This window comes from Erinaceus europaeus, chromosome 15 (assembly GCF_950295315.1).
Source record: "Erinaceus europaeus chromosome 15, mEriEur2.1, whole genome shotgun sequence".
Lineage (NCBI taxonomy): Eukaryota > Metazoa > Chordata > Mammalia > Eulipotyphla > Erinaceidae > Erinaceus > Erinaceus europaeus.
In genome coordinates, this window is record NC_080176.1 from 4,154,283 (window position 1) to 4,260,355 (window position 106,073).

At 52.3% G+C, this 106,073-nt stretch overlaps 2 protein-coding genes across 5 annotated transcripts; both read left to right on the plus strand.

Moving 5' to 3' along the window:
- The first annotated feature begins 3,398 nt into the window (after window positions 1-3,398).
- On the plus strand, window positions 3,399-18,320 carry TFAP4 (transcription factor AP-4). Of its 3 annotated transcripts, none has more exons than XM_060172469.1 (7): window positions 3,399-3,569; window positions 14,686-14,851; window positions 14,963-15,061; window positions 15,319-15,489; window positions 15,851-15,991; window positions 16,457-16,609; window positions 17,295-18,320. In XM_060172469.1, exons 2-7 carry the CDS (start codon window positions 14,777-14,779, stop codon window positions 17,487-17,489), a joined length of 834 nt encoding a protein of 277 aa, XP_060028452.1. In that variant the 5' UTR covers window positions 3,399-3,569; window positions 14,686-14,776; the 3' UTR covers window positions 17,490-18,320. The 3 variants fall into 3 exon arrangements, with proteins under 3 accessions (XP_060028452.1, XP_007522049.1, XP_060028451.1); XM_007521987.3 differs by having other exon boundaries at window positions 3,402-3,628; XM_060172468.1 differs by having other exon boundaries at window positions 3,402-3,628; window positions 15,908-15,991.
- Window positions 18,321-40,661: 22,341 nt separating this feature from the next.
- SRL (sarcalumenin) lies at window positions 40,662-81,912 on the plus strand. Of its 2 annotated transcripts, XM_060172500.1 has the most exons (7): window positions 40,728-40,818; window positions 63,961-65,217; window positions 66,900-67,001; window positions 67,213-67,308; window positions 71,961-72,077; window positions 73,121-73,354; window positions 78,752-81,912. In XM_060172500.1, the coding sequence occupies exons 1-7, from the start codon at window positions 40,758-40,760 to the stop codon at window positions 79,561-79,563; spliced, it is 2,679 nt and encodes an 892-aa protein (XP_060028483.1). In that variant the 5' UTR covers window positions 40,728-40,757; the 3' UTR covers window positions 79,564-81,912. The 2 variants fall into 2 exon arrangements, with proteins under 2 accessions (XP_060028482.1, XP_060028483.1); XM_060172499.1 differs by lacking the exon at window positions 63,961-65,217 and having other exon boundaries at window positions 40,662-40,818.
- The last annotated feature ends 24,161 nt before the right edge of the window (window positions 81,913-106,073 follow it).

Genomic DNA, 106,073 nt, shown 5'->3' on the forward strand with positions numbered 1-106,073 from the left:
AGAGGGAGAGAAAGACAGACACCTGCAGACCTGCTTTACTGCCTGTGAAGTGGCTCCGCTGCAGGTGGGCCTTGAACCAGGATGCTTACTCTGGTCTTGGCCTTTTGTACCACGTGCTCTTAACCCGCTACTGCCCGACCCTACCCCTACCATTTTTTTTTTGCCTCTGGGGTTATTTTGGGGCTCAGTGCCTGCACTACGAATCCACTGCTCCTGGAGGCCATTTTTCCCTTTTTGTTGCCCTTGTTGTTTATCGGTGTTGTTACTATTATTGCTGTCGGATAGGACAGAGATAAATAGAGAGAGGAGGGGAAGACAGAGAGGGGGGAGAGAAAGATAGACACCTGCTTCACCGCCTGTGAAGTGACTCTCCTGCAGGTGGGGAGCCGGGGGCTCTAACTGGGATCCTTATGCTGGTCTTTGTGCTTTGCACCATGTGCACTTAACCACTGTGCTACCGCCTGGCACCCGACCATTTCTTCCTTTAAAGATTTTATTTATTAATGAGAAAGTAGGAGGAGAGAAAGAACCAGACATCACTCTGGTACATGTGCTGCCGGGGATTGAACTCAGGACCTCATGCCTGAAAATCCAATGCTTTATCCATTGTGCCACCTCCCAGACCACACGACCATTTCTCTTTAACTTTATTTGATATGACAGAAATTAAGAGGGAAGAGGGAAATAGGGAAGGAGAGAGACAGACAGACATCTGCAGACCTGCTTCAAATGCTTGTGACGCTTTCCCCCTGCGAATGGGGACAGGGGCTTGAGCACCGTAATGTATATGCCACCACCTGGCCTTTCATTTTTCATTAAAAAAAAACATTTTTTTATGTTTATTTTCTCTTTTTTTGTTGCCCTTGTTTTTTCATTGTTGTTGTAGTTGTTATTGATGTCTTTGTTGTTAGATAGGACAGAGAGAAATGGAGAGAGGAGGGGAAGACAGAGAGAGGGAGAGAAAGACACCTGCAGACCTGCTTCACCGCCTGTGAAGCGACCATCTGCAGGTGGGGAGCTGGGGACTCGAACCCGGATCCTTACGTTGGACCTTGCGCTTTGCGCCATGTTTGCTTAGCCTGCTGGCTATTGCCCGGCTCCTCCAGCCTTTCTTTTCTTTTTTTAAAGATTTTTTTTTAATAATTTAAAAAAAAATTATCTTTATTTACTTGTTGGATAGAGACAGCCAGAAATCGAGAAGGAAGGGGGTGATAGGGAGAGAGACAGAGAGACACCTGCAGCCCTGCTTCAGCACTCGAGAAGCTTTCCCTCTGCAGGGGGAGACGGGGGCTTGAACCCGTGTCCTTGCACACTGTAACATGTGCGCTTAGCCAGGTGCGCCACCGCCCGGCCTCTTTTTTTTTTTAAATATTTTATTTATTTATGAGAAAGATAGGAGAGAGAAAGAACCAGACATCACTCTGGCACATGTGCTGCCGGGGATCAAACTCAGGATCTCATGCTTGAGAGTCCAGAGCTTTTTCACTGTGCCACCTCCTGGACCACTGCGGTCTTTCATTTTTAAGTAAGGTCTGGTGCACTACCAAATGGTGCTGTGCTTTACTTATTTACATTTTATTCATTTCATTTTAATAAGAGACAGAGAAAGACAAGAGACCAGAATGTTGCTGAGCTTAGCTTTAAGGTGGTGCTGGGGATTAAACCTGAGGCCGTGAGGCCTCAGGCATGAAAATCTTTTTTACGTGGTCCGGGAGGTGGTGCAATGGTTAAGGAACTAGACTCTCATGGATGAGGGCCTGAGTTCAATCCCCGGCAGCACATGTACCAGAGTGATGTCTGGCCCTCTTTCTCTCTCCTCCTATCTTTCTCATTAATAAAATCTTTATAGTGGTCCGGGAGGTGGCGCAGTGATAAAGCTTTTGACTCTCAAGCATGAGGTCCCGAGTTCGATCCCCGGCAGCACATGTGCCAGAGTGATGTCTGGTTCTTTTTCTCTCCCTCTATCTTTCTCGTAAATAAATAAAATATTAAAAAAATAAAATCTTTATAAAAAAACTTTTTTTTACGTAACTATTAAGCGATCTCTCCCACTCGCAATCCTACTTCCTAACCCTCAAAGTAATCTCTGCTATTAGTTGGGCCATTTGAATCCAAAGGCGTGATTTGGGCGGACCCTGGAAGGCGGATGGGGCTGGGAGGGCGCTGGGCTGGTGGGAGGACATTCCAAGGCGGGCGTGGTCTTCCTGTGCCCCGGGCCAATCCCCCGGGGGCCAGGGCACGGAAGGTGGGTGCACAGGGAGGGGCCCGGAAGCTCTCCCCACCGCCCCCCTCCCTTTAGCACCCGGGCGGCGCCCCCAGGATCCCGAGCGCACCCTTGCGGAGGAGCAAGTGGGGCGCCGGCTGCGCCTTGAATGGAGCTGCCGCCCTCCGCCAGCCCCGGCCCTCCCGCCGCGCCTCTCAGCCCCGGGGCCGAGCCGGGAGGTCGGCGGGGGCCCTGCTGCAGCACCCGACCTCCCAGCCGCGCTGGCAGCCTGCCCCGGGGCCGCTGCCGTCCTGGCCCGGCTTCCCTCTCCCCTCCCCGTCGCCCTCCCTTCCTGGGGGCAGTCTCAGCATCCGAGGCGCCGGGCGCGTCCCCCTTTTACCCCCCCCCCGCCCCCAGCTCCGGAATTCCCAGGCTGGGGAGCCCAGCCGGACGGCCAGCGGCGAGCAGCTGGGCAGGGGGGCGGGGGACAGGCTGGCCGGCCTTCGAAGTCGGTCCTGAGTTCCATGTGGGAAGCGATAGCTGTGACGCAAGTTTCCAGGGGGCCCCGGGCTGGAGGGACGCGCCGGAGCAGCTCCTCGGCGCGCAGTTGCAACCGGGGGACGCCAGAACCCCGAGCAGCACCCCAGGCCGCGCGGGCGCGGGGCCCAGCGGCGCGTCCCGACCGCCGAGCGCGCGAACCCCGCATCCCGCACCGCAGGACCCCGGCCACACCGCCCGGGTTCCCTCGCTGTGGCTGGCCTTTTTTTTTTTTTTTTTTTCCCCCTCTCTTGCTACGCTTGCCAACCTGTCAGCTGATGGACCTCATCACCCATAGTGGCGCATGTAGTCGGCCGCAGCTCGCGCCCGTACGCCGCGACCCCCGCCTCCCCAGGGCCCCCGCACCGAGGGGGAGGCCCCTGGTCCCGGGCTGCAGTCGCACCCCCGGGGGCCCGCGCTCCTCTCGCCCCGGCCTCGCGCCGCCCGGGGGGGCGCTGCAAATAGTCCTTTGTTTACATGCAATTCCTTACTCCGCGGAAGGAGGCCGGGGGAGTGCTGAGTTTTCACCAGCTGTTTCCCGCCTTGAAACAGACATCTGATCAGCTGCAAACACACACACACATACACACGCCCGGGGAGGCAGGCCGGAGAGACCTCCCTCCCGCCCCTCCCGCCCGCCTCCCTCCCTCGCCGCCGCCGCCGCCGCCGCCGCCGCCAGCATCTGGGACCGGCCGATTCTGCACCTCCGTCCGGCGCTGCCCTTTGATTCGGATTTCCATCTTGCATTCTCCTCCGGCGGACTGCGGGACCCGGCTCGTGCAGAGGGGGGCCGATCGCTATGGAGTATTTCATGGTGCCCACTCAGAAGGTGCCCTCTTTGCAACATTTCAGGAAAACAGAGAAAGAAGTGATAGGAGGGCTCTGTAGGTGTGTACTCCTCCTTCCCCCACCCCTTCCCACGGCTGCAGCCCCCGGCCAGCCCGCCTGGCGGGAGCGCGTGTGCACACGCATGGCCCGCGCCACCGACCCGCTCGCCTTTCTCGGCCGCCGGGGTGGCTGCAGCCCCGCGCGCCGACCCACGCCGCCCGGGGACCCTCCTCTTTCGAAACGTGGGGGCCCCAAGCCGCCCCGGTCACTTTTGTCCGCTGCAGGCGGGCAAGTCGCGACGTTTGTAAATTGCAAACAGACCCACGTGGTTCTGCAGCAGTCCCGGCCATGCTTGGTGCTGGTGGCTTCCCCCGCGCTTCCTCCTCCCCCTCCCGCGGCGCTTCCTTCCTCTCCCTCCTTCCTCGCTCTCTCCGGGCGCCCTCTTTGCGGGGCCCGGCCCCCCCCCCCCCGGGTACAATGCAGCCACGCCGCGGCTTGGGCCGCGGGGGGGGCGGCCAGGGCGCCGGCAGCGCGCGTGTTCGCAGGGGGCTGGGGCGGCGGCGGGGTCGGGGGGCGTGCGCGCGAGGGGGTGCGGGGGGGGCGGTCCGGCGCGGCCGGCGGGGGCGCCGCGGCCCGGGCACGTCGGTTGCAGCTCGCCGGCCGCCGCTGCCCGTGCCCGGCGGTGTTTACTAGCGCGGCCTGGCCGTGACTCTGCAGCCCTCTTGGAGTAGGCGGGCCTGGGCGCGCCGCCTCGCGGGAGCTGTAGTTCCGCACCCGCCGGAGCGGCATTGTGGGAGATGTAGGCTCGCTCGGGCCACGCTTTCCCCCCAGCACAAAGCTCTGCCCCCGCGGCGGCGTGTGTGGGCTACGCTGGCGGCGGGTTCTCGCGGGGTGGGCGCCGCACGTGGGTCGGCACCGCAAACTTCCCCGTCCCGCGCCCTTCCCCCTGCGCTAAGCAAAAGCGTGCCTCTCGCCGCGCGCCCGGTGGGTGGGCCTGCGTGCCAGTTCTCCTGGGAGCCACTGCACAGGTCTGGCCTGGGTGGCCCGCACCCACCTTTTTACTAAAGGGTGGTGGGTGTTCCCGCGCGCACCCGAACCTCCCTGGCACTTGCTAAAAAGCAGCAGCCCGGGGCTCCCACGGCCCGGGCGAGGGCCCGGGTAGGTCATCTTGAGCAGGAGCCCTGGGGCTGCAGGGAGGGCCCCGCGTGTCCAAGTTTGAGACCTGCGGCTCGGTGCAGCCGCTCCGTGCTGGAATTGAAATGGCTCCCCAGGACCGGGGCCACGTGCTCCGCAGTCCCGGGCGTGCGGCGCGGGGCGGGGTGCGGGGGAGGAGCCGCTGGCCCAGTGGCCCAGGGCTGCGGAAGCCAGTGGGGGAAAGGTTGTTGCACGCCTCTGGTACACCTCCCTTCTCTTAACAGCTGCCAAGTTCAGGGTCAGTATCTGGAAACCGACGGGCCAGTAGTGCCGAGTTTGCTCTGAGTGCTGCTTCTTTCAGAAGGCCAAGGCTCAGCAGATGGAAAAAAAAAAAGAAAAAAAGAAACCCAACGATTCTTAATATGTTCTAAGGGTTCGTTTTGCCAGATTCTTTGAAATGAATTGGCATTATCTTCCTTTGAGTTAGTGGCCTAATTCTCCTTGTGAAATGAGGACCTAGGTTGGGGAAGGGGACAGTATCACAGTGTTGGGGCTTGAACCCTGATTCTAGGGGCCAGCGCCTAGGTGAGCCACTGGTTGCTGCTAGGCAGTGGGGAGCTGGGGGTCGAGCCACCCCAGGTACACTAACTCCTAGGCTTCCTCGCTCTAGGGCTCGGCCACCTCTGCAGGAGTGGCGGGATGGGTTTACTGGCTGCATGCCCAAGTTAGGGACCTATTGAGAGCTTGGGACCCCAGGTCATTCCTGCCCAGACCCTGGGCGGGCTAGGTGCAAGGGCGCTTGACCAAACCTTTTCTGAATTCTCTTGCCCAGGCTCCACTCTGAAGGAACCCTCATCTTCTGGCAGGGCTACCCTTGGGGATGGCCTCCACTGGCAGTGCTTCGAGAGGCTGCCCGCCTGTGTGCTGGGTGTGGAGCTGGGGCCTCCGGGTTGGTTCCTTTCCAAAGGTGCTGTTTGGTGAGGTAGCAGACTTGCAGGGGGTTGAGTGTGTGGGTGGGGCAGGACCTGGCTGGACAGACTGGCTTCTTGAGCTGGCAGACTTTGCCCCGTGCTCTGCAGCAGCGCCAGCACAGGCTGTGTAAGGTGGGCCTGGCCTCCTTACTGTTCTCTCTTCTGGAAGTGGGGTGGCTGTGGAGACTGCAGGGAGGGTGCCTGGTGGCCTTAGTCTGTTTGTGATCCAAGTGGACAGAGGTCAGCTCTTCTCGAAAAGAGCTGGCTTCCCAGTGTGTGTGTGTCCCTGATGTGTGTTTAGGGAGCACCTGCCTTGGGCTGGGATTGAAGCGTAAGGATCCCAGGGTGAACTGCCCCTGAGCCGCAGTCTCCTGGTGTTTCGGGCTCTTTCTTGTGTGGCCTTGACAGACATCAATGTTCTTCTGCAGCCCTGGGCACAGAAGAAACACTTCCTCCTCCACCCCTCTAAATGACACCACCACCCTGCAGGCTGAGGGTGAGGCACTTTTTTTTTTTTAATTAAAAAAAATTTTTTATTATATTTATTTTATTTATTTATTCCCTTTTGTTGCACTTGTTTTTTTTATTGTTGTAGTTATTATTGTTGTCGTTGTTGGATAGGACAGAGAGAAATGGAGAGAGGAGGGGAAGACAGAGAGGGAGAGAAAGACAGACACCTGCAGACCTGCTTCACCGCCTGTGAAGCGACTCCCCTGCAGGTGGAGAGCCGGGGTTCGAACCGGGATCCTTATGCCGGTCCTTGTGCTTTGTGCCACCTGTGCTTAGCCCGCTGCACTACAGCCTGACTCCCGAGGCACTTTCTTAAACAGGCTTGGAGGGGAGAGATGGCATGGGCCCCGTGTGAATTTCACTCCAGTCAGCAGGGGTTGCACTGGAGTCTGGAGAAGGAAGGGAGAGGAGCGGGAGGGAGAGGTGTTTATGTTGGGAGAGCTGGGAGACCACAGACTCCACGTGTCCTGGGACTGCGATCAGGGTGGGTGGAGGTTGGTCAGACTGCATTGGACTGGAAGCAGCAGGGCCGGGCGAGCGTCCAGGACTGCTGCAGATCCTTGGTGAGAAGGACCTCTTGAGCCAACCGAGGGGTTCCGTGAGGACTGGCCCACCTTTGGCTTTGTGTGCGCATGATTTACTTGGGGCAGTGAGAGTTCCCGGGGCAGCTTTGAAGCTGGGGCTGGCAGGGGGTGTGGCCTGACCAAGGTCCAGATCTGAACTTGACCTTTCTCTTCTGCTCCCAGCCCCAGCGCCTCCAGTTGGGTTGCAGCCTTATTCTTGGGGAGGGCGAGAACCCCCTTGCAGCTCCTCTGGGGGGAAGCTGTCACTGCTGTGAATCACTCTTAAGACAGAGCTCAGGAGACTGCAGGCCCCTAACTTGAGAAAAGGGAAAATTTTTCTGCAAAAATCCCTTTTCTCCAGTAGCAAGTCACCTGGAAATTCCAATTAGCCGTCCTTTATCTCTAGGAGCCCTCGATTGGCCAGCTCGCCACCAATCGGAACACTTGGTTAGCTGTGATTCTACCAATCATAGTGTTTGGCTGAGCAGCTGTCCACCATTCAACAGCCAGCGTTGGTCCACAGGGCATTGAAGGGTGGTGGTAGTGGTGGTGGTAGGGGTAGGGTTCAGATGGAGGGGCCTAGTGACCGCCCAGGTGCCCGCCAGGCTCTGTGGCTTTGGGAGGGAGACACTTCAGTTTGCATAAGGTGACACAGTAGCGAGGCGGCTTGAGTCGGCTGACAGACTCAGCTAAAGGGACAGGTGGCTAGTGATGGCTAGGTCTGGGACCCAGGTCCTGATCTTTTTGGGAGCTCTTAGCCGAGGCTCTCGGGCCTGGTGTTTTTTTTTTTTTTTGTGCCCCCAGTTTGTGGGCATCCTGGGGGCAAAAGGAGTGGCCTGGGGACTTCTGGGCAAATGCTCTGGCAGGTGTGTTAGGCGAGGCAGCTGGGTCTGGGCAGAGCAAGAGGTTGCTCTGAAACCATTTTTTTCCCATGGTCCATCCTGGTGTGACTGTGACTTGACCTGTGGGCTTCCTGGAGCCTTTTGTCCTGGGGAAGTCAGTGGTGGCCTATACATTGATCGATAACAGGAGCATGGGGCCTGCAGATGCATGACCTTGGGAGTGTCATTCCTCCCAGAACTGTCCTAGAATTCCTCTGGGTCCTGCTGGGTCTCCATGAGAGTCAGACAGGGAAAACTAGAGCCTGCCCTGTGTGGGAGGAGCTGATAGGGGGCAGGGCGCACCCGTGCTTGGTACATGCCACAGGGCTGGCTGTCACCTGCCAGTGTCTGACTGTGTGAGCCCACCCTGCCCTTGGTCCCCTGGCCTCTTCCAGGGTAGAGAGGTGTTCAGGCCCTACCACTTGATGTCACTGTTCCCTTCCTAAGGTGGAGTCCTCCTGTATGGGTATTCCAGCCACTAGCTCCGAGGAAGAAGAAGAATGTGACAGTTAATGTGAGAAGATATCCGCAAAGCCAGGCTACACTATTATTAAGAATGGAAGACTAGGGGAGTCAGGCGGTAGCGCAGCAGGTTAAGCGCACATGGCGTGAAGCACAAGGACCGGAGTAAGGATCCCAGTTCCAGTCCCGGCTCCCCACCTGCAGGGGAATTGCTTTACAGGTGGTGAAGCAGGTCTGCAGGTATCTTTCTCTCCCCCCTCTGTCTTCCCCTCCTTTCTCCATTTCTCTCTGTCCTAACAGCGATGACATCAAGAACAACAACAATAACTACAACAATAAAAATCAACAAGGACAATAAAAGGGAAAATAAATATAAAAAAATAAAAGGGGATTGAACCTGGGACTTTGGGGCGTCAGGCATGAGTCTCTTACATAACCATTATGCTATCTACCCTGCCCTTCCCTTGAGATTTCTCTATAATAAGGGGAGGGGGAGAGCGGAGAAGGAAAGACCACCAGGAGTGAGTGGTGGATTCATTGTTCAGGCACTGAGTTCCAGTGATAATCCTGGTGGCAGTAAAAACACAACACAACAAAACATCAATTTATTACATATGAGAGAGACTTTCACATGAAATAGACAGCATGTGACAAGCCAGAGCACCACCCTAGTACATTTGAAACAAGGATTGAATTAGAGACCTTCAGGTATGAAAGTCCAATAATAAGAGTTGGGCAGTAGCGCAGCGGGTTAAGCGCACATGGCGCTAAGCACAAGGACCGGTGTAAGGATCCCGGTTCGAGCCCCCGGCTCCCCACCTACAGGGGAGTCGCTTCACAGGCGGTGAAGCAGGTCTGCAAGTGTCTGTCTTTCTCTCCCCTTCTCTGTCTTCCCCTCCTCTCTCCATTTCTCTCTGTCCTATCCAACAACAACGATATCTATAACAACAACAACAACTACAACAGTAAAACAAGGGCAATGAAAGGGAATGAATAAATAAATAGTTATAAAGAATATATGTAAAAAAGAAAGTCCAATACTCTACCAGTTGGACAAGTTCCCAGCTCCAGCTCTGTCTATTTTTGTTTTAAGATTTTAAAAATATTTATGAGAGGGGGGGTCAGGCGGTGGTGCAGCGGGTTAAGTGCACATGGTACAAAGCGCAAGGACCTGCGGTTCGAGCCCCCGGCTCCCCACCTGCAGGAGAGTCACTTCACAGGTGGTGAAGCAGGTCTGCAGGTATCTGTCTCCCCCCCCCCCCCCGTCTTCCCTTTCTTTCTCCATTTCTCTCTGTCCTATCCAACAACGAATGACATCAACAACAATAATAATAACTACAACAAGGCTACAACAACAAGGGCAACAAAAGGGGGGAAAATGGCCTCCAGGAGCAGTGGATTCATGGTGCAGGCACTGAGCCCCAGCAATAACCCTGGAGGCAAAAAAAAAATTACTTGAGAGTGACAGGGGACCAGAAAGCATCTCTGGCACATGTGATGCTGGTGATTAAACTCAGGACCTCATGTTTGACAGTCTCTCACTTTGTCCACTGTGCTACCTACTGGGCTGCATTACATTGAAATATTTATCACATAGGCTCTGGCTTATGGCGGTGCTGGGGATTGAACCTGGGACTTTGTAGTCTCAGGCATGAAAGTTTCTGCGGGGGTCAGGTGGTGGCACACCTGGTTAAATGCATGTGTTACCAAGCACAAGGACTTGGGTTCAAACTTCAGTTCCCAACTGTAGGGGGAAAGCTTCATGAGCGGCAAAGCAATACTGTAGGTCTCTCTCTCTCTCTCTCTCTCCTTCATCCCCTTTCCCTCTCAATTTCTCTCTGTCCTATCAAGTTAAATAAAGTTTAAAATATTAAGCAAAATAAAGTCTTTTTTAATATTTATTCCCTTTTGTTGCCCTTGTTTTATTATTGATGTTGTTATTGATGTCATTATTGGATAGGACAGAGAGAAATGGAGAGAGGAGGGGAAGACAGATAAGGAGAGAGAAAGATAGACACCTGCAGACCTGCTTCACTGCCTGTGAAGTGACTGCCTTGCAGGTGGGGAGCCGGGGGCTCGAATTGGGATCCTCATGCTGGTCCTTGCACTTTGTACCACCTGCGCTTAACCTGTTGCGCTACTGCCCGACTCCCAAGAAAGTCTTTTTGCATAACCATTTGCTGTCTCCCCAGCCCAACAAGTAACCCTTTACACAGATTCACCTATGGTTATTAGTTTCTTCTTTGTTCTCTTTAAAAAGAATTATTTTCATGAGAGAGGGGCATCAGAGCACTGCTTGGCTCTGGCATATGTGGTGCCAGGGAATGTTGATGGCAGATCTGGCCACGGGCACTTTTGCTGTCTCCTCATTGCTGACATTTGTTTTCTACTTACTGCTCTGCTGCTGGCCCTCATGGGGTTCCAGACCATCAGCACTCGGGCGTATGCGGGCTCCTTTCTGACCCCTTGGCACCCTGGCCAGCCCTGACTGGTGGCTCCTCTGGCAGGGACTCGGGGCCTGGGTGAGAGGAGGGTCCCTGGATCTCTCCTGGGGGAATGCCTGGGGACTTGCTCGCTACCCACCTCCCCTTGCAGATGGGGAGGACCCTGCTGGGCCTGCAAGCAACACAGTACTAAGCACAACACCACCCCCGTCCAGGGCAGGTCCAGGACCTGCATCAACTCCTGCCCTCTGTTCCTGTCACCCCACTGCCAGGCAGGGAATCTGGGACAAGTGGGGTGCCCAGGACTTGAAGTGAGGGTGCCCAGTTTTCTCACCTGAGCCTTAAGTCCTTCCTGCAAAGTAGGGACCTGGGTCCCTGCCCAGCGCTGACGTTCTGGGCTCCTGTGGTGGCCTGTTCCCGGGTCTGGACCCCCAGACCCTCAGCTGCAGCTGCTGTGGAGTTTACTCCCAGCCGACCCCCTCACTGTTGGGGAGGTGAACGAGTCCTGAGAAGGGGCAAAGAGGGCATGAGGGTGGCAGTGTGGAGGTGAGGTTGTGGCAATCTCCAGCTGTTGCAGATGTGGCCTCCCTGGGCACCTCTTTGATCCCAGGCCTTCCCCCACCTGAGGGGCCAGGGCTGCCTAGAGCCCTCCCCCACACCTCAGAGTGTGAGCCAGTCCTGGACCAGGTCACCCCGGGAGGGCCTCTCAGGAGGAAGCCAGGGCTGTGGCTTTGGGTGGGGCTGGTGGCCTCTTCTGGGGGCCCGGCATCTGGAAGCCATTAGACCAGGGAAAAGGGGACCTGGAGAGGGCTGGGAAGGGGGGGTACGCTTCCTCCGGGCCACACACAGGCCAGCCCTGGGGAGCAGTGCCTTTGGGCTGGCTGCCTCCTGCCAGTTTCAGCCTGAGCCTGTGCCTTGCCACTCCCATCTTTACCCCCAGCTGAAGGTCCTGAGGGAGGTGGCCATCCTCCTGCTGCATCCTGGCCTTCAGGGAGAACTCGCCCTCAGTCCCCTTTAAAGCTGCTTCTTGAAGTCTGGGCATAGTTGGCTGGATTGGGCTGGGCTCTCACGCAAGTGACAGCTTGTGGCTAGAGGTGTGGGTGTCTGGGAGGGCTTCAGGTGTCAAGAATGTGGCCTGGTGCTGGACAAGCTCAGGTGTCCCAGGTGCAGCTGGGGAGGTGGCTCAGAACCCGGGACACATACCTGTGAGATTCCAGAATTCAGCTCCTGGCACTGCATGGCCAGAGGGGTGGTCTGATTCTCTCTCTCATTAGATGAATTGATTTAAATTATTTATTTACTTACTGAAAGGGGAGATACAGATGGAGAGAGAGGAGGCCAGGCAGTGTTACACCTGGTTAAGCACACATAGTACTATGCACATGGACCTGGGTTCGATCCCCCCCCCCCGCCCCACCTGCAGGGGGACACTTCATAAATGGTGAAACAGGTCTGCAGATGTCTCTCCTTTTAACTAGAGCACTGCTCAGCTGTCTTATAGTAGTGCAGGGGATTGAACCTGGGACTTTGGAGCCTCAGGCATGAGAGTCTCTTTGCAGAACCATTATGCTTTTTTAAAAAATATTCTATTTATTCCCTTTTGTTGCCCTTGTTTTATTGTTGTAGTTATTATTGTTGTTATTGATGTCATCATGTTGGATAGGACAGAGAGAAATGGAGAGAGGAGGGGAAGACAGAGGGGGAGAGAAAGACAGACACCTGCTGACCTGCTTCACCGCCTGTGAAGCGACTCCCCTGCAGGTGGGGAGCCAGGGGCTTGAACTGGGATCCTTATGCCGGTCCTTGTGCTTTGTGCCACATGCGCTTAAGCCACTGCGCTACCGCCTGACTCCCACCATTATGCTTTCTACCCCTGCCCTCTCTTTCTCTTTCTCCCCCTCCTCTCAATTTCTCTTGGTCTTATCCAATAAAATGGAGAAAATGCCACCCGGAGCGGTGGATTTGTTGTGCTGGCACCAAGCCCTGGCAAAAACCCTGGAGGGGAAGAGTGGGGTTGGGGGGAGAGTGAGTTATGGAGAGAGAAAGAGAGACACTTACAATACTGCTTCACCAAGTGAGAAGCTGCAGGTGGGGACCACAGGCTTGAACTTGGGTCTTTGTGCATGAAGAAATGTCTGCTCTACCAAGTGCACCACCACCTGGCTCCAATAAATAGATTTAAAAAAAAATTTAGGAGGGTTGGGCGGTAACACAGCGGGCTAAGCACACATGGCGCCAAGGACCTGCTTAAGGATCCTGGTTGGAGCCCCCGGTTCCCCACCTGCAAGGGGTTGCTTCACAGGCGGTGAAGCAGGTCTGCAGGTGTCTATCTTTTTCTCCCGCTCTCTGTCTTCCCCTCCTTTCTCCATTTCTCTCTATCCTATCCAACAACAATCACATCATCAACAACAACAATAATAAGCACAACAATTATGAAACAACAAGGGCAACAAAAGGGGAACAAATGGCCTCCAGGAGCAGTGGATTCATGGTGCAGGTACCAAGCCCCAGCTATAACCCTGGAGACAATATATATAATCTTTATTTATTTATTGGATAGAGACAGCCAGAGATCAAGGGAAGGGGGAGATAGAGAGGGAGAGAGACAGAGAGACACCTGCAGCACTGCTTCACCACTCATGAAGCTTTCCCCCTGCAGGTGGGGTCCAGAGGCTCGAACCTGGGTCCTTGCACATTGTAACAAGTATGTTCAACCAGGTGCACCACCACCCGGCCCCAATTTTATTTATTTATTTTTTTATTATCTATTTATTGGATAAGACAGCCAGAAATTGAGAAGGAAGGGGAAGATAGAGATAAAAAGACACCTGCAACCCTGCTTCAACACTTGCAAAGCTTTTCCTTCCAGGTGGGGACCAAGGGCTTGAACCTGAGTCCTTGCTCATTGTTACATGTGCGCTCAACCAGGTGCGCCACCATCAGGCCCCTGAGTAGATTTTTAAAAAATATATATTTATTTATTTTCCCTTTTGTTGCCCTTGATTTTTTGTTTTTTTAAATTGTTGTAGTTATTATTGTTGTTGTTATTGATGTCGTCGTTGTTGGATAGGACAGAAAGAAATGGAGAAAGGTGGGGGAGACAGAGAGAAAGACAGACACCTGCAGAACTCTTCACCGCCTATGAAGCGACTCCCTTGCAGATGGGGAGTCGGGGGCTCGAACCAGGATCCTTATGCCGGTCCTTGTGCTTTGCGCCACACGTGCTTAACCCGCTGCACTACTGCCCGACTCCCCCGAGTAGATTAAAAAAAAAAAATTTATTCAGGGGTCGGGCGGTGGCGCAACGGGTTAAGCGCATGTGGCGCAAAGCGCAAGGACCGGCGTAAGGATCCCGGTTCGAGCCCCCGGCTCCCCACCTGCAGGGGAGTCGCTTCACAGGCGGTGAAGCAGGTCTGCAGGTGTCTGTCTTTCTCTCCCCCACTCTGTCTTCCCCTCCTCTCCATTTCTCTCTGTCCTATCCAACAACGAATAGCGTCAACAAGGGCAATAATAATAACCACAATGAGGCTACAACAACAATGGCAACAAAGGGGGGAAAATTGGCCTCCAGGAGCGGTGGATTCGTGGTGCAGGCACCGAGCCCAGCAATAACCCTGGAGGGAAAAAAAAAAAAATTATTCCCTTTTGTTGTCCTTGTGGTTTTTTTATTGTTGTAGTTATTGTTGTTATTGATGTCGTTGTTGGATAGGACAGAGAGAAATGGAGAGAGAAGGGAAAGACAGAGAGGAGAAGAGAAAGATAGACACCTGCACCTGGTCCACCGCTTGTGAAGCTACTCCCCTGCAGGTGGGGAGCCGGGGGCTCGAACCGGGATCCTTTCCAGGGTCCTTTCACTTTGTGCCACGTGCGCTTCACCTGCTGCGCTACCGCCCAACTCCCCTGAGTAGATTTTTAAAAGGAGATTTCCCAGGGCTGGCATCGCTCGCTGCCTGGGGACTCTGGGGTCAGCACTTGTGCTCTGCAGAAGCCTGACCCTCAGACACCTGGGAACCTCCATTGTCTTCCTGAATGGCCGGGGGCATGGTGTCCGGCGGGAGGGAGGGCCCTCTGGGAGTGAGCTCTGAGGACAGGGGTCCCTGGAGGGCAGGGCATGGAGGGAGCCCCTGTTGAGCACGCCTGTCCTTCCCTCAGCCTCGCCAACATTCCACTGACCCCTGAGACGCAGAGGGACCAGGAGCGGCGCATAAGGCGGGAGATCGCCAACAGCAACGAGCGGAGACGCATGCAGAGCATCAATGCCGGCTTCCAGTCCCTCAAGACCCTCATCCCCCACACAGATGGAGAGAAACTCAGCAAGGTGGGCCAGGGCGTGTGGGAAGGCTTCCCGGAGGAAGTGGCGTGGTGTGCAGGGGAGAAAGATGTGAGCTGGCTGACACTGGCTTCCTGACTCTGCCCTTCCCACCCACAGGCGGCTATCCTCCAGCAGACGGCCGAGTACATCTTCTCTCTGGAGCAGGAGAAGACCCGGCTCCTGCAGCAGAACACGCAGCTCAAGCGCTTCATCCAGGTGCTGCCTCACGGTCCTCCTAGACGCCCGGCCCCGGTCCCGGTCCCCCATCTTCTCCTGCCTGCCCAGGCCTCGGGGTACCACCCAGTAACCGTTCTAGAAAGCACGTCCCTCGGGCCCCTTTCTGGGTGTCTGGCCACTGGTTTTGCAGGACACGATGGCCTAGGGCACCTGGATTTGACAGCCTGGTGCTGGGTCCCTGGTGCCTGGTGAGGGTTCAGGATTTCAGCACACACTAACCCTCCCTCGGCCCCCAGGAGTTGAGCGGCTCGTCCCCCAAGCGGAGGAGAGCAGAGGACAAGGATGAGGGCATCGGCTCGCCGGACATCTGGGAGGATGAGAAGGCGGAGGACCTGAGGCGGGAGATGATTGAGCTGCGGCAGCAGCTGGACAAGGAGCGTTCGGTGCGCATGATGCTGGAGGAGCAGGTGAGGGGCACCTTCCCGCTGGTGGTGCCAGGCGGGGTGGGGAGGCTGGGGCCTCCAGGGCAGCAAGTCTGACAGGTTCCTCCCTTGGGGTGGGGGGTTCAGCCTAAGGGCCCCTTTCCACATGGAGCAGTGATAAAGGCTGGCACCAACAGGCCTCAGAGTGGGGGCTGGAGCTGGTTCGGGGGGCGGGGGGGCTGTCACAGCTGCTCCTTGGGTGGAAGGTCAAGCCCCACACTTCACCACCTGGAGGGTGCTGGGGTCCCTCCCTGTGGGTGGGGGAGCTCCTGGAGGCTGGAGGCGTGCTGATTGGCCACAGAGGGTGGGAGGCGGGACGTCGGGCTTGACCGCTGCTCCGCCCCAGGTGCGCTCGTTGGAGGCCCACATGTACCCCGAGAAGCTCAAGGTCATTGCCCAGCAGGTGCAGCTGCAACAGCAACAGGAACAGGTGCGGCTGCTGCACCAGGAGAAGCTGGAGCGGGAACAGCAGCACCTGCGGACTCAGGTGGGCTCAGAGGCGGGGCTGGGCTCTGGTGGGTGCCCCCGCCTCTTCTGGGGCACAGTCTGGCCGGGGGCTTGCATGCCTGAACACCTTGAATCCGGACAGTGGCCCTTTGAGGCCTGGGCTGTCCATGGCCGAGGTATCGTCATGGAGCAGAGCAGCTCCTGCACTTGGGATGCATGTCCTGGACACTCCCTCTGCCCATCTCCCTGGCCCCAGGCCAGATCTGAACCCTGGCCAGCTAACTTCTGTCTCAAGCCCCTCCACTTACTGGTGCTGGAGGGTGGAGGGGCTCTGGGATCCTAGAGGGCTGGAGGACCTTTCCCAGACCCCTTTGTCTCTGACTTTTAGAATGAGGAGGGTGGTCTGTGGGGCATGGGACAAAAGGGAGATGGTTTGGGGGGTGTTCCACCTGCTGCACGGCCAATAGCAGGACAGGGCAGCACCTGGAACCTCTCTGTCTCACAGCTCCTGCCCCCGCCGGCCCCCACCCACCACCCCACGGTGATCGTACCTGCGCCACCCCCTCCCTCCCACCACATCAACGTTGTCACCATGGGCCCCTCCTCGGTCATCAACTCTGTCTCTACATCCCGGCAAAACCTGGACACTATTGTGCAGGTATCTGGGGTCATCATGGGTGGGTCTAGAACTCCCCTCTCCCAGTCTCCTAGGCCACAGGGATAAAGGTGGCTATGCCTGGGAGGGGGGCAGGTCCCCAGGTGAGCCTGAAAGTCACTGTCATGCCCAGCCTTGGGTCCAGACCCCTCTAGACACCCAAGGACCAAGAAGCCACACAGGGCCGGAGTGGCGGCTCACTGGGTAGAGCTGCCTTGTCACACATGGCCCAGGCTCAGGCTCTGGCGCCACGTGGTGGGGGTGCTGCGGCCCTGGAGGGAGGGAACTCAGCTGCCACGGGGTCTCTCCCTCTCTCCGTCTCTGAGTGGTACAGTGGCCTGGAATGGTGACACTGTGCACTCGTGAGGCTCCAGCTGGGGAGGGAAGAAAGAAGTTCTTAGCGACCAAAAAAAGACCACCGGGAGGGAACAACCTTCCAGCCTCCCAGAATCACGGTCACATAAACTTTGTCATGAAAGGAGTCACAGACCGCTTCCCTGGGCACAGTGAGCCACCGCGGTGACGTCCAAGGACACTGTTGTCCTGTGCCCCGGGGCTGTCTCAGCTCAGCAGAGGTCTCCCCTGGACAGTGGCAGACAACCCACTTTGCCAGGCCAGACCTTTGGGGGTTTGCGTGAGCGGAGGTCCGGGTGACCCCATCCCTTCTCACCGGCATCCGTCCCCCCAGGCCATCCAGCACATTGAGGGCACGCAAGAGCGGCAGGAGCAGGAGGAGGAGCAGCGGAGGGCGGTCATCGTGAAGTCAGTTCGCAGCTGCCCGGACGCGCCCGCCTCCGACTCTGCCTCCGACTCAGAGGCCTCGGACAGCGATGCGATGGACCAGAGCCGGGAGGAGCTGGCAGGGCTCGGGGCGCTTCCCTGACCCCCCAGCCCTCCTCCTCTCCCTTCTTGGGGCTGGAGGGGGCCGTGGCGGCACCAGGGAGCAACACGGCACGCAAGTGAGGAATTTTTACAAAATCACGACGTCATTTGGGTCTCTTTTGTGACCTCCTTTTCAATACTGTAAACCGACCTTTGAGGAAGCCACCGGCGCCAGGTCCCGGGGGCTGGGGTGGCACAGAGTGTGGGGGCAGTGGGACTCCTGGGGCTGGACCTCAGCCCCCAGGCTGGGGGACGCTGACACAGAGGTGCCTGGTCTCTCTCCGCCAAAACTTTTTTTTTTTTCTTTTTACAATTTTAAGTGTGTTTTTTAAGAACAGGGAAAAAAATCCAAGAAAATCCCAAGGTATTTCAGCCAGCCTAGAGCCAGTTTTTATCTGCCTTTTTGGTTTTCTACTTTCTCCTGGAAGCACTTACATGTGGGTTGAGGATTTGGCTGGGTGGGGGCTGTCTGGGGGTCTGGGGGTCTGCGTTGCTTCTCGGTTGGGGTTTGCTGCTGCCCTTCTCCCCTCCCCGCCCGGTGTCAGCACAGGGATGGGCCACTGCACCACCACCCAGCCTCCAAACTCCACCCTCCAGGGCTCCCAACTTGACCCCCAAATTTTGTCTTTGTCTCTTTTCTTTTTGTTTCGTTTGTTGTTGGTTCTTTTGGTTTTGGTTTTATTTTTTTAATTTTAATTTTTTTATTACCATTTTGAGGTCTTTGTGTTCAAGGAGAAGCTATTATATTTTGTTAAGAAAGTAGGGGGAAAAAAAACAAGAGGCCACTGTGCCTTTATAAAGAAACAAAATAAAGTTTGTACTTTGTTTTTTAGATTCTGTGTCTCCTGGGTGTTTGCTGTCTGTAGAAGTGGGGGAAAGCTTCCTGGGTGGAGTTGGGCTGTTTGGGCTACAACAGAGGGTGTGGGTGGGTGAGCATGGTGACACCCCCAATTTATGTATAGTGTGGAAAGAGAAATCAGGATCCCCAGATACCCTGGGATAATTTGATGTTCTGCAGAGACTGGGAAGGAAAGGTACTGGAGGTGGAAGCAGAAGATCCCAGTTCTTTCTAGGGCTGGACGGGGTTAAAGGAGAGAATGAAGCGGCAAGCCACAGGGTCCTGCCTCCTTGGTGTTCAGGAACCTTGACTTGTGTAACCTCTCAGAAAGCAGACCCCTCCTCTAGGTGAGGGAGGGGCATACCACCTCCTGATGGGGAGTGTATGAGCACAGGTCCTACAGTTGGTTTGTTGGTGGTCCGGTTCCTTTGTTTTCAGTGTTTAGAGAAATTTGCATTTGCGACAAATGCAAATTTTTAGTTTCTGGTCTTGTGCATAAGGCAAATGCATACAGTTATGAGAGTGGTGACATAATCAAGGTAGCACTGATCTTCCACCAGCCTGCATCCCCTTTGGGGTCAACTCTGTTCCTGTATTTTTTCCAAAAATGTCATAAATGGAATCATACACTTTTTAGCTTTTTGATTGTGACTTATTTTGCTTAGCATTAACTAGTTCTCTTTTCGAGCTCATATAGTTCAGTGCATACCTCTCTGAGAGAAGGGGTTTAGGATGAAAAGAGTCCCCCATCTTTACATCCTCGAGGAAACACTCACGAAAGACATGTCTCTGATATCTGATTACTGTAAAAAATGGCGACTAATCCGTAGCACTGCAAAAACGGTATCATGTTTTCCATCTACACCATGCCTCGGCCTCGCGTGAGCTTAATGTGCAGCTTGGCGGTACGAGAATCCGGCAGGAAGCCCAGCCAGTCTATCTTGGCGTTACTCTCGATCGCACCCTGTCATTTCACAAACATCTCATAAAAACTGCAGCAAAGGTGGGCGCGAGGAATCACATCATTGCAAGACTGGCCAGCTCCTCATGGGGCGCGAGCGCTTCCACACTACGATCATCCTCTCTGGCATTATGCTATTCCACTGCAGAATACTGTGCCCCAGGATGGTTCCGTAGCCCCCATGTCCACTTGGTCGATTCCAAATTATATTCCTCCATGAGGAATAATTTCTGGAACCATCCGTTCCACCCCGGTTCCATGGCTGCCAGTTCTTAGCAACATCGCCCTGCCAGATATTCGTCGGGATGCGGCATCATCTAAGTTCATTTCCCACGTCTACGCTCGACCGGACCTGCCAATCTACGCGGATATCTTTGCCCATCCTGTCCAACGCTTGACGTCTCGTCACCCAATCTGGTCCCCTACGCCTACACTGAACTTCTCTGTTCCAGACTCTTGGAAACAGAGTTGGCAGTCAGCTGAGGTAAAGAACAAACACCTCATCACAGACCCCTGCAAGCGTCAACCCGGCTTTGACCTAGCACGTTATGATTGGGCCCTCCTCCATCGCTATAGAACAGGCCATGGCCGGTGCGCCGCTATGTTCCATCGCTGGGGAGCCAGAGACGACCTGAACTGCCCCTGCGGCTACAGACAGACTATGACCCACATAGTCAACGACTGCCACCTCTCCAGATTCAAAGGAGGTCTCGAAACTTGACATCAGGCTCAACCTGACGCTGTTGACTGGCTACGGAAGAAGGGCAAACGCTAGAAGAAGAACCCAGCCTGGCAGCAACCCCTCCTTCAAGAGCACCTGACTAGCCCAGAGCAGTTCCTACAAGCACCAGCAGGTGGCGCCGTGGGTTTGGAACCGCTGGCCTCCGCCCGCCAGGGTAAGGGCCACGCCTCCTGGAGGCTCCCTCGGGCCCTGTAGGCCAGAGGCGTGAATGGGGGCGGGGCCAAGAAGGCGGGCTCACCTACTGGCGGTGCAGGTCCGTGGTGGCCCCGCCCCTTAGGCTCGCTCCGCCCCACCCTTGCGCGCATGCTCATGGGCGCCTCAGGCCTCCTGGCGCGCGGTCTTCCCCCTCGGGCCCTGGCCCCGCCCCGCGTGCTCTCACGCACGCCGCGCACGCACACGCTGCAGACGTGCGTCTCTCGCGGCTGCCAGAGCTGAGGTGAGGCGCTCCCGAGCTCCGGGTGTGTGTGCTCGCCGGAAGTCCGCGCCGGTCACGTGACCAGGCGGCAGGAACAGGACAGGTGACACGGGCCTTAAGTGACATGGGTTAGACCTCGGCATCCGGGACACTGTCCTCTTAGGTGAGGCGTGAGGAAGCGCGTTCCAGCTTCAGCCCAGTTCTCCCTGTGGAGTCTCGAGACCCAGGCGCCGTGGGGACCCGGGGCTCCAGGGCCACCCCCCACCCCTGCACGGGGGACCTGATCGCCAGCTGAAGTGCGCATAGCGCAAGGCGCAAGGACCGGCGTAAGGACCCCGGTTCGAGCCCCCAGCTCCCCACTTGAATGGGGGGGGTCTCTTCACAGGCGGTGAAGCAGGTCTGCAGGTGTCTGTCTTTCTCTCCCCCTCTCCGTCTTCCCCACCTCTCTCCATTTCTCTCTGTCGTGTCCTATTACAAAAAAAGGGCCACCAGGAGCCTCCCAGGGTCTGGGGCCAGTCACACACTCACACCCATACCCCGCCCACCACAGCCGGGGTCCGGGACCAGCAGACACACCACAGGGGCCTCGGCGCTCGGGGCCAGCCATGGCACCATGCCACAGGGGACCTAAGGTCCAGAGCCAGACCCCCGTACACACACAGGGGCCCGGGGCCCAGGGGTGCCACCCTGCCGACAGGGTATCCAGGCTCCAGGGGTGCGACCCTGCTGACAGGGTATCCAGGCTCCAGGGGTGTGACCATGCCGACAGGGTATCCAGGCTCCAGGGGTGTGACCATGCCAATAGGGTATCCAGGCTCCAGGGGTGTCACCCTGCCGACAGGGTATCCAGGCTCCAGGGGTGTCACCCTGCCGACAGGGTATCCAGGCTCCAGGGGTGCCGCCCTGCCGACAGGGTATCCAGGCTCCAGGGGTGCCACCCTGCCGACAGTATCCAGGCTCCAGGGGTGCCGCCCTGCCGACAGGGTATCCAGGCTCCAGGGGTGCCACCCTGCTGACAGGGTATCCAGGCTCCAGGGGTGCCACCCTGCCGACAGAGTATCCAGACTCCAGGGGTGCCACCCTGCCGACAGTATCCAGGCTCCAGGGGTGCCACCCTGCCGACAGTATCCAGGCTCCAGGGGTGCCGCCCTGCCGACAGAGTATCCAGGCTCCAGGGGTGCCACCCTGCCGACAGGGTATCCAGGCTCCAGGGGTGCCGCCCTGCCGACAGAGTATCCAGGCTCCAGGGGTGCCACCCTGCCGACAGAGTATCCAGACTCCAGGGGTGCCACCCTGCCGACAGTATCCAGGCTCCAGGGGTGCCACCCTGCCGACAGTATCCAGGCTCCAGGGGTGCCGCCCTGCCGACAGAGTATCCAGGCTCCAGGGGTGCCACCCTGCCGACAGGGTATCCAGGCTCCAGGGGTGCCACCCTGCTGACAGGGTATCCAGGCTCCAGGGGTGCCACCATGCCAATAGGGTATCCAGGCTCCAGGGGTGCCACCCTGCCGACAGGGTATCCAGGCTCCAGGGGTGCTGCCCTGCCGACAGAGTATCCAGGCTCCAGGGGTGCCACCCTGCCGACAGGGTATCCAGGCTCCAGGGGTGTCGCCCTGCCGACAGAGTATCCAGGCTCCAGGGGTGCCACCCTGCCGACAGAGTATCCAGGCTCCAGGGGTGCCGCCCTGCCGACAGAGTATCCAGGCTCCAGGGGTGCCACCCTGCCGACAGGGTATCCAGGCTCCAGGGGTGCCACCCTGCCGACAGGGTATCCAGGCTCCAGGGGTGCCGCCCTGCCGACAGAGTATCCAGGCTCCAGGGGTGCCGCCCTGCCGACAGAGTATCCAGGCTCCAGGGGTGCCACCCTGCCGACAGGGTATCCAGGCTCCAGGGGTGTCGCCCTGCCGACAGAGTATCCAGGCTCCAGGGGTGCCACCCTGCCGACAGGGTATCCAGGCTCCAGGGGTGTCGCCCTGCCGACAGTATCCAGGCTCCAGGGGTGTCGCCCTGCCGACAGAGTATCCAGGCTCCAGGGGTGCCACCCTGCCGACAGTATCCAGGCTCCAGGGGTGCCACCCTGCCGACAGGGTATCCAGGCTCCAGGGGTGTCGCCCTGCCGACAGAGTATCCAGGCTCCAGGGGTGCCACCATGCCAACAGGGTATCCAGGCTCCAGGGGTGCCACCCTGCTGACAGGGTATCCAGGCTCCAGGGGTGCCACCATGCCAATAGGGTATCCAGGCTCCAGGGGTGCCACCCTGCCGACAGGGTATCCAGGCTCCAGGGGTGCCGCCCTGCCGACAGAGTATCCAGACTCCAGGGGTGCCGCCCTGCCAACAGGGTATCCAGACTCTAGGGGTGCCGCCCTGCCAACAGGTTATCCAGGCTCCAGGGGTGTCACCCTGCCCACAGGGTATCCAGACTCCAGGGGTGCCACCCTGCCAACAGGGTATCCAGGCTCCAGGGCTGCCGCCCTGCCGACAGGTTATCCAGGCTCCAGGGGTGTCACCCTGCCAACAGGGTATCCAGACTCCAGGGGTGCCACCATGCCAACAGGGCCCAGGGTCCAGGGATACCACCATGCCAATAGGGGACCCAGGGTCCAGGATGCCACCCTGCCGCCAGGGGACCCAGGTTTCAGGATGCCACCATACCAACAGGGCACCTAGGGTCCAGGGACAGTCACCACAGCACAGGGGACTTAGGATCTGGGGCCAGCCTGGCACCACACCACAGGGGACCCTCAGTCCAGAGCCAGAACCCTCCCATACACACACACAGGACACCTGGGGTCCAGGTATGCCAACAGGGCCCAGGGTCCAGGCACAGTCACCTCACCACGGGGGACCCAGGGTCCAGGGATGCCACATGCCAACAGGGTACCCAGGTTCCAGGGACAGATACCAAACCACAGGGGACTTAGGGTCCGGGGCCAGCCATGGCACCATGCCACATGGGACCCTAAGATCCAGAGCCAGACCCACACACACAGACCTACACACACATATGGTGGCATCCCAGGGTCCAGGGATGCCACCATGCCACAGGGGACTCAGGTTCTAGTGACAGTCACCACGCCACAGGGAATCTGAAGTCCAGGGACAATCATCGCACCATAGGGGACCCAGGGTCTAGGCCTACCTCACCCTCCCTGCCCGCCCCCCACCCAAGAATCCAGGCCTAACCTTAATTAAGCCAAGTGTCTAGGGCCAGCAGTCTTTTTTTTTCTTTTTTTCCCTTTTGTTGCCTTTGTTGTTGTTGTAATTGATGTTGTTGTTGTTGGATAGGACAGAGAGAAATGGAGAGAGGAGGGGAAGACAGAGTCGGGGAGAGAAAGATAGACACCTGCAGACCTGCTTCACCGCCTGTGAAGCGACTCCCCTGCAGGTGGGGAGCCGGGGGCTCAAACCGGGATCCTTATGCTGGTCCTTGCGCTTTGTGCCACATGCGCTTAACCCGCTGTGCCACCACTCGACTCCCCCAGGGCCAGCAGTCTTACCTCCAAGGCCTTCAGGGTCAGTGTCCCCTTGCAGGGCAGTGGGGGTTCAGACCAGGTGGTGAGAAACGGCACCGTGTCCTTGGGGGCTGTTTGGCCTGGCAAGAGGAAGGTGTGGCGACCATGGAGGAAACGGATTTCAGAGCACTTCCAAGTCAAACCGTGTGCAGACTGACTTTGAAATAGGGAGCAGAGACACAAACCACACAATATTCAAGGAAACTTACTTTGAAACTATTTCCCTGAGACAGCTAACACATGCTGAGAAGGGCTCAGAGAGCGGAGGGTAGATAGCATAATGGTTATGCAAAGAGACTGTCATGCCTGAGGCTCCAAAGTCCCAGGTTCAATCCCCTGCACCACCATAAGCCAGAGCTGAGCAGGCCTCTGGTAAATATATATATACACACATTGGCATATATGGTGCTAGGGATTGAGCTCACACTTGACAATCCAACACTCCATCCCACAGGAACCCTACTGGTGAGTTCTGTCTCTGGCCCTTCCATCTCTCTTTTTCTTTACTATTTTAATTTATTTATTGTTGGCTAGAGACAGAGAAATTGAGAGGGAAGGAGGAGATAGGATGAGAGGCACCTGCAACCCTGCTTCCCCAGTCATGTAGCTTTCCCCCTGCAGGTGGGGACCAGGGGCTTGAACCTGGCCCCTTGCACACTATAGTGTGAGCACTTAACCAGATGTGCCACTGCCTGGCCCTGCCCTTCCCTCTCCTTTTATTTTCCTCACCCTCCTCTTCTTCCTCCAAAAGCTTTATAAGCATCACTCTGGCACGTGTGGTGCTGAGCGTCGCCCTCAGGCCCTCAGGCGTGCAAGTCCTGCGCTGGGCTGCTGTGCCACCTCCTGGGATGCTCTCTGGCTTCTTTGCTCAGCACATCTCTGAGGTTCATTTCTGGTCCTGCGTCTGCCCGTGTGCCCCTCTTGATCTCCGAGTACACTGTAGGATGTGGTATGCCACAGTTGGTTTCAGCGGACGTGGGCATTCGAGGGCTTCCAGTTCACAGCTGTCCTGAATGTGTTTGGCACACAAAGTGTGCCCGTTTCCCCTTCTTCCTCCAGCCTGTGAGGTCGGAAAGTGGCAGCCGAGACACCATCCCAAACCCATCCGCGCCTTTGATCCTCTCTGGTGACTGCTTCTTTGGAGGGAGCTGTTCCCCCACCGGCCACCCCACTTTAGGGACAGACCTAGTGGGAAATGGCCATCTGCTCTGGAGTTGGCCACTAGAGTCCTGTCACACCATGTCCTCCTCACCACAATCCTCAGAAGACATTCAGTCTCAGAGGCGGAAATAATCTCACTCCTCCCAAGCAGTTGGCTTGTTCTTATTTTAAGGACACAGTGCATCGGGCTGGCGATCAAGTTACATCCGTGAGGGACTTACACACTCAGTGCAGTTTGCTGTTAGCGTCAGCCTTCAGCCTGCCGTTCCGTGCGCCTGCCTTTGTGTGTCTTTCTTCTGCAGTTGTTTCCAGTTAGCTCTTGCTTTGTGCTCCATGTCATGAGCACATGGGAACCGCTTTATGCTTTCCTGGCATGGGGGAGGGGAGGTTTGTAAGGGAATAGATGCCCTTGTGGCCAGACTTGGGGGTGCCTTTGGTGAGAGGCTTGAGGGTCCATCCAGCAGCGGGAGACCCCCATGACCGTGGCCTCCTTAGTGCTCGGTTATTCTGCCTCAGACCCAGATGTAAAGCTCATGCAGGTGTTCCAGCGCCTTCAGGAGCCGGCTCCACCAGCCTCAGCTGTAGGTTGTTTCCACCTCGGCCCACCGGACCATCCCTTCTTTTTATTTCTTTTGCCACCAGAGCTTTGCTAGGGTCTTGCACCTACACAGTTTTCACCATTCCCGTAGACTCCTTTTTTTTTTTTTTTTTTCCAGATAGAGAGTGAAATACAAGGGGCCAGGCGGTGGCACACCTGGCTAAGTGCTCACATTACCATGCATGAGGATCCAGGTCTCCATCTGCAGGGGGAAAGCTTCACAAGTGGTGAATCAGGGCTGCAAGTGTCTCTCTGTCTCCCTCTTCATCTCCCCCTCCTCTCTCAATTTTGCTCTGTCTCTCTCCACTGAATAATAATAATAATAAAAGGGATACCATAGTGCTGCTCATAAAGTTCCCCCCCCCCTTTTTTTTTTTTTTTTGCCTCCATGGTTGTCACTGGGGCTTGGTGCCTGTGCTATGAATCCACTGCTCCTGGAGGCTATTTTTCCCATTTTATTGCCCTTGTTGTGATTGTTATTGTTGTTATAGCTGTTGTCGTTGTTGGATAGGACAGAGAGAAATTGAGAGAGGAGAGGAAGACAGAGAGGGAGAGAGAAATATAGACACCTGCAGACCTGCTTCACCGTTTGTGAAGCAACCGCCCTGCAGGTGGGGAGCTGGGGGCTCGAACCAGGATCCTTGCACTGGTCCTTGTGCTTTGTGCCATGTGCGCTTAACCCGCTGCACTACCACCCAGCCCCCAAGTTTCCCCTTTTCATGGTGCTCCCCTGTGGTGGCTGGGGGCCTGAATCCGGGTCCTCCTGCATGGTGAAGTGTGTACACTGTACCTAGGGAGCCATCATCCGGCTGCCTTCTGCTTCTCTACCACCAGGGTTACTCCTAGGGCTTGGTGCCAGCACTACGAATCCACTGCTCTCCTGGCAGTCATCCCCCCTTTTTTTCCCTCTTTCTATTATACTTGTTAGGACAGAGAAATTGAGAGAGGAGGGAAAATAGAGAGGGAGAGAGAAAGACACCTGCAGAACTGCTTCACTGTTCATGAAGTACCTCCCCTGCAGGTGGGGAACAGGGGCTTGAACCCTGGCCCTTGCACATGGTGTGCTTAACCAGGTATATCAATGTCCAGCCCTTCCTTTAAAAACATTTATTTAGGGAGCTGGGCGGGTGATGCAGCGGGCTAAGCACACATGGCAGAAAGCACACGAACTGCTGTAAGGATCCGGGTTCAAGCCCCTGGCCCCCCACCTGCAGGGGAGTCGCTTCACAAACAGTGAAGCAGGTCTGCAGGTGTCTGTCTTTCTCTCCCCCCTCTGTATTCCCCTCCTCTCTCCATTTCTCTCTGTCCTATCCAACAAAAATGACAGCAATAACAACAATGATAATAATAACAACAACGATAAACAACAAGCACAACGAAAGGAAAAAACTAGCCTCCAGGAGCAGTGGATTTGTAGTGCAGGCACTGAGCCCCAGCAATAACCCTGGAGGCAAAAAATACATATATTTTTTTGGGGAGTCGGGCTGTAGTGCAGCGGGCTAAGCACAGGTGGCGCAAAGCACAAGGACCGGCATAAGGATCCCGGTTCGAACCCCGGCTCCCCACCTGCAGGGGAGTCGCTTCACAGGCGGTGAAGCAGGTCTGCAGGTGTCTTTCTCTCCTCCTCTCTGTCTTCCCCTCCCTCTCTCCATTTCTCTCTGTCCTATCCAACAACAACAATAATAACTACAACAGTAAAACAACAAGGGCAACAAAAGGGAATAAATAAATAAAATAAAAAAATATATAAAAAATACATATATTTATTTATTTATTTGCCTCATGCTTGAGTAGGTAACACTTTATCTGTGTTGTTCCCCTCCCCCTTCTTCTTTAGGTTTATTTAGGAGCTGGAGCAATAGCTCACTGGATAGTGCACCTACCTAGGTTCTAGCCCTGACCCCATGTGGGAGATGCCATGGCACTGGAGGCAGCTCTGGTGCTGTGGTGTCTCTCTATCTCTGTGTCTATGTGGATGAGAAAGTGGACAGGGAGTGGTGAAATTGCATGTGTTCAGGGCAACAGCTCTTAAAAAAAATGATTGACTTACATGACAGAGAGTTTCTTTTCTTTTTTTTTTTTTAGATTTTTAAAAATATTTCCTTTTTGTTGCCCTTGTTTTTATTGTTGTTATAGTTATTATTGTTGTTGTCATTGATGTCGTCGTTGTTGCATAGGACAGAGAGAAATGGAGAGAGGAGGGGAAGACAGAGAGGGGGAAAGATAGGAACCTGCAGACCTGCTTCACCGCCTGTGAAGTGACTCCCCTGCAGGTGGGGAGCTGGGGGCTCGAACAGGGATCCTCATGCCGGTCCTTGCGCTTTGCACCACGTGTGCTTAACTTACTCCGCTGCTGCCCGACTCCCTGGAAGAGCGTTTCATAGGAGGAAGAGAGAAGCCGGAGCCTCAGTCATGCCCCCCCCCTCCGTCCAGCTCCACTTGTGGAGCCGGTTCCTTGCTGCCTTGCCACCCCTTCTCTCTGTTGGGGGCTGTACGTCCGTCCCCTGAGGTTGTTACCTGTGTGGCGTCTCCTCTTCCAGGGCTCCTTTGCTCTTCAACTCGCCCTCCACGGACAGGGTTGCTGAGTCGTAGGTTCTTCTGTTGATTGACAAGAGTGTGTGCTGTCACTGGGGTGGGGGCTTAGACTGGGGCCTGCAATGGCCCTAATCCTGCAGCTGTAGGAAGGAATGAGATCCCTTGAGTGGCCCCCCACCACACCCTGGCTGTTGAGAAAGGAGCTGAGAGACAGCTGCGAGTATCCCAAATTAGGGGGACTGAGTCAAAGGTTCCGGATGCGGCCTGGGGAGGGGGGTGCCAGCCTCAGGAGTAAGTGCAGGAAAGGGAAGGTGAAGGCAAAGGTTGCAGGTGTTGCTCTTATGTCAGATGTGGGGGTGCTGATCTGCTTTCTCCCCTGGGGGACGTATAGGGGCTCTAGATCAGGTTGTGGGAGAAGTGGTGAGAGTCTGCTGTCGCCTGCAGGGACTAGCGGGCTCTGAGGGTGGGAGGCTGCTCGCTTGAGAGCAGGGGACAGGTGGTGTCTGGTCACCAGGCATCCTGGTGCTGTGTGTCCCTGATGTTTGGAGGGCTGAATGAGGTGACAGGTGCAGAGGAGAGCTGAGCACCGTGCTGTCCCGGCCTCACTGTATTGGAGACAGCGAGCCCTCTTTCTGAGGCATTCAAGCAGAGGCTGCTGACATTGCCTGTCAGTGCCTTTGTGGAGGGCGTGCCTGTGCCGGTGGGAGCTGGGGTCCTAAGGACCCTCCTTTTTTCTTTTCTTTTCTTTTTTTTTTCACTAGAGCACTGCTTGCTCAGCTCTGGCTTATGGGAGTAGCAGGAATTTAACCTGGGACCTCAGAGCCTCAGGCATGAGGCTTTTGCATAACCACTGTGCTATTTCCTTGGAAACACTTTTAATTTTAATTTTTTAAAAAATTTTTACTGAGGAAGGTAGGAAGAGAGAGAGAGAGAGACAGAAATAAAGAGAACCAGACATCACTGTGGTACATGTGCTGCCAGGATTACTCAGGACTTCATGCTCGAGAATCTAATACTTTATCCATTGCACTATCTCTGGAAGAACAAGAAACACACACACACACACACACACACACACACACACACACACTTTATTTATTTATCTATCTATTTATATATTTTTGCCTCCAGGGTTATAGCTGGGGCTCGGTACCTACACTATGAGTCCACTGCTCCTGTGGCCATTTTTAATTTTTTTTTTTGGACAGGACAGAAAGAAACTGAGAGGGGAGGGGAAGATAGAGAGGGAGAGAGAAAGATAGCCACCTGCAGACCTGCTTGACCGTTCTGGGGAGCCAGGGGCCCGAACGGGGATCCTTGCTCAGGTCCCTGTGCTTCATCCTATGTGCACTTAACCCAGTGTGCCACTGCCTGGGCCCCGAAACACTTAAAAAAAAATTAAGTATTTATTTATTTATATAGTTTATTTATTAATGAGAGGGGTAGGAGGAGAGAGAGAGAGAGAGATTCAGATATCACTCTGGTACATGTTCTGCCAGCAATTGAACTCAGGACCTCATGCTTGAGAGTACAATGCATTATCCACTGCACCACTCTTTTATTTTTTAAAATACTTTTATTTATTTATTATTGGATAGAGATAGAAATCGAGAAGGGAGGAGGAGATAGAGAAGGAGAGAGACACCTGCTTCCCTGCTTCACCACTTGTGAAACTTCCCCTCTGTAGGTGGGGGAGGGGGCCTTACACCTGGGTCCTTGTGCTCTACCAGGGATGCCACCGCCTGGCCCCTGGAAACACTCTTGCTGAGCGATCCTGGATTCCCGGAGGACCAGCACAGAGGTCTGCACAGCCTTCCCAGTCCTCGAGGAACTGTTTGCGGTGTGGACTGATCTAGCAAGTAGTTGCTAAAGAGGAACCGAACTAAGGAACCATGTGACAGATGTGATGGAGGGGACCCGAAACCTGGTCAATTTTTGAAGTGGTGATAAAGGCCTGGGAAGTAGCTCAGTGGGTAAAACTCAGGAGCTGCGTGTGTGAGGTCTGGGTTCAGCCCTTGATATCTCATGTGCTGGAGGGGTGCTGTGTTCTACTTTCTCTCTGCTTAAACAAAGAAATACGCGTGTCATTTTTAAAATGTGTGCTAAAATAGCGGCCTGGAGGTGGAGCGCAGGACTTGCAGGCCCAAAGGTGAGGACCAAAGTTTGATCCCCAGCTCTACCTATGCCAGGGTGATACTCTGGTTCTCCCTCTCTGTCTCTTAATATTTTCTTTCTTTATTCGGGTAGAGACAGAGAAACTGAGAGGGGAATGGAGAGATAGAAAAGGAGAAAGACAGACAGACACCTGTGGCCCTGCCCCACCATGTGCAAAGCTTTCCCCATAGGTGGGGGCTGGGCCCTTGGGCATTGTAGCATGTGCATTAAACCAGGTGTGCCACCGCCTGGGTCTTTCTTACTCACTCTCTGAATAAACCTATTTATTATCTATTTGTCATCTATCTCTTCAGTCATTAAAAATAGGCAACCCAGTGTCATTAAATACATTAGAATGCTGTATAACTATCACCATTGTCTGAACCATTTACAGAACTTTTCATGACCTAAAGCAGGAACTCTAAGCTTGTTTATTTTTTAATCAGTTCCTTAATCTGCTTTTTTGACACTTATGTTGATATTATTTATTTATTTTGATATTTATTTATTTATTGGTACATGTGTAAAATTTCTCAGTTTTCTGCAAAACACTTTCACCCCTAGATTAGGTCCTCCTCCACCATCATGTACCAGGATCATGTAAAGTTCCCCCCCTTCCCAGAGTTCTTCACTTTGGTGCCTACACCAAACCCAGTCCAAGTTCTTTGTTTCCCTCTCTGTTCTTATTTCTCAACTTCTTTTTTTTTAAATATTTATTTATTCCCTTTTGTTGCCCTTGTTGTTTTATTGTTGTAGTTATTGGTGTTATTGATGTTGGATAGGACAGAAAGAAATGGAGAGAGGAGGGGAAGACAGAGAGGGTGAGAGGAAGATAGACACCTGCAGACCTGCTTCACCGCTTGTGAAGTGACTCCCCTGCAGATGGGGAGCCGGGGGCTTGAACCGGGATCCTTACACCGGTCCTTGGGCTTTGCGCCACCAGCGCTTAACCTGCTGCGTTACCGCCCGACTCCCATTTCTCAACTTCTATCTATGAATGAGACATCCTTTTTCTGGCCTATCTCACTTAACACAATTCCTTCAAGCTCCATCCAAGGTGAGGTGAGGAAGGTGATTTCATCGTTTTTAATAGTCGAGTAGTATTCTTTTGTATATATACACCACAGCTTTCTCAGCCACCCTTCTGTTGTTGGACACCTAGGTTGCTCCCAGGTTTTGGCTAATTACAAATTGTGTTGCTAGAGGCTGGGTGGTGGTGCACCTGGTTAAGTACACATTACAATGTGCAAGGACCCAGGTTCGAGTCCCCAGTCCCCACCTGCAGGGGGAACGCTTTGCGAGTGTTGAAGCATGGCTCCAGGTATCTCTCTGTCTCTCTCCCTCTCTATCACTCCCTGCCCTCTCGATTTCTGTCTGTGTCTATCCAATAAGTAAATAAATAATACAAAAATTGTACTGCTATGAACATAGGTGTACACAGATCTTTTTGGATGGGTGTGTTTGACTCCTTAGGATATATATAATTCCTCTCCTTAGGAAAGGACTTGCAGGGTCATAGGGAAGGTCCATTTCTAGCTTTCTGAGAGTTCTCCAGACTGATCTTCATAGGGGTTGGAGCAATTTACATTCCCACCAGCAGTGCAGGAGGGATCCTTGCCCCTATAACCTCTCTAGCATTTGCTGCTAATGTCTTTTCTGATGCCTGACATTCTCGCAGGAGTGAAGTGGTACCTCACTGTTATTTTTTTTGTTGCCCATTGTTGTTGTTGTTATTGCTGTTGTTGTTGGATAGGACAGAGAGAAATTGAGAGAGGAAAAGAAGACAGAGAAGGGGAGAGGAAGATAGACACATGCAGACCTGCTTCACCACTTAAAACAACCCTCCTACAGGTAGGGAGCTGGCTGGGGGTTTGAACCAATGCATTGCACTACTGCCCCCCCCCCTCCTTTTTAACTAGAGCACTGCTCAGCTCTCTAGCTTATGGTGGTGTGGGGGATTGAACCTAGGACTTTGGAGCCTCAGGCATGAGAGTCTCTTTGCATAACCATTATGCTATCTACCCCCGCCCTCATTGTTGTCTTTATTTGCATTTCTGTGACAATGACTCAGAGCATTTTTTCATATATCTGTTGGCTTTTTGGATCTTTTGTTTGGAATATTCTGTTCATATCCCCTCCCCATTTTTTGGATGGTGTCATTTTTTTGTTATTATTATTATTATTATTACTGCCTACAGGGTTATTACTGGGGTTTGGTGCCTGCACTAGGAATCCACTGCTCCTGGAGGCCATTTTTTCCCTGCTTTGTTGCTCTTGTTGCTTATTGTTGTTGTTACTGTCACTGTTGTTGGATAGGACAGAAAGAAATGGAGAGAGGATGGGAAGACAGTTGTGAAGTGACTCCTCTGCAGGTGGGGAGCTGGGGGTCAAACCGGGATCCTTTCTCTGGTCCTTGTGCTTTGCGCCATGTGCGCTTAATCTGCTGCACTACTACCCAGCCCATTTTTTGTTACTGTTGCTGGTTTTGTTTATTAGCCTTTTGTCTAATGTATGGCATGTAAAGAGCTCCCATTCTTTAAAGGGTCTCTGTTTGGGTGTGATTTCTTTTGCTGTGCTGAAGCTCTAAACTATTTCTTTTTCTTTTTCCTCCAGGGTTATCACTGGGGCTTGGTACCAGCACTATGAATCCACCACTCTTAGTGGCCTTTTTTTTTTTTTCCTTTCTATTTTTATTTGACAGGACAGAGAGAAATTGAAAGGGGAGAGAAGATAGGAAGGGTAGAGAAAGACAGACACCTGTAGACCTGCTTCACTGCCCCTGCGGCTCCAGACAGACTATGACCCACATAGTCAACGACGGCCACCTCTCCAGATTCAAAGGAGGTCTCGACACTTTACATCAGGCTCAACCTGACGCTGTTGACTGGCTACGGAAGAAGGGCAAACGCTAGAAGAAGAACTGCTCATGAAATGTTCCACCCCTGTAGGTGGGGAGTGGGAGCTCAAACCTGGATGCTTGTGCATGGTGATATGTGTGGTTAACTGTGTATGCCCCTGCCTGCCTGGCCCTCACTCTAAACTTTTTTTTTTTTTAACCAGTACCTGGGACTTGAGAGCCTCAGGCATGAAAGTCTCTTTGCATAACCATTATGCTATACCCCCGCCCTCCTTCTTCTTCTTCTTCTCCTTCTTCTTCTTCTTCTTCTTCTTCTTCTTCTTCTTCTTCTTCTTCTTCTTCTTCTTCTTCTTCTTCTTCTTCTTCTTCTTCTTCTTCTTCTTCTTCTCCTTCTCCTCCTCCTCCTCCTCCTCCTCCTCCTCCTCCTCCTCCCCTCCTCCTCCTCCTCCTCCTCCTCCTCCTCCTCCTCCCCTCCTCCTCCTCCTTCTTCTTCTAGCGTTTGCCTTTCTTCCGTAGCCAGTCAACAGCGTCAGGTTGAAAGCTGTCAGGAGCTGCTTGTTGCTGGCTTTGAAAGTGACTGGGATCCATGTGGATTCAGTCGGCTAGGAAGGATCGTCAGTTTCCCCAATGAATGGGGACTCACGGGATGCACCACGAGAAGGTCGATCCAATGCATCCCACCCCCACTCTAAACTCTTTAAATACCCCAGTGCCCTCCCTAGCCTCAGCAAGCTCTATTATACTTTCTGACTTCATGAATTTATCTTAAGGACTTCATGTGAGTAGAATCATACAGTTTTTGTTGTGGGCCTCATTGTGCCCTGCCCTGCCCTACTTATGTGTTGGAGACCTTGCCCCAGGACCTCTGAATGTGGCTGTGTTTGGAGATGGGTCTTCTCAGAAGATCTGTGCCTAACAGGAGTTTAGGGCCAGGATGGTGAGGGAGTACCTTGCATGTGTGAGGTCCTGGGTTTGGTTCCTAGCACTCCTTAAATCCAAGAAAGATGAAAACAGATGTAGAACGGCGTTCAGATGGTGGAGCGGTGCTCTGATCTCTCTTTTTTCCCTCTCTCTCTCTTTGGTATCTCTCCCTCTCTCTCATTAAGAAAAACAAGGAGAGGTGTTTAGGACAGAGAAAACACAGAGGTATGACCATCCAGGGGAGGAAGCTCAGAAGAGACTCAGTGCCTACAGCACCTGCTGTCAGACTCCTGGCCTCCAGAACTGTGAGAACACGCGCTCTGTTGTCTTAGTCCCCTGTCTGTGGTGTTTTGTGTCCACTGATCCAAATACTTGGATTTGCATAAGAATATTAGTATGTTTTCCTTTTGTTTCTGTCTTATTTTGCTTAGTTTGTATCATTTTCAAGCTTGTACCAGAATTTCATTATTTTATGACTGAAACTATTTCACTTCTTCTAGCGTTTGCCCTTCTTCCATAGCCAGTCAACAGCGTCAGGTTGAGCCTGATGTAAAGTTTCGAGACCTCCTTTGAATCTGGAGAGGTGGCAGTCGTTGACTATGTGGGTCATAGTCTCTCTGTAGCCGCAGGGACAGTTCGGGTCATCTCTGGCTCCCCAGTGATGGAACATAGCGCCACAACGGCCATGGCCTGTTCGATAGCCATTGAGGAGGGCCCAGTCATAACGTGCTAGGTCAAAGCCGGGTTGACGCTTGCAGGGGTCTGTGATGAGGTGTTTGTTCTTGACCTCAGCTGACTGCCAACTCTGTTTCCAAGAGTCTGGAACAGAGAAGTTCAGTGTAGGCGTAGGGGACCAGATTGGGTGACGAGACGTCAAGTGTTGGACAGGGTGGGCGAAGATATCCGCATATATTGGCAGGTCCGGTCGAGCGTAGACGTGGGAAATGAACTTAGATGATGCTGCATCCCGACGAATATCTGGCGGGGTGATGTTGCTAAGAACTGGCAGCCATGGAACCGGGGTGGAACGGATGGTTCCAGAAATTATTCCTCATGGAGGAATATAATTTGGAATCGACCAAGTGGACATGGGGGCTACGGAACCATCCTGGGGCACAGTATTCTGCAGTGGAATAGCATAATGCCAGAGAGGATGATCGTAGTGTGGAAGCGCTCGCGCCCCATGAGGAGCTGGCCAGTCTTGCAATGATGTGATTCCTCGCGCCCACCTTTGCTGCAGTTTTTATGAGATGTTTGTGAAATGACAGAGTGCAATCGAGAGTAACGCCAAGATGGACTGGCTGGGCTTCATGCCGGATTCTCGTATCGCCAAGCTGCACATTAAGCTCACGCAAGGCCGAGGCATGGTGTAGATGGAAAACAGATGATACCGTTTTTGCAGTGCTAGGGATTAGTCGCCATTTTTTACAGTAATCAGATATCAGAGACATGTCTTTCATGAGTGTTTCCTCGAGGATGTTGAACTTGGATGCCTGAGTTGCACAGCAGATGTCATCGGCGTAGAATGAACTTCCTTGAAGAAGTTTCTGGGAGGTCATTGATGTAAATATTAAATAGCGTAGGAGCCAGAACAGAGCCCTGGGGGAGGTCACTTGAGACAAGTCTCCATCTGCTAGACTTGTCACCCAGATGCACCCGGAATCTTCTGTTTTGGAGAAGAAACGATATAGTGTTGGCCACCCATGGAGGCAGGCATCTTGAGATCTTGACTAGGAGACCACGGTGCCAGACCATGTCATAGGCTGCTGTGAGATCAACAAAGACAGCACCCGTCTTTAAATTCTTCTGGAATCCATTTTCAATGTAAGTTGAGAGGGCCAGGGCTTGTTCGCAGGTACATCTTCCCGGGCGGAAACCAGCTTGGGCGGGTGATAGGAATTTCTCTGTAAGATGAGAAATACATGACAGAAGCAGCCTCTCAAGGAGTTTGTAACACACGGAGAGGAGAGAAATTGGTCTATAGCTGGTGGCCAGTGTTGGGTCTTTCTTTGGTTTCAAAACTGCTATTATCTTCACACGACGCCAAATTTTGGGCATAGATTCAGATTCCAAGATGTGGGACAGGAATGAAGTGAGCCACTTCTTTGCCGAGGGGCCCAAGTTAAGAATGAGTTCTGGGGTGATGTTATCATAGCCAGCAGCCGTTCCCAGTTTAACCCTCTTCAAAGCGTCTTCCAGTTCAGACAGTGTAAAGGGAGAGAATTTTGGAGATGGACAAAATAAACGGAAGTGTGATGACCACTCATGGGAAATTTTTCTTTTCCAGACTGGGTCGATCTTAGCACGTCCAACTTGAATTAGGTGACTGGCCACTGAGTTTGGAGATACAGGGGGATGGGAGTTTGGAGAGACGGGAGGGGGTTGGCTACCAGCACCCAGACTGTGAAGAAGCTTCCAGGCCTTCCTACTTGAGTGGGTGAAGTTCAGACTTTCCGTGAGTTGTTGCCAGCTTGCTTGGCGTGCTGCATCCAGGGAGGCAATGAGATGGTCAGCCACATCTGGGTCGCCTGACTCATCATACTGCTTTAGTAGTTGCTCGCATTCAGCATCAAGACAAGGCGTATAGTTAGCACGTCTCCCACGAGGAATGGCTTGGGAAGCTGCTTTGAAGATGGCTTGGCGGAAGCGCCTGTAGGAATCTTCAGAGGGGATAGAGTTCATTGGAATTGCAGGAATAGATTTGTTGGTAAGATCACTGAACAGACGCCAGTTTGCTTTCCGAAAGTTCCATCTTAGTTTCTCCGAGCACAGAATCAGTGGGAGCTGGAGACCAATGTGGATGATTGCTGGGCGGTGATGACTGTGCGGGAAGATCTTGAGAACGTGTCTCGTAGTGGGAAAGGCTTGGCCGTTGACTGTGCTAATCCAGCACAGGTTGGGTGACGAGTCTTTATTCCATCTAGCACTGTGAAAAGAGTGAGTACAGCTACTTTCATTGATTCACTCATCTGCTGATGGACACTTGGGCTGTGTCTGCCCGTTGGCTACAGTGGAGGGTAGCTTGAGCTTAGACAGGGATATAGATCAGAGGTAGCTGCCATCCAGCAGTGCTGGGTTCTCTGTCTCCCAGCAGTGTTGAAGAAGGCTTGGTGGCTTTCTCTGCCTGTGCCCTTTCTGTGTCCTCCACACTCCCTCCATTAATTCCTTTCTTCCTCTCAATGTGGCTGCTTGGTTGGATGGTTTGTGAATCACACAGGTCTGGGTTCACATTCAGACCCCTGAGTTCCTAGTTGCCTGTGGGGACAAGTTGCTCTGGCTGCTACCTGTTCCTCTGAGTCTTCTGGTTTCATGGGGCAGCTGGTGCTACAGTGACAGTATCTTCCACACCTTCCCCCCAAGATCAGTACTTCCTCCTGCCTCATGTGAGAAGCTGTCTTCTTAGTGAGCAGGGTCTGGAAGACTTGAGGTCAGCCCTGCAGCCGGAGTCCTCCCAGAGCAGCAGAGCCAGCAGGATGTGCATTCGAGAGAGGCTGGGGGTTTGGAAATTTGAAAGTCCACAGGGAAGCTAACTGCTAGTGATTCAGGTTAAGAACCCAGCCAGTTGGGGGTCGGGCGGTAGTGCAGCGCCTTAAGAGCATGTGGCATCAAGCACAAGGACCAGCATAAGGATCCCGGTTCGAGCCCCTGGCTCCCCACCTGCAGGAGAGTCGCTTCACAGGCAGGTCTGCAGGTGTCTGTCTTTCTCTCCCCGTCTCTGTCTTCCCCTCCTCTCTCTGTTTCTCTCTGTCCTATCCAACAATGATGACATCAACAACAACAATAGCCACAACAAGGCTACAACAACAAGGGCAACAACGGGGGCGGGGGAAAGGCCTCCAGGAGCAGTGGATTCATGGTGCAGGCACTGAGCCCCAGCAATAACACTGGAGGCAAAAAAAAAAAAAAAAACAACCAAAAAACAAGCCAGTTGTGGTGGGGAGTCCGAGGCAGAGCCCTTCCTCTTCAGGGGCCTCTGTCTCTTTCTCTTTTAAGATTTATCTATTTATTAATGAGAAAGAGTAAAAGAGAGAACCAGAGCATCACTCTGGCACATGCGCTGCTGGGATCAAATTCAGGACCTCACACCTGGATGCCTAACACTTCATCCACTGCACCACCTCCCAGGCCACCAGCTGATGGTGGAGGCTGATCTGCTTTAACCAAGTCTATGTTGATCTGAATGCTGGACTCCTCTACACAGTACCCGCACAACAACATCTAGACAGACGTTTGTCCGACAACTGCGCACCATTGCTTGGCCAAGTTGGTGAAAAGATTAATCCCCACAATTAGTGACTTCAGTTCTTTTCAGAATGACCTATGAGTTCACTGAAATCCAGCTAAAGCCCTAGTAGGTGCTTTTTTGTTTTGGAGTGTCAGCGATGAACTTAGGGTCTTATGCTGATTCTGTACTGTGACCTCCCGTGCTCGGTGCTGGGGCTTCACACAAGTGCTATCCTACTGCTCCTGGGGTGACTTTTTCTTTATTTTTGTTTCAAAGGGAGGGAGAGAGAGGCCAGGTGGTGGTGCACCTGGTTAAGCGCTCATATTACAGTGCACAAGGACCCAGGTTCAAGCCTCTAGTCCCCACCTGCAGGGGGAAGTTTCATGAGTGATGAAGTAGGGCTGCAAGCGTCTCTCTTTTTTTCCTCTCTATATCCACCTCCCCTATCAATTTCTTTCTGTCTCTATCCAATAACAAATAACTAAAAATATTTTAAAAAGACAGAGACAGCAAGAAGGAGAGATACCACAGCACTACCTCACTGTGCATGGAGCTTTCCTGTGGTGCCAGGACTCAAACATGGGTCTTTGCACATGGCAAGGTGTGTGTCCAAATGGGTGAACTGTCTCCTTGCTCCAGGCTCAGTTCAAGTCTACAGAGCCCACGCAAGGACCGCGGTCTGAGAAACAGGTCTGTAAGTATCTTATCTTTCACTGCCCCTATCTACCTTCCCCTGTCTACCTTCCCCTCCTCTCTCAGTTTCTCTCTGTCTTATCCAATAAAAAAAAAAAAAATGGAAAAAGTGGCTGCCAGGAGCAGTGGAATTGTAGTGCCGGCACCAAGTCCCAGTGATAATCCTGGAGGCAAAAAAAAAAAAAAAAAAAGTCTACAGAGAGGAGTAGGAGTAGGAGAGAGGGAGAGATACAGAGAGAGGAATGCGGGAATGCTAACACAGCACTGCTGTGCCATCCAGGGAGATTCCTGTGGTGCTCCCTGTGGTGCCTGCCTGGGTTCAAACCCAGGGTCGCATACATGGTAAGATATGTATTCTACTAGATAAGTTATCTCTTACACCCCAAACCCAACAAGTCTTTAAAAAATGTAACAGGGGAGTTGGGGTGGTAGCACAGTGGGTTAAGCACAGGTGCCGCAAAGCGCAAGGACCGGTGTAAGGATCCTGGTTTGAGCCCCTGGCTCCCACTTTTTTTTTTAACCAGAGCACTGCTTATCTCTGGCTTATGGTGGTGTAGGGGATTAAACCTGGGCCTTTCGGACCCCTGGCATGAGAATCTCTTTGTACAATCATTATGCTATCTCCCTCACCCTAGTCCCTCTTTCTGTTCCTCTCTGTCTTTCTGGAAACAAAGTAGAAAGGAAGAAAAAAAGAGTCTGCCTGAGTGGTGGAGTTGCATAGGCATGAAGGCCCAGCAAAACCCTGGGGTGGTGGCGCACCTGGTTAAGTGCACACATTGCAGTGCACAAGGACCCAGGTTCAAGCCCCTGGTCCCCACCTGCAGGGGGGTCACTTCACAGGCGTTAAAGCAGGTCTTCATGTGTCTATCTTTCTCTCCTCTGTCTTCCCCTCCTCTCTCAACTTCTCTCTGTCCTATCCAACAACAGTAACAATAATAACAAAAACAAGGGCACAAAAAAAAAAAAAGGGAAAAAGTGGCCTCCAGGAGCAGTGGATCCATAGTGCAGGCACCAAGCCCCAGCGATAACCCTAGAGGCAAAAATAAATAAATAAATAAATACATACATAAAAGAAGGACATTGCAGAGGTAATGGAAGTTTCCAGAACCCCCGTGCCACTGGAAACAGATCTGTATCCCTTCACCTCTTACACCAGAGCATCACACAAGTCTCCAGGCTCCCCTTTTTCCCTCCCGTCAGCAATCTATCTCTCCCAAAGGCCTGGGAAGGTTAATCTCCTAACCAGGGACCACGAAGGTCAAATGTGGCCAGTCCTGCACTGACCACTGTGACTTCACCCCCTGACCTCGAACAGAGTGACCCTTGAACGGAGTGGCCCTAGCACAGGGTCTCTTTCCATTTGCCCTTCAACACCAGGCCTCCAAAATCTCTGATTGTTAAGGTCATTGTACTGAGACCAAGTTAGTGCAGATTCTGGGCAGACTCAGGAACCCACAGTTGCCACCCAGTTCTTTGCCCGTGCTGTGACCCCTGACACTCGAGCCCGCCGGGGCCTGGTCGAGGGCACAGCCTCTCTTGTGTCGCTGCTTCCCCATCACGTCCGCCCAGTTGCCCCAGTGACTGTGTGACCCTCCCCTCCCTGGCTATGGCCTATAAATAGAGGCGAGCTGCAGCTGGGCTCTCTTGGCAGTCACCATGAGGGCGCTGGTCCTGCTCTGCTGCTTTGTGGCGTCGCTCCTGCTCCCGGGACAAGCAGGTATGACCCCTCTGTGTTGGGTAGATCCCCCTCCCACTCCCAACGGTGATCCCTCAGGACATCTGTTCACTGTGGGATGCTGGGTGGAGGTCACAACCGTGGTGCTTCCTCTTGTCTGTGAGCAAAGCTTAGCTGGAGCTTGGCTCTATCCTCTTCTCCCTGGTGCCCTGGAGAACCCCAGAACAGGTGGTGGAGGAAGTGGAGAGCTGTGGATGGCCCAGGCCAACTAGGGGGCCAGGGGCCAGAGAGACGGTCTGGCGGGAGATGCTGGGAAGAGGACCCTAAATCAGGATGGACACACAGCCCATCTCAGAGGACCTGGGCCCCCCAGAGGTCGATCAGCTGACGTGGAGGAGGACCTGGTTGAGCTGAGACTCGGGGCAGGTGGCTGAGGACAGGGGGTGGTGGTGGTGGTGTGGACAGTCAGGGGTCCTTGGATGCATGGGGTGGGTAGAGTGGTGTCAATTTGGGACAGGACTGGAGATGAGCTGGCAGTTGGGTGGGGACTAAGTGGGACACAGAGTTCAGAAGAGGACTGAGGATGGCTTTGGGCCACCATGGAGCTACTCCAGCCAGCCCAGGGCTTCACTTGCAGGGCCTGGGCCCCCTACCATGCTTCCCCTTTGCCTGCTCAGCATTTTGAGTGGAGGAGGTGGGGGCTCCAGTTACAGCCTTGGGCTATTTATAGGCCAGGAGGGATGCCAGAGAATTTTGCCACCCCTCTTGGTCCTGAGACTCCTGGGACTGGCTTCCCTTTGTGGAGGATTGGAGGAGTGCTCTGGGAGGCTCAAGGAATCTGTGTAACTCCTGGTCTTTCCTGAATCACAACCTTAGTCTGAGCAGGGGCACATGGGGGTACATGGCCTCTGTGATCTGGAGCCTCTGTTGTTGAATGAGGGAGCTGCCTGACCACTGCCCCAGCCAGGGTGGGCAGGAACAGAAACCATCCCTGGGGTGTGGAGAATCAAAGTGGGGTCTCTGGCCTCCTGTGTGTCACTGGGCTCTGCCCTTGTCTGCCCTTGAGTTAATCTGGGCTCCGCAGGGCTGCAGTGCTGGAGTGGTGAGGATTCCAAGCGGCTGTCAGTGGCTAAGTATGGAAACAGTAACCGGATCCCCAGCAGAGCCTGCCACCCTCTCCTCACAGCCCCTCCCCTGCGCCCACAACCCAGCTGCTATCCTGCTTCCACTGCGGGGCTCAGCAACTTTTGGCCTTTTAGGGACATTCTTTATCTCCCCTTCTGACAAGGGATGGGGCCTTCTGGAATGTTCCACAGGCTCCCTGGGGCTTTTCCTTGGGGAGACCAGGCAGGTGCTTTGCACAAAGACCCTCCCTTTGCACATTCTTTCCTTCCAGGTTGGTCTGGAGCCCCTGGGTGTGTCCCAGCTTCATGGGCTCTGAGCTCTTTTCAAAGAGGGTGCTTGCTCACCCTCCACTTGCAGACTGTGGGCCCCCAAAGACGACTTCCTCTCACACCCACCACAGTGTCCAACCCCAAGGGCTGACCCTCCCATTACAGTCCTTTCCCCTAGACTGGCCTTCCCCCTCTCAGCCTCCTCTCTGCCCAGGTGAGGGCAGGGAGCCACAGAAATGGAGACCCGCCAAGGTCACGGGCCCAGCCCTGCAGGTACCTGTCCACTCCTTGGCCTCTCTGGGCAAGCCTGCCTGCAGGAGTGTGAGGCTGCCTGTGGATGCTTCCCCCAACACAGGGACAGTGTGGCCCCTCAGGATAGGGGGGTCTGCTGGGAGTGTGAGAGTTTGGGGGTCTTGGGGGGTAGAGCAGAGCCCCCCTGAAAACTGTGTGCCCCAGTGAGTCCTTTCCTAGTGGGGCCAGTGAAGGGAGTAGGTGAAGAGTCTGAGGTGCTAATCTGGGGTCTGCTAGTGCCCTCACCCCAACTTCAGCCCTGGCACCATATGTCAGGAAATGTTGGTTTTGGCCCTGTCTGGGTGTAACTGTAAAGGTGAGGCAGTTCCTGGCGGACCTCAGGCACCAGTGCTCCTCTCTCTGTCCTCCTCCAGATGCCTCTCGTCACTGGGTATCCCTGGCATGGTGGGCTGGACAGGGGCTGCATCCCTGCCTGTCCTGAGATCCAGCTGGGAGTGTGGTCAGCATTCCTGACTCCAGATCCAAACCAGCATCATGTTGTGCTGGTGCCTCACCTGTGTCTCCTGGTGCCTGTGTCTCCTGGTGCCTCACATGTGTCTCCTGGTGCCTGTGTCTCCTGGTGCCTGTGCCTCCTGGTGCCTTTGTCTCCTGGTGCCTGTGCCTCCTGGTGCCTGTGTCTCCTGGTGCCTGTGCCTCCTGGTGCCTGTGTCTCCTGGTGCCTGTGTCTCCTGGTGCCTGTGCCTCCTGGTGCCTGTGTCTCCTGGTCCCTGTGTCTCCTGGTGCCTGTGTCTCCTGGTGCCTGTGTCTCCTGGTCCCTGTGTCTCCTGGTGCCTGTGCCTCCTGGGGCCTGTGTCTCCTGGTCCCTGTGTCTCCTGGTGCCTGTGCCTCCTGGGGCCTGTGTCTCCTGGTGCCTCACCTGTGTCTCCTGGTGCCTGTGTCTCCTGGGGCCTGTGTCTCCTGGTGCCTCACCTGTGTCTCCTGGTGCCTCACCTGTGTCTCCTGGTGCCTGTGCCTCCTGGTGCCTGTGTCTCCTGTTGCCTGTGTCTCCTGGTCCCTGTGTCTCCTGGTGCCTGTGTCTGGTGCCTGTGTCTCCTGGTGCCTGTGTCTCCTGGTGCCTCACCTGTGTCTCCTGGTGCCTCACCTGTGTCTCCTGGTGCCTGTGTCTCCTGGTGCCTGTGCCTCCTGGTGCCTGTGTCTCCTGGTGCCTGTGCCTCCTGGTGCCTGTGTCTGGTGCCTGTGTCTCCTGGTGCCTGTGCCTCCTGGTGCCTGTGTCTCCTGGTGCCTGTGTCTCCTGGTGCCTTTGTCTCCTGGTGCCTGTGCCTCCTGGTGCCTGTGTCTCCTGGTCCCTGTGTCTCCTGGTACCTGTGTCTCCTGGTGCCTGTGTCTCCTGGTGCCTGTGTCTCCTGGTGCCTGTGTCTCCTGGTGCCTGTGTCTCCTGGTGCCTTTGTCTCCTGGTGCCTGTGTCTCCTGGTGCCTGTGTCTCCTGGTGCCTGTGCCTCCTGGTGCCTGTGTCTCCTGGTCCCTGTGTCTCCTGGTGCCTGTGTCTCCTGGTGCCTGTGCCTCCTGGTGCCTGTGTCTCCCGGTCCCTGTGTCTCCTGGTGCCTGTGTCTCCTGGTGCCTGTGCCTCCTGGTGCCTGTGTCTCCTGGTCCCTGTGTCTCCTGGTACCTGTGCCTCCTGGTGCCTGTGTCTGGTGCCTGTGTCTCCTGGTGCCTGTGTCTCCTGGTGCCTGTGCCTCCTGGGGCCTGTGTCTCCTGGTGCCTGTGTCTCCTGTTGCCTGTGTCTCCTGGTCCCTGTGTCTCCTGGTGCCTCACCTGTTTCTCCTGGTGCCTGTGTCTCCTGGTGCCTGTGTCTCCTGGTGCCTGTGTCTCCTGGTGCCTGTGTCTCCTGGTGCCTGTGCCTCCTGGTGCCTTTGTCTCCTGGTGCCTGTGTCTCCTGGTCCCTGTGTCTCCTGGTGCCTGTGTCTCCTGGTGCCTGTGTCTCCTGGTGCCTGTGCCTCCTGGGGCCTGTGTCTCCTGGTCCCTGTGTCTCCTGGGGCCTGTGCCTCCTGGGGCCTGTGCCTCCTGGTGCCTGTGTCTCCTGGTGCCTGTGTCTCCTGGTGCCTGTGCCTCCTGGGACCTGTGTCTCCTGGTGCCTGTGTCTCCTGGTGCCTGTGTCTCCTGGTGCCTGTGTCTCCTGGTGACTGTGCCTCCTGGGGCCTGTGTCTCCTGGTCCCTGTGTCTCCTGGTGCCTGTGCCTCCTGGGGCCTGTGTCCCCTGGTGCCTGTGTCTCCTGGTGCCTGTGCCTCCTGGGGCCTGTGTCCCCTGGTGCCTGTGTCTCCTGGTGCCTGTGTCTCCTGGTGCCTGTGTCTCCTGGGGCCTGTGTCTCCTGGGGCCTGTGCCTCCTGGTGCCTGTGCCTCCTGGGATCTGTGTCTCCTGGTGCCTGTGTCTCCTGGTGCCTGTGTTTCCTGGTGCCTCACCTGTGTCTCCTGGTGCCTGTGTCTCCTGGTGCCTGTGTTTCCTGGTGCCTCACCTGTGTCTCCTGGGGCCTGTGTCTCCTGGTGCCTGTGCCTCCTGGTGCCTGTGCCTCCTGGGGCCTGTGTCTCCTGGTCCCTGTGTCTCCTGGTGCCTGTGCCTCCTGGTGCCTCACCTGTGTCTCCTGGTGCCTGTATCTCCTGGTGCCTGTGTCTCCTGGTGCCTGTGCTTCCTGGTGCCTGTGCCTCCTGGGGCCTTTGTCTCCTGGTGCCTGTGCCTCCTGGGACCTGTGTCTCCTGGTGCCTGTGTTTCCTGGTGCCTCACCTGTGTCTCCTGGTGCCTGTGCCTCCTGGTGCCTGTGTCTCCTGGTGCCTGTGTTTCCTGGTGCCTCACCTGTGTCTCCTGGTGCCTGTGTCTCCTGGTGCCTGTGTCTCCTGGTGCCTTTGTCTCCTGGTGCCTGTGTCTGGTGCCTGTGTCTCCTGGTGCCTGTGTCTCCTGGTGCCTTTGTCTCCTGGTGCCTGTGTCTGGTGCCTGTGTCTCCTGGTGCCTGTGTCTCCTGGGGCCTGTGCCTCCTGGTGCCTGTGTCTCCTGGTGCCTTTGTCTCCTGGTGCCTGTGTCTCCTGGTGCCTTTGTCACCTGGTGCCTGTGTCTCCTGGTGCCTGTGCCTCCTGGTGCCTTTGTCTCCTGGTGCCTGTGTCTCCTGGTGCATGTGTCTCCTGGTGCCTGTGTCTCCTGGTGCCTTTGTCTCCTGGTGCCTGTGTCTCCTGGTGCCTGTGCCTCCTGGTGCCTGTGCCTCCTGGTGCCTGTGTCTCCTGGTGCCTGTGTCTCCTGGTGCCTGTGTCTCCTGGTGCCTGTGCCTCCTGGGGCCTGTGTCTCCTGGTGCCTGTGTCTCCTGGTGCCTCACCTGTGTCTCCTGGTCCCTGTGCCTCCTGGTGCCTGTGTCTCCTGGTGCCTGTGTCTCCTGGTGCCTGTGCCTCCTGGGGCCTGTGCCTCCTGGTGCCTGTGCCTCCTGGTGCCTTTGTCTCCTGGTGCCTGTGTCTCCTGGTGCCTGTGTCTCCTGGTGCCTGTGTCTCCTGGTGCCTTTGTCTCCTGGTGCCTGTGCCTCCTGGTGCCTTTGTCTCCTGGTGCCTGTGTCTCCTGGGGCCTGTGTCTCCTGGGGCCTGTGCCTCCTGGGGCCTGTGCCTCCTGGGGCCTGTGTCTCCTGGTGCCTGTGCCTCCTGGTCCCTGTGTCTCCTGGTGCCTGTGCCTCCTGGTCCCTGTGTCTCCTGGTGCCTGTGCCTCCTGGTGCCTTTGTCTCCTGGTGCCTGTGTCTCCTGGGGCCTGTGTCTCCTGGGGCCTGTGCCTCCTGGGGCCTGTGCCTCCTGGGGCCTGTGTCTCCTGGTGCCTGTGCCTCCTGAGGCCTGTGCCTCCTGGGGCCTATGCCAGCTTGTTCCTCCTGGTGCCTCACCCATCCCTGGTGCTTGTGGCAGGCTGTTTCTCCCTGGCTCATCCACTGAGCTTGCTGTCCCTGTGGTGTTTGCACGTGGTGACCGAGTGCTCACAGCTGCCAGCATCTTCTACCCGCTGAGCTTGCGCCAAAGACTCACTTGGCATCCTGGGGGCACAGGTGAGGTGCGGGACACACACACGTACTGCTTTACAGGCGAGGTTGCATTTGAGCTGGTCCTCAGAGAGTAGGGGGCAGGGATCCGGGGGCAGGTCCAGGGTTAACAGACCTGGGTGTCAGCACACACTGCAGCTTTTTTTGGTTTTCACTTCTTCTGGGGCTTGGTGTCTGCACTACAAATCCATTGCTCCTGGCCATTTTTTCCTTTTTATCTCCTCTTCCTCCTCCTCCTTTTTTTTTGGATAGAACAGAGAGAAATTGATAGAGGAGGGGAAGATAGAGAGGGGGAGAGAAAGATAGACACCTGCAGATCTGCTTCACCACCCATGAAGTGACCTTTCTGCAGGTGGGAAGCCAGTGGCTCGAACTGGGATCCTTACGCTGGTCCTTGCGCTTTGCACTATGTGTGTTTAACCCACTGTGCTACTGCTCAGTCCCCCAGACTACAGCTCCTTGAGTACCAGGACGGCTTGCAGTGGGAAGGGAGGCAGGGGAGTGGGGGTGTGGGGACTTATTTGGAAGACTGGCTCAAGCCTAAGTGGGGAGGGCTTGGGTACTGAGCCCAGGATGAGGGTGTGAGGGGAGACAGACTCAGGAGGCTGATTAGGCAAGCACGCCAGTAATGCAGGGATAAGGTGGGAGTGGAGGGGGCCTGGGTGCCTGGACTGGGCACATGATCTCACCCAAAAAGGAAACCTGGAATGAAAGGAAAGAGCCATTTTTAGAGTTCATGTTGGTCAGGGGATATAGCTTGGCAGTAGTGCACAGGGCACAGAACCTGAGCGCAAGTTCAAGGTGTGGGAGGCAGCGCGATGGGTAAAGTTTTGGACTGAGCACTGGGTCCCGAGAGCAGTTCCCAGCATGGCCGGTGTCAGCATGGCCCTTTTTTATTTTTTATTACCAGACAGACAGAGAAATTGAGAGGTAGAAAGGGGGAGAGACAAAGAGATACCTGTAGCTGTGTTTCACCACTTGTGAAGCTTTCCCCCTGCAGGGGGGATCAGGGACTTGAACTTACATCCACGTGCACTGTAATGTGTGCGTTTAACCAGTCGACCCCCCAGAATGTGATTTTCAAAAAATATTTATTTTGGGGAGTCGGACAGTAGCGCAGCGGGTTAAGCGCATGTGGCTCAAAGCGCAAGGACCTGCGTAAGGATCCCGCTTCGAGCCCCCGGCTCCCCACCTGCAGGGGAGTCGCTCCACAGGCGGTGAAGCAGGTCTGCAGGTGTCTGTCTTTCTCTCCCCCTCTGTCTTCCCCTCCTCTCTCCATTTCTCTTTGTCCTATCCAACAATGACGACATCAATAACAACAATAGTAACTACAACAATAATAAAAATAAAACAAGGGCAACAAAAAGGAAAACAAAAAAAAATGAAGTGAAGTGGCTCCTCTGCAGGTGGGGAGCCGGGGACTTGAACTAGGATCCTTACGCCGGTCCTTGTGCTTTGTGCCATGTGCGCTTAACTCGCTGCACTACCGGCCAACTCCCCCAGAATGTTATTTTTAAGCACAGAACTTACTAGCTTAGGTTTGGAGCCTGTGGACCCTCTGGATGAAGATGTTGGGTCAGAAAATGGGAGCTGGGGCAGGGAGTCGGGAGTGGGGACCCCAATAGGAAACCCATTTGTATGAGGAGGAGGGTGAGCTGCTGCAGAGAGGAGACAATTAGGAGCTGGAAATTGGGGGTGGGAAAGGGCAGGGGATGACGGCTCTATGTGGGGGTGGCGGGCAACCTGGAAACTGGGGAAAGAAGGCCTTCTGGCAGGGTCACAGGTTGGGACCACAGAGATACAGAGGCAGGTGGGCTTGACCCAAGGAAGTCTTTGACCCAGTGACCTTTAACTCTAGTTGGGGAGGAAACCATCAGGGTGGGTGTGTTTGCATAGAAATTTGACCCTGTTCTTCCATCTCTGGAGACAAAGTGTTTATTGGACAATGTAGACACTCCATTGGGAGGGACAGAGTGACAGATGGAAGGGGCCAGCGAGGGGCTAGGGATGTTTAGGAGGGTGGACCAGGTCGTAGGTGTTAAGGGACATGCCACGGCATCCTGGGGACACCTGGAGATGAGAGGGACACTGCTCAATCAGTAACACCAGGGATGTCTAGGGGGCTAAACTAGGGGCAGGGGGTCCTGGCCCACAGAGCAGGGGTCCAGAGGGGAGGGGCCAGGCTGATCTTGACCCTGAAGGTGAGACGGGGACGCTGCCCTTTTTGCCGTGTGCTGCACAGGTGCAGGAGCGACCCTGGGCTCAGCCTGTCAGCTCTGTAGTCACGGTCACAGTGGAGGGGCCCACGGGTGGCTGTGCCGGCTCCTCCAGACAGGCTGCAGAATTGATCAGGGTGCTTCCTCAGCTGGGCTGCTGAGCTCAGGTTGGGGGAGGCTGGGGCTCCACTGGCATATGATCTGCCATGTTTCCCAGTCAACACACCATGTCCTCTTTCCCAGTAGGATCCAGTGGCCATGCTTGTGTTCATGCTTGGTACTGGCCAGGAGGCCTGTGCCTCTCCAGACCCACCAGTCTTTGCAGTGGTGTTGGTGGGGGAAGTGGGAGGAGAGAACCAGATGACAGATGGCGTGTGTCCTCTCACCCCTGCTCTTGGAGCTGCCCCCAGACACCCCTCAGCTGCCCTCTCAGGGGCCCCTGAAGGCTTGGGGGTCTGCCTTCAGATCCAAACCCACCCCGCAGAGTTCCTTTACTTTCTCTCTGGGTTGCCTTCCCACTGACCCTGTCTGTTACCCCAACTATAAGCCCTTGAGCTCAGATTTTCTTTCTCAGGTCACTTTAAATTATTTTAAACACTTTCATTTATTGGTGAGAAACAGAGAGAAAGAGAGAGGTATATGTGATGCTGAGGACTGAACTCAGGGTCTTGAGCCTGCAATGGAAGCTGCTATGCCATGTTGCAGGCTGCCCCTTTGAGCTTTAAAGGAGGATTGCGCCCCTAGTGTGGGATTTCCCAGTGCTCTGGTCTGCAGTCTCACCCACTTCCCTATCTCAGGCATTGGGAGCTGTAAAGGCTCCCCTTCCCCCAGTTCTGGGTCCTGAGCGGTGAGGCTGCAGTGTGGGTCTGAGTGCATGTGAGGGGCCCAGTGCCAAGTGAGTGACTTCAGGGATCTGGGTGGGCACAGCTGTCGGATGGCCCACCTGGACTTGCCTGTCCTGTTCTGTGCAGAGGCCTGGGTGTGTGTGGCATAATTGGGCAAGTTTTTGGGGACACTCATTTCCTGGTCTGCCTTGCCTATGCTGCACCTTCCTCTGGGCTCAGGGCATCCTGTCCCATTGGGGTTCAGCCTTATCCCTTTTTTTTTTTTGCCTCCAGGGTTATTGCTGGAGCTTGGTGCCTGCACTACGAATCCACTGCTCTTAGAGGCCATTCCCCCCCCCTTTTTTTTTGCCCTTATTGTTGTTATTATTGTTGTTGTTGTTACTGTCGTTGTTGGATAGGACAGAGAGAAATTGAGAGAGGAGGGGGAGATAGAGAGCTGGAGAGAAAGATAGATGCTTGTAGACCTTGTTCACTGCCTGTGAAGTGACCCTCCTTGCGGGTGGGGAGCCTGGGGCTTGAACTGGGATCAAGGACTGGGATCCTTGCTCTGGTCCTTGCACTTGGTGCCATGTGTGCTTAACCCACTGAGCCACCACCCAGCCCCTGCCCAGCCCCCCACTTTGCTTCTGAAGGTGATTTGGCTCTGGTTCCAGCTCCTAAGTGTCCCTCCCCAACCCAGGAGACGTACCTGCTCCTTGCCACCTCCTGGAGCAGCCTGTCGGGTGGGTGGGGGCCTGGTGTGTAGAGAGGCTCCTTACAACCCCTCACAGTCTGGCCAGGTGCACAGACGGGAGGGAAGGCTGCCCTGGGCTGCCCTGGTGGTGGGTGTGGCCAAAGACCTAGTTTTCTTTCTTCATTCTTCTCCTTCTCTTTCTTTTCATTTTTAAAAAATCAGTAATTTAATATTGATTTACAAAATTATGAGATAACGGGCACAGTTCCACATCATTCCCACCACTAGAGTTCTGTATCCCTGTTCCCTTCATTGGAAACTGCAGTGGTTCTCTCAAGGTCACAGATATAGGTTGACTTTTATTCTTTATCTGCCTTGTCTGTCTGTCTATATTTTTATCCATTTTTTCTTATGGCTCTGTCTTCTCTTTCTTTATAAGTTACACTTACACCTATTACTACTTCAAATGTCCTTTTTTTTTCTTTCTTTCTTTTCTTCTCTGGGTCTTGATGGATTGGGTTTCAGAGCCCCCTAATTATCTTCCCCTAACATTTATCCCTCTCTGGGAATATGGACCCAAATTCTTTCTTGGGGTGCAGAAGGTAGGAGTTCTGGATTCTGTAATTGCTTTCCTGCTGGACATGGATGTTGGCAGGTTACTTTCCCCTAGTGGGGCAGGGCTCTGGGGAAGTGAGCATCTGGGACACATCAGTGAGGTTGTCTGCCCATAGAGTTTAGGATGGAATCATAGTAGCATCTGCAAACTGGTGTTTGAAAGGCAGTAAGTTATGAGGCAGGACAAAGTTTTTAATAGATAGGAACCAGAAAGTAGGAATAGAGCAGGTGAGGATAGGGATTTTAGGGTGGTAAGAAGCTAGGAAGTAAGGGCTGAGTGGTGGCGCACCTAGTTAATACACATTATACAGTATGCAAGGACCTGGGTTTCAGCCCTCGGTCCCCACTTGCAGGGGGAAAGCTTCACAACTGGTGAAGCAGTGTTGCAGGTGTCTGTCTCTTTCCCTCTCCATCACCCCCTTCCCTATTGATTTCTGGCTATCTCCATCTAACAAATAAGGATAATAAAAAAAGAAGCTAGTGTGTTCCAAGGGGCCCATGACTTTAGTCATTTTTGCTTGAGTTTGATAGTTAACATGGAGGTCGATTAAGACTGTTGTCCAGGAGGAGGTACTAGAGTTGAGAATAGGACTAGAAAGCTAGATCAGGGCAGAGAGTAGCTCCCAAACTTGAAGAAAATATATAAATACAATTTGTATAACTATTTACCGTATCAGTCTGATCCGGGGTCCATGTCTGTTCATATTTTGCACAGGAGCCTGTATAACCTCCAAGTCCCTGTCAGTCTGAGCTCACATCCATGGTCACAGCTGGGAACATTCTAGAACTCCTACCTTCTGCACCCCAAAAAAGGATTTTGGTCCATATTCCCAGAGAGGGATAAATGTTAGGGGAAGATAATTAGGGGGCTCTGAAACGTAATTCCATCAAGACACAGAGAAGAAGAGAAAGAAAAAAAAAGACATTTGAAGTAGTAATAGGTGTAAGTGTAACTTATAAAGAGAGAGAAGACAGAGCCATAAGAAAAAATGGACAAAAATATAGATAGATAGATAGACATACAAGGAAGATAAAGAATAAAAGTCAACCTATATCTTCCTTGAGTGGCAGGGTAGGATGACCCAGCCTCCCTTAGGAAAGTGGCCAGAGGGCCATTTCTCAGGGCACTGTGGGGGTCTAGTACAAGTGGGCAGCTCCTCCTGGTGCCACCAGGACCCCGTCTTTCCTGGGATCATAGCAGCTAGGCTTTGGGGAAACTCTCTGGCCCATGCCCCCTCCGGCTCCAGATCCTGGGGCCCAGCAGGGTTTCAGTGGAGTGCCAGCCCCACCGGCTCCCCGGCCATGGCCATGGGGTCTTGAGAGAAGAACCTTTCCTCTTCTGGTGTAGGGGTGGGTCCCCAGTGTGTGCATGACCTTGGGAACACGTGACCCTCCAGCTATAGGTTGGGCGAGGCTGCCTGGCAACCTGGTGGGGGTGTCGGGCACAGCCTGGCATTGAGTCCCTAGGCAGTAATGCAGGGCTGGAGAGAAGGGCTGGTAACCACACCTGGGGGAGTGTAGCTGGCGGGTCTGGGATGGGCTGCCTGTCCACTCTGTCTCTGCCCCAGGAGCTCACAGGCACAGAAAAAGAAGCGTCTTGACCACCCTGGTGGGTGCTCAGGGCAAGGCTGGGAGCCAGACCTTTCAGAGAGGAGGGTCCATTGGCCTGGAGCGAGGGAGCTGCCACTGGATTGTGGCGATGGGGACAGGCTGTGCTGCCCTGTTCCCAGCACTTGGCTGCGTGAGCACGCGCTGTCTCGTGAATGAGTAGATGGTCTGTGCAGGTGGAGACGGGCATCTGGGGATGGGGAACCGAGGGCAGCAGAGGGGACCCCGGGAGCATTGCAGGGCAGGGTTGGTGAACTTAGCTGAAGACAGGGGTGGGATTCTGTTAGGGCCCTTTGTGATTTGGGGCGGTTTCAGTGGACCTTGAAGGTCAAGCTGAGCCAAACCCTCTCTCTGGGCCCTGGGCATATGATAGCCTGTCACCCCGTCTCCCCCCACAGCCCCGCATAGATATTTTTGGGCCTTTCTAGAGCAGGGACTCCACTCTGAGCTCAAACAGGTGCAGGCAAAGCCTGGCTCGATGTTCTGGGCTGCAGGAAGGGGTTGCTCCAGGAGCTCAGCCCAGAGGCAGGCCTGGGGTTTGGGAGCCCACGCCCCCCAGCTCCTGGTCCTCCTCCAAGTAGCCATTCAGTTGTGACCTCTGCCAGCTCGGCCTTCTTCCATAGCATTGTTCCTAGTTGGTACCAGGTAAGGGCTTGAGCTCTTGCCCAGGAAGCCACACCCACCCACCCTGTGCCCGGCTCCCGCTCCAGCTCCCAACCACCCTGTGGGGGACCGGGCTCTGCCTTGCGTTCCTCCTCGCTCTCCCCTGGTACCGACTGGTGGAAGGGCCCTTATTCCTCTAGCTGTCATCCTGGAGGCCAGGACCCTAGGAGTGCTCCCTGGGGCTCTGGACAAGGTTTGAGAAAGGTCACAGCTCTCACTGTGGCCCTGGGGATCCATGCTGTGATAGGGCCAAGCCCACCTGTGTCTGCACCTCCTTCTGCCTGGGTTCCTTCCTGAATTGTAGGAGGGCTAGTGGGCTCTCCACCCAGACCCCATCCCTGGAGGCAGCCAGCTGAAACCCAGGACACAGCGAGCCCCGGCATCATGACGGTGCTCCCAAGCCCCTTTCTCTCTTTGCATCTGCTTCTTCCCTGTAAAGAGGGATCACAATTCCACCCATTTTCAGCATGGGGCTGCCAGACAACTAAAATAAGAAATGTTATTGGAGCCTTGCGATGTTTTCTGATACTGGATACCTTTTGAGGTTAAAAGGGCTGTGGCAGTAATCACACACTCCCGCTGTGTGACCTCGGCCCACATCTGTCGCTGGTTTCCTCAGATACCGTGAAACAGGAACGGGCGAGTGAATCCCTTTCTGCCGCTTCTCAGGACTGTTAATATCCTGGGATTCTCTGTCCTCAAAGAGCTTATTGTGCAGGAGGGGACAGTCCCCCCCCCCCAGGCAGGGAACCATATACGGCAGATGGAGTCAGGGGCTAAAAATAAGTTGATGGTTCAGGGAGGGGCGGCTCTGTGTCCAGAGATGGAAGTAGTGGGGTGCTGCTCCTCCAGCTTGATAAGGGGGCCCCCAGGATTCCTCGGGCCAGGTCCGGTGCTGGCTCCTAGTCATGTTTCTGTGGTCGAGGTAACAAATGGTCACAAGCGTGGTGACTTAGAACAACAGAAATATAGTCTCTGCCAGGTCAGGAGGCCACAAGCCTGTTTGGGGGTGTCTCTGGTCTGCACCCCATCCAGAGGCTCCTGGGGTGGCTCTTCCTCACTCTTGCGGTATTTCTGCACAGTGCTGCTCTCTGTCCTCATGTGGCCTCTCCCTGGGCCTTTCTGTGTCACCTTCTCTAGAAGGACACCGGTGTGACCTCATCTGAACTACACGCAGCTCCTGAGACCCTGTTCCAAATACGATCACCCTTTGAGGTTCTCTGGAGCATGGATTTGGGAGGTGCTGTGCAGACACATTCTTCCCCTACCTAAGATCCAGACACAGTTGCGGCTGTGAGTTTCTAGGTGGGCCCTGCTGGTACGTGTCCTCTTGTGTCCTGGTATTGTTGACACCCCCCGGCAGGGTGTGGAGTTACTAAAGGGACGGCTGGGTCACTTTTTCATTCAGGAGAGACAAACAGAGAGGGTGAGGCACCACAGCACCGGAGCTTCCCCCAGTGCCACGGTGCCTCCTGTGTGGTGCCAGCTGCATGACAAGGCACACACCCCACCTGGTAAGCTGTTTCTTGACACTTGATTTTTTTTCTTTATAAACAACGTTGTTGATATGTCCTTTACATCCCATGTCATTTGCACATTCAATTAAATGACTTTCAGAGTTCTAAATATTGTGGAGCTGGGTAGTGGTGCACCCAGTGCAATGCACCCATTTCCATACACCGGGACCTAGGTTTAAGCCCTGAGTTCCCACCTGCATCCAGGAAGCCTCAGGAGTGGTGAAGCAGCACTGTAGGTCTCTCTCTCTCTCTCACCCTTTGCCCTTTTAATTTCTCTCTGCCTCTATCAAAACAAAAAAAAAAAAAAGAAAGAAAAGAAAGGAAGGAAGGAAGAGAGAAAAAAGTGAGGGAAGGAGAGAATAAAAAAAGAGGAGAAAGAAAAAAGGGCCACCAGGAGTGTGAGTATGCAGGCACTGAATCCCAGCAGTCACCCTGGTGGCAACAGGAAAAGCAGAGACCAGCAAGGTGCAGACACCAGCGCCTCTACCGCCTGACCCCCGCATGTTTCCTTTTTTTTTTTTTTAAATGTTAAATAAGAGAGATAAATTGAAAGGGGAGGGGAGAGAGAGAGAGAGAGAAGACACCTGCAGACCTGTTTCACCACTCTTGAAGCTTCCCCCATGCAGATGGGAGTGGGGGCTCAAACCCAGGTCCTTTCACATAATATGTGTGCTCAACCAGGTGCACCACTGCCCACCCCCCCAACTTCTTCTTTTTAAAAATCTTTTCATTTACTCATTATTGGATAGAGACAGAGAGAACTTGAGAGGGGCGGGGAAGATAGGAAAGGAGACAGAGGGACCCTTGCAGCCTTGCTTTCACTTGTGAAGATTTCCCCCTGTAAATGAAGACCACGGGCTTGAACCTGGGTCCTTCTGCACTGTAATGTGTGCATTTAACCAGGTGCACTACCACCTGGCCACCTGGCCCCAACTTGTTTTTTTTTTAATATTTATTTATTTATTCCCTTTTGTTGCCCTTGTTGTTTTATTGTTGTAGTTATTATTGATGTTGTTGTTGGATAGGACAGAGAGAAATGGAGAGAGGAGGGGAAGACAGAGAGGGGGAGAGAAAGACAGACACCTGCAGACCTGCTTCACTGCCTGTGAAGCGACTCCCCTGCAGGTGGGGAGCCGGGGGCTCTAACCGGATCCTTACACCAGGCCCTGCACTTTGCGCCACGTGCGCTTAACCCACTGCGCTACCACCCGACTCCCCCCAACTTTTTTTTTAAAAAGGAGACTTTTTCTTAAAACCCTTAAAAAAAACAACAAGGGCAACAAAAGGGAATAAATAAATATTTTTTTAAAAATTAAAAAAAAACTTTAAAAGAAAACTTTTTTTTTAACACCAGAACATTGATCATTCTGGCTTCTGGTGCTATGGGGAATCGAACCTGGAACTTTGGAGTCTCTTTGCATAACCATTATGTTGTCTTCCTTGCCCCTTTAAAAAACAAAAACCCGGTTTGAACCCCCAGCTCCCCACCTGCAGGGGGGTGCTTCACAGGTGGTGAAGCAGGTCTGCAGGTGTCTATCTTTATCTCCCTCCTCTGTCTTTCCCTCCTCTCTCAATTTCTCTCTGTCCTATCAACAATGACAGCAATAATAACAACAATGATAAACAACAAGGGCAACAAAAGGGAAAAAATAGCCTCCAGGAGCAGTGGATTCATGGTGTAGGCATCAAGCCCCAGCAATAACCCTGGAGGCAGGGAGTCAGGCAGTAGCATAGCAGGTCAAGCGCAGGTGGCACAAAGCGCAAGGACCGGCATAAGGATCCCAATTCGAGGCCCTGGCTCCCCACCTTCAGGGGAGTCACTTCACAAGCAATGAAGCAGGTCTGCAGGTATCTGTCTTTTTCTCCCCCTTTCTGTCTTCCCCTCCTCTCTCTATTTCTCTCTGTCCTATCCAACAATGATGACATCAGTAATAATACTAACTAGAACAATAAAAAACCCTGGAGGCAAAAACAAAAAAAAGTGTTTATTGAATAGTGACAGAGAGAAATCAAGAGGGAAGGGGGAGATAGAGAGGGAGAGAGAAACGGAGATACCTGCAGCCCTGCTCACCACTTGTGAAACTTATCCCTGCAGGTGGGGACTGGGGCCTTGAATCTGGGTCCTTGTGCATGGTAATGTGTGCAATCAAGCAGGTATGCCACTACCTGGCCCCCTAAACATTTTTATTTTTTAATTTGATTCCATTCAGAGAATCAACTGCATGACACTAGTCCATTTATTTATTTATTCCTTTTTTTGATAGGAAAATGAGAACTTGAGAGGGGAGTGGGAGGTAGAGATGGAGAGGGAGAGACAGAGAGACACCTGCAGCCCTTGTTTTACTGCTTGTGGCGTAGAGTGCATGCTTAAGCCAGGCACCACCGCCTGCCCCCCACAGTGCCCTCTCTTGACTCAGGAAGGCTTCTAAGTCAGCTCCTTGCAGACCTTTTTGCAAATGACCTTGAGCCTCACCCTGGGGAGGCTGCACTGAGCAGGGTCTTTACTGACTGGCCAGGCCCTGCTGGGCAACGGCAACCCCACTGTGCACAGGTCGGCACTGTGGAGGAGCGCAGGCTGAGAACAAGGTGGCAGCACTGGGGAAGACGGGTTTTGTTTTTTAGTGGTGGTGGCGGGGAGAGAACAGGTGTACCTCACTCTGTACTGGGGGCAGGAAGACACCTAGGCCCTTGGCATGGGCCCAACTTGGCCAGGGGCAGGTGGGGACTGACTTTCACGGAGATGGCGGACTCCCTGGAAGTCACCTCTGAGGAGTTCCGTGGTGTGGACCGTGCAGGTCCTGCTGCTGGGTGAGCAGCCTCCCTGGGCTGGCAGCTAGGAGGGAGCGGGCATGGGTGGGCTGTCAAGGTCACTGCACGCAGGCAGGGCAAACCGGTCACCGGCTCATGTGGAGCTGATGGGGGTCAGCCAGAGGATCCTTGTGGCTGGCGGGAGAGGTGAAGGCACTGGGAGGCCGCAGGGCTGAGGCTGAGGGGAAGGGAGAGGAATAGTGAGGCTGGGCCTTCCGTGGATGATCATAGCTCAGCCAGCTCCTCCGCCTTGGGCTTGTGGGCACCGGGTCTGGGACAGGATTTGTTTCTGTTGCTCTAAGCTCCCAGATTGGGGCCCTTCTTTCCACATCAGCTTCAGGATATGCAGTCAAGGCTTGGGCTTTGTGTAGGGTTGGGCCCTGGTCTGGCTGGGAGGAGGGTTATTTGTGTGACAGTGGCCGTGTGTGTTGCCCTAGGGACATTGGTATGTAACACTCACCTGTCCTTGGCATTGGTATGTAATACTCCACCCTTTTCTCCCGCGGAGCTGTGACCCGTCCGTCCTGGCTCTGGAGGTGAGACTTCCCTCTGGCTCCAGTGTCTGAAGGTGGTGGAGGAGAGCCCAGGCATAAGGTGGCACTTCGTCCTTGGGATGAGAGTAACTAATCCTCGGGTAACAAGGTGTAGGGTCAGAAGCACAAGGACCCAGAAGGTGGGCTCTGTGGCAGACGTGTGAGACGTGGTGAAAAGGAAGGTGGGGAAAGCTGGCAGCTTGGGTCCTGGACTGCTGTTTTGTTTCTGGAAGGTTCTGTGGGCTAGGGCACAGGGGCGGGAGATCTTGGTGTTGTCTAATTCTCAATCTGACCGGAACCTTCCATGGTAGCTGTGATTGCGGCGAAGCGCCTCTTACCCCTAGGGAGCCGCCCAGCCGGCCCTGCTGGATTATCCCAGGGACTATTCCAGGGACTGCCGGGTGTGCAGCTGTTTCTGTGGACAGTGGTGGGCCCTTGGTCACGCCGCCACTCCCCCCTTCTCAGGCAGATGTCACCCTCCGTGTGTGTCCCTTTAAACTCTGTGTGAGTGTGTGTGGACAGTCGCCTCATCTCCATGGCTGCAGTGGATGGGCCTGGGAGGTAGAGGGCAGAGGGAAGCCCTGTGAGGCCTTGAAGTTTCTGGGTGAGCCAGGCTGGCCGCGTTGGCAGCCAGTGGCCACAGGAGCTGACTCGGTGCTTGGCAAGACGAGACTGGGCCCCTGGGAGTGCTGACCGCCTAGGCCCGCTCTGGCCCAGGCCAGCTGGAAGCTCACGGACAACAAGGCTGCCTGGGGCGACAGTGGCTCTGGCTGGGGTGGGGAGAAGGAGCCCCAGAAAGGAAGACCTCTCCTGCCCACCCTGGAATAGAGGGTAGGGTGAACTGAGGGGGACCTGGCCGCTCTTGTCCAGGCTGGGCTGTGCTGGCTCAGCAGTGAACCTGCGCTGGTTGTGCACCTCTGCTTCTCTGGGGAATTATTAGACTGTCATTCCATCCAGCACTTTAGAATGCTTTTCTTTCTTTCTTTCTTTTTTTTTTTTTTCCTCCAGGGTTATTACTGGGGCTCGGTGCCTGCACTACGAATCACTGATCCTGGAGGTTCCCTTTGGTTGCTCTTGTTGTTCCATTGTTGTAGTCATTATTGTTGTTGTTATTATTGATGTCATCGTTGTTGGATAGGACAGAGAGAAATGGAGAGAGGAGGGGAAGACAGAGAGGGGGAGAGAAAGACAGACACCTGCAGACCTGCTTCACTGCTTGTGAAGCGACTCCCCTGCAGGTGGGGAGCTGGGGGCTCAAACTGGGATCCTTATGCCAGTGCTTGTGTTTTGCACCACATGTGCTTGACCAGCTTTTCTTTTCTTCTCTTTTCTTTCTTCTTTTTTTTTTAGATAGGACAGATAGAAATTGAGAAGAGAGACTCCTACAGACCTGCTTCACTTTCCTCTTGCAGGTGGGAAGAGGGAGCTTGAACCCAGGTCCTCGTGCATAGTAATATGTTACGTGTGCTTAACCAGATATGCCACTGCCTGGTCCCTGAATGTTTTTATTTTGTAAAAAAATTATTTATTTATTTATCATATTCTAGGTTCCACCGGGCACGTGGCCAGTGTGTATGTCCCATGCTCTCCCCACCTTCAGTGAGGGATCCCCAGGAATCAAGTGGGATGGGGAGGGGAGCTTCTCTGTCATTGCTCTGGGCTTTGAGGGTCTTATGGTTTTGGAGTCTTAACGCTTTCAAAGGGAGGAGGAAGAACTAGATGACAATTAAGAGATTGATGTCCTGAGGTCATGTCAGCCCTGCTCAGTGGCTGGGGTGGAGGCTGGAAACTCTTGGGATGAAGAGTCGGGAGGGAAGCTGGGTTCTGGAACTGTCACTGCTAACTAGTTCTGTGGTCATGGATAATAACCACTTGTCAGAGTTTTAGGATCTTTGTGGACTAAACTCAAATGAGTCGGTCACTGGGGAGGTTCCTTCACCACCCCCCCCATGCATGGTTCTCTCTGGTGCAGTGGTCACTGTTCCTTGTCCCTTGGGTGAGTCACTTTGGGGCTAGAGTCCTGGTCGGGTCAGCCATGCCTATGGGAGTCTGGCCAAGGGGACTCTCCAAGAAGGGCTGCAAGAAGGGCTGCCTGGGCTATGGCCCTGGGCCCCTTGGGCAGGGGACTGGGCTGGAGGCAACTGTCAGCAGAACAGCAAAAGGGGCTTTTGGGATGCAGTTCCCCTCCAAGGCCCTTTGCCACATTGACATCTGCAAAGCTTCCAAAGGTTCCCTGCAAGGGGTGAGAGAACAAGGCCCTGGGCGGTGAACTGGGGACCGCAGAGGAAGCTCAGGAAGCAAGGAGAGGTGGAGGTGGACTGAGCACCGGGTCCAGGAAGTGCAGAGACTGAGACAGAGAATGGGGCGGGTCTCCGTGTGTTGCGCTCTCAGGTGTCTCAGACTCCATGGCCAAGTGCTCTCCTGGAGGACGGGCTGCTGAGAGGCACAGGACTCCTTGGACACCATGATTGGGCTTGCGGACTCTGGGCACTGCACGTCCAGGGGTGAAATTAGAAAGTGAGTGTCAGCCCCTCAGTTTAACACTGATAACACGTTTGTGTGATGGTGGGTGGTTCACGGTCACAGATGTTTTATCCGGTGTCACCAGAGTCCATGGCTCTTGCTCTAGCGTGTGAGAAGGCATGTGGAAGATGCATAGTGCTGGCATTGATCCCAGGTCAAACCAGGCGGTGATAAAAACAAACAAACAAACAAACAAGAACTCTGCAAGTAAGCAAACAAAAAACAACCCATGTATCTCAATGCCAGAAATGGAGTCAAAACAGACCAATCAAATAAGAGATCTTGAGTTCTGGCCTCCACTCTGCTGATCTCCAGTCTCAGCGGCAGGCAGACTCTCTGCCGCTTGCACCCGTGCTTCTCCAAGGTCGTGCTCCTTAGCTGATGGCTTGCAGCCTGGGCCTTTGTGCTGAGAGTTCTGTAGGGTTCCAAGGCCACCACAAGGCTGGGATCCTTGCTGCACTCCCCAGCCTCGTTCTGGCCCATCCCTGAAAGGGCCCCTCGACTCTCCTATGTCCGAGTTCTCGTTTCAACAGAGGGCAGTACCCCTGCTTTGCTGCCTCAGCGCTGCCGGGGGCACCAAGGAAGAAGAACATGACCGGCTTTGGAGCATGTCAAGTCCTGTGTGAAGACAAAGCCTCTAGTCAGTGCCTGTTGCGTGCCACTCAGTGACAAATGACAGGGTGCCCTAAGGAGTCCTGGGGGTCCTGGGGGGAGACCAGAGGAATTGCTAGGGAGGCAGGAGCTGTGCTTGTCACCCCTCATCTCTGGCAGCAGGACAGACTGAGGAGAGCAGTTGGACAGCAAGTACAAAGTTGGGCTGAACCCACCAGCGCCACATCTCCCCTCACCCAGTCTCTCCTGTGGACCCCAGCACTCCAAGGAGCACAGTCTGCACACTACCAGGAGCAGGAAGAACTCCAGACAAGTGAGGGCTGCCAACCAGCCCTCCCTGACCTTGGGCGAGTCTCCCAGCTCCCAGGCCAGAGCCGCCTCCTCTCCAGTTGGACTCCCCATGGTCCTCCACACCCCCAGACTGTTGGAGTTCATGTGACAAGTGCTTTGGATTGAGTGTGGTTGTCAGGGTGGGCTGGGGGGAAGAGGAAGGGAGCCAGGGTTCCTGCTGAGGCAGTGGGCGGGTGGGCAGCTGTCGGGCTGGTGGAAAAGGGAGGGTCTCGCAGTGCTGTACCCAGCACACGGGCCTTCCCACGCTCTCTGGGGCTCAGCTGCAAGCCTCCTGTTTTCCTGATAAAGCACTCATGTGGGGTGAAGTGGGGGGTGATCTGCTGGCAGTGGCACGTACAGTGTGGCACTTGATGTCCTTGGGGAGGTCAAGACTCAACTCAGTAGGCTTCCCACCCATCCAGGTGCCCACGGCTCCCCTGCACCTCACCTACAGGGGGCTTCAGCAGAGTGCCAGGGGTCCTGGAGGGCAGGATAGCCTGGGTCAGACCTCCTGGAATGGAACAAGTTTAAGCAGAGGCTCTGGAAGTCTCTTACTGTTGTGAGGGGAGGCAGGCCGGTGGCCCAGCTGCTTCCTGGGCTGCCTCTCTGGGGGCCTGGAGGCATGGTTCGCTTCATTGAGAGGCTTGCTGTCAGCAGTTATTTTTAGCTTAGAAAGGAAGGCCACAGGGCATGAAGCCACCACCTCAGTCTTTCTCACTCCAGATGTCTTAGCCAGAGGTCAGGGGTTGCTCCGCTGTTTGTTGTGAAAACCAGGGAAGGATGGGCACAAGTGTGTACTCGGTGTGCAAACTTGACTTCCTGTGAGGTGGGGCTGGGGGGTGATATACACATAGTGAAGGTCAAGGTCAAAGCTGGAGCCTGGGGTCCTCATCTGTCCTGGACCATGCAGCCCTCTGATTCCTACTTAGGGCAGGCTGATTTGAAAATACCCCGATATCCCAGGAGTTCAGACCTAGGATTTCTGTTTACTCAGGTGCACCTGGGCGCCTCCTAGCGCTCTCTGTGTGGCAGGCCAGGTACTGGAAGGGTGGGCCTGGAGAGAGGCAGGGCTAGGAGAGGTGCCACTGGGAAGAGCTACCTTCCGCAGCCTGGACAGGGAGCGACACTTCTAGGTCCCCGTCACCCACTCATGAGCCATCGGGTGGCCCAGAAGTCAGAGGCTTGGAGACTGGCTGATGAGTGCAGGAGGCTTGAAAGAGTCACCAATGCTGGCCTTCCAGACAGGCCCCTTTAGAATAAAAGGAACCCGGGGCCAGCAGGTGGCTCACCCGGTACAGGACACATGTTGCCATAGGCAAGGACCTGGGTTTGAGCCCTGGCTGAGCACATGGGAGAACCCACAGGGGAAGCTTCATGAGAGGTGCTGCAGTGTCTCTCCTCTTGCTCTGTCTCTCACCTTCTAGAGGAAAGAAAAAATGATAGCTGGGAGCAGTGGAGTCATGCAGGCAGCGATAACCTTTGTGGAACTAATAATAATAAATCAAAGGTGCCTCACTTCCTGGCCCTTGAATTGGATCACACAGAGTGGCTTTGGGAGACTAGAGCAAAAACATCCTTTCCTGGCCTCTGGAGGCTGCTGCAGCAGAGGGACAAGGGACAGCCTAGGCAGAAGGGATGCCTCAACAAGTCATTTTTCTCTGGAGGTAGAGATGGAATGGCAGCTACAGCTTGAGAGGGGGTGTCTGCCTGCAGCAGAGGTGGGTTGCTGTGTCCTTGAGAATAAGGGGATCCAGGGTGTGTCTATCACCCTAAGTCAGGTTGCCTGTGGTCCCCTCCTCAGGATCCCGTAGTGTTTCCCAGCCTGGTGGAGGGAGTAGAAAGACAGGCCAGCACTGTTTACTTTCCAAATACGCCATACCTACTTGGAGACAGGGGTCATCCCAGGCCCCAGGGGTGTTCCTGTGGTGCCCTCAGTGCTCCCAGCAGGGCCGGCAGACTTTAGAAGGGGATCCCCGAGTAGGGGTTGACTAAGGCCATTGGGAAGCCCAGGCACTGCCCGTTTCAGATGTCTCCTCTGTAGGCTGTGTCCCCTCTAATCTAAGGCAGTGAGGCTAGCAAATGCCTGTCCAAAGAGGGTCAGGCTGGGAGTATGACCGAGTAAGATCGAGAGCCACAGTATTCCCCTCAGCCTGAGAGATGTTGGTCCTAGACGCCCCCCTCCACAAGCCGCAGGGCAGCAGGCAGGCCACTGATGGCCTCTAGGAATGAACGGGGCTGACCATCCTTACCTACCACTGAGGCTGGTTGGCCTGGTGAATTAGTCCAGGGCGCCATGCAGTAAGGCTGAGGGAGGGCTGTAGGCCTCTCCCAAGACTGGCCACCAGGGCCAGCAGTCAGGGTTGGGGTGCTCCCTGTGTCTCAGGACCACACCGCCTGGATCACGCAGGGCAGGGCAGCCTCAGAGAGCAGGGAGGTGACCGTGCCAGGCTCCCCAGGCTGGGAGCTGGGTGCAGCGAGGCTCTTGTGAGGCTCAGAGCTGTGCCAACCCTGTGACACTGACCACTCGTGTTCTGACCGTTTAGAACTGCAAGTTTCTGCCTCGGGTGGCACAGAAGATGTTGGCAATGTGTTGGAGAACCCTTTCCCCGCGGGAGATGCAAGTCTAGAGGAGAAGGAGAGGGGACTTTATGCAGAGGCAGCCCCCCGAGACCAGAGTCGGCTCCTTCACTACCCGGACGGCGGGGAGGCCCAGAGCCCCGAGAAGACGGCCGCACCCACCGGCCCAGGCTCTGACCCCGAAGCTAGCCTCTCCAACGCCTCGGCAGCAGAGCTGGTGGCCCCCGGGGAGGAAGAAGTTGGCCCACCCAGCCCGGGGCCCCTTCCTCCAGGAGGGGACGACACTCCCAGGGCGGTGGGCAGGCCAGAGGTCAGTTCAGGAGAGGGTCCCCCGGAGGAGGCAGCCGGCCTGGGGCTCCCCGCAGAGGGGTCCACCATGGAAGAGGCCATAGGACTGGCTGGGAGTCACATGGTCCCTGAGGAAGACACAGAGGTCCCACGGGACAGCCCTGAGGGGGGAGCAGCTTCATGGACCCCAGAGCCTGGAGCCACTGGGGTTTCTGCTAGCACTGAGGTGGAGGGGCCCCCTGGCCTCCAGCCCAGAGGTGACCAGGACAGTCCTGGGTCCAAGAAGGGGCTGGAGGTGCCAGATGGAGCTGTGGACATGGACACAGATGTTGGGGAGCAGCCTGGGGTCCCCAGGGAGCCCAACTTCAGTCTAGCCACAGAAGCTGATATGGAGACAGAAGACGTGCAGAACACTGAGGTGGGGGGTACCCAGGAGGACACCCCTGTGGAGGACCGTGCATCAGGGGTGTCCTTGGAGGACCAGGACGCAGCATCCTCTGAGGAGGATACTGATCTCAGCGGAGTGGAGGAGGAGGACAGTGGAGATGGGGTCAGCTCTGAAGAAGCAGGAGAAACCTCTCAAGAGTCGGGGGAACCCTCCAAGGAAGAATCCTCCATAGAGACTAGGGAACCCCGGCAAGTTGGAGATCCCATTCAGGAAGTGGGGGAATCCCAGGAGTCTGGGAAACCCCAGGGAACCCAGGAACTTGTAGACTCTGCTCAAGAAGTGGGGGGACCCCAGGAAGTTGGAGAACCCTCTGAGGAAGCTGGTCAGCTCTCCAAGGAAACTGGGGAACCCCAGGAAGCAGGAAGCATGAGCCCTGGGGATGGGGAGACTCCTGTCAACATCGTGGCTGAGGATGAGGCTGGGCTTGCTGAGGCAGAGGATGAGGCCGGGCTTGCTGAGGCAGAGAAGTCCAAGGAGGGGCCTCAGGGTAGGAGTGAGCCACCTGGCCACCCCTGAGTCAGGGTCTGAGGAGGCCTTTCAGGGACACAGGGTCTGTGACTGTGCAGGCTGGAGGACAGGGGTGCTGGGCAGGGACTGGCACTTTGGGGCTGCCTGTAAAGACTAGGCTCCTCGGATGGGTAGGATGGGCTAGGAGCTGCGGTGGGGTGACGGCAGAATGCTCAGGCTGGCTGTGACTCTGTAGCCGCCACTTACTGGGGGCAGGGACTTGGCCATCACCCCAGCCTTACCCACCCACTCAGCACATGGCTCCGACCAAGGGCTGGGCTATGGGGCAGGTGGAGTGGGGTCATCTCTGCTGCGGGATTCAGTCTCCACAGCGTGGGGCACCCACTTACACCCCCTAGGGGAGGGCTTGTGTCAGCTGGCTGCCCATGTTCCTGACCTTGTCTGTGCCCGGGCCCTGATACGGGTTGGAACTCCTCTCCCAGGAGGCTGCCTGTCTGCCTTTTGTCACCTTGTGTGCTCTACCGGTTTTGTGTGTCACACCAGCTGTGCATCTTTTCCTGGGAGCCTGCTGAGTTGGGGGGCAGCTTCTGCCAGGTCAGAAGCAACACAAACTGGGTAGAGCCATTCTTGAGGCCCTGGACTCTGTTCTCAGCACCATGTGGGTGTACCAGGGATGCCACTGGGGCAGCTCCATGGATAGGAGCAGTGCTGTGAATTTTCTCTCTCTCTCACACACACACACACACACACACACTAAAAATTGGGCTGGGAGGGAGTCAGGCAGCGGGTTAAGCGCACGTGGTGCAAAGTGCAAGGACCGGGCGGAAGGATCCTGGTTCGAGCCCCCGGCTCCCCACCTGCAGGGGAGTCACTTCACAGGTGGTGAAGCAGGTCTGCAGGTGTCTATCTTTCTCTCCCCCTTCTCTGTCTCCCCTCCTTTCTCGATTGCTTTCTGTCCTATCCAACAATGACATCAACAACAATAATAATAACCACAACAAGGCTAAAAAACAACAACAAGGGCAACAAAAGGGGAAAAAATAGCCTCCAGGAGCAGTGGATTCCTGGTGCAGGCACCGAGCCCTAGCAATAACCCTGGAGGCAAAAAAAAAAAAAAAAATTGGGCTGGGGTGGCTGGGTGGTATCATACATGTGCTTCATTTCCTGGCGCCACATTAAAAGTCAGAAGCAACAGCTGATACCCCTAGTCTCCTGGTGGGGTGCCTCTGGCCCTTCAGCCACCTGTGTGACCCTTGCTCAATGCCCCTCAGATTGCTGGTCATGTACTTGAAACCCCCAGCTCCCAGGGCCCCAAGAATGAAGTGCAGACCCCTCTGGCTGCCATGTGGTCAGCCCTGAATGCCCACTCTCCCCGCACCGACTCGCTTCCTGATGCCAGCCCCCTTGTCCTGTCCCCATCTTCACTTAGCTCACTCCTTACACAGCCACTCAAGGGAAACTTTAGCCCCCCCGCCCCATAAACTTCTTAAACCCTCACAGCTTCTGGAATCCCCTCTCATGGCCATGCCACGCCATGATGCTGACCTGACTTTCGGGTCCTTCTTCCCTGAGTCCCCTCTGGACTGGCCCTGTGTCTGATTTGGGGCCTCCAAAGGGAGTGGAATCCCTTTAGTGTTGCCTGCCTTCAGGGCCTCAGGCCCCTGGCTCTGCCCTTACCCTGATCTGTGCTTCTCTCCTCAGAAGAGGCCGAGGATGTAAGCGAAGACGCCCCACTGAGGGACCGCTCCCACATTGAGACCACACTGATGCTGACTGAGGACAAGCCCTCCGATGACTACTCAGGTAACCAGGGGCTGCAGCTCAGGACTGTGTGGAGGCCGGGGGAGCCCCAAGGTGGGAGCTTTGTGGAGCAGGCCCCAGAGCAGCTCCGAGCCTGGGGGGTTCTGGACTGGAGGGGAGGGGTGCTGTCTGGTTGGGGCTGGTGTGAAGCTAAAACAGGTGCTGGGCTTCTGGGGGTCCTGACCTGTAACCCGCTGCCTCCTGCTGTCTCCAGCGGTGCTGCAGCGGCTGCGGAAGATCTACCACTCGTCCATCAAGCCGCTGGAGCAGTCCTACAAGTACAACGAGCTCCGGCAGCACGAGATCACAGGTACGTGCACCACGGTTCCCTGCGTGTGGCCGAGTGCCCTGAGTTCCAGGAGGTCTGTCTTGAGAGCTGTTTTCCCCCAAAGGGTCTGTAGCTTCCTCAGGCTTTGGGGCTGGGGGTGGGGAGCGCCCACCCGAGTGCATTTGTCCGAAGAAGCTTCCTTTCTGAAGCCAGCGACACCTGACCCATGCTCTCCTAGGCCCATGAGTCCCCACACCTGCTGCTCAGTTCCTCTCTTCCTCCTGGGCCCCCTATGGGCCTCCTTCAGGCCTTCAGCTCCTCTGAAGACGCCCTGTGTGGGTATAGGAGAGCAAACCCTCGACCCACTGTGTGCATGGTACTGCTGAGCGGGCGCCATGGCCCAGTTTCCTGCTCTTTATCATCTTGACAAAGAGAAGGGAGGGCTGAGCAGTGGTGCACACAGCTAAGCACTTGTTAACATGCACAAAGACCCTGCTTCAAGCACCTGCAGGAGGAAAGCTTCACGAGAGGTGAAGTAGGTCTGCAAGTGTCTTTCTCTCTCCATCCTCTCTCTCAATTTCTCTCTGTCCTATCAAAGAAAAAAAATTGGAGAAAAAAAAAGGGAAATAATTGTTGCCAGGAACCATGGATCCATGTGCTGGCACCAAGTCCAGTGATAATCCTGGTGGTGTGTGTGGGGGGGGTAGGCGAGAGAGTGGGGGGAGGGAGGGAAAGACACCACAGCCCCACTGCCTTGTTCCTGGAATTCCCTCTGCTGCCATCTCTGGTGCCATGGCTTGAACCCAGGGCCTTGTGCATGGCTAACTGTGTGCTGAACAAGCTACCTCTCAGACCCTTGAGAGTTCTTGCCCCCCCTCCCCCTTGGAAATTTCATGTTTTAGTGTCACTCATCTTTGAGAATGGATAGGAGAGAGAGAAATGGAGAGAGGAGGGGAAGACAGAGAAGGGGAGAGAAAGACAGACACCTGCAGACCTGCTTCACCGCCTGTGAAGCGACTCCCTTGCAGGTGGGGAGCCGGGGGCTCGAACCGGGATCCTTAAGCCGGTGCTTGACTCCTCCTCTGACACTCTTACTGGCTGGGTAACGGAGAGGGAGCCTGAAGGTACGTTTGATTCTCCGGACCTGGTGTGCAGAGCAAAGCTGGGCTGTGCGACCCACACAGCAGGAAATAGGAGCTGAGACTCCGTGCCCCACAGAGGAAGCCCCGTTTTGCTATGGCCTTTGTGTCTGCAAATGACCCCCTTGGTTTCTCGGGGTGTGGGACCCGTGTGAGAGGGGCTGAGTTTCCCTGGTGCCCCCTCAGCCTCCACACTAACTTCTCACAGCCCTCGGACCTGGCAGCTGGACCTGGAACCACATGATGCCTGGGGGTGGTGCTCTGGGGCCTCTTCCCTCTCTCTCCAGTGCTGCCAGGGACTCTGCTGGGCCCCAGGGCAGCCTCGCTTGTCTCCGCCACCCTGTCTCACCTGTAGCCTCTTGCATGCCAGTATCGCCCCCTGCTGTCAAGATCCGGTACTGCAGCCCCAGAAAAGACCTCATTGTGTTTTGTCCCAGGGCCTCTGGAAGGTTCCCTTCCTGGTGGTGCCAACTAGACTTGCTGCAAGAGACTTTTTGTAGGATCTCTGTGGCTATCCCTGAGGACTCTGAGTCAGTGGTTGACACCAAGAGATGGTATTTATAAACAGGGTACCCCCTCCAGGCTGTATGTCTGTGCCCGGCACTTCTGAGGCTTCAATTCAGTCTCTGAGGAAACACTGACTCTAGAGAGAGACCAGACATCGAGGTTCTGAGGCAGGAGTGTCTGCCGGCAAGGCTCCAGAAAGGATGTGGAATAGCCCGCAGACAGTAGGCTTTCCACGCACCTTTCCATCCTGATCTCTGGATGAAGAAATGAAGTAACTTAAGGGGCTGACGGTGGTTCGAGCCCCCATTTTCCACCTGCAGGGGAGAAGCTTAACAAATGGTGAAGCAGGTCTGCAGTGTCTCTTTCTTTGTCTTTCCTCTTAATATTTTCCCTCCCGGGGAGTCGGGCGGTAGCTCAGCAGGTTAAGCACACGTGGTGCAAAGCGCAAGGACAGGCGGAAGGATCCCGGTTCGAGCCCCCGGCTCCCTCCCCTGCAGGTGAAGTCGCTTCACAGGCGATGAAGCAGGTCTCCAGGTGTCTGTCTTTCTCTCTCCCACTCTGTCTTCCCCTCCTCTCTCCATTTCTCTCTGTCCTATCCAACAACATCAGTAACAACAACAATAAAAGGACAACAAGGGCAACAAAAGGGAAAATAAGTAAATAAAATAAAATAAAAATGTTTTCCCCTCTCAATTTTCTCTGTCCTATCAAATAAAATTAGAAAGTGGATTTTTTCAAAAAAAGGGAAAAATTAGCCACCAGGAACACTGGATTCATAGTGCAGGCACTGAGCCCCAATGACAGGCCTGGTGTCTCTCTATATATGTATATATATGAAATTAAGTAACTTAAAATATATATAAAAATACATGAGTCAGCTCAGGAGGTAAAAATCAGTGGACAAAGTGTTGGACTCTCAAGCTTGAGGTTCTGAATTCAATCTCTGGCATCATATGTGCCAGAGTGATGCTCTGTGTCTCTCTCTTTCTCTCTCCAATAAATAAATAAATAAATAAATAAATAAATATAAATGAGGGTCTGGGAGATAGCTCACCTGGTCTAGCTATGCCTTACTGTGCGTGAGGCCCAGATGCCATAGATGGTGCTGGAGGAGCCCTGTGGATGGTGGCATGATGTCTCTCTCCCCCCTTTCTCTAATAAAGAATGAAAAGGTGCAGGGAGCTGCTCAGCAGTGATATAGAACACGATTCTGGTGTTGCATTAAAGACAGTAAATAAATAATGGAAAATTAAAAGGAATGCCCACTATTTTGAGGCCCTTCTGCCAGGCACAGGGCATCTGAAGAATTACAGGTACCGGGACCTCAGGGCTGGCCCTTTGTGCGCGGCTCAGGAAGGACTGGAGTCGTTGGAGTGACGCTTCTCGTGCCAAAAGCCTCTTTGCTTGAGAACACTGGGACTCAGCTCTTCCTCCCACTGCTCCCTAGCTGAGTTACCTGAGCAAGGTGTTCTCCCCAATATTGCAGCAGGCCCAAGACCCAAAACTGGCAAGTCTGTGGCTGGTCTCGAACTCTGGCAGATGCTCCTAGACTTTGGAGGCAGATATTTGAGACTGGCCCCAGAGTCCAATGTGGGATTGAACCTGCCATGGGAAGTGGGGAGTTGCAGCTGGGGGGAGGGGGAAAGAGAGCCTGGGGACCCCCAGGGCCTGAGTGAAAGTCATCCAAAAGCTGTATAAGCCTCTTTTTTTTTTTTTTTTTTTGCCTCCAGGGTTATTGCTGGGGCTCAGTGCCTGCACCATGGATCCACTGCTCCTAGAGGCCATTTTCTCCCTTTTGTTGCCCTTGTTGTTGTAGCCTTGTTGTTGTTATTATTGTTGTTGTTGCTGTCATTGTTGTTGGATATGACAGAGAGAAATGGAGAGAGGAGGGGAAGACAGAGAGGGGGAGAGAAAGATAGACACCTGCAGACCTGCTTCACCGCCTGTGAGGCAACTCCCCCACAGGTGGGGATCCTTCTGCGGGTCCTTGCGCTTTGTGCCATGTGCGCTTAATCCACTGCGCTACTGCCTGACCCCCTGTATAAGCCTTTTAAAGCTTTCTTCAAGGATCAAGCCTGAGAGCAAATTTTAACCTCTCCCCATGTGATGCTGCTCTATGTCCTTTAAAAAAGATGCATTTAGTGGTCCGGGAGGTGGCACAGTGGATAAAGCATCAGACTTTCAAGCTTGAGGTCCTGAGTACAATCCCCGCAGCACATGTACCAGAGTGATGTCTGGCTCTTTCTCGCTCCTCCTATGTTTCTCATTAATAAATAAATAAAATTGTTTTAAAAAGGTGCATTTTTTTATGAGAGGGAGAGAGAAAAAGCCAGAACATCACTTGCACCTGATGCCAGGGGTTAAACTTGGGACGTCATCCTTGCAAGCCAGGCAGTCTACCCACTGCTCCACCTCCCAAGCCACACTCCCCCCTGTTTGATGAGCTGTTTTCCCCAGATGGAAGCAGGAGAATTGAGTCAATGTAGTTACCCTCACTTATTTCCTCCTAAGGGCTGAGTGTCAGGGAAAGGCAGGAATAGCATCTTCCTTTGTCTTTTTTTTTTTTTTTTTTTTGTCTCCAGGGTTATTGCTGGGGCTCAGTGCCTGCACTACAAATCCACTTCTCCTGGAGGCTATTTTTTCCCCTTTGTTGCTCTTGTTGTCCTTATCATTGTTGTTGTTATTATTATTTTTGTCATTGTAGGTGGCTAGAACAGAGAGAAATGGAGAGAGGAGGGGAAGACAGAGAGGGGAGAGAAAGACAGATACCTGCAGACCTGCTTCACCGCTTGTGAAGCGACTCCCCTGCAGGTGGGGAGCCGGGGGCTCGAACCGGGATCCTTACTCCAGTCCTTGCACTTTGCACCATGTGCGTTTAACCCACTCAGCTATTGCCTGACCCCCACCTCCTTTGTCTTTTAACTGGGCTATTGCACCATGTAGCAACAGAGGTGGACTGATGATGTCACTCCTTAGGATGCATGGCCTGGCTACATGTGAACAAACCTTGCTTCTCTCACCTTTACTTCTAACTTGTGCTGCTCACAGATGGGGAGATCACGTCCAAGCCCATGGTGCTGTTCCTGGGGCCATGGAGTGTCGGCAAGTCCACAATGATAAACTACCTCCTTGGCTTGGAAAACACTCGCTACCAGCTCTACACAGGTAACAGCGACACTGCCACTTTCAGCCACCAGCATTTTAGTCACATGTGACAGAAAGTAGCACGGCCCTCTGCCTCCAGAGCGATGCTGACACTTGCTCACAGAAGAAGCCAGACTGTGCCGTGTTCACAACTGCATACACGCATCAGCCAAGAGGTGGAGCCCACTTGAGGGCCCAGCAGACATGCAGTAACAGACAAGATGTGGTCTTCCTCCTGTAGGGCGATTCTAGGATGGGGTGGTGGGACCTTGGGGACATTGTGCTCAGTGACACAAGTCTGCACAGTGTAGCTCCATGTGTGTAAGGTGCCTTGAGGAGACAAATCCATAGACACAGAGAGTGGGTTGTGGCTGCCAAGGTAGGGAAGGAGGAGTCTGAGTTAGTGGGTGTGGGGCTTCATTTTGGGGAGATGGGAAAGTTCCAGAGATGTCTCATGGTGACTTGGCTGCATTTAGCGTCCTTGAACTATGTGCTTCATAGTTAGTTCATTTCTTTTTTTTTCTTAATTAATTAATTTTCCCTTTTGTTGCCCTTGTTTTTTATTGTTGTTGTAGTTATTATTATTATTGATGTTGTCATTGTTAGATAGGACAGAGAGAAGTGGAGAGAGGAGGGGAAGACAGAGAGGGGAGAGATAAAGATAGATACCTGCAGACTTGCTTCACCACCTGTGAAGCGACTCCCCTGCAGGTGGGGAGCTGGGGGCTCAAACTGGGGTCCTTATGCTTGTCCTTGTGCTTTGTGCCACGTGCACTTAACCCACTGTGCTACCACCTGACTCCCCAGTTAGTTCATTTCTTACCAGAGTCCTGCTCAGCTTTGGCTATGGTGGTGCTGGGGATTGAACCCGGGACCTCAGAGCCTCAGGCAGTAGACTCTTTATATAACTACTCTCTCCCCAATCCAAGATGGCAAATTTTATGTCATGTGTCTTATGACAATTAGAAACAACCAATGCTTAGCATTCACAGTGCCCCAGCACTCCCCTTCCCCTCATCCCCAGGGGTGACTATGTCCCCATTAACCTGGTGTCCCCCACCCAGGTGCTGAGCCCACCACCTCTGAGTTCACGGTCCTCATGCACGGGCCCAAGCTGAAAACCATCGAGGGTATCGTCATGGCTGCGGACAGCGCCCGCTCCTTCTCGCCCCTGGAGAAGTTTGGCCAGAACTTTCTGGAAAAGCTGATTGGAATTGAGGTGCCCCACAAGCTTCTGGAGCGGGTCACTTTTGTGGACACACCAGGCATCATTGAGAACCGCAAGCAGCAGGAACGAGGTGAGGCAGCACTTGGCCTGAGCACTGAGTACTGAGTACTGAGTACTGAGCACTGAGCACTGAGCACTTGGCAGTGCTCTGACTGAGTAGACTCCTCTCCAGTGCTGGGTCCTGTGTGGTTTCTGGTGTTGCACTGGTGGCATAGGAGTGTTGTGAGTGTTTACTTGAGTTTTGTGGGGGGTAGGTGGGTGGTGGGGAGGCAACGAGGCTACCCTTGGGCAAGACCAAGGGATATGTTCTTTTTTTTTTTAATTAAAAATTTTTTCTTTATTTATTTATTGGACAGAGACAGCCAGAAATTGAGAGGGAAGGGACAGAGAAGGGGAGAGTCAGAGAGACACCTACAACACTGCTTCACCACTTGAAAATCTTTCCCCCTGTAAGTGGGGACTGGGTCCTTGAACCTGGGTCCTTGCATATTGCCACATGTTGCTCAATCAAGTGAACCACCACCTGGACCTCGGGATGTGTTTCCCTTTCCTTTTTCTAAAAATGAATGTTTAAAAGTATATATTATTTAATGTGCATGCACAAGAGAAATAAACAGAGAAGATAGACAGACAGATGAAGATGCTAGAGCACTGTTCAACTCTGGCTTATGGTGGGTGGTCTGAGAGATTGAGCCTGGGAATTCAGACCCTCAGGTATGAAAGTCTTTTTGCACAAGATTACACTATCCTCCCCACTTTTATCTTTTTTAATGTAGTCTCAGGAAGTGAACCCACATCCTTCTGTATGTATGGTATGATTGAGCAGCCTCTCTTGCCAATTTTCTATTATTTCAGACCCGGTGCTTTGCACATGTGTGTTTTCACTTCTTCTGGACCAATACTTTCATTCAGGATAGAGGGTGAAAACTACTACTACACCAGAGCTTTCCCTGGTACCACAGCACCTCCCATGTGGTACTGGGGCTCAAACCCAGGCTGTGCATATGGCAAGGCAGGTGCCCTACCTGGAGCTATTTCCCAGCCCCTAATGTTCTATTCTTTATTATTTTAAGAGAGTAAGGAGAGACGGAGAGGGGAAAAGATAGAAAGTGAGGGGGCTGGGTGGTAGCGAACCCAGTTAAGCACACATAGTACTATGTGCAAGGACCCACACAAAGATCCAGGTTTGAGTCCCTGCTCGCCACCTGCAGTGGGGATACTTCACGAGCAGTGAAGCAGGTCTGCAGGTGTTTGTCTTTCTCTTTTAAAAAAATGTTTTATTCGTTTATTAACGAGAAAGATAGGAGGAGAGAAAGAACCAGGTATCACTCTGGTATATGTGCTGCCAGGGAATGAACTCGGCACCTCACGCTTGAGAGTCCAATGCTTTATTCACTGTGCTATCTCCCAGACCACTGCAGGTGTCTTTCTTTTTTTGCCTCCAGGGTGATCACTGGAGCTTGGTGCCAGCACTATGAATCCACTGCTACTGGTGGCCATTTTTTCCTGTTTTATTGGATAGGACAGAGAGAAATTGAGAGGGAGGGCCGGGTGGTGGCTCACCTGGTTGAACACACATGTTACAATGTGCAAGGACACAGGTTTGAGCCTCTGGTCTTCACCTGCAAGGGAGAACTTTGCAAGTGGTGAAGCAGTGCTGCAGGTGTCTTTCTTTCTGTCTCCCCCACCCTCTTACCCTGCAAGTGGGGAACCTTGGGTTCAAACTGGGATCCTCACACCATTCCTTGTGCTTTGTACTATGTGTGCTTAACCTGGTGTGCCACCATCCAGTCCCCCTTTTCTCTATCCCTCTCTGTTTCTCCCTCTCCTCTCAATTTCTTTCTGCCCTATCGAATGAAAAAATGAAAACAGGGAGTCGGGCGGTAGCGCAGCAGGTTAAGCACAGGTGGTGCAAAGCGCAAGGACCAGCGTAAGGATCCCGGTTCCAGCCCCCGGCTCCCCACCTGCAGGGGAGTCACTTCACAAGTGGTGAAGCAGGTCTGCAGGTGTCTGTCTTTCTCTCCCTCTCTCTGTCTTCCGCTCCTCTCTCCATTTCTCTCTGTCCTATCCAACAACAGCGACAGCGATAACAACAACAACAATAACTACAACAATAAAAACAACAAGGACAACAAAAGGGAATAAATAAATATTTATAAAAAAAAGAAGAATGAAAAAAAAAATGGCTGCCAGGAGCAGTGGATTCATAGTGCAGGCACCAAGCCCCAGCAATAACCCTGGAGGCAAAAATAAATAAATAAGTGAGTAAACAAATAAATAAACTAGAGAGCGTGAAAGTGAGAAGAGAGACACCACAGTACTGCTTCACAATCTGTGGAGCCCCTAGTGTTTTCCATGGTGCCCCATGGGATATGAAACACCACTCTGACCCCACGTGGTAAGGAGCGCACTCTGCTGCACAAACTGTCTTCTGGTCCCTCTAGGATCTTTTTGTTGTCACTGTGGTGCTACCTAGGTTGTAATACTTTGTCTTTTTACCTCCACAAGGACTGAGCTAGTTTGGTGTGATCAGTAGTTTTTCCCTGGCCCTGTGTAAAGTATTTTCAAGGAAGATATCTAGAGTTTTCTCTCTTTGGAAGTTAAAAAAAAAAAAAAAAAAAAAAAAGAAGAAGAAGAAGAAGAAGAAATGAAAATGTAGAAGGCACCTACTGGCAGTTTTAAGTACTTTCCTATGTTTTTATAGTGATTAATACTAGTCTTTATATCAACATGGGTGTTCTTGTGGTTTTAACAAAGATGTATTACCCTCCCTGTCTCTGTACCTCTCTCTGTGTGTGTGAGAGAGGGAGAGAGAGAGAGAGAGAGAGAGAGAGAGAGAACACCAGAGCAGCACTCTGGCGTATGCAGTGCCTGGGATTAAACTCAGCACCTCAGACCAGAAAACCCTGTGCTCTGCTATTAAGCCACGTCCTGGGCTATACAACTTTGGTGTTATTACTTTTATCTTTTTTTTTTTTTTTTAACTCCAACATGATTTTATTGAGGAAATGTTGATTTGTGGGATTTTTGTTGTCATAAGGATACATTTCCCTAAGACAGGTATCGGTTTATTTCAGCCTAACCAAACCATTATCTTTTCTCCCAGAAGTTTCTTCCTTTTTTTCTAAATGCAGCACTGGAGAAGAAGCCCAGGACTTTGTGGGTGACTTTGTGGGTGACAAAGTCCTGCTGGGTGACAAAAACACTGCTGGGTGACCCTCCTAGCTTAATTCTATTTTATTTTTTGCAAGTAGGATTATCTCTGAAGTCTGGTGCCTGCACGGTTCCAGCACTCTCAGTGGACTCCCCCCCCCCCCCATGGAAATAGAGAAAACCTGAGATGGAAGGGAGAGAGAAGAGATAAAAACAGACACCTGCAGCATTGATTCAGCACTCATGAAGCTTCTCCCTTGCAGGGGTGACTGAGAGCTTGAACCTGGGTCCTTGCACATGATAACTGTGCACTTAACCAGGTGTGCCACAACCTGGCCACTTCCTTCTTTCTTTCTTTCTTTCTTTCTTTATTTAAAATGTTAAATATTTATTTTATTTATTTTTCCCTTTTGTTGCCCTTGTTGTTTTATTGTTGTAGTTATTATTGTTGTTGTTGGATAGGACAGAGAGAAATGGAGAGAGGGAGGAGAAGACAGAGAGGAGGAGAGAAAGATAGACACCTGCAGACCTGCTTCACCGCCTGTGAAGCGACTCCCCTGCAGGTGGGGAGTCGGGGTTCGAACTGGGATCCTTATGCCCGTCTTTGTGCTTTGCACCACCTGCGCTTAGCCCGCTGCACTACAGCCCGACTCCCCCTTTTTTATTTTAAAATTTATTTATTTATTCCCTTTTGTTGCCCTTGTTGTTTTATTGTTGTGGTTATTATTATTGTTGTTATTGATGTCGTCATTGTTGGATAGGACAGAGAGAAATGGACAGAGGAGGGGAGGACAGAGAGGGAGAGAGAAAGACAGACACCTGCAGACCTGCTTCACCACTTGTGAAGTGACTCCCCTACAGGTGGGGAGCTGTGGGCGTGAACCGGGACCCTTACGCCAGTTCTTGCACTTTGTCCTTTTTTTTTTTTTTTAAAGAGTGGATGAAAGACAGGGAAAGAGAGTAAGAGGGAGGGAGAGACAGAGAGGAGGCACCACATTATTGTTCCATTGCTTGTAAAGTTCCCCTGTGTGAGGGCTCCCATGTGCACATGCTAGAGTGTGCCTAGCCCAACTTTTACACTTCATTTATTATTATTATTACTTTCTTTTTTTAATTATTTTTTTTTAACCAGAGCACTGCTCAGCTCTGGCTTATGGTGGTGTGGGGGGTTGAACCTGGGACTTACTATTTTCTTTTTTTTAAATATTTTTTTTAAAGACTTTTTTTAAGTATTTATTTTATTTATTTATTCCCTTTTGTTGCCCTTGTTGTTTTATTGTTGTAGTTATTATTGTTGTTGTTGTTGTTAGATAGGACAGAGAGAAATGGAGAGAGGAGGGGAAGACAGAGAGGGGAGAGAAAGATAGACACCTGCAGACCTGCTTCACCGCCTGTGAAGCTACTCCCCTGCAGGTGGGGAGCCGGGGTTCGAACTGGCATCCTTATGCCGGTCCTTGTGCTTTGCGCCACCTGCGCTTAACCCGCTGCGCTACAGCCCGACTCCCACTATTTTCTTTTTAAAAGACTTTCTGTATATTTTAATTTTATTAATTTAGTTTGTATAGAGGCAGAGAGGAATTGAGAGGGAAGGGGGAGATAGATAGCATCACTGCTTCACCACTTATGAAGCTTCCCTTCTGCAAGTGGGGTTTATCCTTGATTTTTGTGAGAGAGACAGAATGAAAGAGTGAGGGAGAGACACCAAAGCACTGCTCCGCCATCTGCGATGCTCCCCTGGTGCTGTCCTTGGTGCTCTCTCACAGTGCTAGGACTTGAATGCAGGGTCTGAGGCACGTTAAGGTATGTGCACTACCTGCTGAACCACCTTCTGTCCCATTCATTGTTTTGTAGCTAAAACGACAAAGCTTTGGATCACCGAAGAAGTGGCTGCCAGTGGCATGGCCCCACTTCTGGCCTGTCTCCACATGAGCTGGCCTTTCTTTCCCCGGTGATGTGTCCTCCCCTTCATAACCCTTTAATTCCTGGCTTCTTTCCCCCCACATTGCTGCTGGTGCTCCGGCTCTTTTATACCGTAGGAAACTCTCCATTCTGGAGAGAGTGTTCGGCTTCCCACCCCTCTCACCTCCTAAATTTGGGTTCCATTGTTGATTCAAATAGTGATCCATCAGGCTGTTATTGGTGGAGGTTGATGAGGAGATGTGAGATTACTTCGAAGATGTCTCTGAAAGCTCAGAGAGTCCTTGGTGTCTCCCCCCCCCACCCTCACCCAGGGTGGGTGGCTCTGGTTCTAGAAGGAGGCCCAAAAGGGGCTTGAGTAAGGCTGGGCTTGACCTCTGGCCCCTTTTTCTCCCAGGGTACCCCTTCAATGATGTGTGCCAGTGGTTCATCGACAGAGCCGACCTCATCTTTGTGGTCTTTGACCCGACCAAACTGGATGTGGGGCTGGAGCTGGAGACACTCTTCCGCCAGCTGAAGGGGCGTGAGTCCCAGATCCGAATCATCCTCAACAAGGCGGACAATCTGGCCACGCAGATGCTCATGCGGGTCTACGGTGCCCTGTTCTGGAGCCTGGCCCCCCTCATCAATGTCACAGAGCCCCCCAGGGTGTATGTCAGCTCCTTTTGGCCCCAGGAATACAGGGCTGACACCCACTGGGATCTGTTTCTCAAGGAAGAGATCTCCCTGCTGGAAGACTTGAACCAGGTCATCGAGAACAGGCTGGAGAACAAGATCGCCTTCATCCGCCAGCACGCCATCCGGGTCCGCATCCACGCCCTCTTGGTGGACCGATACCTGCAGACGTACAAGGACAAGATGACCTTCTTCAGCGACGGAGAGATGGTCTTCAAGGACATTGTGGAAGACCCCGACAAGTTCTACATCTTCAAAACCATCCTGGCCAAGACCAATGTCAGCAAGTTCGACCTCCCCAACCGCGAGGCCTACAAGGACTTCTTTGGCATCAACCCCATCCATAGCTTCAAGCTCCTTTCCCAGCAGTGTTCCTACATGGGGGGCTGCTTCCTGGAGAAGATCGAGCGGGCCATCACCCAGGAGCTGCCCAGCCTCCTGGGGAGCCTCGGGCTCGGAAAGAACCCTGGTTCTCCCAGCTGTGACAAAACAGGGTGTAGCGAAACCCCCAAGAATCGCTATAAGAAACACTAGGTGGGCGTGTGGCCACTCTTGGGTTCCTGTTGGTGAATGAGCTTGTGTCCTGACTGTTGGAGAAGTCCTGGTTTATTAACCCTTTGAGCCACATGGGAAAGGAGCCTGGAGCATTGGAGCCAGTGGGGGCAGGGAGGTGGAGAAACTGAATTCCCACTTTGTTCCTGTGTGGGCTTCGGTGCAGGGGTGCTGATTGGGGCACCAGGTCAGGTAACCCCACCTGCTTTTCCTGGGTCCTCTCTCAGAGGGACAGAGAGTAGCTTGGTTCCAGTGGACACTGGACTAATGGGCACCCAGTGAGCTGGAAGCTGCTGAGCTTGCTTTCTCTCCCATGAGCTGGGAAAATAGAGAAGGCTGGAGCTCAGCAGGACTGCCCGGCCTTTGTGGCTCCTCCTCCACCCCCCACCCCCCACAAGTCTGTGTGTGCCCAGTCTGGCTGCCTCTTTATTTTGGTTCACTCTCAACAGAGGGGCCAGTTTTTCTGGTCTGAATGAACCTGGGTTCTGAGCCTGTCCCCAGCCACCCCAACCCCCATTTCCCTAGGGGAGGGTGGAGTGGAGAATGGTTTGGGATGCCAGAGCCCTCAGAGCAGAGTTCCCAGGCCAGGAGCAGCCTCTGCCCCACAACCCCCAGGCCATTTTCCCCAAGGAGTCTTTCAAGCCAGCCGGGAAGCTCAGTCCCTTTGTAGCCCTCCAGGGAAGGGTGAGTGGACTCAGGTCATTGAGTTCTTGGAAGTGACTTCAGAGGAAGCACCAGAAGGGCTCAGAGGGTTAATTGGTTTGCAGTGTGTCTTTGTCTATTGCATGTCTTGGAAAACTCAGACCCCAAAGGTGCTGGGTTTGGGGGGACAATGGAGGCTGCTTGCCTTGTCACCATTTAAGAGGAGGGGCCCCTGAGACTTCACTGTGGAAGCACTCTCGGCAGGAGGAGCCCCTTCCTGGTTTTCATCAATGTGCCTTTTCCCCTTCCTTTCTTCTCCATTCCCTGATGTGCTGACTTAAAGCTTGGAGCAGTCTCCCAGGAGTCAGAACCAGCACCAGTCCCTTGGTGTCATGGTGACCGGGCTCAGTTTGGCACCTGAACTGGACACTGTGGTCCACTGACACACTGCAAGAAAACCAGGGCCTCCAGATACCGACGAGTGTGCATATGTGTGTGTTTCATTGTCCAAGAGAGATTAGGGAGATAGCAGATACCAGAGGGCACAGAGAAAGGGCTTGCCGTGGGATTCTTGGTGCAAGGTCACCTTAGAGGGTGGTGAATGGGGGGTCAGGGAGAGCAGGAAGACTTTGGGGGAGGGAAGAAGCCTTTGATGAAAAGTGGGTGGGTGGACTGTTTGCAAATCAGAGAGTCCTACCCAGGGCTGCCCAGAGGAGCTCCTCCCTGGAGAACTAGCCTCTCCTGGGACCAAGCTGTCCCAGAGACTTAACCATAGGGCATGACCAGGAGCCTCCGGCGCCGGAAGTTACTCTGCAATAGAAGGACAGTGAATGAAGACGGCAGAGGGAAGGGCACTCTGAGCATGGATTAGGTGGTAGAAACTAACTGTGATCAGGCCAGGTCCATGCAGACGATGGTGAGTTTGGAATTCCTGTCTGTATCAGCAGCACTCGGTACTCTGCAGAGAGACTGGTGCTTTGGGCTTTGTGGAGAGCCTGTGGGAAGCCCAGAGGCTCCTAATTGTCCCAGACACAGTCCTAAGGACAGAGCCAACCAGAAGGTTTGAAAAGGGGGTGCTAAGGGCACCCCAGGAACTCGGTGACCAGGGCTGAGTATGCTACAGTCTCTTCTGGGCTTTCCTGTTCACTGACACCAAGCCCAGAAGACACCAAGCCTGCCTCCTCTGCCTGTCACCTGCTCTTCAGTGTCCTTGATGCCATGGGCCACACTGGAGGATCTGGCTTTTCTGAGCTGGAGGAAGCAGGAGGTGCAGAGCTGTGTGGGCATCAGCCTGGGTATTGATGCCACCTTGCTTTGGAGGAAGTGGGTGGACGCGGCTAAATAAGCCCACACTGTCTTGACATTTTCAGGGGTCTGGATTATCAGTGGCCCCGTCTTCCCTGCTCAGACTTTTCTTGTCTGTTTTCCTTACTTTCTCCTGTCTATCCATCTGCCCAAAGACTTCTCAGTCAACCATGGAGGCAGATTTCAAACAGAATTCAGGCTGTCTAAGGGTTGGGTGGGAACCAAGGAGGGGGGTTAGGATCCAGATCCCCCCAAGAGAAATATCTGTATTTGTGTCCAGAAAGTAGCTGTTTCTCTCCAAACTGGAATTTTTCCAGGGTTCTTTCTATTCTGATTCCACCAGGGAGAAAGTCTCAATAAAGTTCCAATCTCTCTGCAACACTTTGTACTTTCCGAGTGTCTCCAACTGGCCTAATCTCTCTTCTGGCTTCCTTTAGCTAGAGGAGTGTACTGATTTCCATCAAGATTTGATTTTTTAGAGCAGTTTTAGGTTCATGGCAAAATTGAGAGGAAGGTGCAGGGCTTTCTCATGTGAGCAGAGTCCCGTCCCCCCCCCATCCATTTTCATAACTGATGAACTCACACTGATTTGTCATAACCATTAAAAGTCCAGAGTTTATATTAGGGTTCACTCCTGACTGTGTTCCATGACTTTGGGCATATGTAATCACAGGTATCCACTGTTATGACATCAGATTGAGTAATTTCACTGACCTCAAAGTCCTCTGTGCTCTTCCTACTCACCCAAAAGGCTGAGTTTTCAAAAGCTCCCACACTGTAGGATCATACACTCACTGTGATATTAGGGTCAACCTTTTCCCGGTGCAAGGTGATCTTAACTTTTCTTTTTCTTTTTTTATTTATTTAAAAAAATTTTTTTTATTTAAGAAAGGATTAATTAACAAAACCATAGGGTAAGGAGGGGTACAACTCCACACAATTCCCACCACCCAATCTCCATATCCCAACCCCTCCCCTGATGGCTTTCCCATTCTCCATCCCTCTGGGAGCATGGACCCAGGGTCATTGAGGGTTGCAGAAGGTAGAAGATCTGGCTTCTGTAATTGCTTCCCCGCTGGACATGGGCGTTGACTGGTCGGTCCATACTCCCAGTCTGCCTCTCTCTTTCCCTAGTAGGGTGTGTCTCTGGGGAAGCTGAGCTCCAGGACACATTGGTGGGGTCTTCAATCCAGGGAAGCCTGGCTAGCATCCTGATGGCATCTGGAACCTGGTGACTGAAAAGAGAGTTAACATACAAAGCCAAACAAATTGTTGAGCATTAATTTTTCTTTATGAGATAAAAAGACAATGCAAAAGTATCAGAAAAACAGAAACCGAGAGTAGTGACAGGATACTGCTATAACGGTGTTTATAACGGTGTTTTTGTCTTGTCAGATGTGCAGAGACTCCACTTCTCATCTGAAGGCGAGAACATCACAAACGAGTGTTGTCTGTGTGCACAGAAGTGCATGTGCTCTGCTTTTCCATAAGGACACTGGGCTTGAGTGGCAGAAACACATCCCCACACTGACATCTAGAGTAATGCCACTGCCCCCAACAGCGGTGTGCCAGCCACTCCCAAAGCTGTATCTCCTCTCTTCCCCCCAGCGCCCCCAAGGAGGTAGACAGCCAGCCACGAGGGGAAAGAGCACAGTTCCTGGAGTCAGATGGCTTGGGATTCACCCTTAGCAACTGGGCAGTCTTAGGCAGATGCTTTAACCTCTCTGTGCTGGCTTCCTCTTCTATAAATGTAAATATTAACAGTCTCTCTCCTAGGCTGTCATGGGGATTAAAGGGCTTAATTCTCACAACATGTCTGAAATAGTGCACAGCCCATGGAAGCATTCAGTATAGTTCTTTTTTTTTTTTTCCCATTGCTCTCACACTTTAAAAAATTATTTATTTATTTATTTATTGGATAGAGACAGAGAAAAATGAGACGGGGAGGGGTGATAGCGACACCTGCCTCACAGCTTACAGGTGGGGAGTCAGGGCTTGAACCTGGGTCCTTGTGCCTGGCAATGTGTGTACTTAACCAAGTGTGCCATTGATTTGCCTCCACCATGTTGGTTTTATTGTCAAAATATATTTATAATCTGCCTATCCTCCCAACTCCAATCAGCACCGAGTCCAACTCACCATTTAAAATATTAAATGTAGGGGCCAGGCGGTGGCACACCTAGCTGAGCTCACATCCCCATGCACAAGGACCTGAGTGCAAGCCCCCAGTCCTGCAGCGGGGAAGCTGCACAGTGGTGAACTAGTACTGCAGGTGCAGTATAATTCTTAATATTGTTTCACGTTCGACTGATGAAGAGACTGTATGTAAGTAGGAGGGCGGCAGTCGTGATGCCTGACTCACCCACAGGCTGCTTGTCAGGATCACGTTAAAGGACAATGGAGTTTTCCTGATGGGGGAAGGGATTTCTCCTCCTTTCCATAAACTGGCAGAAATTCAGAATCGCCTGAATCTTTAAATGGCCGTTGAGCACCGGGAAACTTGCAAGTTAACAAATTGCACCACACTGACAGGTAATTTGCACCAGTAGATTTGAGGATTATTTCCTGAACAACAATAAAATACTAAGACGAAGAGGGGCCCGCTGCGCCCCGGCGAGGACGGCTGCAGGTCAGACACCCCTGGTCCCGCAGGGGAAACCGAGGAGCGCCCAGGGTTCCCGGCGTGGAGAATCCAGCACCCGAACGAGCTCGGCAACGCCCCGTAGGCCCCGCACCTCTCGCGTGCAAGCGGATCCCGCAGGGGCGGGTCCTCTCTAGCGAGACCTCCATCCCCAAAGGCCAGGGCCTCGGAACGGGGCGGGGCGAGGGGAAGGAGCGCCCCACCTAAGTCTGCGCACGCGCTGGGGCCCGAGTCAGCGCCCGCTCGGTCCCACCCACCGCCCGGCAGGCCCCGCCCACCACCGGCTCGGCCCCGCCCCGCCCCGGATGCGCGCTCGCGAGGCTTCTCAGGGCGCGCGCAGGCGCGCAGCGGCGCTCCCGGCTACACGCTCGCGGGTCCCGGGGCCGCGGTGACTCAGCGTCGTGTCCCGTCCAGCGGCGCGCCGTGGGCCGCGGTGCTCGGAGGCTCGCGAGTTCTGACTGAACCCTCTGAGTTTCGGAGCTCGCTCTTAGAGCTGGGGGGCCGAGCCGCGGGGACGGTGGCTGCGAGCTGTCCTGAGGTGATTGTCACGGCGGGCGGCCCTCAGGTCCCGGGGGAGCGGGGGACTCTGAGCCTTGCTCGCACCTTGCTCGCCGGAAATCGGGCTCCAAACCGGGCCCCAGCCCTGCAGAGTGGCCACAGTGCACCCGTAACCGGTCTCCAGCCCCGCAAACTGCCGTCCAAGCCTCTTCAGAGCCCCTCAGCCCCTTAGAACCGCATCCAGTTCCCCCTCAGAACCAGTTCCCTGCCCCCCTCAGAACCAACCCCCAATCCCGCCCAGAATCGGCCCCAGGCCCCCTCAGAACCGGGCCCCAGCCCTCCTCCAAATGTGTTCCGCCATCCCCTCAGAACCTGCTCTCTCAGCCCCCATCAGAACTGGCCCCCGGGCCCCCAATATTAGCCCCATGGCCCCCAGAATCGGCCCCCAGTCCCCCAACATGCTCCCCCCGGTCCCCTCAAAACTAACCTCCAGCCCCCCTCAAAACTGGCCCTCAGCCCCCCTCAAAACTGGCCCTCAGCCCCCCTCAAAACTGGCCCTCAGCCCCCCCAAACTAACCTCCAGCCCCCTCAAAACTGGCCCTCAGCCCCCCCAAACTAACCTCCAGCCCCCCCTCAAAACTGGCCCTCAGCCCCCCCAACTAACCTCCAGCCCCCCTCAAAACTGGCCCTCAGCCCCCCCAAACTAACCTCCAGCCCCCCCTCAAAACTGGCCCTCAGCCCCCCCAAACTAACCTCCAGCCCCCCTCAAAACTGGCCCTCAGCCCCCCCAAACTAACCTCCAGCCCCCCCTCAAAACTGGCCCTCTGCCCCCCCCAACTAACCTCCAGCCCCCCTCAAAACTGGCCCTCAGCCCCCCAAACTAACCTCCAGCCCCCCTCAAAACTGGCCCTCAGCCCTGCTCAAAACTGGCCCCCAGCCCCCTCAGAACCTACCCCCCTAGCCCCTTCAAAACCTGCCCCTAGTCCCCCATCAGAACCTCCTCTGCATCTTAGAACCCGACCCAGTTCCTCTCAGAACCGGCAGGTGGGCCCCAGTCCTCCACAGGACTGACCCCAGTTCTTCCTAAAAGCGCCCCCCAACACCCACTCTTTCATCCCCATCTTCCCAGGACGGGTCCCCAGCTCCCTTCAGCACTGCCTCCCTAGCCTCCAATCCCTCTCAGACCCCCGCCCCACAGCCTCCCAGAACTGTTTCCCACCAAACTGACTCCCAGGCCCCCAGAACGGGCCCTCAGCCCCCATCCTTTCCCAGTGTTAAGCCAAATTGGGGGCAAGTTCCAGAAACTGCATGGGTGGTTTTTCTGAGGGGGTTTATGGAGCTCCTGGGTCACTGAAGAACCTCAGAACTTCTCCCTTCTCATCCGTGGTCCTTAGCTGCTTGTGTTTTTTTTTTTTTTTTTTTTTTTTTTAAATTAAGTGCCAGAGAATGAACCCAGGACCTGTTCCACTGCTGAACCATTTCTTGGGCCAACATTTTTGTTTATTACATTTTTGTTTATTAATTATTTTATATTATTATTATTTTTATTGCCACTAGGGTTATTGCTGGGGCTCTGGTGTCTGCTAATCCACTGCTTCTGTGGCGACCAACCTCCCTTCCTTTCCTTTTTCCTTCCTTCCTTCCTTCCTTCCTTCCTTCCTTCCTTCCTTCCTTCCTTCTTTCCTTCCTTTCTATAGAGAGAAATTGAGAGGGGGAGGGGGTGATAGGGATAAGAAGAGATACTTGCAGACCTGCTTCACTGCTGTCTTGAGAAGCTTCCCCCTGCAGGTGGGAAGAAGGGAGGTTAGGATCCAGGTCTTTGAGCATGGTAATTCTCCCCATTCTTTATCTCTCTGGGAGTATGGACCCAGGATCCTTATGGGGAGCAGAAGGTGGAAGGTCTGGCTTCTGTAATTGCTTCCTCACTGGACATGGGTGTTGGCAGGTGGATCCATACTCCCAGCCTGTTTCTATCTTTCCCTAGTGGGGGGCCTCTAGAGAGAAAATCCCATGGTTAGTATTTATTGCACAATACAAAAACAAACAAAAAACTTAAAGCCTAAGCTTTGAAGGCCAATATTAATCTTTTATTTTATGGTATCAGGAAATGAAACCAGTTCCCCCAGTAACCAACTTTCTCTCTATTTTTGCAAACTAAGAGGAAATTGAATAGAAAACAGGGGTCTGGCGGTAGCACAACAGGTTAAGCGCACATGGTGCGAAATGCAAGGACCCGTGTAAGGACTCTGGTTCGAGCTCCTGGCTCCCCACCTGCAGGGTGGTTGCTTCATGGGTGGTGAAGCAGGTCTGTAGGTGTCTATCTTTCTCTCCTCCTCTCTGCTTCCCCTCCTCTCTAGATTTCTCTCTGTCCTATCCAACAACAACAAGGGTAACAACAAGGGCAACAAAGTGGGAAAAATGGACTTCAGCACTGCGCCCCAGCAATAACCCTGGAAGCAAAAAAGAAAAAGTAAAAAATAGTACATGCTCTAGAAGACGAGGGTGGGCAGGAAGAGGTTCTGTCAGGGTTCATTTTCTATTCTGTTATTTTTATTCTGAGAGGGAGGGACAGGAGAGACACCACAGCAGTACACCATTCAGGGGGCTCTGAGTGCTTCCACGTGGTATTGGGACTCAAACCCAAGGCCTCACTCCTAGTAAGGTATATGCTCTTCTGTGTAAGGTTACCCCTCGCCCCCCTGCAGCTATTTACTTTGTGAGAGAGAGTGCGAGAGCAAGCAAAAACAAAGTACCATCCCGCTATCCATTGAATTCTTGGTGATCTCATGTGGTGCAAAGCATAGAACCTAGAACTGCAGGCATGCAAGGCTGGTGCTCTGCCTGCTGTGTCACCCCCCTGACTCCCTTAATCTCTGAAACATGCACAGCCACAGGGGTCTCCATCTAGGAAGTTGGGGGGTCACGGTGCTCCCCCGCCTCCCAAAGTGCACCCCTTTCCTGTACAGCCATGAAGAATGCATTGGCATCAATGTGGGCCTGCTTTCCTGCTTGCACCCAGCCACCTCAGAACCTAGGAGGGGGCTCGGTGGATAAACCAGAGTTGACTACTGAGAGGAAAGGACATTTCCTCTTCTTTCCTTCCTTTCTTTGATAGGACAGAAAGAAATCTAGAGGGAAAAGGAAGCTAAAGTGGGAAGGAGGGAGGGAGGGAGAGACCTGTAACACTGCTTCACTGATCAAGAAGTTTCCTCCTTGTAGGTGGATAGTGTGAGGCTTGAACCCAGGTCATGGGTGCGTTACTGCCCAGGCCCCAGGAATTTACTTTTCTTCTCCTGGGTTTCCTTGGCTGTGGCATTAGCTGAGGAGTGTTTGCAAGACAGTCCTTGGGAAGGAGGTGATTCCTGAGAAGGAATGAGTTGGCTTGTGTGGGAGTTGAGGAAGGGATGCCGCTGGCTCACCAGTCCTCTGCCCTGGTGACTGTTTTCTCTTATTTGCGTCCCTCTCTGATATTCCCAGCAGTGGCAGGGAATAGCAGCACTCAGAGGCACAACGTGCGGTACGTTCACTTTCTTTATAGGCCATGGAGCAAGATGGGACTGGAATTCAGGCCTCCCAGTGATCCTCTTTCCCCTGCACTGGATACAGCAGAAAGCAGATGACACCTTTGAACTGGTTAATTTGGGCCTGAGTGTAGGGAAACAACTCTGATGGGGAAGTATTCTGGGGCCAGTACAGCGGGCCCTGCCTCCCTCGCTGCGCACATGCACACTCGGTGGAGCAGGAACTTTGCATCAGGGGGCTCAGGAAGGGAGGCGAAGGAGTAACTCCCCACTTCACTTTCCCTCTCTATTTCATTTGCCTAGACTGAACAGGCAGTCAGAGGCAAGGGGTCCAGTGTGGCTCCTGCAGACCAAGTCTAGGGTGTAGTGCAGAGTGGGGAAGGGTGCAGAATGTCCCCAGAGAGCATGTGAGAATGTTCTCCAGTACAATGTTTGATCCAGCACTTCCTGGGATCGTAGTAGTGAATGGGTGCATGGCTCTTTAGCGCTTGCTTTGTGCTAGGCAGGCCCATTATCTCACTGTTTTTGTAAACTTGGTTTTCTTCATCTATCAGATAAAGACACTGACTAGTGAGAAACCGAGGGGTGGAGGGATGGATAGTAGACCAACACCTATGTCTCGTGGTCTTGTCTTGTAGCACTTCTTTGCAGATGTGTGTAGAATGAAGGAATGAGGAGCAAACAGGACTAGATGGGAAATCTCCCTAAAGACCTGGACAGATCGATCGGTGCCTTTCCTCTGTGACTGCGGGGTCAGCTGGAGCCTGGAGCTCTGTGCAGGTAAGTCCCACCTGCCATTTCTCTGCTGATGGCTGATAGTAAGCCACACTACTCAGGTTATAAAAGCAGGTGTGTAGATTTGAAAAGAAAGTAAAGCAACAATTAGACTTGGTTTTCTCAGTGCAGGACAGTTTTAGGAATTAAATTTTTCTCCCTCCAAAGCCATCTTTACCACCCACCCCTTGGATCCCGACACCCCACAATCTGGCCTGGGGCCCAGCATGCTGTCTCTCTTCCCAGCTCAACTCCTACTGGTTGCTCTACCCACAAGCACCATTCTGTTAATTGCATCTTTTGTGTTCTGTCTGGAACACAGTGTTCTTGGGGGAAAATCCAACGACCTGTGTGGCAGGGAGGGTTTCCCAGCACCCTGAGACTGCCCATGTGGGGCAACACCTCATTCAAATGGTTCTGGTTCCATCACTCGCAGCTTCTGCTTCTCCCCACTTCTTGAGCATCATTCCACTGTCCTCTCTTTTCCTGGAGGTCCCAGAGACTCTCACTGCCTCTTCATGATCCATGGCCCTCAAGCATGATAAGGATCCCAGAGCATCCTGACCCCACACCCAACCCTGTGCTGGATGTCTTGTATTCAGATCTCATTTCGATTCATGGTTATCCATTGGGCAGGCCACCTCGATAGTGAGCACACCCAGGTGCAGTTAGGTAACTTGTCCTAGATCACACAGCAGTGAAAAGGTAAGCTGGCACCTGAGCTCTGGGCTCATTCAAGTTCTGCTGGCACACTTCTTGCCCAGAATGCACCCTGCTGCTGCAGGTGTCCTTCATCATGTGCTGTTGTTTGGAGCCTTTTCCTGTGCCATTGCCTGCATGTCTGGACTTGGGAGTGTTGGGTGCCTTGCTTCAACCCTGTCTTGTGAGTTTCCATGTGGATCCTCCTCAACTTTGAGTCCTTCCATAGCTCGTGACTCCTGCTTTAGTTACATTCTTGAAGTCTCTGCAATCAGGAAGATCATATTTCTCCTTCCTTCCTTCTTTCCTTCCTTCCTTCTTCCCTTTCTTCCTCCTTCTTTTCCTTCCTTAGTTTCTTGGAGCTAGGGCTTCATGCATGTATGTCTTCACAGCTCCAGATCGCTTTTTTATTCAGATAGATAGATAGATAGAGACACTCCAGCACTAAAGCTTCTTCTGGTGCCTGACACCTCCTGTGTGGTGCCAGAACTCAAGCCTGGGCCAGCTGTATGTCAGGGTACATGCCCTGCCTGGTGAGCTATTGCTATAGCTCCAACTCTTTCTTTCTTTCTTTCTTTCTTTCTTTCTTCCTTCCTTCCTTCCTTCCTTCCTTTCTTTCTTTCTTTCTTTCTTTCTTTCTTTCTTTCTTTCTTTTGTATTTAATTAATTTATTACCACCAGGGTTATTGCTAGCACTTGGTTCTTGCATGTAAATTCTCTTCTTTTTTTTTTTTTTAATTGAGAGGGACGGAAGGTAGAGAAAGAGAGAGACACAGCTGAAGCACTGCTTCACTACTTGTAAATCTTCCCCTCTGTAGGTGGGAACTAGAGGGTTTAACCTGGGTCCTTGCACATGGTAATGCATGTACTCTACCAGGTATGCTACTGCCTGACCCCCCCGCCCCCAATTTCTGAAAGACGACATCCAGCCCATCTCCTCACACCAGGCTTCTGTGCTCCTTCCCTATGGCATCCCTGCATCTCTTTCAATTCCTCTTTGTGGACCTCCCCAATGAACTTATATGATTTCCCGTCTTTACCATCGTTTCAGCATGCCACTTTGTACAATGAAGAGCTATGGCTCTACTTTCCATGTAGACTTGACTTAAACAAGATTCTTTTTGAGTCTGGAGGTGGGGTGCGAGGTGTTTTCTTTGAGTTTGAGGAAATGAAGAGAAGCCCATGGGGAGGGCAGGGGATGACAGGCTAGATGTGGAGGCCCTACATCTGTTTCTGCACATGGGGCCCAAGAGTGTTGAGCATTGTCCCTTGACTTTTATCATGGGCTGCAGCTTTCTGAGGCCAGATCCTACTCTCCCAGAGTACCTTCATGTTTGCTCTGATAGACAGAAATAGTGGAGGCCTTCACTCCTCCTTCCACTACTAGGTGAAGGACAACTCTGGCTGCTGACAGAGTTTCTCCTCCAGTCCCTGAAGGACCTGAGTTGTTCAGGACACCCATTTCCCACAGTCTCCAAGACAGACAGATGCTGGGGCCCTTCAGCAGAGAACAGAATGGGTGTGGGCTGGGATGACTCACCTGTTCTGCTGCCGCCTACAGCTCAATGCAAAGTCCTTCAGAATCAAAACACTTCCCAAAGAGTGGTCCAGAAGGTTCTCCTTACAGAGAGCAATTTGAGTTCCTTACAGAGAGCAATTTGAGTTCCTGCCTCTGCAAAAATCTGTCACTGTCCCCATGTTTTGAAATCCAGGTTAGTGTGGGATCATCCAACTGAATGGTCATGGAAACTATAGAAGCACCAGTCTAGAAAGGAGAGTCCATATCTGGACATCAGATCACTTAGCTCTTAAACAGGCCCTGCCAGGAACTTGCTGTGTGTCCATAAAGGAAAGGGGTTTGGGAGTCAGATGATAGTGCATCGGGTTAAGTGCATGTGGCACAAAAATGCAAGGACCAGCATAAGGATCCCAGTTCGAGCCCCCAACTCCCCACCTGCAGGGGAGTTGCTTCACAGGTGGTGAAGCAGGTCTGCAGGTATCTATCTTTCTCTCCACCCTCTGTCTTCCCCTACTCTCTCCATTTCTCTCTGTCCTATCCAACAATGATGACATCAATAACAACAACAATAAAACAACAAGGGCAACAAAAGGGAATAAATAAATAAATATTTAAAAAAAAGGAAAAGGGTTTATCCTTTAAACGTTTCTTCTGAACATGGACTCCTACTGTGTGAAGCAAGGGCAAGGAGTGTTATGAGAAATAGAAACCCACCCCAACTGCTGGGTGTTTTCAAGTCTCTGCAAATGAAAACAAGCCAGGGCAATATATGCTGGACTTCAGTGCCTTGGGAGCATACAAAAGAAATGAACTCATCTTTCCTGTGAGAGACAAGCTCGAGGAGACTTAGCTGAAGAGGTGACACTGAACTAGACCTGTTATTTATTTATATTGATACCAGGATTATCACTGGGGCTTGGTGCATGCACACTGAATCCACTGCTTCTGGTGGGCATTTTTCCCCTTTTATTTAATAGGACAGAGAGAAATTCATGGGAAAGAGGGGGATAGAGAAGGAACGAGACAGAGAAACACCTGTAGTACCACCTCATGACTTATGAAACTTCCTCCTGCAGGTGAGGACTGGGGGCTTGAACTTGGGTCCTTGTGCTCTTAATTGGACATGCCACCACCTAGCCCCACCTGTTTGGGTTTTGACCCAAACTCCATGTTTGTAATTTTTGTTTCCCCACTCCTAGCAGTTCAGATGAGACCTCAGCTTCCGGGAGACCAACTGGCAGGAAGCTGCACTCTGCCTCAGGGACATTTCACCCCAAGCCCCAACTGCTATGTCTCTTGGTGTTAGGCCTTGAGTCTCCAGATTGGCAGTGGCAACTATGTCGTTCTTCTGCTACCCTTTTCGAGAGGAAGGATGATGCACCATGTCTCACTGGAAGATGTTGACGAGGAGGAAGTAGAAAAATGATTACAGGACTTTGACATCTTACTCTAAGAAGGGGCAGAAGGTGAAATCCAGGGCAGGCCCATATAGTGACACAGCCTGTCTGAGTTCTTGATTTAAATTTAGATCAGTTTTTATAAAAGGTAATCCTAAAACAAGATGTACATGTCTTCTAATCCCTTCACTTCTGTCCTAGGCTATGATTACATGTACTGCCCCTTCTTGTTCTACTTGTTTGTAAAGCTATCATATCTAGATTCTTGGGCTTTAGACTTTAGCAAGCTCAACAAAGAGATTGTTAGTGCCAGATAATGTGTTGTATGCCTTGTCTAACACTGGCTGAGGTAGGGTATAGATGCCCCCTGGATACATTTTCTAGGAATCAGGAGATTAGTACTATGTCTAATTGGACAAGCAGAACACACTGGAGAACAGAAGAGAGTTGAGTAACAATCCCCAGGACTATTGTATTCCAGAGTTGCACAGTAGTCTGGTGCCTCTATTTACCTCTCTCCTCTCTCTCACTTTTTAAATTATCTTTATTTATTTATTGGATAGAGACAGCTAGAAACTGAGAGGACAGGGGGAGAGAGAGCGAGAGGGAGAGAGACAGAGAGACACTTGCAGCACTGCTTCACTACTTGCAAATCCTTCCCCCTGCAGATGGAGACTGGGGACTCAAACCCAGGTCTTTGTGCACTGTAACAAGTGCACTCAACCTGGTGCGCCACCACCCAGCCTCTCTTCCTCTCTCTTCTCCCTCTCTCCTCTCTCTTTTTCCCTCTGTCTGCCTCCCTCTCCCTCACTTTCTCTCCTCTCTCATGAAAATAAATAATAAATCTTAAAAAAACAGAAAGTTGGGGCCAGGTGGTGGCACACCTGGTTGAGTGCATATGTTACAGTGCACAAGGACCCAGGTTCAAGTCCCCAGCTCCCACCTGCAGGAGGAAAGCTTCACAAATGGTGAAGCAAAGCTGCAGGTGTCTCTCTGTCTCTCACCCTCTCTATCTCCCCATTCCCTCTTGATTTCTGACTTTCTCTATCCAATAAGTAAATAAAGATAATAAAAAATTTAAAAAACCCAGAAAATTGTTGGAGGGATAGTGCCATTGGTAGCACAACAAATTTTCATGCTTGAGGCACTGGAGGTCCTAGGTTCAATCCCTGGTAGCACCATAAACTCTGACTGATCAGTGCTCTGATAAAAATACATGAAAAAACCCAAATAAAACAGAAAAGACGAATCACCAAGAAGGCACTTAAGGGGGTCAGGTAGTGGTACACCGGATTAAGGGCACAAAGTATGAAGCACAGGGACCTGTGCAAGGTCCCAGTTTGATCCCCTGGCTTCCCACCTGCAGGGGGGGTCACCTCACAAGTGGTGAGCAGGTCTGTAGATGCTTCTCTTTCTCTCCCTCTTTCTATCTCCCCATCTCTCTCAAATTTTCTCTTTCCTATCCAGTAAAACAAAAAAAGCGGCTTCTAGGAGCAGTGGACTTGTAGCGATTACCCTGGAGCCAAAAAAAGAAAGAAAAGAAAGAAAGCACTTAAGATTAACTGGTTCAGGGTCAGAGATAGCTAATTTTGTAAAGTACATACTTTAACATGCGTGAGGCCCTGAGTTCAAGCCCCAGGGATACATGGTACCATCAGGGATGGTACCAAGGAGCTCCATGAATGGTGGAGTGGTGCCATGATGTCTTTTATTTATTTATTTTTTTATATTTATTTATTTTTTTATATTTATTTATTTATTTATATTTATTTTTTCCTTTTTGTTACCCTTGTTGTTTTCTATTGTTGTAGTTATTATTTGTTGATGTCATCATTGTTAGATAGGACAGAGAGAAATGGAGAAAGGAGGGAAAGACAGAGGGGGAGAGAAAGAGAGACACCTGCAGACCTGCTTCACTACCTGTGAAACAAACGACTCCCCTGTAGGTGGGGAGCTGGAGGCTCGAACCGGGATCCTTACACCAGTCCTTGTGCTTGGTGCCACCTGCGCTTAATCTGCTGCGCTACCGCTGACTTCCCATGATGTCTTTTCTTTCGATTTTTCTCTAAATAAAGAATGAAAAAATTTGGCTAGGGGAGACCACTTGGTGCTTTTGCCTATGTGTGAAGCCCTTGGTTCACTCTTCAGAGTCATAATAATGGAGGGTTAGGTGGTGGTACACCCAGTAGACACACACATTACAGTGTGCGGGGGCCGGAGTTCAAACTCCTGGTCCCCATTTGCAAGGGGGAAGCTTCATGAGTGGTGGAGCAGTGCTGAAAGTATCTCTTTTTCTTTCTCCTCTCACTCTCAATTATTCTTTCTCTTTCAAGAAGACAAAGGAAAAAGGAAGATTTGGTGGCATGGACTCAAGCACAGTGGAACCCAAGAACGGAAGGAGCAATGGTCTAGGGCCCTTGGGTTCCCTATGTCTCACCAAAGGAAGGTCTTAGCTGGTCTCAACCAGCCTCAGTACAAGGCTGCAGGCCAAACAGGCTTCATGCTGCATTCACATTGGGTCATGTCCATGCGGTTTTCTTAATCTACATCTCCCCATTTGTTCAGAATCTCTATTCATCCTCCAAGGTTCAGCCCAGATGTCACTTTGCTCATAAAGATCTCCCCTCTGCCCATTGAATGCTGCCAATCATTGATCCTTTTAACCTTTGCTTTATAACTTGACTGTGATGTTTATTTTACTTTTTCATGTATTTGTGAGGATCTTCATTAGTCTGTGAGCTTCATTAGTTTGTGAGCTTCTTAGCAAGGACTGCCTCTCATTCATTTCTCTGAGCCCCAGTGACCAGCCTAGAGTGGTACCTTGCTCAGAATATCCTGTGAAATGGATGAACAACAACTGAGTAGATTGCATCCTCCCTGTCTTGGTTATATAAAACCAGCTCTGTCAAAGTAGTCCCAAAGCCAGGAAAGGGAGGCCCCTGCCTTCTGGGCCCCATTCCTGACAGTGAGGCAGAAGGTCATTGTAAGTAGAATTTGGGTGCACACTTAAGAGCGAGATGTCCAATCTTCTCTTGGCCTTGGCTCTTTAGAATCAGAAGATCAAATGAGTGGCAAGAACTACTTCTTCTAGCTTATGGGAAGATTGATAGAATCAAAAGAGTTGGGGACTAGTTCTGAGCCAATGACCACTGACAATATATTTGTCTTATGTGATTGTTTGTGAATCAAAGCAAACAGGAAATAGTTTGAAAAGTGTAACATTTTACTAGAATAGTAGGCTTATCTTTCCTTTTAATCCTAATGGGAGGATTTTAATCCTTTTAATTTCCTTCCATCCTTTCTGTAAAGAAAGCTTTCAGTGGTCCTGGAGGTAGCTCACCTGGTAGAGCACATGCTTCACTGTGGGTGAGGACCTGGGTTTGAGCTCCTGGCCACCATAAGGGTACACTTGCAGGGGAAAGCTTTACAAGTGATGGAATAGTGGTGTTCCTCCCGCTGTCTCTCTTCCTCTTTCTTATCCTCTGCCTAAAAATGGTCCATTGGAAGCAGAGGAATTGTGCTGGTGTAGAGCCCTGGTGATATCCCTGATAACAAACGAACACTCTCAAATCATTAAGGCCGGCTTGAAAAAGCTTAGCTAATATCCAGTTGAGTTCCCATTTCTCACAAATGACTAATTCAAAGGTGGTAGAGTAGCACTATGTCAGATGACTGTGGCTACCCTGGGCAGATTCCTTTGAGTCTTCAGCATCAGTTTCTTCATCTGTGATAAGTCTTTATCCCACCCACCTCCTGGAGGAACAAATGAGACAATGAATCTGATCACGCCTCCTAAACTGTTAGTCTGTTCAGATGCTGTGGATTTCCTTTTTAATCTGTGTGCTCAAGAACTCCAGAGGAAATTTGCCAAAAGTGTTGCACATCTAAACAGTGACATCATCTACATGTTATGGGAGTCTAGGGTGGAGCTCAGAAAAGAAGCTCAGATGCGTGGGGGCAGGGTGGAATACATGCACAGCCTGCCACTAGGAGACATGGTGATTCTGCTGTCTCCTTTTTTTTTTTTTTTTTTTCCCCAACCAAAAGAAATCCCATCTCATGGTTTCCAAACCATCACAAATTGCCATGATGTCTGTGGTCTGGGGACAGCTCAAGGGTAGGGGTCACTCACATCCAGGTACCTGTCTTTAGGGTGCTGGCTCAGGGTTTGGGTATAGAAGGTGGACAGGGCCAGCTTGTCGTTCGGTTGGATATGGGCAGTGCACTTCATGAGACTATTTGTCATCTTCATCATTTTCACTTCCTTTGTGTTTGCAAACTCCACTTGTAGATAAACATTAAAAAACACCATGATTCAGAGAAATGGTAGCCAGACTCATGCAGGGACATGTGACAGGGTAGTATTAATGAAAGGTCAACCTTCAGAAACAGGGGATCCCAGTCTCGGGGCATTGGTAACCCTAGGAGCTCCTGGTGGAACCAGCCTGGTGGGAAAGGCTTTCTGCTTACCTGTGTCTGAGAGAGATGGTCTGAACCCCTGGCCCCTGGAGCTGAATGGATACAACTTAATTGACACCCATTTGTGAACATTTGTTATGTGCTTGACCCTGTCCTGGGTGCTTGGGGAAATAGAAAAGGCCATGGCTTCTGCGTTGGAAGGACTTAAACTATAGTTGAGAAGTCATGGCGTCTGCAGGAGAGCAGAGGACTCCCACTGGCAGAGCACGTGCTCAGGGATTCCTTGTTTCTCTCCCTGTTCTGTTTCCAGAAGGAAGGGTGTGGTGTGGTGGGTAATTTCTGATTTAGGACAGCAGAGGCGGGAGGCTCTAGAGAGGGCCCCAGGGTGGGAAGGCTTTCTAGAGGACAAAGCCAAGCATTAGTTCCCTTCACTGCCCGAAGCATGTCTCCTTTCCTTGTTGCCTCTGCCAGGGGATTGTACATGACTTCTAGTGCTGATAATAGGTGAGCACACATGTGGACACTTTCTGAAGTCTCTCTTCAGTACCTCCCAGCACCAGGATCAGGCTGTCAGCTGGGGTGCTCAGCCCTTGGGGCCACTCTCACACCCTTTCCTCTGAGGTGTCTCCATTTTAATTAATTAATTAACTAATTAATTAATTATCCTCCAGGGTTATCTCTGGGGCTTGCTGCCTGCATTACAAATCCACTGCTCCTGTGGCTATTTTTTCCTTTTTGTTGTTATTGTTCTTGCTGTTGGATAGGACAGAGAGAAGTGGAGAGAGGAGGGGAAGACAGAGAGAGAGAGAGAAAGATAAACATCTGCAGACCTGCTTCACCACTTACGAAGTGACACCCCCTGCATATGGAGAATTGGGGCTCGAACCAGAATCCTTACGCCGGTCCTTGCGCTTCATGCCATGTGCACTTAACCCAGTGTACTACCACCCAGCCTCCTCCATTTTCAAGCTAGCAGTAAGGTCTCAAGTCCCCCTGGTATTCTGAATCTTTGATTTCCTCTTTCTTACAGGCTGGAAGAAAAGCCCTGTACTTTTAAGGGACTTGTGTGATGAGGTCCACCTGGAAGGCCTCATTCAGACTGGCTCTAAGTCAACTGCTTAGAACCTCAACTACAGCTGCAAACCCGCTTCACCATGTGTTAACACAGCCACAGTTCTGGGGATTCATGTGGGCAGCCTTGGGGGGTGTGTTTTAAAATTGTGCAGATATATGAGTACTGGTAGATGAGTAGACAAGATGAACTGAGGGACAAAGCTCAGACACTGGCAGTGGGGATGGAGGAAAGGAAGGAAGCCGGGCTGAGGCAAGATGTAGTTATATGGCAAACACAGGCTCTGATGGCTCTAATGTGGGTGCTGCAGTGTTCTCATTTTATTAGTGAGAAGATGAGGCTCAAGGAAGAAAGCATGACTGCCTCACTTCAGAGCTTCCTCTTTCCACTCCACTGTCTTGGCAAGGGAGGAGGGCGGTCAGTAGGCTGTGAGGAGATACAGTGCTGGCTCTCAACAGCCTGTTTGCTTTGGGGCAAAAGAAAGAGGAATCTCAGTTGCTGTAAATGGCTGAGATTGGTGGTGGTCGGGAGAATGGTGGTGTTGCCCACAGATTATACCTGAGGGCTGGTTCAACCTTGTATAGGAGGGAACCAAAATTTTGGGTGGATTTCAAATGCCTAGTACTCCCAGGTTCTGTCAGTCCAGTGCTTCCTCCTGCAGAGGGGCTGGTTCTCTGAGTGTGGAGAGGGCAGGATCACTTGTCTCAATGTCCAGTAATTAAGACCCACAGATAGCTGAGAACTCACAGATGCTGGTGCTTGGGGGTGGGGAGTGGGGGGTGTCAGGGTGAAGGTGGTGGAATCACTGTCATTGGAGCTGAAGACAGGACCCCTCTCTGCTCAGTGTGGGGGCCTCAGTGTTCAGGCTGCTTGACTCTCTTGGCCTCGGATGCCAAAATGGCACAGATGGGCCTGCTGTGATGCTGCACCTGTCTTTCACTTCTTCACTCACCTTTCTCCTTCCTGAATCCTCTCTCTTCCCATTTCTGTTTTTGGAGATGATTTTAAAGACTCTTTGATGGAAGATATGATGTCTCCATAAAAAGTAAGTTCCTGGGAGTCGGGCGGTAGCGTAGTGGGTTAAGCGCAGGTGGCGCAAAGCGCAAGAACTGGCGTAATGATCCTGGTTCGAGCCCCCGGCTCCCCACCTGCAGGGGAGTCGCTTCACAGGCGATGAAGCAGGTCTGCAGGTGTCTGTCTTTCTCTCCCCTTCTCTGTCTTCCCCTCCTCTGTCCATCTCTCTCTGTCCTATCCAACAACGATGACATCAATAACAACAGTAATAACTACAACAATAAAACAACAAGGGCAACAAAAGGGAATAAATAAATATTTTTTAAAAATGAAAAAAAAAGTAAGATCCTTTTCTTTTGGCTGGGGATGTGGCTGAGCTGGTAGAGAGCAGCGCTTGTGTGCAGAAGACCCTGAGTTTGATCCCCACCACTGGCTATATTAAACTGCTGTTGTGGTTTTTTTCTCATGAGATAAATACTTTTAAAGGTTCTCTTTTGGGTGGGGGAGATAATGGTTATGCAAAAAACTTTCATGCCCGAGGTTCTGAAGTCCGAGGTTCTGAAGTCCAAGGTTCAATCCCTCACACCACCATATACCAGAGCTGTGCAGTGCTCTGCTTTAAAAAATAAAACTCTTTCTGCAAACATGGCTTGGTGTGTTAGATACTATGAGTCACTTCTTTATCTTGCTGTATCCACATGTTGGGATTTTACCACTCCTACGAGGCTGGTACTTCTCTGGTGTCGTCCTTGACCTGGTTTTGAAGACTTACAACTTCAGGAGCTTGAAGCAGTAGCCTGTCATAGTTGGTGTAAGAAAGAGCTTCAATGGGAGGTTCAGCCAAGTTGGATGCTTTACCTCAGGGAAGTTTTTGGTAGTTTTGAGTTTTCTCTGAGGTATATCAGGAATCCTAGCTAGCAGGGACAAGGCAAATGACAGGGCATTAAAAGGTGACAGGGACTGAGTACATGGGAGACAGGAAGCCTTCCAGGCAACAGGAGAGCTGAGCAAAGACATGCAGGTTAGAGCAAGCATAGAGTATTTATGGGGTGTGTGCTTACTGGTCTGAGCCTTTGTCAGAGATAATGACTCTGGTTTCTCTCCCTTCCATGAAGATGGGACTTTCAGCTTTCCTGTCTAAATGTGCAGATGAGGTGGTGCAAAACCTTTCTTTTGACCCAGTTTCAAGGGCATGTCCTTGAGATACAGTAAGTCCTCACTTCATGTGATTATGGGTTCTTGGAAATTCTAAGTGAAGAGACATGTAAAGAAACCAGGTCCTTGAATACTGTATATATATATATATATATATATATATATTTTTTTTTTGCCTCCAGGGTAATTGCTGGGATTCGGTGCCTGCACCACAAATTCACTGCTCCTGGAGGTCATTGTGCATTTTGTTGCCCTTGTTGTTGTTATTGTTATTTTTGCCATTGCTGTTGTTGTTGGATAGGACAGAGAGAAATTGAGAGAGGAGGGGAAGACAAAGAAGGGGAGAGAAAAATAGACACCTGCAGACCTGCTTCACTGCCTGTGAAGTGACCCCCCCCTGCAGGTGGGTAGCTGGGGGTTCGAACCAGGATTCTTGAGCTGGTCCTTGTGCTTTGTATCATGTGCATTTAACCTGCAGCACTACTGCCTGGCCCCCAAATACCATCATTTTGATGTTGGCTGTTACCTTTTTCTTTCTCTTATATATGCTATAATGTAATGAACATTGGGGGAATATATATGTCATTGCTGGGGTTTCACAGCTCTAGGATTACTTGTTTTTTTAGAGACAAAGAGGCAGAGAGACAAAGAAAGAAATCACAGCACTGAAGCTTCCTCCAGTGTGGTGGGGACTGGACTTGAACCTGGGTCGCATGCATGGCAAAGCAGAGCACTATCCAAATGAGTTATTTTGTCAGCTTGAAATAATGTTAATTGAAAAAAAAATTACACAGCCTGAGAAGTGGTACAGTGGCACAGTGGGATGTACAAGCACAATCTCCCTAGTTTGATTCATACCACATATGACAGAATGACATATTGGTGCTCTGATACTCTTTCTTGATCACTAACAAGTAAACATATCTTTAAGGGGTGTGGAGATTGGATTATGGGAATTGTGCGGAACTGTACCCCTCTTATTCTATGGTTTTGTTAATGTCTCCTTTCTTAAATAAAAAAAATCAAAGATCTTGCAGACCAGGAGGTGGTTTAGTGGGTAAGACAATGGACTCTCAGGCATCAGGTCCTGAGTTCAATCCCTGGCATTGTATATGCCAGAGTGATGCTCTGATTATCTATCATTTATTTTGTGTTAATAAGTAAATATTTAAAAAGAAAATGGGAGGGTTTGAGCAGTAGTGCACTGGCTTAAGCGCACATGGCATGAAGCATAAGGACTGGTGCAAGGATCCTGGTTTTAGCCCCGGCTCCCCACCTGCAAGGGGGGTTTGTTTCATGGGCAGTGAAGCAGGTCTGCTGGTGTCTTACCTTTCTCTCCCCCACTCTGTCTTCCCCTCCTCTCTCGATTTCTCTCTGTCCTATCCAACAACAACAGCAATGGCAACAATAACAACAACAACAACAACAACAACAAGGGCAACAACAAGGGCAATAAAATGGGGAAAATGGCCTCCAGGAGCAGTGAATTTGTGGTGCAGGCACCAAACCCCAGCAATAACCCTGGTTGTGGTCTGAGGGTGGCGCAGTGGATAAAGCACTGGACTCTCAAGCAATAACCCTAGAGGCAAAAAATACTAATACTAATAAAATAAAATAATAATAATAAAAAGAAAATAGGCTCAGAGTTTCATTAAGAATATTTTTAAAAATTGAAGACCTTGAATCCTGGGAGGTGGTGTAGTGGCTAGAGTGTTGGACTTGGGAAGATGAGGTTCCAAGGTTGATCCATGGATGCTCTGGTGTTCTCAAGCACATCCTCTCTCTCTCTTTTTCTTTCTTCTTTTCTCTCTTTCTTTCTTCCTTTCTCTAGTGTTAATAAGTAAAATCATCTTTAATAAAAAAAGTATTTGGTCTGGCAAACTTGCTCACCTGGGACAGTGCCTGCTGTGCCATTCTCCTGACCCTGGCTGAGCCCAGGCCCTGCTGTATGGGCATAAGCTTTGGTGTCTGTCCTCTCTCCCTTTGTCTATTCTGTCTGAACAGTTTAGCCTGGATGGTGAATCCCTACAACAACACAGTGTTTTTCTTTCTTATACCCCCACCCCATCTTTTGCTCAACTGTAGCTTTTGGTGTTGGTAGCATTGAACCCAAGAGCCTCAGGCATGAAAATTTTGCATAACTATTAAGCTATTATACCCCCACTTCTTTTTTGCATTTCTAGAGTTCCACACATATGTGATTTCACTGCTCTTTTTTAAAACAGTTTTTTAAAATTATTTTCATTTATTATATTTATTTATTAGATAGAGACAGCCAGAAATCAAGAGGGAGGGGGTGATAGAGAGGGAGAGAGACAGAGAGACACCTGCAGCCCTGCTTCACCACTCCTAAAGCTTTCCCCCTGCATGTGGGGACCGGGGATTCAAACCCAGGTCCTTGTGCGTTGTAATACATATGCTCAATCAGGTGTGGCACCATCCGGCCTCGATTTCACTGCTCTTAGGCCAACTTAAAAATTGATTTTTAAAAATTTATTTATTTTGGGCAGGGGTAGATAGCACAATGGTTATGCAAAGAAACTCTCATGCCTTTAGCTCCAAAGTCCCAAGTTCAATCCCCCTGCACCACCATAAGTCAGAGCTGAGCAATGCTCTGGTAAAAAAAAAAAAAAAATATATATATATATATATATATATATATATATATATATATATATATATCAGAGCACTGCTAAACTCTGGCTTATGGTGGTGTGGAGGATTGAATTGGGACCTTGGAGTCTTAGGTATTAGTCTGTTTGCATAACTATTGTGCTGCTATCTTCTCCCATCCAAACATTAGTTCTTTATTTTTTTCTACCCTCCCCTTTTTATTTTTATCTCTCTCTCTCTCTCTCTATCTCTCGCTCTCTTTTACCAGAGTTCTACTTAAGTACTACTTAAGGCTTATGGTGGTGCTGGGGATTGAACATGGGACTTTGGTGTCTCAAACATGAAAGTCTTTTTGTATAACCACTGTGCTATCTCCCCAGCCCAACAAACTTTCCCCCCCATTCTTTTTTAATTTCAGAAAGGAGAGAGAGACACACACACATATTGTAGAGACAGGAGAGAGGGCATAATGGTTATGCAAAAAGACTCTCCTTCCCGAGGCTCCCAGGTCCCAGGTTCTATCCCCACTTCACCATAAGCCAGAGCTGTCTCTCTGTCTCTGCCGCACTCTACTCTTTTTCATTGAAATCAAATATTTTTAAAAAGAGAGAAATATTGGGAGTCGGGAGGCAGTGCAGCGGGTTAAGCGCACATGGCGTGAAGTGCAAGGACCAGCATAAGGATCCCAGTTCGACCCCCAGCTCCCCACCTGCAGGGGAGTCGCTTCACAGGCAGTGAAGCAGGTCTTCAGGTGTCTGTCTTTCTCTCCCCTCTCTGTCTTCCCCTCCTCTCTCCATTTCTCTCTGTCCTACCTAACAACGACAACATCAATGACAACAACAATAACAACTACAACAACAATAAAAAACAACAAGGGCAACAATAAATAAATAAATAAATATATACATAAAAAAGAGAGAAATATTGTAGTACCACTTCACTGTCCTTGGAACTCCCCCTTGGTGCTGTTCATGTGGTACATGGACAGACTCGAACTTGGGTCCTTGTGCATGGTAAAGCATGTACTCTACTGGGTGAAATATCTTCTGTCCTCTCTCTCTTAACAGCAACAACAACAACAAAAAGAGGGGCCTGGGTGGTATTGCACTGGGTTAAGTGCACATAGTATGAAGTGCATGGACTTGCACAAAGATCCTGGTTTGAGTCCCTGACTTCCTACCTGCATGGGGGTCACTTCACAAGTGGTGAAGCAAGTCTCTCTCCCTTTCTATCTTCCCCTCCTCTCAGTTTCTTTTGTCCTATCCAATAAAATGGGAAAAATATGGCCACTAGGAACAGTGGATTCTTAGTGCAGGCACCAAGCCCCAATGATAACCCTGGAGGCAAACAACCAAAAAACCAAACAACAAAAATGGGGCCAGGGAACTGGCATACTAATTATGAGAAAAAAAAAAAAAGAAAAAAAAACAACCTTCATTCCTGAAGCTCTGAGGTCCTAGGTCTTATCTGTGCCACTGCTGTAAGCCAGAGCTGAGCAGTGCTCTGATAAAAAAATAAATAAATAAAACAACCCCCCCCCCCAGCAAAACAAGGAACTGAGTGGTGGTGTACCTGGCTGAGTACACACATTACAGTGCAAAAAGACCCAGGTTCAAGCCCCCCCGTCCTCACTTGCAGTTGGAAAACTTCAATAGCAGTGAAGCAGGGCTGCAGATGTCTTACTCTCTCCCTCTCTAGTTTCTCTTCCTCTATCAATTTCTTTCTGTCTCATCAAGTAAATAAATAAGTAGTATTTGAAAACAAAACAAAACAAAACAACCACACTGTTCATATTATTCAAGGACTTACTGTACTGTTTTCCTTTAGGCCCCAATCAGCATTTTCCTTTGAATCCATCCTACCTGTTTTCTTTAGAAAGTACTATTTCAAAGTAAGAAGTAATTTGTTTCATTTTCATTTCTTACAGACACATGGAGGATTATAGCAGAATGCATTGGTATGTCATTAGTGCATCCAACATCACTTCACTCTTTCTGGCATCCATGTCTCTATCTTACGTCACACAGACAGGTGAGGTCTGTTAGCAGCACCACCGGCTTGGAGACCTTTTCTCTTAGACATGTGGGCATCACTGGGATGGAGGTTCCTTTCTTTTCTTTGAATCTGAATACAGTAGGAAAAATAACTCTAATGATCACAGAAATCATCTAACTAATGTATTAGTTATGATTTTCTTATGCAGAAATCAGTTGGGATTAACTTAATCCGAAGGGCAGACTTTAAGTAAAAGAATCAGAGATAGATCAGGGGACCAAAGGACTGGGGTGCCACTGAGTCTTAGGCTTGTGCTGAGCTGAGTCGCCCTCAAAAAGGTCACTAACTTTTGCTGTGCTTGTTTCAGTGTGAACCTGATGGCAGAATGTCCCTGTCCCCAGTGAGACATGAGACCACTCAAGAGACCAACTAAGTCTCAATGAGGATCTCTTAGTCCTGATTCCAGATACATTCTGGAGACCTTCCCTTGATCTAATCAGCATAGCAGTCGGAGATCATAAAAGACAAATCCTGACCGATGGTGGGTCCTATGTCTTCAGTAAAGGACTTCAAATATCCTTCCTGTCAAACTAGACAGATTGGCAACAGTTCATGTAGTTGGAATGATTTTCATATTTCACAACAAATCAGAGATAATTCTGTACAGACAGTGGTGGTCGTGGTAGAGATCCAGTGATGAGGAGCCACAAAAGGAATCCAGCTTAGCTCTCGGCCTTCACTCTTTATTTATTTATTTTTTGCCTCCAGGGTTAAATTGCTGGGCTCAGTGCCTGCACTATGAATCCACTGTTCCTGGTGGCCATTTTCCCCCATTTTTATTGCATAGGACACAGAGAAATTAAGAGGGAAGGTACAGATAGAGCGGGGGAGAGAAAGACACCCGCAGACCTGCTTCACTGCTTGTGAAGTGACCCCCCCACAGGTGGGGAGCCGGGGGTTCAAACTGGGATCCTTGTGCAGGTCCTTGTGCTTAGTACTATGTGTGCTTAACCTGGTGCACCACCACCCGGCCCCCTAGGCCTTCACTCTTCATACAGCGCTCAGTTCACATATAAGTCTTGAAAGATGTAGGACTTGGCTGAGAAATCATCATCTGTATCTGTTCCAAAACCACATTCTGTTAAAAAAAAAAAAAGTGCTTGACTGAATTGATTAAGGGTTTCTTGTTGTAAATTATGTAGATTAAATAAATCATTCTTGGGGCTGG

Bases quoted from the DNA above. Each gene is read 5' to 3' on its own strand.
- TFAP4 (XM_007521987.3), top strand. From the start codon at position 3,540: ATGGAGTATTTCATGGTGCCCACTCAGAAGGTGCCCTCTTTGCAACAT. The intron at 15,062-15,318 runs GTGCTGCCTCAC...CTCGGCCCCCAG, and splicing joins AGCTCAAGCGCTTCATCCAG to GAGTTGAGCGGCTCGTCCCC. The intron at 15,992-16,456 runs GTGGGCTCAGAG...TCTGTCTCACAG, and splicing joins AGCAGCACCTGCGGACTCAG to CTCCTGCCCCCGCCGGCCCC.
- SRL (XM_060172500.1), top strand. From the start codon at position 40,758: ATGAGGGCGCTGGTCCTGCTCTGCTGCTTTGTGGCGTCGCTCCTGCTC. The intron at 72,078-73,120 runs GTAACAGCGACA...TCCCCCACCCAG, and splicing joins TCGCTACCAGCTCTACACAG to GTGCTGAGCCCACCACCTCT. The intron at 73,355-78,751 runs GTGAGGCAGCAC...TTTTTCTCCCAG, and splicing joins CCGCAAGCAGCAGGAACGAG to GGTACCCCTTCAATGATGTG.